Source organism: Semicossyphus pulcher, unplaced genomic scaffold (genome assembly GCF_022749685.1).
Source record: "Semicossyphus pulcher isolate SPU_LCO1_2020_fin unplaced genomic scaffold, fSemPul1.0.p SCAF_2, whole genome shotgun sequence".
Classification (NCBI taxonomy): Eukaryota; Metazoa; Chordata; class Actinopteri; order Labriformes; family Labridae; genus Semicossyphus; species Semicossyphus pulcher.
This window is the reverse complement of record NW_027211693.1, coordinates 32,927,417-33,059,900: the sequence shown is the minus strand read 5'-3', so window position 1 is coordinate 33,059,900 and position 132,484 is coordinate 32,927,417. Positions and strand designations below refer to the sequence as shown.

Genomic DNA, 132,484 nt, shown 5'->3' with positions numbered 1-132,484 from the left:
GGTGACATAGGCACTGGAAACGGGCTTTCAACAGGCCTATGGTCATCTCCACCCGAGCTCTCATCCTGCAGTGGGCCACATTGAAGCGCTGCTGTGGGCCCGGCTCAGGGTCAGGGTAAGGGGTCAACAATGTTGGCCGGCATGGGTACCCCCTGTCACCCAGCAGATAGCCGTCAGTGTCCCGTAATGTATAGTGGATACTTTGAGTGTGTCAAAGGAGGGAGACAAGTGAATTACATTGAACAAAGCTCTAGGCTACTTACCACGTTCCATTCTGTGGCTTACAGTAGACTCACGGTATACCCGTGAGTCATGCACAGACCCGGGCCACTTGGCCTCCACATTTGTTATGAGGTGTGAAGCATCACATATGATCTTGACAGTGCAGAGAATGACAGATGTTAGTTGCAGGATTGTGATGCAGTCTTTCACATTTTGACACAGTGGTCATATCTACCTGCACATTAATGCTGTGGATGGACTTTCTATTTACATAGTCTCCCTCATTTTCAGAGGGAGCCCTGATGGGAATATGGGTTCCATCGACACACCCAATCACATTTGGAAATCCTAGAATAAACTGAAATTAGTAATCCTAGTCTGAGGTCACAGCAACATGTCATTAACAGTACACAATACATTATCATTCTTTAAAACAGATTTCTACATTGTTTACCTGCAATCCTGTGGAGTTCCTCCTTCATGGCTCCTTTGTGGCTAGGGAATTTAACAAAAATGTGCAAAAAACGTTTGAGAGCCAGATACACTTTCCTCACTGCCCTGCAGACAATGGCTTTGCTGAGGTGCTCTGCATCCCCAACATTATGAAGAAAACTTCCATTCGCAAAAAAACAAAAGGCAACACAAAGAATTTGCTCAGATGTGAGTGCTTGTCCACGGTGGGTGATATTTGTGATGTGCAGCTGCAGAAGAGTGTGCATATAACGCAGTGACTGTAAAGAAAAACGGTAACGCTCAAATAAAAAGTGGTTCGGAAATGAAAAGACATCTAATCGGGGTCTTATCATCCTGTCCCGACGAGGGTTGAACTCCCTGCGAAGAAGTGCAGCCCCCTCGTCAACTACGTCGTAGACAAATGGACATGCCATGGTCGCAAATAATTATCTTCTTTGTCACACAGACAAACGTTTTTTTTAATTTTTCAGTCATCACTCTAAGACCCGTGTGACACGGGCTGAATGAATGAGGAAGTCGAATGAGGGTTTTACAGCCTAGAGGGAGGAGACAGAGCGAAACTCTGAGTTTCCTGAAGAAAACCTCAGACTCAGTTACCATAGTAACCAACTCAGAGTTAAAGTTACCCCTCTTTCTGAAACGGCAAACCCGAGGTTTCCCTCATTTCAGGGTTAACAAACTCGGGGTTTTCACTAAACCCGCTTTCTGAAACAGACCCCAGGTCATCCATCCAACCACATCCATACCCATACGTCCACTAACATTTTTACCTTCTAAATTAACACTCAGGAGATTTTCTTAATTAAGCACCCTTCCCGGTGGCTGGTTACACTTCCTCATACCTACACGTTCATACTGGACAAACACGTAGAACAAAGATTAATGTTGTGAAATTATACCAGTTGGGTTAGGTGAAGGCACAAAACTTTTTTTGTCCCAGAGCAAATTCTGTGCATGTTTTGTTTCAGTATTTGACTCCATCAACCAATGAGATGGACATTTGAATCCCATAACCAGAAGCCCTTTCTTCTTGTTGCTTTTTTGTGGACATTTTTTCATACATTTTTGAGTTGTGTACCTCGGCATCATCCCATAGGTGTTGAAATCAATAAATATTTTGCAACAATTAAAATAATTTTCTGTTTGTTTGAAGTTTGTGAGAGATTTTTAAAATACTTGCTGAGAGAAATAAAGAAATGATGCCGAGTTTATTCCTCTGAACTTTTAATTGTCCACACAATGAGTTAATAAAAAGTAAAAAACAAAGAAACCATAAAATAAACCATAATAAATGACTTTGCACACAACATCTGTTCTATTAGTTAGAGAGTCAATACATGACTCCTGTCACAACACGCCCCAACCGGTCCTTGCTTTTCCAATTTCCATGCTGTTCCAGTGACAGTAAAAAGCTTCCCGCCTGCTCTCTGGACTGAGCAGGTTTTATGACAGCAGAGCAAATGAAACCCACAAAATTGTAGCTTTTCTCTGCTCTGTGTCAATCCAAAAATACTTTTCCATTTTTCATTCCTTAAGCACTTCTTGTCAAGACAGGATTTTCATTCAGCCTTGGACAAAAATGAGACCACAGCTTTATTCACAGGGAAGTCTTTTTTTTATCAAAGCACTTCCTCTGAGCCTTATTACTGGCAATGAGACGAGTTCCCTTCTCTTACCATGTCCATGCCTTCTACACCTTTATCTCCGTTTTAAGCCCCCTTTCGTGCCTAACTCCATCCTTTCTCTCTCCGAGTTCTCTTTCTCATCTGTACTTCTCTTTCATCCATCATTGCTCTTGACTACAGCTGTTGCTGGCTCAGCAGATCTACAGATGTCTCTTTAGATTCCTTTCAGAATAAAACTGACATTTTACAGACACCTGCAAATGTGCTCGGTCACTGTGTGTGCATGTGTGGTGCTGTGCAAGTAGTGATGGGCTTAATTCAAAGCTTGAAACTGACCATTGAATTAGCCACGGAATATCTATGGGTGTATGTTTAAATGATGGACAGTAAGTGCAGGGCAATTTTTTATCCTCTGATTTCCATCTCCAAAAAAGTGTTTTACATTATTCCTACCCAGCAGCTGATACTTTTGATGGAGCCAGCGACTGAAATTATGTATTTTTTTAATAAAGCCAGTTTTAAAAGAATGAGTAATTAGACTTTTTTTTCTGCTACATAATATAGAACAACATTCTGTAGTTGCAATTTAATCAAAATTACTTAATTTCTTTCTCTAAAAATGCTGAATTTCATCCTTGATTTAGTACTGGTAACTGCTGGCAAAAGTAATTCAAACATTTTAAGATATCCCTGTGTTTGTTTTTTAATGTGAAGCTTATTTGTATTTCATTTTATAGACCAAATGTTAAACAATTATTTTAAAATATGGTTCTTGAAAAAATAATTAAAAAAAGGGTTTGCAGAAATAGTCTGTTTGGAAACTAAACTGTGTTTCCTATGTCCTTAAGTAGGACGTATGACCTGGACTATTGGTGGAGCGGGGACAGAGCTTTGTCCCCTCCACCTGTTTAATTTCAGTCGAGTTATTTTTTTTCCAGTGTAATAGAATTTCTTCATAATTTTGTGAGTCAAATCCAATTTGGCTGTTGAATACAATGGATATGGTGGATGAAGGACCTTAGCGGAAGTGAGCTAAAGGCTAAAGGTAGCTACCGAAGCGCAAAATAGAGCCTCCGAAAAAGATTTCTAGCCTGAAATGCTTTTTTAACCTGTTTTTATCACAGGTCCTTTTCTTTGGAAAGGAGGAGACCTACAAACCCTGACAACATTGGGCCTCATTCACTAATATATGTGTAGAAATGTTCTTACTCTGCACACAAAATAGGTGCATTCGCAAAATCACTGTCGAATTCATTACACATGCGCACCGGCCAATTTTGTTCTCACCACCATGCGTATGTTAGTGAATCAGAATCATTCTAAATTGACAAGCACATGCCCGCAATCTGCAAACTGTATACTATCACGGCCCCATTACTTTATACAAGGACATCCGCTCCACGTATTAGGATGAGAGCGATGAGGTTAAGACGAGTTAAAAGAAGAAAAAGTTGCAAGAGATGGCCCCAAAGTGTAAAAAAAGAAGTGTGTAAGGAGTCACGATGTTGAAAAAAAATTAAGCTTGGGCTTCAATAACGAGGCTGTGTGTCCTAAGGTTCGGACCACGGCTCAGGTAAAATAAAAAAAGTGGTTCGACATCAAGGTGGGCTCTAAAAAAAGAATCGCAGAGCAGAAAAAAGGAAGGAAACCGGTGGAGGACGAGGACCACCTGATCTGACAGCGCAGGATGAGATACTGGCTTCAGTAATTGCCAAATCATTCATATCTGGAATTTGTCGACGCACTGAGGATGAAAGTGGTGATATTCAACTAGAACCGTCTCTTATTCATTTTGTTTGTTTTGTAATTAACGAGTGCATGTCAATTGGGGAAAAAAAAAAAATTATTCAAATGAAAATAGCAGTGCTCATTGCAACAATTAATTCCTTCGAATTAACTATTTCATTTGGTCAATGCATTAGTAAATTCACGTTTTTAATTGTTGTTGTCTATTAAGGTCTTTTTAGATGAATAGTTCTACTATGCCGTGCATTAATTTATATGGGTGTGCGTTTACATTTTCTGAGAAAATGGTCCTTCATCATTTGTGCGTACGCATGGTCTGAGAAAGTTCTACATTTGTACGCAGAGTACGAACAAACTCAAGTAAGAACATATTGATGAATCCCAGATTTGTGCGTCAAACGTTTGTACGCACAGTTTAAGCACAGATTTGTGCATACACACTGTTTGTGAATGAGGCCCATTAAAACTGAAAGTTTCCTATTTTATCTTATAAACCTGCCTAGCTTAAACACACAAGACTCTAAAGAAAGCTTGTAATGCATCTTTGCTGAGTTTTTCATTTTTTTGACCAGTTTATGAAATTCAGCATTTTTAGAAAAAGAAATAAACTAATTTTAACTAAATTAGTTTTAGAACAATGCTGATATTTTACATTAACATTTGTAAGAGCTAAAACCCACAATTGATAGCACCTCTAATAAAACATTGACTGCACTTGGCTTGAAAGCCATAGTTACAAAGTGTGCTTACACTGTGTTACAGTGAGCCGGCACTCAGCTGTCAGTCAAACACAGCAGGTGAACAGCCTGCTCACTCACAGGCTTCCAAGCTAAATAATCATTTTGGATAGATACGATTTTTATATTCTTCCAGAGCAAACTAAGTGTAATATTTTAGTCACCTTTACAGTTATTTTAAGGTTGGAAAGCATTTGCCCCTGCACAGTCACAAAATGTTTAACTTCAAAAGTGACCTTGATTTTTTCTGAATCATAACTTTGTATGGAGGGTTTAAAAATGTCCTTAGTCCTGCTGTTTCTCTAACAACATGGCCCCCGGTCAGTTAACCATACGGTTTGTCAGGCAGGTTAAAGCGATTGCCCCTGGAGAACCACAAAGTATTTAACTAACAATGTGACCCTGCTCTGTTGGCCATAAGGTTTTCAAAGCAGCAAGGGCTGTCATCTGTCAGGGGACGGTGCACCTGCTACGCCAGCATCTGTCCCACTGACACACACAAACACACACATTGTACGCACTCTCTTCCACATGGCCAAGGATTCTCATCAATGTATATGTTTAATGTATAGTCTTGCTTTCCTGTTTAAGGTGCAATTCATAGAGTGAATGATTTTATTAAATTTTATAACAGTGTGATGGTTTAGCTGTCAGTATCAGTTTGGGCTTCAAGGCAGAGTCATAGAAATCCCTGAAGAGCAGTTAAGAACTTTTTTGAATGGAGACTTCTTCAAGGTTAATCCCTGAAGGTAAACAATCATAATAAAGTTCAGAAATGTGTGACCATTGTGTCAGTTAGGGTGTTTGCGAGTGTTTATTTTTCTAGGGGTCAATCAACCAAGATAATGCATGCCTTAAAGATAGAGCCGGGAAACCATCATGGTCAATGAAGTCTGGAACTAATCATATCCACAGTGTGTCCATGACCTTGATGAGCCTCAGCCTAAGTCATTTTAGGGCCAAAAATGTACTGCAGTCTTGATGATAACTGTTATTATGCACTTTTGTGATCTTTTTAAATATGGTGTTACATTGTGTTGACTGAAATTGTGTTTAGTTTTTTCTGTTGTTTTTTTCTTGTCTATAATGTCGACCAATTTTGACATTATATTCCAACACATTTACTACCAACTCATCTCATATGGCAGCTTGGTCCCTTCAACATATGATGAGTCTAGGTTCCTTTCCTTAGCATCAGCTTTGCTAATGCAGGGTCACCTTAGGCCCTGTGTGCACATAGCAGCTTTTTCTGGCAGAAAAGCGCTGGCAGGGCGCTGGGGAGCGCTGGGATGAAGCGCTTGTGCGGTGAGAGAAAAAACGCTGCACGCTGTGAGAAAACAGTGAATGCAGGTTTTGTCTTTGTGACAACAATAAGTTTATCTTACTGCACAGCTAACAGCAAGCTTACAACGCATAGGGCAATAAAAGCACATCACTTACCAGCAACATTTAGTGTCCGGCCGATGTGCTCCCACAACCGGAATTACCAGGGACACGAGCGGCTCCCCATCTGATTGGTTGCCTGTAAAACAGCGGCTGTAATGACACCAGCGCCTTTTTGAAAAGAGATTTTCAACACAAAGAAACCAAAAAGGCGGAGCACTCTGAAAAAAGACGCTGGTGAGAGGGTCTTTTCTCTAGGCGACCACATACGCTCTGTCCTCATTGGGGACGACTGAAAAAAGACACTGGTGCTCAGAAAAAGGCGTAATGTGGACACAGGGCCTAACTTCCAACAACACATCAGAACAATAAACAAGAAGGCAGAGCCAAAAAAAGTCCTTTCACAAGCAACGACCACGCCATCAACGAAATGCATTTGGACCATTTATTGTAACAATGGAATGTGAAACAATTTGGCTGGTGGGCGCAGCCAGGTGAGGGCGCCAATCCGGTTGAAAGTGCTGATAGAGGTTGCAGGAAGGAGAGAAAGTGGAGAGAACCTGGCAACCCAGTGCCAGTAGAGGGTGGCGGAAGCAGGTGGGAAGAGGAGGCATCAGGGAGAGAACCTGGCAACTCCGTGCCAGTAGAGGGTGGCGGAAGCAGTTGGGAAGAGGAGGCAGCAGGGAGAGAACCTGGCAACCCGGTGCCAGTGGAGAGCAGTTGAGGTGGGTGGGAAGAAGAGGGAGCAAGGAGAGGACCTGGCAACTCAGTGCTGGTAGAGAGCAGTAGATGAAGGTGGGAAGAAGAGGCAGTGGGGAGAGAAGTTGGTAACCCGGTGCCAGTAGGGGGTGACAGATGTAGGTGGGAAGAAGAGGCAGTAGGGAGAGAACCTGGCAACTCGGTGCCAGTAGAGGGTGGCGGAAGCAAGGGGGAACAAAAGGCGGCCGAGAGATGACCTGGCAACCTGGTGCCAGTAGAGGGTGGCAGATGTAGGTGGGATGAAAAGGCAGTAGGGAGCGAACCTGGCAACCCAGTGCCAGTAGAGGGTGGTGGAAGCAGGTGGGAAGAGGAGGCAGCAGGGAGAGAACCTGGCAACTCAGTGCCAGTAGAGGGTGGCGGAAGTAGGGTCTCCGGAGCGATCACCTAGCCGGGGCCCTCCGCGTCATGCCGCAAGCTGGCGGGCGAGGAGTCGGCCGGGCTGAGGAGTTCGTCGGACGGGGTGAGGGACAGAAGGTCCGCGTGGGAACAATCCATGGTAAGTGGAAATTAGAACGTTTGCGTTGAGCGAGTTCGATGTTCTGTGGCGTGCACGAGAAACAAGAACAGACAGGTGAGAAGGGCAGTGACGCTTCTATAGGCACGGAACAGGAAATTAGTGATTTAGGTGTGGTCCTGCTCCTGAACTTCAGCTAAAAAATTGATCTCTATTTAAGCAGACACTAAACAGAGGCTTTTGGCACAAAAATTGTTACCCCCCAAAAAACACACACACACACACAATCTCTTTCTCTTCTCGGCTGTCATTTAACATATGTCTGCCTGACTTAGTTTTATGTGAGCCGAATGTCTTTGCTTCCGCTTCAATTATCACTAAAGTAATTTTCATATTATAATGCTTCTAATACAGAGTATGCGTTTGTGTGTCTGTGCGTGGGCTGCAGCACCTGCTGTGGATGTCAGTTTTTCCGTTCTTTTAACTGTCGTTTTACTGTCAAGGGCTGTTGAAGTGAGAGAAGCTGGGCTCTGATGAGGTGGCTGTGATTAGCAGCTCCTCACATCTGCAGCCCGAAAAGAAACAAAGACGGCACATGGACTCGTTTACAGACTGTGTGATTCTGACATGCAGAGGAACAAATGACTCAGTATCCAGTATTTTGTGTAACCTTGTTCAGTTAAATTATCCTGTTTGATTATTATCAGTTGGAATAAAATTATTTCATTACATGACTGAGGTAACGTTACACAGTTAAATAAATAAATAATGGAGTCATTAGAGTGCTATAAAAAGTTATGTCTGTGAAAGAAAACAATTGTGAAAATATTAAGGTCTTCATAAATTAATAAAAAATACATTTTAAAAATGTGGCATTATGAACCTATAGCATATTTATAAGCATTTTCAGTCGTTTGTTGTAATTTATTTATTTATTTATTTTTTAAATTTGTTTTATGCATGTAATAGTATAATAAGTATTTTCCAGTGTATTTTAGATTTATTTATCTATTTTAATATAATGTCATAATTTATTTTACATTTTATATATCTATATGTATATATATATATATACATAAAGAAATATATAAAACACAAAATAAATGAAATGCTTCTCAGTCATTTTATATTTGTTTCTCACACTGTTTTATTCTTAAAAGTGTTATATGTATGTAGATTTATTCTTACAGCATGCCCATAACAAAAAACTGTGGAGGAAAAAAAACACAATAATGCATAATGCTTCTGCAACAGTCTGCAGTGAAAACACACAAGGGTGTTACTTTGATGACATACCATGATTTTGGATCAATACAGTGGCTGTGACAGGTTAGAGGTTCAAGCCTTATTTGTTATGGGAGTCGATATCAGCTCATACATTAAAGTAACCTATGCTGTAACCTCACTAGCCTATGTGAGCTCTTTAACGCACAACCTGCCCTTCATGGGGTCAAAGATCATTCTAACCAGTGGAGAGGTGGGTTTGCTTAAATGGATTCTGTCAATTATTTAAAGTTAAGTTATGTTGCAGGAAACTACATTGAGAATATTGGGGGGGGGGGGAGTAAGTATGGTCCACAATATCCCAACACAGGTTTGAACATTTTATCTGGAGCACAGAAAAACTAGACAAACTGGATATTTGAGTATAAAGTCAGTAATGAGAGGCTAGCCTAATGAAAGCAGACACAGAGATTGTTTTTTGCATAGTCCTGTTCAGATTGATCTAAAATAAATCTATTATAGCCAGAGCCTTAATTCTTTCTGCTATGGAAAGATCACATCACATCATCAGGTTACTTTTATCACAGTTTAAAACATGAAGACAAAGAGCTGCAGGGGGCTTGCCCCATCTCGCCACCTGAGGTAGTTACAATAATCCTGTTTAAAAGGATCTTAAATACAAATCACCATTCCGAGAGCAACATTTTGAAAATTTAGATAACCTTTTTATAATCCATTGTATATTTTAGGGATATGAAGTGATTAGAGATACTCCAAAAAATCACATCATAACAAATGCAAAAAATACCAGTAAAAATGAACATGTTCATATTTCTACATTGAAAAATGTTTGGATCAAGGTTTTGTGTGTTAATTTAGCAAAACTTGATGACAAGTTTATGACAAACCTTCACGACTTTCATTATTTTTTATTGTTTATCAATTTTGTTAGCATTTTAGCTTAGAATGTAAAGATTATAAGGATATGTAGCATTCAAAAATACTCCAAGAAATAACATAACAATTAACACAAATACAGTACAGGCAGTGACAGACCATTTCTATTTCAGCATTTTAAGGTTTAACAGTCCAACATTTTTTAACAGATTGAGCACATTGGTTTTGAACTGCTATGATGACATCGACAGATTGAGGCATTCTGCAGTTTAAAAATTCACATTTAGGTGCTCTCTGGATAAACAGTTTCAGACTGACCCCTAATGACCTATCATGTATGGAACCATATATCCTCAAATCTTCAATGAATAATAATATAAGGGAGATAAATCAGCCTTGACGATATATGAGATCAAGAAATAATGGACATAAGAAGAAAATAAAGGAGTTGGTAAAGAAGGGATGAAGGAATTAAGTTCACTGTTGACATTGAAAAGAACATAGGCAATAATGAGCCATCTCAACATCACTTGAACGCTTCCCTCTTGCCTTGAAAGACAATAGCCTGTAGCTCAGTGTAAAATGCAGTAAAAGTAGATCATTCAGGGCTGAAATCCACAATGAAAGATCTCTTGCTTCTTGAGGCATGAAGATGTTCACAAAGTTATCTTAAGGTTTCAAAAAACAGTTTCAGTCATAAAGTGTCATCATAAAGATTCATGAAGGGTAACAACATAGTGGCATTGAGCTGAAGAAATTGATATTTTTATGATTCCTTGTTTCTTTGTTTAAACAATTTACAATTAGAGCGGGCAACTCTTTTAATAATCGATTAATTGTGTTTTTCCCAACCAAAAGTAACAGGAAAGCACATTAACAGGTTCCAGCGTCTCAGATTGCAGGATTTGTTGCTTTTCCTTCTTATATGGTGTCTAGATATTTAAGGCAAGTTGTGATTGGCATTTGCTACTGTTTTTATTATTTTTGTATTTGGTTGACCCTGAAAAAATATTAGTTGCGTTGCTAATGAAAACATAAATAACTAGTATTTAACGCAACTAAAACTAAAAACTAGGGTGATACTTTACTTTTCATAGGAAGTGCATAGGAATATTCTGTCATCATGCTGTCATTACGCTTATTGTTTTATTGTAAGATTCAGCAAGGTTTTTTTCATATAATGGAAGACCTGTCAAGGATTTTACTCATACACTCATTCACACACACTCGCTTAAAGGGGCTATATGTAAGATTTCACATATATTCATCAATCAAATATAATTTTTAATTGCCAATGTGTGAAGGGATAGTAGAGGAACTGATAAATTGAGACCTACCCCAACTTCCTCCATTGGCCCTAACAACCTGTGGGCTGATTTTTATATAAAGCACTTGGGACGGTTTTTCCGTGAAACAAGAGGATGTGACGTATCTGCGTGTTTGCGAGTACTTCTGCCTAGAGCTCATTCTATGCCACTACAGTCAACAGTGTGCAACACGAGACAACGCAAGTTGTGAAATGGAGATGGATAATGCCAACAAACGACAGCACCCACAACAACACCAACACAAACTACACACAAGAATAAAAACAAAATAAAGTTTTATCTAGTGAAGCCCGTCTGACCAAACAGGAAGTGACCGACGTCAGGGGGAAAACTAGAGTCAACATCGGCAGGGCATGCGCATCATGGGGATCAAAACAGACCCTTATTGTTGTCATAGAAACAAAACCTGCGTGCAGTGTTTTCTTACCATGTGCAGTGTTTTTTCTCTCATAGCACAAGTGCCTCATCCTAACTCTCTCCAGCCGCCCTGCCCCGCCTGGCTAATGTTCGCTAATGCTTGTGATGATTTGCTGGTTCGCCGGCGTAATTTGCCATTTGGTTACAAAGCACAATGCCGGATTCATGCAGTGTATTAATGTTAGAGCTAGTTGGCTAACCTTAGCATGCTGGCTAAGGATATAACTACCAAAATACTCTGTTTTCTAGCTTGACAAATAACTTTGCCAGCTAACATGACAAACGGTGTTGATTTTGTAAATCATGTAGCAGAACAAAGCAAATGTGTGTAACTACCGATTGTTTCTATTAGCCACTATAATTGCATTACCTGCCTAGGCTGAGGTTAGCCAGCCAGCTGTAAGCTGGCAACAAGCTACTGTTAGATGGTTGCTATCGCAGAACAATTTGCCAGTACCAACATACCAAAAGTAGATAACATCAGCTAACTCACGCAGACTCCCGGGGCTGATTTGGCTGGTAATTGAGTAATTTGCCGTTTGGTTACGAAGCACAATGCCAGATCCATGCAGTGAAGCTAACGTTAGCATGCTCGCTAACGTTATGACAACCAAACTATTATTAACTATTAGTGTGTATGTCAGTGTTGTCAGTCTAGCTTGACAAGTAACTTCACCACCTAACATGATACTAACGTAGGTATTATGACAAACAGTGTTGATTTTGGACAACATGATGAAGGTCAACATGATACCTGATACATGAAACCCTGGATGCTCGTTCATGTGTGTGAGTGTCTGCGTGAGCGCTTACAAGAAGGTTGACTGCAGTTCCCTCAACGGCCGACCATGTCACTAGGAATTTTCTGAAAGTTACATATAGCACCTTAATAGAGACAAAGTGAGAGAAAATGCTCAGACTTGTAGGATTTATGACTGTACCTTTCATATTTTTGACACTTTAGTAGTCTTTGGTGTTCACAGGTGCAACAAGAATAACATGCCTGTCTTATTAATGCTCTATACCCATTTTTATCATAATGTAAGTAAAAACACAACCTTTCTAAAGATGAGGCATTTCTATTCTTCTGAAGTTTGGAATTATTTATTTGTTTATTTTTACAGACACCACCTCTGCTATTCAAATACTTTCAGTTTTCATTTCTAACAGGTTTAGTCATGAAGGATTCGACAGTCTTATATCAAAAATAATCTTCTTAGTGCAGTTTTCCCCTTTTAGAGTGCAGAATAGTAAGACTTGACGTGAAAAAAACACCTGAAAGCAGTCCTCCAAAACTGAGTGAAGTGAATGAGGCATCTTAAGGCTTTTCATAGCAGCGTATTACGTCATATATGGCAATGATTCAGGAGGTGTTTTCTCTTAAACTATAGAAATATTTAACAGTGGTCTGCGAAATGATGTTTGTGAGGCAGAATTGAGAAGAAAATCCAGCAGGCAAGATTCTTTACGTAAGCCACTGTGAGCTGATCTGTCTGTCAGGAGTTTAGCCTTTTTTCCGGCTTATTCATGTTTTCTGTATTTAATCACACTGTAGTAGTACACTGTCTGGCAAAGCAGGAGGTGACCTGGTTTTGTAATTGCAAAACTATTTCAACTTTAAAGAAACTCTAAGGATGTGTAAAAAGTGCCTGATAACCAATTTAATAAATTTATGTTTTGAAATATCATGCTTTATAGCCTACTCATGGCTACACTGTTATTCAAATAGACTGGCAATATTAGCATTAGCAACCCTACCCCTAACTAATAGTAACAGTATAATAGTAATAGATTGTGAATATTGAACAAATATACACATTTGAAGATCAAACCATAACTGCTATCAGCTAAATGACAATAATTTCAGGTGCACAAGATTCTGCCGAACGTGTTGAAGTGGTTTTCATGATTCTTTTGCAAAAAAGTGAAGATCAACTTTAAAAAGTGCTCCAAAGTGGTCCAAGCTGTAGGTTTTGATGGGTGTTTTGTGTTGTGCTGGCCACTGTGCACAACAGATTCGTGGTGAAAATGTGTACCTAAGATGAATAATAACAAAGAAGTTTGGCAAATTTTTATAATGTGTCTGTTTGCTTTGCAAACCAGCCACCCAAAAAACGTTTTTTTTTAACATGACAATACATCATTTAAATCATTTTTACAATACATATATACATTTATAATATATATATATATGTATATATAAGTATATGTATATAACATCACGAGTATACACCATCACGTGCAACTTTTGAAGTAGTTTTATGAATTTATTTATTTTTAAAGTGAATAAGACTTTTCTGTGGAGGATAATTTTTGTCTCTTATCTCAAGAATCTGTGATAGATTGTAAAGTTTCCTGTGTGAAATGTATTTAATGTAAAAAGATCATCAGCGTGGAATTTTATTTAGAGGTCATTTTGTATGCAAACTATTAAAATCAGGGAATTACCCAGTACACTGCACTTTATATTTAATTTTCACGTTTTATGTCAGACTTGGAAGACAGGATAGCAAATAAATAAAATGTGTGTCTGGCTTATGCTTTTCATAATTTAGATGTGACTCAATATTTAAATCCCACATTAGAAGGAATTCTAATCCTTGACATCTGGTTTTGTTGTTCTGTCTGAGCATGTAATGGATTTCTGTAGACAACACTTATACACCACAACAGGCTACAGGTGGGTATTACCCTTCAACTGTCAAAGTGATCCCAAGTACATTCACATGAAGACTTAGGACAATGCAGCTGGAGTCATACTCATAAAGTCTACTTTCATACGTATGATAAACCCCTAGGTTAATGTTACCCCCTTTAGCCATAACATTATGACCTGCCTAATATTGTGTAGGTCCCCCTTATTCCATCAAAACAGAAACAGCCCTGACCCATCGAAGCATGATCTGGGTGTGCTGTGGTATCTGGCACCAAGACGTTAGCACCTTCTTCCATCGCTCTGTGGTCCTGCTCTGATGCTCACGTACCCATTGTATGTGCTTTGGGCAGTGGACAGGGGTCAGTATGGGTACCCTGACTGGTCTGCAGCTAAGCAGCCCCATATGCAACACACTGCAATGCACGGTGTGCTCTGACACCTTTATATCAGAACCAGCATTAATTATTTCAGCAATTTCAGCTACAGAAGCTCTTCTGTCGCTCTTCTGGACCAGACCACACATGGCAGCCTTCACTCCCCACCTTCTTTAGACCACTTTTGGTAGGTCCTGACCACTGCAGACCAGGAACACCCCACAAGAGCTGCAGGTTTGGAGATGCTCTGACCCAGTCATCTAGCCATCAGAATTTGGCCCTTGTCAAAGTCGCTCACATCCTTACTCTTGCCCATGTTTCCTGCTTCCAACACATCAACTTTGAGAGCAAAATGTTCACTTGCTGCCTAACATGCCCCACCCACTGACAGGGGCCATTGTAAGAAGATAATCAATGTGATTCACTCAATCTGTCAGTGGTCATAATGTTATGGCGGATAACTTTATTAAACGTTTTGTCCTTTTTAACACTTGTTTGCTTAACAGATGTGTACCTAAGCCCCTCACACATGCACCGCACTCCTGAAAATATCCTGACATGATCCACAGGGGAACCTACCTGCCCCCTTGCACTAAGTCTGTTAAATGCCCCCCCCCCCCCCCCCCAAAAAAAGAAATAAAAAAACCTTCAACCTTTTCAAGCTTATACTGTATTTCATCCACCTATATAAAATCCGGCCATACCACAACAGTTATAATACCCAGCGATTTTCAATGTATCTCAGAGTACATCAAATTTTTCATTCGACAATGAGCAAAATACTCGCACAATAAACCATCAACAGGTTCAAGAATGCCAGATTTGTTTTACTTTTTATTTTTGTTAACATGGTAAGTAAAACTAGAGTAAGGAGGCAAAAACAGTCCCCTCCCCACAACACTTACATAGATCTGTCTGCTAACATGTAGCCTACCTTTACAAAGCAAACATGCTGAAAGGGTCAAAAAGGCTGGAATGGCAAGATCTGGCAATGAGCAGGTGGAAATGGCAGAATTTGAAGTCCAGTGCTCCTGGTTAAGGATAAACACATCACTGCCTTTGGGAATACTACACAGCTCTGCAGAGAGCTCCTCCATGAACTGGCTGTGAGATATGGGCACAGACTCAGATGACAGAAATCTCTTTGTGTGAAATATAGCTGTTTGTTGCAGCTATGTCAATGAAGTGGTACAGCAGTGTCCTGTACCACCTGTTGGACCTTTTGTGCACAGAGCAATACTGAAGAAGCTGATCAGACAGGTCCATAGTCCACCGCACAGCGAGGTGCTGCGATGCCTTTTTTCTGATCAGATCAAGCCCCTGGGGCTCTGTGATGTCAGTGCAATGTTTGTGTTTTAGGTATATTCCTGTGTGAGTCACGGAACGTACCACATGCCACAAAACCTTTGGCATACAAGTCACTGAAAAGTTTTTGGTTGGTGTAGAAATTGTCAAAATACAAATGATAACCTCTCCCCAAGAATGATGCATCCATGAGGCTGCTGGCAACATCATGTGAGAGACCCTGCCCTGAAATGAAACATCTCTTTTCTGTGTAAATAGAAAAATCACTGGTGTACCTGTTACTTGAGTCTGCACGCACAAAAAGCTTCACACCCCACTTAGTTGGCTTGGCTTTCATGTACTGTCTCAGTCCAATTTTGGCTTTCGTGGCAACCATCCTTTCATCAGTGCATGCCTGTTTCATGGTGGTATACCGTTTGGAGACGGTGGAGAGGATCATAGTCTGGGTGTCATTCTCTATGTCATGTTCTGGTTTGCTCATGTGTATAGTTCTGCTAATTGCCATGAACCTGTCTCTAGTCATGACAGAAGCAGGAAAAGCATACACTCAGGTGTAAGCCCTTCCTCCAGTCGTCTCTAACGCTTGGCAGTTTTAGAAGTGCCATATAAATCATACGGCCCACATACACCAGGAATTTGGCAGGCTTCATCACTTCCCAAATAAACTTCTCCCCCTTAACATGCTCCTTTTCTGCATTGTTATTAGTGTTGTCACAGATCACCAGCACAACTTGGTCTATAAAAACTGTCTGAACAGCTGTGCAGAAGAGTATGACACACTCATAAAACCCTGTAATCCAGGGGCTCTGCAGCGTCTTTCACCTCAGGTCCATTCCACCCAGTTCCTGGCTCTGCTGGAGCCTGAGGTGTACGGACTCCCTGACCCCTTTCTGCTCCACGACTTCTCCCTCTTCCTCTCCCTCTCCTGTTCAGGAGGGCTGGCAGAAGGATATGATGTTGCCCTCTCCTTCCTCTGCTGGCAGCCCGGACCCTCCTGTGTACATGCTGCAGCCGCAGTGTCTGCAGGAGGCATGCTGACAGGGACAGTTGCCTGTCCATCCTCTCTCTCATTCTCTGGACTAAAATAAAAAGAGAAGAAAGTATATAAATGTCTACAAATGTTTATGTTTTAAATCTGTTTATGTTTGTTTTCACTGTTTTTTGTTTGCGGATTCTCCATCTTGTTTTCCTCTCCTTCTATACAAATTTTTTTTTAAAACAGTAGATGATCGTCATGGTCAAACATTATGCTGGACATTGAAATTTTGAACCAATCCCTCACAAATCCATCCATAAACTTCAACTGGTCCAGAATTCAGCTACCTATATCATTACTCGAACCCGTGCATCCACCACATCACTCCTGTCCTCCAACAGCTCCACTGGCTCCCGGTTCAGTTCCGTATTCAATTCAGAGTCCTCCTGTTAACATTCAAGGCCATCCACAACCTCGCCCCCCCATATCTGTCTGACCTCCTCCATGTTCCCACTCCCTCCCGCTCCCTCAGATCCTCTTCCTCCTTACACCTGTCTGTCCCCTCCGCCCGTCTCACCACTATGGGGAGCAGAGCATTCAGCCGCTCTGCTCCCCATCTGTGGAATTCATTACCACCCCAACTCAGAAACATCGATTCATTCCCCGATTTTAAATCATAACTCAAAACACATCTGTTTAAATCTGCCTATTCCATATGACGCTAATTGCTTTGTCACTTTTATTGTTTTTTCTCTCTCTTTTAATGTGTATTTTGTGTATATATATATATCTATGTAGGGTGTCTTTGAGTGCCAAGAAAGACGACTTCAAATAAAATGTATTATTATTAATATTATTATGGGGGGTGGGACTAAGCATCTACAACCCATTGCCAGTTGGTTCAGAGGAAGAAACTTCAGGTTTCTTTGACTGTAGAATTAATTAATGCTGTAGAATTTGATGGCATCACCACATTCACTACGGAGCTGCTGAATATGTAAACAGGACGAATGTCATACCACTGAAAAGCTGAGAGCATGTGGATAGGATTAGCGATTCAAAAGTTATAAACATCACGTCTGTGGAATTCTACAAAACAAAGGTTTTGATATCCAGTTCTGCCTGGCCAGAGTTGATGAGCTACAGTGAATAACTGAAAAGGAGAAAGAAAAGTTGACAGTGTCTACAAACAAAATCTGGCTTTGGTTGGCCCTCTGCGTTGCCGTGCCGCTCATGGAGAGCTGTACTGCAGTGTGACTGACAGCCTCTTTACCCAGATTGACAACAGCTTTTGTGACTATAAAAAGTTCCTGGCCCTTTTGGATCCACAGCAGTTTGAGCATTACAGCAACCATTTCCCCAATGCTGCCTTTTCAAGTCTGATGGAGAACTATGGCGCATATTTTGACCAGCCCTGACCATCATGTATGGCATGTCAGACTTTGCGGGTAGGAGCCCTTGAGGAGAACTCAAAAAAAGCATGGAAAAAGTGCACAAACTGGCATGCCTCATCCTGACAACCACATCTGTGGACCTACTCGAGAAACACGACTGGGCAGGCCCGACTGTCAGACTTGGCCTTAATTTACATTGAGAAGGAACAGCAGATGAATTTAAAGGCAAAAGATCAAATGCATGGCCCCGACATTAACCACTTCATCCAAAAGGATGGGATGATGTATTTCAGTAAGTAGTAATAGTAGTAGAGTAATAGAAGTAATACATCCATCAAAGGGTAATTTATTTAAAATCTTTCAGGCTGCCGTGCTGCCTGCTTTCTCCCTGCATGCTTTCAGGCTGCTGCTGCCACTGTTATGTTAAGGTTTATTCGGGAAGATGGTCATTATGTAGAATTGCCAGTATATCTGTAAATTTACTCACTCGGCGATCATTATGCCTTGATGATGCTGTTTTCACAAATAAATAACATACAATTAACAATAGGCTGCAAATGCCAATCTAATAATATTATAAATTGGGGGGGGGTTCTAAATGAGGTGATTGCTGTTCACTCTCCATGATCCTGAAGTGGCTGTTGCTTGCTTGGCTGTGTGCGCTGCTATGATGTGTACTTTAAATTCGGTGGGTGTTTTGTGGTAGGTAGGTTGTCAGCATACTCTGATGAAGTGTACACGCATTTCGTTTGATGATGCAACTGTTTGTCAGGAGGATTTGCATTGTGGTTAAGAAATCATCTGATATCTTGTTGCATTGTTAAGGACAGACTTAAAGAGCTTACAGAGCTAGAATTGTCAAACCTAACTTCTGCAGAACTGTATGAGAGGGAACAGTAAGTTGGGCTGGTAGTTTGCTTTTCTTCCGATGAGGGGGGGGGGGGGTCAGAGAGTCATGGTTTAAGAGTCACAGACTACATGCATCAGACAGAACTATCTATTCATGTGTGAGTCATGTGATAAGTTCTACAGAAGTTCTCAGTACACTGTTCACTATCTGGCTCTATCCTAAGCCAATGAAAACACTCACTCTACACAAGGACTCAGCAGTTTTGTGAATACTGACTATTGACACTTTTACAGTGAAGCTCAATCCTAAAATCCTCATCTCTTCCACCTGGATGGCTCCGACTCGCACCGTCAAGGTCTTCACATGGGCTGCGTGTTGGCTGCATGTCAGCTGCGGCTTCAGCTGGGCCGATCCTGCAAGCCCAGTCTTTCTACATGACTTTTACCTTAATCAAGGCCATAAATAATTAATATATGTTCGCTTTATAAATGCCATCTCAATTTATTATATACAGGAATGAATGAAGAGGTGTCTGTGCAACTGTAAACAAAGATTAGGCTAATAAAAATATACATTAATCACTCTTCACCTTACCTGGCTGCTAGCCATATCCAGGGGTAGTTTCGGGTCTTTGTTTTAAACGTTTTGGTGGTTGGTCTTAACAGAAAACGATCTTATTTACACTAAAAATTGGACCTTAACATATGGTGAAAACAACTGTATGAGCCAAGACAGAGACAGAGAGCAGCAAGGGGGAGAGAGGGAGACATCGCACGCGAGTTACGTCTGTAACATGATGTTATTTATTAATTTTTTGTACTAACATATATACTTATGGCCTGCGGGAGAGTTATGACTACGTTTTTATTTCAAAGAATATTAAGCAGGAACCGCAATAAGGAGCCTGTGAGTGACTTTATCGATCAAATAACTTCCTGGAATAGTTATAATAAAGTTTAAAAGAAAACACAACAACGGCCCGGTAAACACTTCAAAATAAAAGCATTGTGTGCAAAAGGGGGCAGTCAGAATTCCAGATTGGGCTTTTACTTTGTTAACATTGCTGTGAGAGATCAATAGGACTCATCACAATTCATTTTCACCGTGTATTCTGGCCGAGAACCACGCAGCTCGCGGTAAAAATAGGCAAGCCTCCTATTCTCTAGACTTTCGGTGCGTGAGACGTGCGTGTCACGCGAGCAGTGTGTGAAGACACTTATCTGTTTTCATGCATTTAAAATAAAAATGAAGACGGCATGCAGCCATCACGCACACGCCACGCTTCCAGTGTGAATCAGCCGTTGTGCAGTAATGTACTGCACAGGTACTGTACATTATTCAACAAATTGTTACAATGCCCATTTTGGTGATCACAGTTCTTCCAGTACAATTTCACATGTAAAAAGAGTAAAGCCCTGGATTTAATTTAAGAAGTAGATGGTAGCAAGATCGGTGGAAGGTGACCTTTCTCATCAGATCAAGGTACCTCATCCTGTAGATGCTCATCATATCTTGAGTGCAAAACGATAACACCCGTCTTGCGGTCACACCCATCTTTGTTCAGTCTAATGAAGCAGAGACACCATGAAAAATAATATTTGAGAAAACAATGGCAGTTCAGTTTATTTGTGTAGTGGTTTAGAGGTGGTAATAAAAAAAGCCACTCTAGGGTATGAGACTGCATCCTTGAATCAAAAACTGTCAGAGATGAAAAAGGACTTAAGAGAAATAGCAACACATCAGATGTGCACTCACTCTCATGAATAAGCACATATACACCAATCAGCCATAATATAATGACCACTGACAGGTCAAGTGAATAACATTGATTATCTCATTACAATAACACCTGTCAGTGGGTGGGAAATGTAAGGCAGAATGTGAAAATTTTGTCCTTGAATTGGTATGTTGGGATCAGGAAAAGTGGGTAAGTATGCAAGCGACTTTGATAAGGGCCAAACTGTAATGACCGACGACTGGGTCAGAGCATCTCCAAAACTGCAGCTCTTGTGGGGTGTTCCCGGATCTGCAGTGGTCAGTACCTACCAAAAGTGGTCCAAGAAAACACAGGCAGGGCCATGGGTATTCCCTGATGGCAGTGGCCTCTTTCAGCAGGATTATGTGCTCTGCCACACTGCACAAATAGTTCAGGAATGGTTTGAGGAACACAACAACAAGTTCAAGGTGTTGACTTGGCCTCCACATTCCCCAAATCTCAAACCAGTCGAGCATCTGTGGGATGTGCTGGACAGAGAAGTCAGATCCATGGAGGCCCCACCTTGCAACTTACAGGATCTGCTGGTAACGTCTTGGTACCAGATACCTAAGCACACCTTCAGAGGTCTAGTGGAGTGGAGGGGCTGTTTTAGTGGCAAAAGGGGGACCTACACAATACTAGAGGTGGTCATAATGTTATGGCTGATTGATGTATATACCTACACACTGACATGACACATAAGTCTGTAATACACCCAACTTACAAGAACATGAATTCTGAATCGACTCAAACACATACTGGTGCTGGAAAAGGCCTACATGAATGCACTGACTTAGCAATCTTTCTCTGCTCACACACACACACACAATGCACAAAAACTTTTAAGACATAAACACACCCAGACACACTTACTTTGATGTTCTATCAGGGGTGAAAGAGAATTTAATGGCAACACTTGTGAAGTTGCCCTTGGTAAAAAAAAAAAAAGACTTTTGTTTGAGATCAACTGAGGGACAGGGTCTACTGAGAGTTTGTAGAGGCCAGTTTGTGGCTGGCAGGTCTGTCTTTTTAATATTTTGAATCAACACTGATATTCTCAAATGGGGAGGAGTATGAATCACTAGGTCTCATTGTGTATTTAGTATTCATTGCATGCATGGTTGATTTAGGCTGAGTCAGGCTTTGTTTAGATATTTCAGAATGTCTAGAGACTCAAATCAAAGGACAAAGTGGGTAAATACTGACCCTTTCTCTTTTCTGCAGAACAATTCTGGCCCATCATGAACAACATATCATGTTGAAAAAAGGGTAAAGCCCTGGATTTATTCATCGAGAGGAGATGAAATATTTTAAATATAACCCCTACTAGTCAGTGATTTAAAACCCCTCCTGGGCCGTTATGTAGGCGATTTTCTCACATTGAGAAAATTACACCTGCAATTGCCTACTGTTTTTTCTGTGATATGGACTGAATATATAACAGTGGTTGCTAATAACCGCACCCACCCAACATGTACCAAGAGCCCAATCCACTCCAGCCCATCCCAGTCGAATCACAGTAGTAATTAACTTATGCTAAATAGACATACCATTTGTTCCCTATGTGTTCTTAAACTGTACTTGACAATATGTACTAATCAGTGCTTGTGCATTGAATTAGACTACATGCAAGACCAAATCTGCACTGTTATCAGCTGGAATCACAAATTTACTTGACAAAGTTACTGTCGTGCAGGTGCTAAGTACCCGGTCATATATTTGCTGGATGATTTACATTCTGATGAGCTTGCAACTAATGTTGCGTTGCTAGTTCATTTTGTTATACTTGAAGCGGCAGCATTGTACTATATGCCCCAAGCGGGTCTTTTATACTGGCTCTCTTTTAGGAAAAAAATAACGGCTAACTCATCCATCAGCCCCGAGCTCATCTCCAAGCAGACTTTATCATTCTACATACCACGTTTGACAACTTGTGAATGAGAATGGACTGGGTGGACTGGCCCACCGACAGACCAACATTGCAATTTGTAGACAAATGCTGCTAGGTGCAAGTACTGGCAGAGACAGTACATGATCTATTGTATCCAGCCATAACAAGCCATGTGAAAGAAGTGTGTTTACCAGTCTCTATTGTTTACCACGCTGTTGGTACACCTGGCGTGTAGGTTTTTGGTTATACAAGCTGTCAATTCAGGTTGAGCAGTTTGAGCCTTTTGGTGTGGTGGGTCTTAACTGGGTCCATTCAACACTATCTGGCAATGTGCTTGACACATTCTGAGGCACACACTTATGTAGAAAGTTGATCTGAGATCCCACTTTTTTCCATAGATGCAGGTAGGTAAACATGCCAAATGCTAAATAAAGCAGGCCAAATACAGTGGTGGAAAAAAGTTTTCGGACACCCTTAAAATTTTACACAATCTCAAATATTATCCTCAAATATTTATTTTTTTAAATATAAAAAAAAATCTTTTTTGTGTTTCAAAAGGTGTGGCTGCATTAGACGGACACAAACAAATACAAAAATGTTTTGTTTTGTTTATTGTTTACAAGAAAAACTAACAAAACTAAATTCTTGACAGTTTCAATATGTCAGTTCTCAACATTGTCGGTATCAAAGTCAACAAATAACAGAGAATGTGTTCAAAACTGAACAAAAAATAAATAAACCATCACATCATCAAATTAGTATTTAGTAGTCCTGCCATTAGCACGCAGTAGAGCTCTAATCCTGGCTGGCATGTTCCCCACGAGCCTTTCACACTGTTGAGGGGTAATCTTGTCCCATTCTTCTTGAATAACTGCTTTTAATTCTTCTAAATTCTTTGGTTTACACTTTGCAACAGACCTTTTTCATAATCCACCACAGATTTTCAATGGGGCTCATATCCGGGGATTGAGCTGGCCACTCTAAGACCTGGATACTGTGCTCCTGCAGCCAAGTTCTACTGGCCCTGGATGTGTGGCAAGGGGCATTATCTTGTTGATACATCCGGTTTTGACCTCGACGGAACAGTGCACGTGCAGAAGGGAGCATGTGGGTTTCGAGAATGGCACAATACTTGGCAGAGTTCAATATGCCATCACAGACAGTGAGATGACCAACACCAGCAGCACTCATGCATCCCCAAACCATGATACTGCCTCCACCATGCTTGACAGTAGTTACTGTACATGCTGGAGATAATGCTTTGCCTGGCCTTCTGCGTACCCTCACATTAGCAGGAGGAAGATAAAGCTGGAAATTGGACTCATCTGACCACAGAATCTTCTTCCAATTCCTGGCTGTCCAGTTCATGTGTGCTTGGGCCCAACAACGCCGGGATAACCTCTGTCTCTCATTGATCAGGGGCTTCTTGACAGCCTTGTAGGACCTTAAGCCATGATAAGAAAGTTGGCCACGTACAGTGCAGGTGGAACACTGGACACCAGTTTGGTTTGACCACCGCTGCTGAAGCTCCTGTGATGTCATTTGGCAGTATTTCCTGCACATGCGGATCAGGATGCGGTCATTTGTTGCTGAAGAAACCCTTGGACACCCAGATCTTGGTTTGTCTTCCAAGCTGCTGGTTCGTCTGTATTTCTGCAGAGTGTATCCAACTGCTGAAGGACTGCATCTGCACTTCCTGGCTATCTAGCGGCAGCTGTACCCTTCCTGGCTGAGAATCTGTATCTTCAGGCATGTTTCCTGCGTTAGGTTCCTTGTTTTAGCCATTTTTGTCTCTGAAGAACTTTCAAATGTGCTGGCTTAATATAGACACGAAGCACAGCAACAAAAATTGTGTCTTTTAATAAAAAGCATGACCTTCATTAGTGGATCACTGGTACCAAAATCACCCAATACTCAAAATTTCTTATGTATTTTCATGGAACCAATCAATTTTAAGTTTTTAATGGCTTTTTTAGGATATGTTTAGTATTTTGGCTGTGACTGTACTAAAATAAATTGCACTTGCAGACCTAAGAGTGATTCTTGATGCAATTTTTCACAAATGCCTGGGGTGTCCGAAAAGTTTTTTCCACCACTGTACATCTATTGCAGTCAACCTCAAGGGTTAATAAACAAATCCACGTGTCCAAGTTGTTATAGGGAGATGCTGGTTAACATTGGCAAACAGCAGTAAGGGGAAAAGAAGAACAGACCGATGCTGTATTTATTCTTTTTTTATCCAAATATGACCAGAATTTTGCACTTCAAACTCATTTTCCTATTTTTAAGTGCCCAACTGTCCAGAGCAATAAGTTATCTTGAGACAGGCAGAGTTTAGAATTTTTTGGCAATACAACACAACAGAGTTGCTGATATGCTTCCCTCTATCTTATAAAAAAAAAGCAAGCATATTATTATACGGCTAATGTGCAATGTATGTCTTTTTTATTCCCCATTCAGAAAAAGCTGCTTAACAATGTAAAAAACAGTAAATACTGTTTACTGTGTGTGTGCATGTGCGTGTGTGTGTGTGTGTGTGTGCGTGCGTGTGTGTGTGTGTGCGTGTGTGTGTGTGTGTGTGTGTCATATGTGTGATGAAACATTTTGAAACTGTAATGAACCGAGCGGCTGGGCTCAGAAAAAAAAAAAAAAGAAGCAACACTGAAATAGCAAGAAGCTTGGAAGTTGTCGTTCCGTCGTAACCACCAGCAAAATTGACAGTGTGTGTAACATTTTAATTCTTGGGTGACAAATTAATTTATTTTGTTGCAATTATAGTCACCTGACCACACCTACTGTCTGGTCCTGTCCTCCTTGGTGTTCATGAAGCAGCGTTGTTGCCATCTAGCTTTTGTGGTAGCAACAAATTAACCATATTTGAAAGAGATGGTTTAGCAGGAGAGGAGTGAGGGGTTGGCAAAAGCTAAATTATCAAAGTTACTCAGTCTATGTCTAAGGCTAATCTAGAGGCTAACATAAAATACTTGATGTCAGTGTTTCCCACAGAAAAAGATTCTCTGACATTTTTTTTTGTGTGGGGGGTGCTGAGAGCCACACTGAGAACCACACATTTGACTGAAGCTGCTTTGCTGATGTGCTTTCACTACCTAGCCTGTGGAGCCTTTGTCAAAGGTCAGAACTGTCAAAATGCTTTGCTTTGGTCAACTCTGCAAATCTATGTTGAAAGTTAACCACCAATTTAACACAAAACATTCATCCTTGTGCACAGTTGCACTGAAATTAATTTATTTTGCTATGAAATCTAGCTCTTTTGCAGGCTGGACAAGCTATCAGTGGTATTTTAAAATATATTTATCAATTGCTTTAGGCTGTAAAGAATAAACATTAAGTGTTGTAGCTCTTCTTTTAAAGCTTAAGAGTAATTAAGTGCTGAGTCAAATTCCCTTGTCTGTATAAATTAATCACAATAAAAGCTACCATTGGTATTCTTAGAAGCATTAATTACTTTGCATTTAAAGAGCTCTACTCCTACAAATCAATCTCTCTGAAAAAGGCAGACATCCACACATCAAAACCAACATTTTTAATGCACTGCCATCTGCCAAACTTTTCAATTTGCAGCAAATATCACCAGAAAGTTTGCTAAATGTTTTAACTGTCTGCTTCTATTAATCTACCAACCTGTTCATTTATGAGGGATTCATTTGCTCCAATTCGTCCTTATTCAGCAGCAGTTATATTTATATATTTTTCCTCTTTCATTAATTCCTCCTCATTTCCTCAAATATTTTTCCTCATTCATACGGTGGCAAAGAGAGACAAAAGTATGACTCTGTTAAAGTGTTACATATGCATTTGCTAATCTTTACTTTTTGCATCATCAAGTTCCCTGGAGCAACAAGTACAAAAAAAAATTAAAGACAGCCTTCCTTCCTCAACACTGAGAGAAAAAAGCAGAGCAAAGAGAAGCAGCTCTACTTCCACACCACTGGGGGTGTCTGAGAGATGCTGACATAAATACTGAAGTGAGAGAAAGGCAAGAGAAGTCAAAGAAATATGGAGGTCTTTGTTGGGGTAAAAGACTATAGAAGGAGTTTTAAGGCAAAGCAGACAGTAGACAGAGGAGAAAACATAAAATACATTGCAAAAATACATTGATGTAAACAAAACCAAACTCTATGATCAGCTACAGGGTAAAAAAAAAAATGTTGTATGTGTTACAGTTTTGCTCTTAAATTCAGGCACTGTCATGGGCAAGATATGTTAAATTAATGCCTAACTTTTGGCCATACATAAAATTCAGAATAAAAAAATGACATCAGATCAAATCCACAAAAGCCAGATAACCATGTTTTGTAGGGTCTGATGCCACTGCGATGGCATTTCAATTTCTTAAACATTTCCATTTCCAAGTTCCAATTTGTATGTTGTCATTGGTCTTTGTACTTTGAATATGATACATTTTTTAACAATTACTGATACAGAAACTGATTATATGGTAGAAATGTGTAGTGGGGTTATGGGCCCAGCACGCTTCCGCTGCGCCACTCTGCTTGCAAGATCCCATGCCTCCTGAGAGAATGGAGCCTTAATCCAGCGCCTTAGACCACTCGGCCACACTACCTTACCCTGTAGATAACCAAGTGAAGAAGGCCAATGTGCAGGACAACCTCAGATGGTTTATAAACTAGAATATGAAGGTTGTGTCCACAGCACTTTCATCTTAAAGCAATGGATTACTTACAAATAGGGCCACCCAAGTATAGATGAAGACATTGGACAAAGAACCATTCAAGTGGACTGAAATGGGATTAGCAGAGGATGGTTTTGATCCATCGACCTCTGGGTTATGGGCCCAGCACGCTTCCGCTGCGCCACTCTGCTCGCAGTTGCAAGGCTTTAGACCTTTCAGATCTGTGCTTTTCTATTAGTTTCACCATAGAAGAATGTTACACAAGATCCATGAACCAAGATACAAAAAGAACGGTTTTTGCTCTTTAACTATTTGACGTTTAAGGAAAAGCAATGGAATTGTAATTCAAGTTCCAATGTGCTTTTGGCATTGGTCATTGTTTTTGAAATATGCTAACATTTTTAACATGTAATATTACATACAGTGATTCCGGTGTTAGTATCCAGCATCTCTGAAAACTCAGTTACTGAAGTTGTTTCTGATTGCCACAGTTTTAATTTGAAGCAATGTTTGTCACTCAAGTGTCCACTTACCTTTAGGCAATTGCACTTGCAGCAGGCAATTCTGGGAGACTGGACGCTTACTGAGCAATGTAAACAGGTTGTGACGGGCTCTCTGAGTAAGAGACGCATTTAAATGGCAGTGGTGGGATTTGAACCCACGCCTCCTGAGAGACTGGAGCCTAAATCCAGCGCCTTAGACCACTCGGCCACACTACCTTTCCATCTAGTTTAACAAGTGAAGAAGGCCAATGTGCAGGATGACCCCAGATGTTTTATAACATTAACTTGAACATGAAGATTGCGTCCACAGCACTTTCATAGTAGAAACTTAAAGCAACGGATGACTTACAAACAGGGCCACCTCAGTATAGATGAATTATACATGGACCCATACTAGTGGAATGAAAATAGCATTAGCAGAGGATGGTTTCGATCCATCGACCTCTGGGTTATGGGCCCAGCACGCTTCCGCTGCGCCACTCTGCTTGCAAGATCCCATGCCTCCTGAGAGAATGGAGCCTTAATCCAGCGCCTTAGACCACTCGGCCACACTACCTTACCCTGTAGATAACCAAGTGAAGAAGGCCAATGTGCAGGACAACCTCAGATGGTTTATAAACTAGAATATGAAGGTTGTGTCCACAGCACTTTCATCTTAAAGCAATGGATTACTTACAAATAGGGCCACCCAAGTATAGATGAAGACATTGGACAAAGAACCATTCAAGTGGACTGAAATGGGATTAGCAGAGGATGGTTTCGATCCATCGACCTCTGGGTTATGGGCCCAGCACGCTTCCGCTGCGCCACTCTGCTCGCAGTTGCAAGGCTTTAGACCTTTCAGATCTGTGCTTTTCTATTAGTTTCACCATAGAAGAATGTTACACAAGATCCATGAACCAAGATACAAAAAGAACGGTTTTTGCTCTTTAACTATTTGACGTTGAAGGAAAAGCAATGGAATTGTAATTCAAGTTCCAATGTGCTTTTGGCATTGGTCATTGTTTTTGAAATATGCTAACATTTTTAACATGTAATATTACATACAGTGATTCCGGTGTTAGTATCCAGCATCTCTGAAAACTCAGTTACTGAAGTTGTTTCTGATTGCCACAGTTTTAATTTGAAGCAATGTTTGTCACTCAAGTGTCCACTTACCTTTAGGCAATTGCACTTGCAGCAGGCAATTCTGGGAGACTGGACGCTTACTGAGCAATGTAAACAGGTTGTGATGGGCCCTCTCAGTAAGAGACGCATTTAAATGGCAGTGGTGGGATTTGAACCCACGCCTCCTGAGAGACTGGAGCCTTAATCCAGTGCCTTAGACCACTCGGCCACACTACCTTACCCTGTAGATGACCAAGTGAAGAAGGCCAATGTGCAGGATGACCCCAGATGTTTTATAACATTAACTTGAACATGAAGATTGCGTCCACAGCACTTTCATAGTAGAAACTTAAAGCAACGGATGACTTACAAACAGGGCCACCTCAGTATAGATGAATTATACATGGACCCATACTAGTGGAATGAAAATAGCATTAGCAGAGGATGGTTTCGATCCATCGACCTCTGGGTTATGGGCCCAGCACGCTTCCGCTGCGCCACTCTGCTTGCAAGATCCCATGCCTCCTGAGAGAATGGAGCCTTAATCCAGCGCCTTAGACCACTCAGCCACACTACCTTACCCTCTAGATAACCAAGTGAAGAAGGCCAATGTGCAGGACAACCTCAGATGGTTTATAAACTAGAATATGAAGGTTGTGTCCACAGCACTTTCATCTTAAAGCAATGGATTACTTACAAATAGGGCCACCCAAGTATAGATGAAGACATTGGACAAAGAACCATTCAAGTGGACTGAAATGGGATTAGCAGAGGATGGTTTCGATCCATCGACCTCTGGGTTATGGGCCCAGCACGCTTCCGCTGCGCCACTCTGCTCGCAGTTGCAAGGCTTTAGACCTTTCAGATCTGTGCTTTTCTATTAGTTTCACCATAGAAGAATGCTACACAAGATCCATGAACCAAGATACAAAAAGAACGGTTTTTGCTCTTTAACTATTTGACCTCATCTTCAGCGTTTAAGGAAAACAATGGAATTGTAATTCAAGTTCCAATGTGCTTTTGGCATTGGTCATTGTTTTTGAAATATGCTAACATTTTTAACATGTAATATTACATACAGTGATTCCGGTGTTAGTATCCAGCATCTCTGAAAACTCAGTTACTGAAGTTGTTTCTGATTGCCACAGTTTTAATTTGAAGCAATGTTGGTCACTCAAGTGTCCACTTACCTTTAGGCAATTGCACTTGCAGCAGGCAATTCTGGGAGACTGGACGCTTACTGAGCAATGTAAACAGGTTGTGATGGGCCCTCTCAGTAAGAGATGCATTTAAATGGCAGTGGTGGGATTTGAACCCACGCCTCCTGAGAGACTGGAGCCTTAATCCAGCGCCTTAGACCACTCGGCCACACTACCTTACCCTGTAGATAACCAAGTGAAGAAGGCCAATGTGCAGGATGACCCCAGATGTTTTATAACATTAACTTGAACATGAAGATTGCGTCCACAGCACTTTCATAGAAGAAACTTAAAGCAACGGATGACTTACAAACAGGGCCACCTCAGTATAGATGAATTATACATGGACCCATACTAGTGGAATGAAAATAGCATTAGCAGAGGATGGTTTCGATCCATCGACCTCTGGGTTATGGGCCCAGCACGCTTCCGCTGCGCCACTCTGCTTGCAAGATCCCATGCCTCCTGAGAGAATGGAGCCTTAATCCAGCGCCTTAGACCACTCGGGCACACTACCTTACCCTGTAGATGACCAAGTGAAGAAGGCCAATGTGCAGGACAACCTCAGATGGTTTATAAACTAGAATATGAAGGTTGTGTCCACAGCACTTTCATCTTAAAGCAATGGATTACTTACAAATAGGGCCACCCAAGTATAGATGAAGACATTGGACAAAGAACCACTCAAGTGGACTGAAATGGGATTAGCAGAGGATGGTTTCGATCCATCGACCTCTGGGTTATGGGCCCAGCACGCTTCCGCTGCGCCACTCTGCTTGCAAGATCCCATGCCTCCTGAGAGAATGGAGCCTTAATCCAGCGCCTTAGACCACTCGGCCACACTACCTTACCCTGTAGATAACCAAGTGAAGAAGGCCAATGTGCAGGACAACCTCAGATGGTTTATAAACTAGAATATGAAGGTTGTGTCCACAGCACTTTCATCTTAAAGCAATGGATTACTTACAAATAGGGCCACCCAAGTATAGATGAAGACATTGGACAAAGAACCATTCAAGTGGACTGAAGTGGGATTAGTAGAGGATGGTTTCGATCCATCGACCTCTGGGTTATGGGCCCAGCACGCTTCCGCTGCGCCACTCTGCTCGCAGTTGCAAAGCTTTAGACCTTTCAGATCTGTGCTTTTCTATTAGTTTCACCATAGAAGAATGTTACACAAGATCCATGAACCAAGATACAAAAAGAACGGTTTTTGCTCTTTAACTATTTGACCTCATCTTCAGCGTTTAAGGAAAACAATGGAATTGTAATTCAAGTTCCAATGTGCTTTTGGCATTGGTCATTGTTTTTGAAATATGCTAACATTTTTAACATGTAATATTACATACAGTGATTCCGGTGTTAGTATCCAGCATCTCTGAAAACTCAGTTACTGAAGTTGTTTCTGATTGCCACAGTTTTAATTTGAAGCAATGTTTGTCACTCAAGTGTCCACTTACCTTTAGGCAATTGCATTTGCAGCAGGCAATTCTGGGAGACTGGACGCTTACTGAGCAATGTAAACAGGTTGTGATGGGCCCTCTCAGTAAGAGACGCATTTAAATGGCAGTGGTGGGATTTGAACCCACGCCTCCTGAGAGACTGGAGCCTAAATCCAGCGCCTTAGACCACTCGGCCACACTACCTTTCCATCTAGTTTAACAAGTGAAGAAGGCCAATGTGCAGGATGACCCCAGATGTTTTATAACATTAACTTGAACATGAAGATTGCGTCCACAGCACTTTCATAGTAAAACTTAAAGCAACGGATGACTTACAAACAGGGCCACCTCAGTATAGATGAATTATACATGGACCCATACTAGTGGAATGAAAATAGCATTAGCAGAGGATGGTTTCGATCCATCGACCTCTGGGTTATGGGCCCAGCACGCTTCCGCTGCGCCACTCTGCTTGCAAGATCCCATGCCTCCTGAGAGAATGGAGCCTTAATCCAGCGCCTTAGACCACTCGGCCACACTACCTTACCCTGTAGATAACCAAGTGAAGAAGGCCAATGTGCAGGACAACCTCAGATGGTTTATAAACTAGAATATGAAGGTTGTGTCCACAGCACTTTCATCTTAAAGCAATGGATTACTTACAAATAGGGCCACCCAAGTATAGATGAAGACATTGGACAAAGAACCATTCAAGTGGACTGAAATGGGATTAGCAGAGGATGGTTTCGATCCATCGACCTCTGGGTTATGGGCCCAGCACGCTTCCGCTGCGCCACTCTGCTCGCAGTTGCAAGGCTTTAGACCTTTCAGATCTGTGCTTTTCTATTAGTTTCACCATAGAAGAATGTTACACAAGATCCATGAACCAAGATACAAAAAGAACGGTTTTTGCTCTTTAACTATTTGACCTCATCTTCAGCGTTTAAGGAAAGCAATGGAATTGTAATTCAAGTTCCAATGTGCTTTTGGCATTGGTCATTGTTTTTGAAATATGCTAACATTTTTAACATGTAATATTACATACAGTGATTCCGGTGTTAGTATCCAGCATCTCTGAAAACTCAGTTACTGAAGTTGTTTCTGATTGCCACAGTTTTAATTTGAAGCAATGTTTGTCACTCAAGTGTCCACTTACCTTTAGGCAATTGCACTTGCAGCAGGCAATTCTGGGAGACTGGACGCTTACTGAGCAATGTAAACAGGTTGTGATGGGCCCTCTCAGTAAGAGACGCATTTAAATGGCAGTGGTGGGATTTGAACCCACGCCTCCTGAGAGACTGGAGCCTAAATCCAGCGCCTTAGACCACTCGGCCACACTACCTTTCCATCTAGTTTAACAAGTGAAGAAGGCCAATGTGCAGGATGACCCCAGATGTTTTATAACATTAACTTGAACATGAAGATTGCGTCCACAGCACTTTCATAGTAAAACTTAAAGCAACGGATGACTTACAAACAGGGCCACCTCAGTATAGATGAATTATACATGGACCCATACTAGTGGAATGAAAATAGCATTAGCAGAGGATGGTTTCGATCCATCGACCTCTGGGTTATGGGCCCAGCACGCTTCCGCTGCGCCACTCTGCTTGCAAGATCCCATGCCTCCTGAGAGAATGGAGCCTTAATCCAGCGCCTTAGACCACTCGGCCACACTACCTTACCCTGTAGATAACCAAGTGAAGAAGGCCAATGTGCAGGACAACCTCAGATGGTTTATAAACTAGAATATGAAGGTTGTGTCCACAGCACTTTCATCTTAAAGCAATGGATTACTTACAAATAGGGCCACCCAAGTATAGATGAAGACATTGGACAAAGAACCATTCAAGTGGACTGAAATGGGATTAGCAGAGGATGGTTTCGATCCATCGACCTCTGGGTTATGGGCCCAGCACGCTTCCGCTGCGCCACTCTGCTCGCAGTTGCAAGGCTTTAGACCTTTCAGATCTGTGCTTTTCTATTAGTTTCACCATAGAAGAATGTTACACAAGATCCATGAACCAAGATACAAAAAGAACGGTTTTTGCTCTTTAACTATTTGACCTCATCTTCAGCGTTTAAGGAAAGCAATGGAATTGTAATTCAAGTTCCAATGTGCTTTTGGCATTGGTCATTGTTTTTGAAATATGCTAACATTTTTAACATGTAATATTACATACAGTGATTCCGGTGTTAGTATCCAGCATCTCTGAAAACTCAGTTACTGAAGTTGTTTCTGATTGCCACAGTTTTAATTTGAAGCAATGTTTGTCACTCAAGTGTCCACTTACCTTTAGGCAATTGCACTTGCAGCAGGCAATTCTGGGAGACTGGACGCTTACTGAGCAATGTAAACAGGTTGTGATGGGCCCTCTCAGTAAGAGACGCATTTAAAGTGGTGGGATTTGAACCCACGCCTCCTGAGAGACTGGAGCCTTAATCCAGCGCCTTAGACCACTCGGCCACACTACCTTACCCTGTAGATAACCAAGTGAAGAAGGCCAATGTGCAGGATGACCCCAGATGTTTTATAACATTAACTTGAACATGAAGATTGCGTCCACAGCACTTTCATAGAAGAAACTTAAAGCAACGGATGACTTACAAACAGGGCCACCTCAGTATAGATGAATTATACATGGACCCATACTAGTGGAATGAAAATAGCATTAGCAGAGGATGGTTTCGATCCATCGACCTCTGGGTTATGGGCCCAGCACGCTTCCGCTGCGCCACTCTGCTTGCAAGATCCCATGCCTCCTGAGAGAATGGAGCCTTAATCCAGCGCCTTAGACCACTCGGGCACACTACCTTACCCTGTAGATGACCAAGTGAAGAAGGCCAATGTGCAGGACAACCTCAGATGGTTTATAAACTAGAATATGAAGGTTGTGTCCACAGCACTTTCATCTTAAAGCAATGGATTACTTACAAATAGGGCCACCCAAGTATAGATGAAGACATTGGACAAAGAACCACTCAAGTGGACTGAAATGGGATTAGCAGAGGATGGTTTCGATCCATCGACCTCTGGGTTATGGGCCCAGCACGCTTCCGCTGCGCCACTCTGCTTGCAAGATCCCATGCCTCCTGAGAGAATGGAGCCTTAATCCAGCGCCTTAGACCACTCGGCCACACTACCTTACCCTGTAGATAACCAAGTGAAGAAGGCCAATGTGCAGGACAACCTCAGATGGTTTATAAACTAGAATATGAAGGTTGTGTCCACAGCACTTTCATCTTAAAGCAATGGATTACTTACAAATAGGGCCACCCAAGTATAGATGAAGACATTGGACAAAGAACCATTCAAGTGGACTGAAATGGGATTAGCAGAGGATGGTTTCGATCCATCGACCTCTGGGTTATGGGCCCAGCACGCTTCCGCTGCGCCACTCTGCTCGCAGTTGCAAGGCTTTAGACCTTTCAGATCTGTGCTTTTCTATTAGTTTCACCATAGAAGAATGTTACACAAGATCCATGAACCAAGATACAAAAAGAACGGTTTTTGCTCTTTAACTATTTGACGTTGAAGGAAAAGCAATGGAATTGTAATTCAAGTTCCAATGTGCTTTTGGCATTGGTCATTGTTTTTGAAATATGCTAACATTTTTAACATGTAATATTACATACAGTGATTCCGGTGTTAGTATCCAGCATCTCTGAAAACTCAGTTACTGAAGTTGTTTCTGATTGCCACAGTTTTAATTTGAAGCAATGTTTGTCACTCAAGTGTCCACTTACCTCTAGGCAATTGCACTTGCAGCAGGCAATTCTGGGAGACTGGACGCTTACTGAGCAATGCAAACAGGTTGTGATGGGCCCTCTCAGTAAGAGACGCATTTAAATGGCAGTGGTGGGATTTGAACCCACGCCTCCTGAGAGACTGGAGCCTTAATCCAGCGCCTTAGACCACTCGGCCACACTACCTTACCCTGTAGATAACCAAGTGAAGAAGGCCAATGTGCAGGATGACCCCAGATGTTTTATAACATTAACTTGAACATGAAGATTGCGTCCACAGCACTTTCATAGTAGAAACTTAAAGCAACGGATGACTTACAAACAGGGCCACCTCAGTATAGATGAATTATACATGGACCCATACTAGTGGAATGAAAATAGCATTAGCAGAGGATGGTTTCGATCCATCGACCTCTGGGTTATGTGCTTTTCTATTAGTTTCACCATAGAAGAATGTTACACAAGATCCATGAACCAAGATACAAAAAGAACGGTTTTTGCTCTTTAACTATTTGACCTCATCTTCAGCGTTTAACGAAAACAATGGAATTGTAATTCAAGTTCCAATGTGCTTTTGGCATTGGTCATTGTTTTTGAAATATGCTAACATTTTTAACATGTAATATTACATACAGTGATTCCGGTGTTAGTATCCAGCATCTCTGAAAACTCAGTTACTGAAGTTGTTTCTGATTGCCACAGTTTTAATTTGAAGCAATGTTTGTCACTCAAGTGTCCACTTACCTTTAGGCAATTGCACTTGCAGCAGGCAATTCTGGGAGACTGGACGCTTACTGAGCAATGTAAACAGGTTGTGATGGGCCCTCTCAGTAAGAGACGCATTTAAATGGCAGTGGTGGGATTTGAACCCACGCCTCCTGAGAGACTGGAGCCTTAATCCAGCGCCTTAGACCACTCGGCCACACTACCTTACCCTGTAGATAACCAAGTGAAGAAGGCCAATGTGCAGGATGACCCCAGATGTTTTATAACATTAACTTGAACATGAAGATTGCATCCACAGCACTTTCATAGTAGAAACTTAAAGCAACGGATGACTTACAAACAGGGCCACCTCAGTATAGATGAATTATACATGGACCCATACTAGTGGAATGAAAATAGCATTAGCAGAGGATGGTTTCGATCCATCGACCTCTGGGTTATGGGCCCAGCACGCTTCCGCTGCGCCACTCTGCTTGCAAGATCCCATGCCTCCTGAGAGAATGGAGCCTTAATCCAGCGCCTTAGACCACTCGGCCACACTACCTTACCCTGTAGATAACCAAGTGAAGAAGGCCAATGTGCAGGACAACCTCAGATGGTTTATAAACTAGAATATGAAGGTTGTGTCCACAGCACTTTCATCTTAAAGCAATGGATTACTTACAAATAGGGCCACCCAAGTATAGATGAAGACATTGGACAAAGAACCACTCAAGTGGACTGAAATGGGATTAGCAGAGGATGGTTTCGATCCATCGACCTCTGGGTTATGGGCCCAGCACGCTTCCGCTGCGCCACTCTGCTTGCAAGATCCCATGCCTCCTGAGAGAATGGAGCCTTAATCCAGCGCCTTAGACCACTCGGCCACACTACCTTACCCTGTAGATAACCAAGTGAAGAAGGCCAATGTGCAGGACAACCTCAGATGGTTTATAAACTAGAATATGAAGGTTGTGTCCACAGCACTTTCATCTTAAAGCAATGGATTACTTACAAACAGGGCCACCCAAGTATAGATGAAGACATTGGACAAAGAACCATTCAAGTGGACTGAAATGGGATTAGCAGAGGATGGTTTTGATCCATCGACCTCTGGGTTATGGGCCCAGCACGCTTCCGCTGCGCCACTCTGCTCGCAGTTGCAAAGCTTTAGACCTTTCAGATCTGTGCTTTTCTATTAGTTTCACCATAGAAGAATGTTACACAAGATCCATGAACCAAGATACAAAAAGAACGGTTTTTGCTCTTTAACTATTTGACCTCATCTTCAGCGTTTAAGGAAAACAATGGAATTGTAATTCAAGTTCCAATGTGCTTTTGGCATTGGTCATTGTTTTTGAAATATGCTAACATTTTTAACATGTAATATTACATACAGTGATTCCGGTGTTAGTATCCAGCATCTCTGAAAACTCAGTTACTGAAGTTGTTTCTGATTGCCACAGTTTTAATTTGAAGCAATGTTTGTCATTCAAGTTTCCACTTACCTTTAGGCAATTCTGGGAGACTGGACGCTTACTGAGCAATGTAAACAGGTTGTGATGGGCCCTCTCAGTAAGAGACGCATTTAAATGGCAGTGGTGGGATTTGAACCCACGCCTCCTGAGAGACTGGAGCCTTAATCCAGCGCCTTAGACCACTCGGCCACACTACCTTACCCTGTAGATAACCAAGTGAAGAAGGCCAATGTGCAGGATGACCCCAGATGTTTTATAACATTAACTTGAACATGAAGATTGCGTCCACAGCACTTTCATAGTAGAAACTTAAAGCAACGGATGACTTACAAACAGGGCCACCTCAGTATAGATGAATTATACATGGACCCATACTAGTGGAATGAAAATAGCATTAGCAGAGGATGGTTTCGATCCATCGACCTCTGGGTTATGGGCCCAGCACGCTTCCGCTGCGCCACTCTGCTTGCAAGATCCCATGCCTCCTGAGAGAATGGAGCCTTAATCCAGCGCCTTAGACCACTCGGCAACACTACCTTACCCTGTAGATAACCAAATGAAGAAGGCCAATGTGCAGGACAACCTCAGATGGTTTATAAACTAGAATATGAAGGTTGTGTCCACAGCACTTTCATCTTAAAGCAATGGATTACTTACAAATAGGGCCACCCAAGTATAGATGAAGACATTGGACAAAGAACCATTCAAGTGGACTGAAATGGGATTAGCAGAGGATGGTTTTGATCCATCGACCTCTGGGTTATGGGCTCAGCACGCTTCCGCTGCGCCACTCTGCTTGCAAGATCCCATGCCTCCTGAGAGAATGGAGCCTTAATCCAGCGCCTTAGACCACTCGGCCACACTACCTTACCCTGTAGATAACCAAGTGAAGAAGGCCAATGTGCAGGACAACCTCAGATGCTTTGTAAACTAGAATATGAAGGTTGTGTCCACAGCACTTTCATCTTAAAGCAATGGATTACTTACAAACAGGGCCACCTCAGTATAGATGAATTATACATGGACCCATACTAGTGGAATGAAAATAGCATTAGCAGAGGATGGTTTCGATCCATCGACCTCTGGGTTATGGGCCCAGCATGCTTCCGCTGCGCCACTCTGCTTGCAAGATCCCATGCCTCCTGAGAGAATGGAGCCTTAATCCAGCGCCTTAGACCACTCGGCCACACTACCTTACCCTGTAGATAACCAAGTGAAGAAGGCCAATGTGCAGGACAACCTCAGATGGTTTATAAACTAGAATATGAAGGTTGTGTCCACAGCACTTTCATCTTAAAGCAATGGATTACTTACAAATAGGGCCACCCAAGTATAGATGAAGACATTGGACAAAGAACCATTCAAGTGGACTGAAATGGGATTAGCAGAGGATGGTTTCGATCCATCGACCTCTGGGTTATGGGCCCAGCACGCTTCCGCTGCGCCACTCTGCTCGCAGTTGCAAGGCTTTAGACCTTTCAGATCTGTGCTTTTCTATTAGTTTCACCATAGAAGAATGTTACACAAGATCCATGAACCAAGAGACAAAAAGAACGGTTTTTGCTCTTTAACTATTTGACGTTGAAGGAAAAGCAATGGAATTGTAATTCAAGTTCCAATGTGCTTTTGGCATTGGTCATTGTTTTTGAAATATGCTAACATTTTTAACATGTAATATTACATACAGTGATTCCGGTGTTAGTATCCAGCATCTCTGAAAACTCAGTTACTGAAGTTGTTTCTGATTGCCACAGTTTTAATTTGAAGCAATGTTTGTCACTCAAGTGTCCACTTACCTTTAGGCAATTGCACTTGCAGCAGGCAATTCTGGGAGACTGGACGCTTACTGAGCAATGTAAACAGGTTGTGATGGGCCCTCTCAGTAAGAGACGCATTTAAATGGCAGTGGTGGGATTTGAACCCACGCCTCCTGAGAGACTGGAGCCTTAATCCAGCGCCTTAGACCACTCGGCCACACTACCTTACCCTGTAGATAACCAAGTGAAGAAGGCCAATGTGCAGGATGACCCCAGATGTTTTATAACATTAACTTGAACATGAAGATTGCGTCCACAGCACTTTCATAGTAGAAACTTAAAGCAACGGATGACTTACAAACAGGGCCACCTCAGTATAGATGAATTATACATGGACCCATACTAGTGGAATGAAAATAGCATTAGCAGAGGATGGTTTCGATCCATCGACCTCTGGGTTATGGGCCCAGCACGCTTCCGCTGCGCCACTCTGCTTGCAAGATCCCATGCCTCCTGAGAGAATGGAGCCTTAATCCAGCGCCTTAGACCACTCGGCCACACTACCTTACCCTGTAGATAACCAAGTGAAGAAGGCCAATGTGCAGGACAACCTCAGATGGTTTATAAACTAGAATATGAAGGTTGTGTCCACAGCACTTTCATCTTAAAGCAATGGATTACTTACAAATAGGGCCACCCAAGTATAGATGAAGACATTGGACAAAGAACCATTCAAGTGGACTGAAATGGGATTAGCAGAGGATGGTTTCGATCCATCGACCTCTGGGTTATGGGCCCAGCACGCTTCCGCTGCGCCACTCTGCTCGCAGTTGCAAGGCTTTAGACCTTTCAGATCTGTGCTTTTCTATTAGTTTCACCATAGAAGAATGTTACACAAGATCCATGAACCAAGATACAAAAAGAACGGTTTTTGCTCTTTAACTATTTGACCTCATCTTCAGCGTTTAAGGAAAGCAATGGAATTGTAATTCAAGTTCCAATGTGCTTTTGGCATTGGTCATTGTTTTTGAAATATGCTAACATTTTTAACATGTAATATTACATACAGTGATTCCGGTGTTAGTATCCAGCATCTCTGAAAACTCAGTTACTGAAGTTGTTTCTGATTGCCACAGTTTTAATTTGAAGCAATGTTTGTCACTCAAGTGTCCACTTACCTTTAGGCAATTGCACTTGCAGCAGGCAATTCTGGGAGACTGGACGCTTACTGAGCAATGTAAACAGGTTGTGATGGGCCCTCTCAGTAAGAGACGCATTTAAAGTGGTGGGATTTGAACCCACGCCTCCTGAGAGACTGGAGCCTTAATCCAGCGCCTTAGACCACTCGGCCACACTACCTTACCCTGTAGATAACCAAGTGAAGAAGGCCAATGTGCAGGATGACCCCAGATGTTTTATAACATTAACTTGAACATGAAGATTGCGTCCACAGCACTTTCATAGAAGAAACTTAAAGCAACGGATGACTTACAAACAGGGCCACCTCAGTATAGATGAATTATACATGGACCCATACTAGTGGAATGAAAATAGCATTAGCAGAGGATGGTTTCGATCCATCGACCTCTGGGTTATGGGCCCAGCACGCTTCCGCTGCGCCACTCTGCTTGCAAGATCCCATGCCTCCTGAGAGAATGGAGCCTTAATCCAGCGCCTTAGACCACTCGGGCACACTACCTTACCCTGTAGATGACCAAGTGAAGAAGGCCAATGTGCAGGACAACCTCAGATGGTTTATAAACTAGAATATGAAGGTTGTGTCCACAGCACTTTCATCTTAAAGCAATGGATTACTTACAAATAGGGCCACCCAAGTATAGATGAAGACATTGGACAAAGAACCACTCAAGTGGACTGAAATGGGATTAGCAGAGGATGGTTTCGATCCATCGACCTCTGGGTTATGGGCCCAGCACGCTTCCGCTGCGCCACTCTGCTTGCAAGATCCCATGCCTCCTGAGAGAATGGAGCCTTAATCCAGCGCCTTAGACCACTCGGCCACACTACCTTACCCTGTAGATAACCAAGTGAAGAAGGCCAATGTGCAGGACAACCTCAGATGGTTTATAAACTAGAATATGAAGGTTGTGTCCACAGCACTTTCATCTTAAAGCAATGGATTACTTACAAATAGGGCCACCCAAGTATAGATGAAGACATTGGACAAAGAACCATTCAAGTGGACTGAAATGGGATTAGCAGAGGATGGTTTCGATCCATCGACCTCTGGGTTATGGGCCCAGCACGCTTCCGCTGCGCCACTCTGCTCGCAGTTGCAAGGCTTTAGACCTTTCAGATCTGTGCTTTTCTATTAGTTTCACCATAGAAGAATGTTACACAAGATCCATGAACCAAGATACAAAAAGAACGGTTTTTGCTCTTTAACTATTTGACGTTGAAGGAAAAGCAATGGAATTGTAATTCAAGTTCCAATGTGCTTTTGGCATTGGTCATTGTTTTTGAAATATGCTAACATTTTTAACATGTAATATTACATACAGTGATTCCGGTGTTAGTATCCAGCATCTCTGAAAACTCAGTTACTGAAGTTGTTTCTGATTGCCACAGTTTTAATTTGAAGCAATGTTTGTCACTCAAGTGTCCACTTACCTCTAGGCAATTGCACTTGCAGCAGGCAATTCTGGGAGACTGGACGCTTACTGAGCAATGCAAACAGGTTGTGATGGGCCCTCTCAGTAAGAGACGCATTTAAATGGCAGTGGTGGGATTTGAACCCACGCCTCCTGAGAGACTGGAGCCTTAATCCAGCGCCTTAGACCACTCGGCCACACTACCTTACCCTGTAGATAACCAAGTGAAGAAGGCCAATGTGCAGGATGACCCCAGATGTTTTATAACATTAACTTGAACATGAAGATTGCGTCCACAGCACTTTCATAGTAGAAACTTAAAGCAACGGATGACTTACAAACAGGGCCACCTCAGTATAGATGAATTATACATGGACCCATACTAGTGGAATGAAAATAGCATTAGCAGAGGATGGTTTCGATCCATCGACCTCTGGGTTATGTGCTTTTCTATTAGTTTCACCATAGAAGAATGTTACACAAGATCCATGAACCAAGATACAAAAAGAACGGTTTTTGCTCTTTAACTATTTGACCTCATCTTCAGCGTTTAACGAAAACAATGGAATTGTAATTCAAGTTCCAATGTGCTTTTGGCATTGGTCATTGTTTTTGAAATATGCTAACATTTTTAACATGTAATATTACATACAGTGATTCCGGTGTTAGTATCCAGCATCTCTGAAAACTCAGTTACTGAAGTTGTTTCTGATTGCCACAGTTTTAATTTGAAGCAATGTTTGTCACTCAAGTGTCCACTTACCTTTAGGCAATTGCACTTGCAGCAGGCAATTCTGGGAGACTGGACGCTTACTGAGCAATGTAAACAGGTTGTGATGGGCCCTCTCAGTAAGAGACGCATTTAAATGGCAGTGGTGGGATTTGAACCCACGCCTCCTGAGAGACTGGAGCCTTAATCCAGCGCCTTAGACCACTCGGCCACACTACCTTACCCTGTAGATAACCAAGTGAAGAAGGCCAATGTGCAGGATGACCCCAGATGTTTTATAACATTAACTTGAACATGAAGATTGCATCCACAGCACTTTCATAGTAGAAACTTAAAGCAACGGATGACTTACAAACAGGGCCACCTCAGTATAGATGAATTATACATGGACCCATACTAGTGGAATGAAAATAGCATTAGCAGAGGATGGTTTCGATCCATCGACCTCTGGGTTATGGGCCCAGCACGCTTCCGCTGCGCCACTCTGCTTGCAAGATCCCATGCCTCCTGAGAGAATGGAGCCTTAATCCAGCGCCTTAGACCACTCGGCCACACTACCTTACCCTGTAGATAACCAAGTGAAGAAGGCCAATGTGCAGGACAACCTCAGATGGTTTATAAACTAGAATATGAAGGTTGTGTCCACAGCACTTTCATCTTAAAGCAATGGATTACTTACAAATAGGGCCACCCAAGTATAGATGAAGACATTGGACAAAGAACCACTCAAGTGGACTGAAATGGGATTAGCAGAGGATGGTTTCGATCCATCGACCTCTGGGTTATGGGCCCAGCACGCTTCCGCTGCGCCACTCTGCTTGCAAGATCCCATGCCTCCTGAGAGAATGGAGCCTTAATCCAGCGCCTTAGACCACTCGGCCACACTACCTTACCCTGTAGATAACCAAGTGAAGAAGGCCAATGTGCAGGACAACCTCAGATGGTTTATAAACTAGAATATGAAGGTTGTGTCCACAGCACTTTCATCTTAAAGCAATGGATTACTTACAAACAGGGCCACCCAAGTATAGATGAAGACATTGGACAAAGAACCATTCAAGTGGACTGAAATGGGATTAGCAGAGGATGGTTTTGATCCATCGACCTCTGGGTTATGGGCCCAGCACGCTTCCGCTGCGCCACTCTGCTCGCAGTTGCAAAGCTTTAGACCTTTCAGATCTGTGCTTTTCTATTAGTTTCACCATAGAAGAATGTTACACAAGATCCATGAACCAAGATACAAAAAGAACGGTTTTTGCTCTTTAACTATTTGACCTCATCTTCAGCGTTTAAGGAAAACAATGGAATTGTAATTCAAGTTCCAATGTGCTTTTGGCATTGGTCATTGTTTTTGAAATATGCTAACATTTTTAACATGTAATATTACATACAGTGATTCCGGTGTTAGTATCCAGCATCTCTGAAAACTCAGTTACTGAAGTTGTTTCTGATTGCCACAGTTTTAATTTGAAGCAATGTTTGTCATTCAAGTTTCCACTTACCTTTAGGCAATTCTGGGAGACTGGACGCTTACTGAGCAATGTAAACAGGTTGTGATGGGCCCTCTCAGTAAGAGACGCATTTAAATGGCAGTGGTGGGATTTGAACCCACGCCTCCTGAGAGACTGGAGCCTTAATCCAGCGCCTTAGACCACTCGGCCACACTACCTTACCCTGTAGATAACCAAGTGAAGAAGGCCAATGTGCAGGATGACCCCAGATGTTTTATAACATTAACTTGAACATGAAGATTGCGTCCACAGCACTTTCATAGTAGAAACTTAAAGCAACGGATGACTTACAAACAGGGCCACCTCAGTATAGATGAATTATACATGGACCCATACTAGTGGAATGAAAATAGCATTAGCAGAGGATGGTTTCGATCCATCGACCTCTGGGTTATGGGCCCAGCACGCTTCCGCTGCGCCACTCTGCTTGCAAGATCCCATGCCTCCTGAGAGAATGGAGCCTTAATCCAGCGCCTTAGACCACTCGGCAACACTACCTTACCCTGTAGATAACCAAATGAAGAAGGCCAATGTGCAGGACAACCTCAGATGGTTTATAAACTAGAATATGAAGGTTGTGTCCACAGCACTTTCATCTTAAAGCAATGGATTACTTACAAATAGGGCCACCCAAGTATAGATGAAGACATTGGACAAAGAACCATTCAAGTGGACTGAAATGGGATTAGCAGAGGATGGTTTTGATCCATCGACCTCTGGGTTATGGGCTCAGCACGCTTCCGCTGCGCCACTCTGCTTGCAAGATCCCATGCCTCCTGAGAGAATGGAGCCTTAATCCAGCGCCTTAGACCACTCGGCCACACTACCTTACCCTGTAGATAACCAAGTGAAGAAGGCCAATGTGCAGGACAACCTCAGATGCTTTGTAAACTAGAATATGAAGGTTGTGTCCACAGCACTTTCATCTTAAAGCAATGGATTACTTACAAACAGGGCCACCTCAGTATAGATGAATTATACATGGACCCATACTAGTGGAATGAAAATAGCATTAGCAGAGGATGGTTTCGATCCATCGACCTCTGGGTTATGGGCCCAGCATGCTTCCGCTGCGCCACTCTGCTTGCAAGATCCCATGCCTCCTGAGAGAATGGAGCCTTAATCCAGCGCCTTAGACCACTCGGCCACACTACCTTACCCTGTAGATAACCAAGTGAAGAAGGCCAATGTGCAGGACAACCTCAGATGGTTTATAAACTAGAATATGAAGGTTGTGTCCACAGCACTTTCATCTTAAAGCAATGGATTACTTACAAATAGGGCCACCCAAGTATAGATGAAGACATTGGACAAAGAACCATTCAAGTGGACTGAAATGGGATTAGCAGAGGATGGTTTCGATCCATCGACCTCTGGGTTATGGGCCCAGCACGCTTCCGCTGCGCCACTCTGCTCGCAGTTGCAAGGCTTTAGACCTTTCAGATCTGTGCTTTTCTATTAGTTTCACCATAGAAGAATGTTACACAAGATCCATGAACCAAGAGACAAAAAGAACGGTTTTTGCTCTTTAACTATTTGACGTTGAAGGAAAAGCAATGGAATTGTAATTCAAGTTCCAATGTGCTTTTGGCATTGGTCATTGTTTTTGAAATATGCTAACATTTTTAACATGTAATATTACATACAGTGATTCCGGTGTTAGTATCCAGCATCTCTGAAAACTCAGTTACTGAAGTTGTTTCTGATTGCCACAGTTTTAATTTGAAGCAATGTTTGTCACTCAAGTGTCCACTTACCTTTAGGCAATTGCACTTGCAGCAGGCAATTCTGGGAGACTGGACGCTTACTGAGCAATGTAAACAGGTTGTGATGGGCCCTCTCAGTAAGAGACGCATTTAAATGGCAGTGGTGGGATTTGAACCCACGCCTCCTGAGAGACTGGAGCCTTAATCCAGCGCCTTAGACCACTCGGCCACACTACCTTACCCTGTAGATAACCAAGTGAAGAAGGCCAATGTGCAGGATGACCCCAGATGTTTTATAACATTAACTTGAACATGAAGATTGCGTCCACAGCACTTTCATAGTAGAAACTTAAAGCAACGGATGACTTACAAACAGGGCCACCTCAGTATAGATGAATTATACATGGACCCATACTAGTGGAATGAAAATAGCATTAGCAGAGGATGGTTTCGATCCATCGACCTCTGGGTTATGGGCCCAGCACGCTTCCGCTGCGCCACTCTGCTTGCAAGATCCCATGCCTCCTGAGAGAATGGAGCCTTAATCCAGCGCCTTAGACCACTCGGCCACACTACCTTACCCTGTAGATAACCAAGTGAAGAAGGCCAATGTGCAGGACAACCTCAGATGGTTTATAAACTAGAATATGAAGGTTGTGTCCACAGCACTTTCATCTTAAAGCAATGGATTACTTACAAATAGGGCCACCCAAGTATAGATGAAGACATTGGACAAAGAACCACTCAAGTGGACTGAAATGGGATTAGCAGAGGATGGTTTCGATCCATCGACCTCTGGGTTATGGGCCCAGCACGCTTCCGCTGCGCCACTCTGCTTGCAAGATCCCATGCCTCCTGAGAGAATGGAGCCTTAATCCAGCGCCTTAGACCACTCGGCCACACTACCTTACCCTGTAGATAACCAAGTGAAGAAGGCCAATGTGCAGGACAACCTCAGATGGTTTATAAACTAGAATATGAAGGTTGTGTCCACAGCACTTTCATCTTAAAGCAATGGATTACTTACAAACAGGGCCACCCAAGTATAGATGAAGACATTGGACAAAGAACCATTCAAGTGGACTGAAATGGGATTAGCAGAGGATGGTTTTGATCCATCGACCTCTGGGTTATGGGCCCAGCACGCTTCCGCTGCGCCACTCTGCTTGCAAGATCCCATGCCTCCTGAGAGAATGGAGCCTTAATCCAGCGCCTTAGACCACTCGGCCACACTACCTTACCCTGTAGATAACCAAGTGAAGAAGGCCAATGTGCAGGACAACCTCAGATGGTTTATAAACTAGAATATGAAGGTTGTGTCCACAGCACTTTCATCTTAAAGCAATGGATTACTTACAAATAGGGCCACCCAAGTATAGATGAAGACATTGGACAAAGAACCACTCAAGTGGACTGAAATGGGATTAGCAGAGGATGGTTTCGATCCATCGACCTCTGGGTTATGGGCCCAGCACGCTTCCGCTGCGCCACTCTGCTTGCAAGATCCCATGCCTCCTGAGAGAATGGAGCCTTAATCCAGCGCCTTAGACCACTCGGCCACACTACCTTACCCTGTAGATAACCAAGTGAAGAAGGCCAATGTGCAGGACAACCTCAGATGGTTTATAAACTAGAATATGAAGGTTGTGTCCACAGCACTTTCATCTTAAAGCAATGGATTACTTACAAACAGGGCCACCCAAGTATAGATGAAGACATTGGACAAAGAACCATTCAAGTGGACTGAAATGGGATTAGCAGAGGATGGTTTTGATCCATCGACCTCTGGGTTATGGGCCAAGCACGCTTCCGCTGCGCCACTCTGCTCGCAGTTGCAAAGCTTTAGACCTTTCAGATCTGTGCTTTTCTATTAGTTTCACCATAGAAGAATGTTACACAAGATCCATGAACCAAGATACAAAAAGAACGGTTTTTGCTCTTTAACTATTTGACCTCATCTTCAGCGTTTAAGGAAAACAATGGAATTGTAATTCAAGTTCCAATGTGCTTTTGGCATTGGTCATTGTTTTTGAAATATGCTAACATTTTTAACATGTAATATTACATACAGTGATTCCGGTGTTAGTATCCAGCATCTCTGAAAACTCAGTTACTGAAGTTGTTTCTGATTGCCACAGTTTTAATTTGAAGCAATGTTTGTCATTCAAGTTTCCACTTACCTTTAGGCAATTCTGGGAGACTGGACGCTTACTGAGCAATGTAAACAGGTTGTGATGGGCCCTCTCAGTAAGAGACGCATTTAAATGGCAGTGGTGGGATTTGAACCCACGCCTCCTGAGAGACTGGAGCCTTAATCCAGCGCCTTAGACCACTCGGCCACACTACCTTACCCTGTAGATAACCAAGTGAAGAAGGCCAATGTGCAGGATGACCCCAGATGTTTTATAACATTAACTTGAACATGAAGATTGCGTCCACAGCACTTTCATAGTAGAAACTTAAAGCAACGGATGACTTACAAACAGGGCCACCTCAGTATAGATGAATTATACATGGACCCATACTAGTGGAATGAAAATAGCATTAGCAGAGGATGGTTTCGATCCATCGACCTCTGGGTTATGGGCCCAGCACGCTTCCGCTGCGCCACTCTGCTTGCAAGATCCCATGCCTCCTGAGAGAATGGAGCCTTAATCCAGCGCCTTAGACCACTCGGCAACACTACCTTACCCTGTAGATAACCAAATGAAGAAGGCCAATGTGCAGGACAACCTCAGATGGTTTATAAACTAGAATATGAAGGTTGTGTCCACAGCACTTTCATCTTAAAGCAATGGATTACTTACAAATAGGGCCACCCAAGTATAGATGAAGACATTGGACAAAGAACCATTCAAGTGGACTGAAATGGGATTAGCAGAGGATGGTTTTGATCCATCGACCTCTGGGTTATGGGCCCAGCACGCTTCCGCTGCGCCACTCTGCTTGCAAGATCCCATGCCTCCTGAGAGAATGGAGCCTTAATCCAGCACCTTAGACCACTCGGCCACACTACCTTACCCTGTAGATAACCAAGTGAAGAAGGCCAATGTGCAGGACAACCTCAGATGGTTTGTAAACTAGAATATGAAGGTTGTGTCTACAGCACTTTCATCTTAAAGCAATGGATTACTTACAAACAGGGCCACCTCAGTATAGATGAATTATACATGGACCCATACTAGTGGAATGAAAATAGCATTAGCAGAGGATGGTTTCGATCCATCGACCTCTGGGTTATGGGCCCAGCATGCTTCCGCTGCGCCACTCTGCTTGCAAGATCCCATGCCTCCTGAGAGAATGGAGCCTTAATCCAGCGCCTTAGACCACTCGGCCACACTACCTTACCCTGTAGATAACCAAGTGAAGAAGGCCAATGTGCAGGACAACCTCAGATGGTTTATAAACTAGAATATGAAGGTTGTGTCCACAGCACTTTCATCTTAAAGCAATGGATTACTTACAAATAGGGCCACCCAAGTATAGATGAAGACATTGGACAAAGAACCATTCAAGTGGACTGAAATGGGATTAGCAGAGGATGGTTTCGATCCATCGACCTCTGGGTTATGGGCCCAGCACGCTTCCGCTGCGCCACTCTGCTCGCAGTTGCAAGGCTTTAGACCTTTCAGATCTGTGCTTTTCTATTAGTTTCACCATAGAAGAATGTTACACAAGATCCATGAACCAAGAGACAAAAAGAACGGTTTTTGCTCTTTAACTATTTGACGTTGAAGGAAAAGCAATGGAATTGTAATTCAAGTTCCAATGTGCTTTTGGCATTGGTCATTGTTTTTGAAATATGCTAACATTTTTAACATGTAATATTACATACAGTGATTCCGGTGTTAGTATCCAGCATCTCTGAAAACTCAGTTACTGAAGTTGTTTCTGATTGCCACAGTTTTAATTTGAAGCAATGTTTGTCACTCAAGTGTCCACTTACCTTTAGGCAATTGCACTTGCAGCAGGCAATTCTGGGAGACTGGACGCTTACTGAGCAATGTAAACAGGTTGTGATGGGCCCTCTCAGTAAGAGACGCATTTAAATGGCAGTGGTGGGATTTGAACCCACGCCTCCTGAGAGACTGGAGCCTTAATCCAGCGCCTTAGACCACTCGGCCACACTACCTTACCCTGTAGATAACCAAGTGAAGAAGGCCAATGTGCAGGATGACCCCAGATGTTTTATAACATTAACTTGAACATGAAGATTGCATCCACAGCACTTTCATAGTAGAAACTTAAAGCAACGGATGACTTACAAACAGGGCCACCTCAGTATAGATGAATTATACATGGACCCATACTAGTGGAATGAAAATAGCATTAGCAGAGGATGGTTTCGATCCATCGACCTCTGGGTTATGGGCCCAGCACGCTTCCGCTGCGCCACTCTGCTTGCAAGATCCCATGCCTCCTGAGAGAATGGAGCCTTAATCCAGCGCCTTAGACCACTCGGCCACACTACCTTACCCTGTAGATAACCAAGTGAAGAAGGCCAATGTGCAGGACAACCTCAGATGGTTTATAAACTAGAATATGAAGGTTGTGTCCACAGCACTTTCATCTTAAAGCAATGGATTACTTACAAATAGGGCCACCCAAGTATAGATGAAGACATTGGACAAAGAACCATTCAAGTGGACTGAAATGGGATTAGCAGAGGATGGTTTCGATCCATCGACCTCTGGGTTATGGGCCCAGCACGCTTCCGCTGCGCCACTCTGCTTGCAAGATCCCATGCCTCCTGAGAGAATGGAGCCTTAATCCAGCGCCTTAGACCACTCGGGCACACTACCTTACCCTGTAGATAACCATGTGAAGAAGGCCAATGTGCAGGACAACCTCAGATGGTTTATAAACTAGAATATGAAGGTTGTGTCCACAGCACTTTCATCTTAAAGCAATGGATTACTTACAAATAGGGCCACCCAAGTATAGATGAAGACATTGGACAAAGAACCATTCAAGTGGACTGAAATGGGATTAGCAGAGGATGGTTTTGATCCATCGACCTCTGGGTTATGGGCCCAGCACGCTTCCGCTGCGCCACTCTGCTCGCAGTTGCAAGGCTTTAGACCTTTCAGATCTGTGCTTTTCTATTAGTTTCACCATAGAAGAATGTTACACAAGATCCATGAACCAAGATACAAAAAGAACGGTTTTTGCTCTTTAACTATTTGACGTTGAAGGAAAAGCAATGGAATTGTAATTCAAGTTCCAATGTGCTTTTGGCATTGGTCATTGTTTTTGAAATATGCTAACATTTTTAACATGTAATATTACATACAGTGATTCCGGTGTTAGTATCCAGCATCTCTGAAAACTCAGTTACTGAAGTTGTTTCTGATTGCCACAGTTTTAATTTGAAGCAATGTTTGTCACTCAAGTGTCCACTTACCTTTAGGCAATTGCACTTGCAGCAGGCAATTCTGGGAGTCTGGACGCTTACTGAGCAATGTAAACAGGTTGTGATGGGCCCTCTCAGTAAGAGACGCATTTAAATGGCAGTGGTGGGATTTGAACCCACGCCTCCTGAGAGACTGGAGCCTTAATCCAGCGCCTTAGACCACTCGGCCACACTACCGTACCCTTTAGATAACCAAGTGAAGAAGGCCAATGTGCAGGATGACCCCAGATGTTTTATAACATTAACTTGAACATGAAGATTGCGTCCACAGCACTTTCATAGTAGAAACTTAAAGCAACGGATGACTTACAAACAGGGCCACCTCAGTATAGATGAATTATACATGGACCCATACTAGTGGAATGAAAATAGCATTAGCAGAGGATGGTTTCGATCCATCGACCTCTGGGTTATGGGCCCAGCACACTTCCGCTGCGCCACTCTGCTTGCAAGATCCCATGCCTCCTGAGAGAATGGAGCCTTAATCCAGCGCCTTAGACCACTCGGCCACACTACCTTACCCTGTAGATAACCAAGTGAAGAAGGCCAATGTGCAGGACAACCTCAGATGGTTTATAAACTAGAATATGAAGGTTGTGTCCACAGCACTTTCATCTTAAAGCAATGGATTACTTACAAATAGGGCCACCCAAGTATAGATGAAGACATTGGACAAAGAACCACTCAAGTGGACTGAAATGGGATTAGCAGAGGATGGTTTCGATCCATTGACCTCTGGGTTATGGGCCCAGCACGCTTGCGCTGCGCCACTCTGCTTGCAAGATCCCATGCCTCCTGAGAGAATGGAGCCTTAATCCAGCGCCTTAGACCACTCGGCCACACTACCTTACCCTGTAGATAACCAAGTGAAGAAGGCCAATGTGCAGGACAACCTCAGATGGTTTATAAACTAGAATATGAAGGTTGTGTCCACAGCACTTTCATCTTAAAGCAATGGATTACTTACAAACAGGGCCACCCAAGTATAGATGAAGACATTGGAGAAAGAACCATTCAAGTGGACTGAAATGGGATTAGCAGAGGATGGTTTTGATCCATCGACCTCTGGGTTATGGGCCCAGCACGCTTCCGCTGCGCCACTCTGCTCGCAGTTGCAAAGCTTTAGACCTTTCAGATCTGTGCTTTTCTATTAGTTTCACCATAGAAGAATGTTACACAAGATCCATGAACCAAGATACAAAAAGAACGGTTTTTGCTCTTTAACTATTTGACCTCATCTTCAGCGTTTAAGGAAAACAATGGAATTGTAATTCAAGTTCCAATGTGCTTTTGGCATTGGTCATTGTTTTTGAAATATGCTAACATTTTTAACATGTAATATTACATACAGTGATTCCGGTGTTAGTATCCAGCATCTCTGATAACTCAGTTACTGAAGTTGTTTCTGATTGCCACAGTTTTAATTTGAAGCAATGTTTGTCACTCAAGTGTCCACTTACCTTTAGGCAATTGCACTTGCAGCAGGCAATTCTGGGAGACTGGACGCTTACTGAGCAATGTAAACAGGTTGTGATGGGCCCTCTCAGTAAGAGACGCATTTAAATGGCAGTGGTGGGATTTGAACCCACGCCTCCTGAGAGAATGGAGCCTTAATCCAGCGCCTTAGACCACTCGGCCACACTACCGTACCATTTAGATAACCAAGTGAAGAAGGCCAATGTGCAGGATGACCCCAGATGTTTTATAACATTAACTTGAACATGAAGATTGCGTCCACAGCACTTTCATAGTAGAAACTTAAAGCAACGGATGACTTACAAACAGGGCCACCTCAGTATAGATGAATTATACATGGACCCATACTAGTGGAATGAAAATAGCATTAGCAGAGGATGGTTTCCATCCATCGACCTCTGGGTTATGGGCCCAGCACGCTTCCGCTGCGCCACTCTGCTTGCAAGATCCCATGCCTCCTGAGAGAATGGAGCCTTAATCCAGCGCCTTAGACCACTCGGCCACACTACCTTACCCTGTAGATAACCAAGTGAAGAAGGCCAATGTGCAGGACAACCTCAGATGGTTTGTAAACTAGAATATGAAGGTTGTGTCCACAGCACTTTCATCTTAAAGCAATGGATTACTTACAAACAGGGCCACCTCAGTATAGATGAATTATACATGGACCCATACTAGTGGAATGAAAATAGCATTAGCAGAGGATGGTTTCGATCCATCGACCTCTGGGTTATGGGCCCAGCATGCTTCCGCTGCGCCACTCTGCTTGCAAGATCCCATGCCTCCTGAGAGAATGGAGCCTTAATCCAGCGCCTTAGACCACTCGGCCACACTACCTTACCCTGTAGATAACCAAGTGAAGAAGGCCAATGTGCAGGACAACCTCAGATGGTTTATAAACTAGAATATGAAGGTTGTGTCCACAGCACTTTCATCTTAAAGCAATGGATTACTTACAAATAGGGCCACCCAAGTATAGATGAAGACATTGGACAAAGAACCATTCAAGTGGACTGAAATGGGATTAGCAGAGGATGGTTTCGATCCATCGACCTCTGGGTTATGGGCCCAGCACGCTTCCGCTGCGCCACTCTGCTCGCAGTTGCAACGCTTTAGACCTTTCAGATCTGTGCTTTTCTATTAGTTTCACCATAGAAGAATGTTACACAAGATCCATGAACCAAGAGACAAAAAGAACGGTTTTTGCTCTTTAACTATTTGACGTTGAAGGAAAAGCAATGGAATTGTAATTCAAGTTCCAATGTGCTTTTGGCATTGGTCATTGTTTTTGAAATATGCTAACATTTTTAACATGTAATATTACATACAGTGATTCCGGTGTTAGTATCCAGCATCTCTGAAAACTCAGTTACTGAAGTTGTTTCTGATTGCCACAGTTTTAATTTGAAGCAATGTTTGTCACTCAAGTGTCCACTTACCTTTAGGCAATTGCACTTGCAGCAGGCAATTCTGGGAGACTGGACGCTTACTGAGCAATGTAAACAGGTTGTGATGGGCCCTCTCAGTAAGAGACGCATTTAAATGGCAGTGGTGGGATTTGAACCCATGCCTCCTGAGAGAGTGGAGCCTTAATCCAGCGCCTTAGACCACTCGGTCACACTACCTTACCCTGTAGATAACCAAGTGAAGAAGGCCAATGTGCAGGATGACCCCAGATGTTTTATAACATTAACTTGAACATGAAGATTGCGTCCACAGCACTTTCATAGAAGAAACTTAAAGCAACGGATGACTTACAAACAGGGCCACCTCAGTATAGATGAATTATACATGGACCCATACTAGTGGAATGAAAATAGCATTAGCAGAGGATGGTTTCGATCCATCGACCTCTGGGTTATGGGCCCAGCACGCTTCCGCTGCGCCACTCTGCTTGCAAGATCCCATGCCTCCTGAGAGAATGGAGCCTTAATCCAGCGCCTTAGACCACTCGGGCACACTACCTTACCCTGTAGATAACCAAGTGAAGAAGGCCAATGTGCAGGACAACCTCAGATGGTTTATAAACTAGAATATGAAGGTTGTGTCCACAGCACTTTCATCTTAAAGCAACGGATGACTTACAAACAGGGCCACCTCAGTATAGATGAATTATACATGGACCCATACTAGTGGAATGAAAATAGCATTAGCAGAGGATGGTTTCGATCCATCGACCTCTGGGTTATGGGCCCAGCACGCTTCCGCTGCGCCACTCTGCTTGCAAGATCCCATGCCTCCTGAGAGAATGGAGCCTTAATCCAGCGCCTTAGACCACTCGGCCACACTACCTTACCCTGTAGATAACCAAGTGAAGAAGGCCAATGTGCAGGATGACCCCAGATGTTTTATAACATTAACTTGAACATGAAGATTGCGTCCACAGCACTTTCATAGAAGAAACTTAAAGCAACGGATGACTTACAAACAGGGCCACCTCAGTATAGATGAATTATACATGGACCCATACTAGTGGAATGAAAATAGCATTAGCAGAGGATGGTTTCGATCCATCGACCTCTGGGTTATGGGCCCAGCACGCTTCCGCTGCGCCACTCTGTTTGCAAGATCCCATGCCTCCTGAGAGAATGGAGCCTTAATCCAGCGCCTTAGACCACTCGGGCACACTACCTTACCCTGTAGATGACCAAGTGAAGAAGGCCAATGTGCAGGACAACCTCAGATGGTTTATAAACTAGAATATGAAGGTTGTGTCCACAGCACTTTCATCTTAAAGCAATGGATTACTTACAAATAGGGCCACCCAAGTATAGATGAAGACATTGGACAAAGAAGCATTCAAGTGGACTGAAACAGGATTAGCAGAGGATGGTTTCGATCCATCGACCTCTGGGTTATGGGCCCAGCACGCTTCCGCTGCGCCACTCTGCTCGCAGTTGCAAGGCTTTAGACCTTTCAGATCTGTGCTTTTCTATTAGTTTCACCATAGAAGAATGTTACACAAGATCCATGAACCAAGAGACAAAAAGAACGGTTTTTGCTCTTTAACTATTTGACCTCATCTTCAGCGTTTAAGGAAAACAATGGAATTGTAATTCAAGTTCCAATGTGCTTTTGGCATTGGTCATTGTTTTTGAAATATGCTAACATTTTTAACATGTAATATTACATACAGTGATTCCGGTGTTAGTATCCAGCATCTCTGAAAACTCAGTTACTGAAGTTGTTTCTGATTGCCACAGTTTTAATTTGAAGCAATGTTTGTCACTCAAGTGTCCACTTACCTTTAGGCAATTGCACTTGCAGCAGGCAATTCTGGGAGACTGGACGCTTACTGAGCAATGTAAACAGGTTGTGATGGGCCCTCTCAGTAAGAGACGCATTTAAATGGCAGTGGTGGGATTTGAACCCACGCCTCCTGAGAGACTGGAGCCTAAATCCAGCGCCTTAGACCACTCGGCCACACTACCTTTCCATCTAGTTTAACAAGTGAAGAAGGCCAATGTGCAGGATGACCCCAGATGTTTTATAACATTAACTTGAACATGAAGATTGCGTCCACAGCACTTTCATAGTAAAACTTAAAGCAACGGATGACTTACAAACAGGGCCACCTCAGTATAGATGAATTATACATGGACCCATACTAGTGGAATGAAAATAGCATTAGCAGAGGATGGTTTCGATCCATCGACCTCTGGGTTATGGGCCCAGCACGCTTCCGCTGCGCCACTCTGCTTGCAAGATCCCATGCCTCCTGAGAGAATGGAGCCTTAATCCAGCGCCTTAGACCACTCGGCCACACTACCTTACCCTGTAGATAACCAAGTGAAGAAGGCCAATGTGCAGGACAACCTCAGATGGTTTATAAACTAGAATATGAAGGTTGTGTCCACAGCACTTTCATCTTAAAGCAATGGATTACTTACAAATAGGGCCACCCAAGTATAGATGAAGACATTGGACAAAGAACCATTCAAGTGGACTGAAATGGGATTAGCAGAGGATGGTTTCGATCCATCGACCTCTGGGTTATGGGCCCAGCACGCTTCCGCTGCGCCACTCTGCTCGCAGTTGCAAGGCTTTAGACCTTTCAGATCTGTGCTTTTCTATTAGTTTCACCATAGAAGAATGTTACACAAGATCCATGAACCAAGATACAAAAAGAACGGTTTTTGCTCTTTAACTATTTGACGTTGAAGGAAAAGCAATGGAATTGTAATTCAAGTTCCAATGTGCTTTTGGCATTGGTCATTGTTTTTGAAATATGCTAACATTTTTAACATGTAATATTACATACAGTGATTCCGGTGTTAGTATCCAGCATCTCTGAAAACTCAGTTACTGAAGTTGTTTCTGATTGCCACAGTTTTAATTTGAAGCAATGTTTGTCACTCAAGTGTCCATTTACCTTTAGGCAATTGCACTTGCAGCAGGCAATTCTGGGAGACTGGACGCTTACTGAGCAATGTAAACAGGTTGTGATGGGCCCTCTCAGTAAGAGACGCATTTAAATGGCAGTGGTGGGATTTGAACCCACGCCTCCTGAGAGACTGGAGCCTAAATCCAGCGCCTTAGACCACTCGGCCACACTACCTTACCCTGTAGATAACCAAGTGAAGAAGGCCAATGTGCAGGATGACCCCAGATGTTTTATAACATTAACTTGAACATGAAGATTGCGTCCACAGCACTTTCATAGTAGAAACTTAAAGCAACGGATGACTTACAAACAGGGCCACCTCAGTATAGATGAATTATACATGGACCCATACTAGTGGAATGAAAATAGCATTAGCAGAGGATGGTTTCGATCCATCGACCTCTGGGTTATGGGCCCAGCATGCTTCCGCTGCGCCACTCTGTTTGCAAGATCCCATGCCTCCTGAGAGAATGGAGCCTTAATCCAGCGCCTTAGACCACTCGGGCACACTACCTTACCCTGTAGATGACCAAGTGAAGAAGGCCAATGTGCAGGACAACCTCAGATGGTTTATAAACTAGAATATGAAGGTTGTGTCCACAGCACTTTCATCTTAAAGCAATGGATTACTTACAAATAGGGCCACCCAAGTATAGATGAAGACATTGGACAAAGAACCATTCAAGTGGACTGAAATGGGATTAGCAGAGGATGGTTTCGATCCATTGACCTCTGGGTTATGGGCCCAGCACGCTTCCGCTGCGCCACTCTGCTCGCAGTTGCAAGGCTTTAGACCTTTCAGATCTGTGCTTTTCTATTAGTTTCACCATAGAAGAATGTTACACAAGATCCATGAACCAAGATACAAAAAGAACGGTTTTTGCTCTTTAACTATTTGACGTTTAAGGAAAAGCAATGGAATTGTAATTCAAGTTCCAATGTGCTTTTGGCATTGGTCATTGTTTTTGAAATATGCTAACATTTTTAACATGTAATATTACATACAGTGATTCCGGTGTTAGTATCCAGCATCTCTGAAAACTCAGTTACTGAAGTTGTTTCTGATTGCCACAGTTTTAATTTGAAGCAATGTTTGTCACTCAAGTGTCCACTTACCTTTAGGCAATTGCACTTGCAGCAGGCAATTCTGGGAGACTGGACGCTTACTGAGCAATGTAAACAGGTTGTGATGGGCCCTCTCAGTAAGAGACGCATTTAAATGGCAGTGGTGGGATTTGAACCCACGCCTCCTGAGAGACTGGAGCCTTAATCCAGCGCCTTAGACCACTCGGCCACACTACCTTACCCTGTAGATAACCAAGTGAAGAAGGCCAATGTGCAGGATGACCCCAGATGTTTTATAACATTAACTTGAACATGAAGATTGCGTCCACAGCACTTTCATAGTAGAAACTTAAAGCAACGGATGACTTACAAACAGGGCCACCTCAGTATAGATGAATTATACATGGACCCATACTAGTGGAATGAAAATAGCATTAGCAGAGGATGGTTTCGATCCATCGACCTCTGGGTTATGGGCCCAGCACGCTTCCGCTGCGCCACTCTGCTTGCAAGATCCCATGCCTCCTGAGAGAATGGAGCCTTAATCCAGCGCCTTAGACCACTCGGCAACACTACCTTACCCTGTAGATAACCAAATGAAGAAGGCCAATGTGCAGGACAACCTCAGATGGTTTATAAACTAGAATATGAAGGTTGTGTCCACAGCACTTTCATCTTAAAGCAATGGATTACTTACAAATAGGGCCACCCAAGTATAGATGAAGACATTGGACAAAGAACCATTCAAGTGGACTGAAATGGGATTAGCAGAGGATGGTTTTGATCCATCGACCTCTGGGTTATGGGCCCAGCACGCTTCCGCTGCGCCACTCTGCTTGCAAGATCCCATGCCTCCTGAGAGAATGGAGCCTTAATCCAGCGCCTTAGACCACTCGGCCACACTACCTTACCCTGTAGATAACCAAGTGAAGAAGGCCAATGTGCAGGACAACCTCAGATGGTTTGTAAACTAGAATATGAAGGTTGTGTCCACAGCACTTTCATCTTAAAGCAATGGATTACTTACAAACAGGGCCACCTCAGTATAGATGAATTATACATGGACCCATACTAGTGGAATGAAAATAGCATTAGCAGAGGATGGTTTCGATCCATCGACCTCTGGGTTATGGGCCCAGCATGCTTCCGCTGCGCCACTCTGCTTGCAAGATCCCATGCCTCCTGAGAGAATGGAGCCTTAATCCAGCGCCTTAGACCACTCGGCCACACTACCTTACCCTGTAGATAACCAAGTGAAGAAGGCCAATGTGCAGGACAACCTCAGATGGTTTATAAACTAGAATATGAAGGTTGTGTCCACAGCACTTTCATCTTAAAGCAATGGATTACTTACAAATAGGGCCACCCAAGTATAGATGAAGACATTGGACAAAGAACCATTCAAGTGGACTGAAATGGGATTAGCAGAGGATGGTTTCGATCCATCGACCTCTGGGTTATGGGCCCAGCACGCTTCCGCTGCGCCACTCTGCTCGCAGTTGCAAGGCTTTAGACCTTTCAGATCTGTGCTTTTCTATTAGTTTCACCATAGAAGAATGTTACACAAGATCCATGAACCAAGAGACAAAAAGAACGGTTTTTGCTCTTTAACTATTTGACGTTGAAGGAAAAGCAATGGAATTGTAATTCAAGTTCCAATGTGCTTTTGGCATTGGTCATTGTTTTTGAAATATGCTAACATTTTTAACATGTAATATTACATACAGTGATTCCGGTGTTAGTATCCAGCATCTCTGAAAACTCAGTTACTGAAGTTGTTTCTGATTGCCACAGTTTTAATTTGAAGCAATGTTTGTCACTCAAGTGTCCACTTACCTTTAGGCAATTGCACTTGCAGCAGGCAATTCTGGGAGACTGGACGCTTACTGAGCAATGTAAACAGGTTGTGATGGGCCCTCTCAGTAAGAGACGCATTTAAATGGCAGTGGTGGGATTTGAACCCACGCCTCCTGAGAGACTGGAGCCTTAATCCAGCGCCTTAGACCACTCGGCCACACTACCTTACCCTGTAGATAACCAAGTGAAGAAGGCCAATGTGCAGGATGACCCCAGATGTTTTATAACATTAACTTGAACATGAAGATTGCGTCCACAGCACTTTCATAGAAGAAACTTAAAGCAACGGATGACTTACAAACAGGGCCACCTCAGTATAGATGAATTATACATGGACCCATACTAGTGGAATGAAAATAGCATTAGCAGAGGATGGTTTCGATCCATCGACCTCTGGGTTATGGGCCCAGCACGCTTCCGCTGCGCCACTCTGCTTGCAAGATCCCATGCCTCCTGAGAGAATGGAGCCTTAATCCAGTGCCTTAGACCACTCGGGCACACTACCTTACCCTGTAGATAACCAAGTGAAGAAGGCCAATGTGCAGGACAACCTCAGATGGTTTATAAACTAGAATATGAAGGTTGTGTCCACAGCACTTTCATCTTAAAGCAATGGATTACTTACAAATAGGGCCACCCAAGTATAGATGAAGACATTGGACAAAGAACCATTCAAGTGGACTGAAATGGGATTAGCAGAGGATGGTTTCGATCCATTGACCTCTGGGTTATGGGCCCAGCACGCTTCCGCTGCGCCACTCTGCTCGCAGTTGCAAGGCTTTAGACCTTTCAGATCTGTGCTTTTCTATTAGTTTCACCATAGAAGAATGTTACACAAGATCCATGAACCAAGATACAAAAAGAACGGTTTTTGCTCTTTAACTATTTGACGTTTAAGGAAAAGCAATGGAATTGTAATTCAAGTTCCAATGTGCTTTTGGCATTGGTCATTGTTTTTGAAATATGCTAACATTTTTAACATGTAATATTACATACAGTGATTCCGGTGTTAGTATCCAGCATCTCTGAAAACTCAGTTACTGAAGTTGTTTCTGATTGCCACAGTTTTAATTTGAAGCAATGTTTGTCACTCAAGTGTCCACTTACCTTTAGGCAATTGCACTTGCAGCAGGCAATTCTGGGAGACTGGACGCTTACTGAGCAATGTAAACAGGTTGTGATGGGCCCTCTCAGTAAGAGATGCATTTAAATGGCAGTGGTGGGATTTGAACCCACGCCTCCTGAGAGACTGGAGCCTTAATCCAGCGCCTTAGACCACTCGGCCACACTACCTTACCCTGTAGATAACCAAGTGAAGAAGGCCAATGTGCAGGATGACCCCAGATGTTTTATAACATTAACTTGAACATGAAGATTGCGTCCACAGCACTTTCATAGAAGAAACTTAAAGCAACGGATGACTTACAAACAGGGCCACCTCAGTATAGATGAATTATACATGGACCCATACTAGTGGAATGAAAATAGCATTAGCAGAGGATGGTTTCGATCCATCGACCTCTGGGTTATGGGCCCAGCACGCTTCCGCTGCGCCACTCTGCTTGCAAGATCCCATGCCTCCTGAGAGAATGGAGCCTTAATCCAGCGCCTTAGACCACTCGGGCACACTACCTTACCCTGTAGATAACCAAGTGAAGAAGGCCAATGTGCAGGACAACCTCAGATGGTTTATAAACTAGAATATGAAGGTTGTGTCCACAGCACTTTCATCTTAAAGCAACGGATGACTTACAAACAGGGCCACCTCAGTATAGATGAATTACACATGGACCCATACTAGTGGAATGAAAATAGCATTAGCAGAGGATGGTTTCGATCCATCGACCTCTGGGTTATGGGCCCAGCACGCTTCCGCTGCGCCACTCTGCTTGCAAGATCCCATGCCTCCTGAGAGAATGGAGCCTTAATCCAGCGCCTTAGACCACTCGGCCACACTACCTTACCCTGTAGATAACCAAGTGAAGAAGGCCAATGTGCAGGATGACCCCAGATGTTTTATAACATTAACTTGAACATGAAGATTGCGTCCACAGCACTTTCATAGAAGAAACTTAAAGCAACGGATGACTTACAAACAGGGCCACCTCAGTATAGATGAATTATACATGGACCCATACTAGTGGAATGAAAATAGCATTAGCAGAGGATGGTTTCGATCCATCGACCTCTGGGTTATGGGCCCAGCACGCTTCCGCTGCGCCACTCTGTTTGCAAGATCCCATGCCTCCTGAGAGAATGGAGCCTTAATCCAGCGCCTTAGACCACTCGGGCACACTACCTTACCCTGTAGATGACCAAGTGAAGAAGGCCAATGTGCAGGACAACCTCAGATGGTTTATAAACTAGAATATGAAGGTTGTGTCCACAGCACTTTCATCTTAAAGCAATGGATTACTTACAAATAGGGCCACCCAAGTATAGATGAAGACATTGGACAAAGAACCATTCAAGTGGACTGAAACAGGATTAGCAGAGGATGGTTTCGATCCATCGACCTCTGGGTTATGGGCCCAGCACGCTTCCGCTGCGCCACTCTGCTCGCAGTTGCAAGGCTTTAGACCTTTCAGATCTGTGCTTTTCTATTAGTTTCACCATAGAAGAATGTTACATAAGATCCATGAACCAAGAGACAAAAAGAACGGTTTTTGCTCTTTAACTATTTGACCTCATCTTCAGCGTTTAAGGAAAACAATGGAATTGTAATTCAAGTTCCAATGTGCTTTTGGCATTGGTCATTGTTTTTGAAATATGCTAACATTTTTAACATGTAATATTACATACAGTGATTCCGGTGTTAGTATCCAGCATCTCTGAAAACTCAGTTACTGAAGTTGTTTCTGATTGCCACAGTTTTAATTTGAAGCAATGTTTGTCACTCAAGTGTCCACTTACCTTTAGGCAATTGCACTTGCAGCAGGCAATTCTGGGAGACTGGACGCTTACTGAGCAATGTAAACAGGTTGTGATGGGCCCTCTCAGTAAGAGACGCATTTAAATGGCAGTGGTGGGATTTGAACCCACGCCTCCTGAGAGACTGGAGCCTAAATCCAGCGCCTTAGACCACTCGGCCACACTACCTTTCCATCTAGTTTAACAAGTGAAGAAAGCCAATGTGCAGGATGACCCCAGATGTTTTATAACATTAACTTGAACATGAAGATTGCGTCCACAGCACTTTCATAGTAAAACTTAAAGCAACGGATGACTTACAAACAGGGCCACCTCAGTATAGATGAATTATACATGGACCCATACTAGTGGAATGAAAATAGCATTAGCAGAGGATGGTTTCGATCCATCGACCTCTGGGTTATGGGCCCAGCACGCTTCCGCTGCGCCACTCTGCTTGCAAGATCCCATGCCTCCTGAGAGAATGGAGCCTTAATCCAGCGCCTTAGACCACTCGGCCACACTACCTTACCCTGTAGATAACCAAGTGAAGAAGGCCAATGTGCAGGACAACCTCAGATGGTTTATAAACTAGAATATGAAGGTTGTGTCCACAGCACTTTCATCTTAAAGCAATGGATTACTTACAAATAGGGCCACCCAAGTATAGATGAAGACATTGGACAAAGAACCATTCAAGTGGACTGAAATGGGATTAGCAGAGGATGGTTTCGATCCATTGACCTCTGGGTTATGGGCCCAGCACGCTTCCGCTGCGCCACTCTGCTCGCAGTTGCAAGGCTTTAGACCTTTCAGATCTGTGCTTTTCTATTAGTTTCACCATAGAAGAATGTTACACAAGATCCATGAACCAAGATACAAAAAGAACGGTTTTTGCTCTTTAACTATTTGACGTTTAAGGAAAAGCAATGGAATTGTAATTCAAGTTCCAATGTGCTTTTGGCATTGGTCATTGTTTTTGAAATATGCTAACATTTTTAACATGTAATATTACATACAGTGATTCCGGTGTTAGTATCCAGCATCTCTGAAAACTCAGTTACTGAAGTTGTTTCTGATTGCCACAGTTTTAATTTGAAGCAATGTTTGTCACTCAAGTGTCCACTTACCTTTAGGCAATTGCACTTGCAGCAGGCAATTCTGGGAGACTGGACGCTTACTGAGCAATGTAAACAGGTTGTGATGGGCCCTCTCAGTAAGAGATGCATTTAAATGGCAGTGGTGGGATTTGAACCCACGCCTCCTGAGAGACTGGAGCCTTAATCCAGCGCCTTAGACCACTCGGCCACACTACCTTACCCTGTAGATAACCAAGTGAAGAAGGCCAATGTGCAGGATGACCCCAGATGTTTTATAACATTAACTTGAACATGAAGATTGCGTCCACAGCACTTTCATAGAAGAAACTTAAAGCAACGGATGACTTACAAACAGGGCCACCTCAGTATAGATGAATTATACATGGACCCATACTAGTGGAATGAAAATAGCATTAGCAGAGGATGGTTTTGATCCATCGACCTCTGGGTTATGGGCCCAGCACGCTTCCGCTGCGCCACTCTGCTTGCAAGATCCCATGCCTCCTGAGAGAATAGAGCCTTAATCCAGCGCCTTAGACCACTCGGCAACACTACCTTACCCTGTAGATAACCAAGTGAAGAAGGCCAATGTGCAGGACAACCTCAGATGGTTTATAAACTAGAATATGAAGGTTGTGTCCACAGCACTTTCATCTTAAAGCAATGGATTACTTACAAATAGGGCCACCCAAGTATAGATGAAGACATTGGACAAAGAACCATTCAAGTGGAATGAAAATAGCATTAGCAGAGGATGGTTTCGATCCATTGACCTCTGGGTTATGGGCCCAGCACCCTTCCGCTGCGCCACTCTGCTTGCAAGATCCCATGCCTCCTGAGAGAATGGAGCCTTAATCCAGCGCCTTAGACCACTCGGCCACACTACCTTACCCTGTAGATAACCAAGTGAAGAAGGCCAATGTGCAGGACAACCTCAGATGGTTTATAAACTAGAATATGAAGGTTGTGTCCACAGCACTTTCATCTTAAAGCAATGGATTACTTACAAATAGGGCCACCCAAGTATAGATGAAGACATTGGACAAAGAACCATTCAAGTGGACTGAAATGGGATTAGCAGAGGATGGTTTCGATCCATCGACCTCTGGGTTATGGGCCCAGCACGCTTCCGCTGCGCCACTCTGCTCGCAGTTGCAAGGCTTTAGACCTTTCAGATCTGTGCTTTTCTATTAGTTTCACCATAGAAGAATGTTACACAAGATCCATGAACCAAGATACAAAAAGAACGGTTTTTGCTCTTTAACTATTTGACCTCATCTTCAGCGTTTAAGGAAAGCAATGGAATTGTAATTCAAGTTCCAATGTGCTTTTGGCATTGGTCATTGTTTTTGAAATATGCTAACATTTTTAACATGTAATATTACATACAGTGATTCCGGTGTTAGTATCCAGCATCTCTGAAAACTCAGTTACTGAAGTTGTTTCTGATTGCCACAGTTTTAATTTGAAGCAATGTTTGTCACTCAAGTGTCCACTTACCTTTAGGCAATTGCACTTGCAGCAGGCAATTCTGGGAGACTGGACGCTTACTGAGCAATGTAAACAGGTTGTGATGGGCCCTCTCAGTAAGAGACACATTTAAATGGCAGTGGTGGGATTTGAACCCACGCCTCCTGAGAGACTGGAGCCTAAATCCAGCGCCTTAGACCACTCGGCCACACTACCTTTCCATCTAGTTTAACAAGTGAAGAAGGCCAATGTGCAGGATGACCCCAGATGTTTTATAACATTAACTTGAACATGAAGATTGCGTCCACAGCACTTTCATAGAAGAAACTTAAAGCAACGGATGACTTACAAACAGGGCCACCTCAGTATAGATGAATTATACATGGACCCATACTAGTGGAATGAAAATAGCATTAGCAGAGGATGGTTTCGATCCATCGACCTCTGGGTTATGGGCCCAGCACGCTTCCGCTGCGCCACTCTGTTTGCAAGATCCCATGCCTCCTGAGAGAATGGAGCCTTAATCCAGCGCCTTAGACCACTCGGGCACACTACCTTACCCTGTAGATGACCAAGTGAAGAAGGCCAATGTGCAGGACAACCTCAGATGGTTTATAAACTAGAATATGAAGGTTGTGTCCACAGCACTTTCATCTTAAAGCAATGGATTACTTACAAATAGGGCCACCCAAGTATAGATGAAGACATTGGACAAAGAACCATTCAAGTGGACTGAAACGGGATTAGCAGAGGATGGTTTCGATCCATCGACCTCTGGGTTATGGGCCCAGCACGCTTCCGCTGCGCCACTCTGCTCGCAGTTGCAAGGCTTTAGACCTTTCAGATCTGTGCTTTTCTATTAGTTTCACCATAGAAGAATGTTACACAAGATCCATGAACCAAGAGACAAAAAGAACGGTTTTTGCTCTTTAACTATTTGACCTCATCTTCAGCGTTTAAGGAAAACAATGGAATTGTAATTCAAGTTCCAATGTGCTTTTGGCATTGGTCATTGTTTTTGAAATATGCTAACATTTTTAACATGTAATATTACATACAGTGATTCCGGTGTTAGTATCCAGCATCTCTGAAAACTCAGTTACTGAAGTTGTTTCTGATTGCCACAGTTTTAATTTGAAGCAATGTTTGTCACTCAAGTGTCCACTTACCTTTAGGCAATTGCACTTGCAGCAGGCAATTCTGGGAGACTGGACGCTTACTGAGCAATGTAAACAGGTTGTGATGGGCCCTCTCAGTAAGAGACGCATTTAAATGGCAGTGGTGGGATTTGAACCCACGCCTCCTGAGAGACTGGAGCCTAAATCCAGCGCCTTAGACCACTCGGCCACACTACCTTTCCATCTAGTTTAACAAGTGAAGAAGGCCAATGTGCAGGATGACCCCAGATGTTTTATAACATTAACTTGAACATGAAGATTGCGTCCACAGCACTTTCATAGTAAAACTTAAAGCAACGGATGACTTACAAACAGGGCCACCTCAGTATAGATGAATTATACATGGACCCATACTAGTGGAATGAAAATAGCATTAGCAGAGGATGGTTTCGATCCATCGACCTCTGGGTTATGGGCCCAGCACGCTTCCGCTGCGCCACTCTGCTTGCAAGATCCCATGCCTCCTGAGAGAATGGAGCCTTAATCCAGCGCCTTAGACCACTCGGCCACACTACCTTACCCTGTAGATAACCAAGTGAAGAAGGCCAATGTGCAGGACAACCTCAGATGGTTTATAAACTAGAATATGAAGGTTGTGTCCACAGCACTTTCATCTTAAAGCAATGGATTACTTACAAATAGGGCCACCCAAGTATAGATGAAGACATTGGACAAAGAACCATTCAAGTGGACTGAAATGGGATTAGCAGAGGATGGTTTCGATCCATCGACCTCTGGGTTATGGGCCCAGCACGCTTCCGCTGCGCCACTCTGCTCGCAGTTGCAAGGCTTTAGACCTTTCAGATCTGTGCTTTTCTATTAGTTTCACCATAGAAGAATGTTACACAAGATCCATGAACCAAGAGACAAAAAGAACGGTTTTTGCTCTTTAACTAATTGACCTCATCTTCAGCGTTTAAGGAAAACAATGGAATTGTAATTCATGTTCCAATGTGCTTTTGGCATTGGTCATTGTTTTTGAAATATGCTAACATTTTTAACATGTAATATTACATACAGTGATTCCGGTGTTAGTATCCAGCATCTCTGAAAACTCAGTTACTGAAGTTGTTTCTGATTGCCACAGTTTTAATTTGAAGCAATGTTTGTCACTCAAGTGTCCACTTACCTTTAGGCAATTGCACTTGCAGCAGGCAATTCTGGGAGACTGGACGCTTACTGAGCAATGTAAACAGGTTGTGATGGGCCCTCTCAGTAAGAGACGCATTTAAATGGCAGTGGTGGGATTTGAACCCATGCCTCCTGAGAGAGTGGAGCCTTAATCCAGCGCCTTAGACCACTCGGTCACACTACCTTACCCTGTAGATAACCAAGTGAAGAAGCCCAATGTGCAGGATGACCCCAGATGTTTTATAACATTAACTTGAACATGAAGATTGCGTCCACAGCACTTTCATAGTAGAAACTTAAAGCAACGGATGACTTACAAACAGGGCCACCTCAGTATAGATGAATTATACATGGACCCATACTAGTGGAATGAAAATAGCATTAGCAGAGGATGGTTTCGATCCATCGACCTCTGGGTTATGGGCCCAGCACGCTTCCGCTGCGCCACTCTGCTTGCAAGATCCCATGCCTCCTGAGAGAATGGAGCCTTAATCCAGCGCCTTAGACCACTCGGCAACACTACCTTACCCTGTAGATAACCAAGTGAAGAAGGCCAATGTGCAGGACAACCTCAGATGGTTTATAAACTAGAATATGAAGGTTGTGTCCACAGCACTTTCATCTTAAAGCAATGGATTACTTACAAATAGGGCCACCCAAGTATAGATGAAGACATTGGACAAAGAACCATTCAAGTGGACTGAAATGGGATTAGCAGAGGATGGTTTCGATCCATCGACCTCTGGGTTATGGGCCCAGCACGCTTCCGCTGCGCCACTCTGCTTGCAAGATCCCATGCCTCCTGAGAGAATGGAGCCTTAATCCAGCGCCTTAGACCACTCGGCCACACTACCTTACCCTGTAGATAACCAAGTGAAGAAGGCCAATGTGCAGGACAACCTCAGATGGTTTATAAACTAGAATATGAAGGTTGTGTCCACAGCACTTTCATCTTAAAGCAATGGATTACTTACAAATAGGGCCACCCAAGTATAGATGAAGACATTGGACAAAGAACCATTCAAGTGGACTGAAATGGGATTAGCAGAGGATGGTTTCGATCCATCGACCTCTGGGTTATGGGCCCAGCACGCTTCCGCTGCGCCACTCTGCTCGCAGTTGCAAGGCTTTAGACCTTTCAGATCTGTGCTTTTCTATTAGTTTCACCATAGAAGAATGTTACACAAGATCCATGAACCAAGAGACAAAAAGAACGGTTTTTGCTCTTTAACTATTTGACGTTGAAGGAAAAGCAATGGAATTGTAATTCAAGTTCCAATGTGCTTTTGGCATTGGTCATTGTTTTTGAAATATGCTAACATTTTTAACATGTAATATTACATACAGTGATTCCGGTGTTAGTATCCAGCATCTCTGAAAACTCAGTTACTGAAGTTGTTTCTGATTGCCACAGTTTTAATTTGAAGCAATGTTTGTCACTCAAGTGTCCACTTACCTTTAGGCAATTGCACTTGCAGCAGGCAATTCTGGGAGACTGGACGCTTACTGAGCAATGTAAACAGGTTGTGATGGGCCCTCTCAGTAAGAGACGCATTTAAATGGCAGTGGTGGGATTTGAACCCATGCCTCCTGAGAGAGTGGAGCCTTAATCCAGCGCCTTAGACCACTCGGTCACACTACCTTACCCTGTAGATAACCAAGTGAAGAAGGCCAATGTGCAGGATGACCCCAGATGTTTTATAACATTAACTTGAACATGAAGATTGCGTCCACAGCACTTTCATAGTAGAAACTTAAAGCAACGGATGACTTACAAACAGGGCCACCTCAGTATAGATGAATTATACATGGACCCATACTAGTGGAATGAAAATAGCATTAGCAGAGGATGGTTTCGATCCATCGACCTCTGGGTTATGGGCCCAGCACGCTTCCGCTGCGCCACTCTGCTTGCAAGATCCCATGCCTCCTGAGAGAATGGAGCCTTAATCCAGCGCCTTAGACCACTCGGCAACACTACCTTACCCTGTAGATAACCAAGTGAAGAAGGCCAATGTGCAGGACAACCTCAGATGGTTTATAAACTAGAATATGAAGGTTGTGTCCACAGCACTTTCATCTTAAAGCAATGGATTACTTACAAATAGGGCCACCCAAGTATAGATGAAGACATTGGACAAAGAACCATTCAAGTGGACTGAAATGGGATTAGCAGAGGATGGTTTCGATCCATCGACCTCTGGGTTATGGGCCCAGCACGCTTCCGCTGCGCCACTCTGCTTGCAAGATCCCATGCCTCCTGAGAGAATGGAGCCTTAATCCAGCGCCTTAGACCACTCGGCCACACTACCTTACCCTGTAGATAACCAAGTGAAGAAGGCCAATGTGCAGGACAACCTCAGATGGTTTATAAACTAGAATATGAAGGTTGTGTCCACAGCACTTTCATCTTAAAGCAATGGATTACTTACAAATAGGGCCACCCAAGTATAGATGAAGACATTGGACAAAGAACCATTCAAGTGGACTGAAATGGGATTAGCAGAGGATGGTTTCGATCCATCGACCTCTGGGTTATGGGCCCAGCACGCTTCCGCTGCGCCACTCTGCTCGCAGTTGCAAGGCTTTAGACCTTTCAGATCTGTGCTTTTCTATTAGTTTCACCATAGAAGAATGTTACACAAGATCCATGAACCAAGAGACAAAAAGAACGGTTTTTGCTCTTTAACTATTTGACGTTGAAGGAAAAGCAATGGAATTGTAATTCAAGTTCCAATGTGCTTTTGGCATTGGTCATTGTTTTTGAAATATGCTAACATTTTTAACATGTAATATTACATACAGTGATTCCGGTGTTAGTATCCAGCATCTCTGAAAACTCAGTTACTGAAGTTGTTTCTGATTGCCACAGTTTTAATTTGAAGCAATGTTTGTCACTCAAGTGTCCACTTACCTTTAGGCAATTGCACTTGCAGCAGGCAATTCTGGGAGACTGGACGCTTACTGAGCAATGTAAACAGGTTGTGATGGGCCCTCTCAGTAAGAGACGCATTTAAATGGCAGTGGTGGGATTTGAACCCATGCCTCCTGAGAGAGTGGAGCCTTAATCCAGCGCCTTAGACCACTCGGTCACACTACCTTACCCTGTAGATAACCAAGTGAAGAAGGCCAATGTGCAGGATGACCCCAGATGTTTTATAACATTAACTTGAACATGAAGATTGCGTCCACAGCACTTTCATAGTAGAAACTTAAAGCAACGGATGACTTACAAACAGGGCCACCTCAGTATAGATGAATTATACATGGACCCATACTAGTGGAATGAAAATAGCATTAGCAGAGGATGGTTTCGATCCATCGACCTCTGGGTTATGGGCCCAGCACGCTTCCGCTGCGCCACTCTGCTTGCAAGATCCCATGCCTCCTGAGAGAATGGAGCCTTAATCCAGCGCCTTAGACCACTCGGCAACACTACCTTACCCTGTAGATAACCAAGTGAAGAAGGCCAATGTGCAGGACAACCTCAGATGGTTTATAAACTAGAATATGAAGGTTGTGTCCACAGCACTTTCATCTTAAAGCAATGGATTACTTACAAATAGGGCCACCCAAGTATAGATGAAGACATTGGACAAAGAACCATTCAAGTGGACTGAAATGGGATTAGCAGAGGATGGTTTCGATCCATCGACCTCTGGGTTATGGGCCCAGCACGCTTCCGCTGCGCCACTCTGCTTGCAAGATCCCATGCCTCCTGAGAGAATGGAGCCTTAATCCAGCGCCTTAGACCACTCGGCCACACTACCTTACCCTGTAGATAACCAAGTGAAGAAGGCCAATGTGCAGGACAACCTCAGATGGTTTATAAACTAGAATATGAAGGTTGTGTCCACAGCACTTTCATCTTAAAGCAATGGATTACTTACAAATAGGGCCACCCAAGTATAGATGAAGACATTGGACAAAGAACCATTCAAGTGGACTGAAATGGGATTAGCAGAGGATGGTTTCGATCCATCGACCTCTGGGTTATGGGCCCAGCACGCTTCCGCTGCGCCACTCTGCTCGCAGTTGCAAGGCTTTAGACCTTTCAGATCTGTGCTTTTCTATTAGTTTCACCATAGAAGAATGTTACACAAGATCCATGAACCAAGAGACAAAAAGAACGGTTTTTGCTCTTTAACTATTTGACGTTGAAGGAAAAGCAATGGAATTGTAATTCAAGTTCCAATGTGCTTTTGGCATTGGTCATTGTTTTTGAAATATGCTAACATTTTTAACATGTAATATTACATACAGTGATTCCGGTGTTAGTATCCAGCATCTCTGAAAACTCAGTTACTGAAGTTGTTTCTGATTGCCACAGTTTTAATTTGAAGCAATGTTTGTCACTCAAGTGTCCACTTACCTTTAGGCAATTGCACTTGCAGCAGGCAATTCTGGGAGACTGGACGCTTACTGAGCAATGTAAACAGGTTGTGATGGGCCCTCTCAGTAAGAGACGCATTTAAATGGCAGTGGTGGGATTTGAACCCATGCCTCCTGAGAGAGTGGAGCCTTAATCCAGCGCCTTAGACCACTCGGTCACACTACCTTACCCTGTAGATAACCAAGTGAAGAAGGCCAATGTGCAGGATGACCCCAGATGTTTTATAACATTAACTTGAACATGAAGATTGCGTCCACAGCACTTTCATAGTAGAAACTTAAAGCAACGGATGACTTACAAACAGGGCCACCTCAGTATAGATGAATTATACATGGACCCATACTAGTGGAATGAAAATAGCATTAGCAGAGGATGGTTTCGATCCATCGACCTCTGGGTTATGGGCCCAGCACGCTTCCGCTGCGCCACTCTGCTTGCAAGATCCCATGCCTCCTGAGAGAATGGAGCCTTAATCCAGCGCCTTAGACCACTCGGCAACACTACCTTACCCTGTAGATAACCAAGTGAAGAAGGCCAATGTGCAGGACAACCTCAGATGGTTTATAAACTAGAATATGAAGGTTGTGTCCACAGCACTTTCATCTTAAAGCAATGGATTACTTACAAATAGGGCCACCCAAGTATAGATGAAGACATTGGACAAAGAACCATTCAAGTGGACTGAAATGGGATTAGCAGAGGATGGTTTCGATCCATCGACCTCTGGGTTATGGGCCCAGCACGCTTCCGCTGCGCCACTCTGCTTGCAAGATCCCATGCCTCCTGAGAGAATGGAGCCTTAATCCAGCGCCTTAGACCACTCGGCCACACTACCTTACCCTGTAGATAACCAAGTGAAGAAGGCCAATGTGCAGGACAACCTCAGATGGTTTATAAACTAGAATATGAAGGTTGTGTCCACAGCACTTTCATCTTAAAGCAATGGATTACTTACAAATAGGGCCACCCAAGTATAGATGAAGACATTGGACAAAGAACCATTCAAGTGGACTGAAATGGGATTAGCAGAGGATGGTTTCGATCCATCGACCTCTGGGTTATGGGCCCAGCACGCTTCCGCTGCGCCACTCTGCTTGCAAGATCCCATGCCTCCTGAGAGAATGGAGCCTTAATCCAGCGCCTTAGACCACTCGGCCACACTACCTTACCCTGTAGATAACCAAGTGAAGAAGGCCAATGTGCAGGACAACCTCAGATGGTTTATAAACTAGAATATGAAGGTTGTGTCCACAGCACTTTCATCTTAAAGCAATGGATTACTTACAAATAGGGCCACCCAAGTATAGATGAAGACATTGGACAAAGAACCATTCAAGTGGACTGAAATGGGATTAGCAGAGGATGGTTTCGATCCATCGACCTCTGGGTTATGGGCCCAGCACGCTTCCGCTGCGCCACTCTGCTCGCAGTTGCAAGGCTTTAGACCTTTCAGATCTGTGCTTTTCTATTAGTTTCACCATAGAAGAATGTTACACAAGATCCATGAACCAAGATACAAAAAGAACGGTTTTTGCTCTTTAACTATTTGACGTTGAAGGAAAAGCAATGGAATTGTAATTCAAGTTCCAATGTGCTTTTGGCATTGGTCATTGTTTTTGAAATATGCTAACATTTTTAACATGTAATATTACATACAGTGATTCCGGTGTTAGTATCCAGCATCTCTGAAAACTCAGTTACTGAAGTTGTTTCTGATTGCCACAGTTTTAATTTGAAGCAATGTTTGTCACTCAAGTGTCCACTTACCTTTAGGCAATTGCACTTGCAGCAGGCAATTCTGGGAGACTGGACGCTTACTGAGCAATGTAAACAGGTTGTGATGGGCCCTCTCAGTAAGAGACGCATTTAAATGGCAGTGGTGGGATTTGAACCCACGCCTCCTGAGAGACTGGAGCCTTAATCCAGCGCCTTAGACCACTCGGCCACACTACCTTACCCTGTAGATAACCAAGTGAAGAAGGCCAATGTGCAGGATGACCCCAGATGTTTTATAACATTAACTTGAACATGAAGATTGCGTCCACAGCACTTTCATAGAAGAAACTTAAAGCAACGGATGACTTACAAACAGGGCCACCTCAGTATAGATGAATTATACATGGACCCATACTAGTGGAATGAAAATAGCATTAGCAGAGGATGGTTTCGATCCATCGACCTCTGGGTTATGGGCCCAGCACGCTTCCGCTGCGCCACTCTGCTTGCAAGATCCCATGCCTCCTGAGAGAATGGAGCCTTAATCCAGCGCCTTAGACCACTCGGCCACACTACCTTACCCTGTAGATAACCAAGTGAAGAAGGCCAATGTGCAGGACAACCTCAGATGGTTTATAAACTAGAATATGAAGGTTGTGTCCACAGCACTTTCATCTTAAAGCAATGGATTACTTACAAATAGGGCCACCCAAGTATAGATGAAGACATTGGACAAAGAACCATTCAAGTGGACTGAAATGGGATTAGCAGAGGATGGTTTCGATCCATCGACCTCTTGGTTATGGGCCCAGCACGCTTCCGCTGCGCCACTCTGCTCGCAGTTGCAAGGCTTTAGACCTTTCAGATCTGTGCTTTTCTATTAGTTTCACCATAGAAGAATGTTACACAAGATCCATGAACCAAGATACAAAAAGAACGGTTTTTGCTCTTTAACTATTTGACGTTTAAGGAAAAGCAATGGAATTGTAATTCAAGTTCCAATGTGCTTTTGGCATTGGTCATTGTTTTTGAAATATGCTAACATTTTTAACATGTAATATTACATACAGTGATTCCGGTGTTAGTATCCAGCATCTCTGAAAACTCAGTTACTGAAGTTGTTTCTGATTGCCACAGTTTTAATTTGAAGCAATGTTGGTCACTCAAGTGTCCACTTACCTTTAGGCAATTGCACTTGCAGCAGGCAATTCTGGGAGACTGGACGCTTACTGAGCAATGTAAACAGGTTGTGATGGGCCCTCTCAGTAAGAGACGCATTTAAATGGCAGTGGTGAGATTTGAACCCACGCCTCCTGAGAGACTGGAGCCTTAATCCAGCGCCTTAGACCACTCGGCCACACTACCTTACCCTGTAGATAACCAAGTGAAGAAGGCCAATGTGCAGGATGACCCCAGATGTTTTATAACATTAACTTGAACATGAAGATTGCGTCCACAGCACTTTCATAGTAGAAACTTAAAGCAACGGATGACTTACAAACAGGGCCACCTCAGTATAGATGAATTATACATGGACCCATACTAGTGGAATGAAAATAGCATTAGCAGAGGATGGTTTCGATCCATCGACCTCTGGGTTATGGGCCCAGCACGCTTCCGCTGCGCCACTCTGCTTGCAAGATCCCATGCCTCCTGAGAGAATGGAGCCTTAATCCAGCGCCTTAGACCACTCGGCCACACTACCTTACCCTGTAGATAACCAAGTGAAGAAGGCCAATGTGCAGGACAACCTCAGATGGTTTATAAACTAGAATATGAAGGTTGTGTCCACAGCACTTTCATCTTAAAGCAATGGATTACTTACAAATAGGGCCACCCAAGTATAGATGAAGACATTGGACAAAGAACCATTCAAGTGGACTGAAGTGGGATTAGTAGAGGATGGTTTCGATCCATCGACCTCTGGGTTATGGGCCCAGCACGCTTCCGCTGCGCCACTCTGCTCGCAGTTGCAAGGCTTTAGACCTTTCAGATCTGTGCTTTTCTATTAGTTTCACCATAGAAGAATGTTACACAAGATCCATGAACCAAGATACAAAAAGAACGGTTTTTGCTCTTTAACTATTTGACCTCATTTGCCGCGTTTAAGGAAAACAATGGAATTGTTATTATTACATACATTATAATATTACATACAGTGATTCCGGTGTTAGTATCCAGCATCTCTGAAAACTCAGTTACTGAAGTTGTTTCTGATTGCCACAGTTTTAATTTGAAGCAATGTTTGTCACTCAAGTGTCCACTTACCTTTAGGCAATTGCACTTGCAGCAGGCAATTCTGGGAGACTGGACGCTTACTGAGCAATGTAAACAGGTTGTGATGGGCCCTCTCAGTAAGAGACGCATTTAAATGGCAGTGGTGGGATTTGAACCCACGCCTCCTGAGAGACTGGAGCCTTAATCCAGCGCCTTAGACCACTCGGCCACACTACCTTTCCATCTAGTTTAACAAGTGAAGAAGGCCAATGTGCAGGATGACCCCAGATGTTTTATAACATTAACTTGAACATGAAGATTGCGTCCACAGCACTTTCATAGTAGAAACTTAAAGCAACGGATGACTTACAAACAGGGCCACCTCAGTATAGATGAATTATACATGGACCCATACTAGTGGAATGAAAATAGCATTAGCAGAGGATGGTTTCGATCCATCGACCTCTGGGTTATGGGCCCAGCACGCTTCCGCTGCGCCACTCTGCTTGCAAGATCCCATGCCTCCTGAGAGAATGGAGCCTTAATCCAGCGCCTTAGACCACTCGGCCACACTACCTTACCCTGTAGATAACCAAGTGAAGAAGGCCAATGTGCAGGACAACCTCAGATGGTTTATAAACTAGAATATGAAGGTTGTGTCCACAGCACTTTCATCTTAAAGCAATGGATTACTTACAAATAGGGCCACCCAAGTATAGATGAAGACATTGGACAAAGAACCATTCAAGTGGACTGAAGTGGGATTAGTAGAGGATGGTTTCGATCCATCGACCTCTGGGGTATGGGCCCAGCACGCTTCCGCTGCGCCACTCTGCTCGCAGTTGCAAGGCTTTAGACCTTTCAGATCTGTGCTTTTCTATTAGTTTCACCATAGAAGAATGTTACACAAGATCCATGAACCAAGATACAAAAAGAACGGTTTTTGCTCTTTAACTATTTGACCTCATTTGCCGCGTTTAAGGAAAACAATGGAATTGTTATTATTACATACATTATAATATTACATACAGTGATTCCGGTGTTAGTATCCAGCATCTCTGAAAACTCAGTTACTGAAGTTGTTTCTGATTGCCACAGTTTTAATTTGAAGCAATGTTTGTCACTCAAGTGTCCACTTACCTTTAGGCAATTGCACTTGCAGCAGGCAATTCTGGGAGACTGGACGCTTACTGAGCAATGTAAACAGGTTGTGATGGGCCCTCTCAGTAAGAGACGCATTTAAATGGCAGTGGTGGGATTTGAACCCACGCCTCCTGAGAGACTGGAGCCTTAATCCAGCGCCTTAGACCACTCGGCCACACTACCTTACCCTGTAGATAACCAAGTGAAGAAGGCCAATGTGCAGGATGACCCCAGATGTTTTATAACATTAACTTGAACATGAAGATTGCGTCCACAGCACTTTCATAGAAGAAACTTAAAGCAACGGATGACTTACAAACAGGGCCACCTCAGTATAGATGAATTATACATGGACCCATACTAGTGGAATGAAAATAGCATTAGCAGAGGATGGTTTCGATCCATCGACCTCTGGGTTATGGGCCCAGCACGCTTCCGCTGCGCCACTCTGCTTGCAAGATCCCATGCCTCCTGAGAGAATGGAGCCTTAATCCAGCGCCTTAGACCACTCGGCCACACTACCTTACCCTGTAGATAACCAAGTGAAGAAGGCCAATGTGCAGGACAACCTCAGATGGTTTATAAACTAGAATATGAAGGTTGTGTCCACAGCACTTTCATCTTAAAGCAATGGATTACTTACAAATAGGGCCACCCAAGTATAGATGAAGACATTGGACAAAGAACCATTCAAGTGGACTGAAATGGGATTAGCAGAGGATGGTTTCGATCCATCGACCTCTGGGTTATGGGCCCAGCACGCTTCCGCTGCGCCACTCTGCTCGCAGTTGCAAGGCTTTAGACCTTTCAGATCTGTGCTTTTCTATTAGTTTCACCATAGAAGAATGTTACACAAGATCCATGAACCAAGATACAAAAAGAACGGTTTTTGCTCTTTAACTATTTGACCTCATTTGCCGCGTTTAAGGAAAACAATGGAATTGTTATTATTACATACATTATAATATTACATACAGTGATTCCGGTGTTAGTATCCAGCATCTCTGAAAACTCAGTTACTGAAGTTGTTTCTGATTGCCACAGTTTTAATTTGAAGCAATGTTTGTCACTCAAGTGTCCACTTACCTTTAGGCAATTGCACTTGCAGCAGGCAATTCTGGGAGACTGGACGCTTACTGAGCAATGTAAACAGGTTGTGATGGGCCCTCTCAGTAAGAGACGCATTTAAATGGCAGTGGTGGGATTTGAACCCACGCCTCCTGAGAGACTGGAGCCTTAATCCAGCGCCTTAGACCACTCGGCCACACTACCTTACCCTGTAGATAACCAAGTGAAGAAGGCCAATGTGCAGGATGACCCCAGATGTTTTATAACATTAACTTGAACATGAAGATTGCGTCCACAGCACTTTCATAGAAGAAACTTAAAGCAACGGATGACTTACAAACAGGGCCACCTCAGTATAGATGAATTATACATGGACCCATACTAGTGGAATGAAAATAGCATTAGCAGAGGATGGTTTCGATCCATCGACCTCTGGGTTATGGGCCCAGCACGCTTCCGCTGCGCCACTCTGCTTGCAAGATCCCATGCCTCCTGAGAGAATGGAGCCTTAATCCAGCGCCTTAGACCACTCGGCCACACTACCTTACCCTGTAGATAACCAAGTGAAGAAGGCCAATGTGCAGGACAACCTCAGATGGTTTATAAACTAGAATATGAAGGTTGTGTCCACAGCACTTTCATCTTAAAGCAATGGATTACTTACAAATAGGGCCACCCAAGTATAGATGAAGACATTGGACAAAGAACCATTCAAGTGGACTGAAATGGGATTAGCAGAGGATGGTTTCGATCCATCGACCTCTGGGTTATGGGCCCAGCACGCTTCCGCTGCGCCACTCTGCTTGCAGTTGCAAGGCTTTAGACCTTTCAGATCTGTGCTTTTCTATTAGTTTCACCATAGAAGAATGTTACACAAGATCCAAAGATAGAGATCCAAAGATGTATCCAAGATACAAAAAGAACGGTTTTTGCTCTTTAACTATTTGACGTTGAAGGAAAAGCAATGGAATTGTAATTCAAGTTCCAATGTGCTTTTGGCATTGGTCATTGTTTTTGAAATATGCTAACATTTTTAACATGTAATATTACATACAGTGATTCCGGTGTTAGTATCCAGCATCTCTGAAAACTCAGTTACTGAAGTTGTTTCTGATTGCCACAGTTTTAATTTGAAGCAATGTTTGTCACTCAAGTGTCCACTTACCTTTAGGCAATTGCACTTGCAGCAGGCAATTCTGGGAGACTGGACGCTTACTGAGCAATGTAAACAGGTTGTGATGGGCCCTCTCAGTAAGAGACGCATTTAAATGGCAGTGGTGGGATTTGAACCCACGCCTCCTGAGAGACTGGAGCCTTAATCCAGCGCCTTAGACCACTCGGCCACACTACCTTTCCATCTAGTTTAACAAGTGAAGAAGGCCAATGTGCAGGATGACCCCAGATGTTTTATAACATTAACTTGAACATGAAGATTGCGTCCACAGCACTTTCATAGAAGAAACTTAAAGCAACGGATGACTTACAAACAGGGCCACCTCAGTATAGATGAATTATACATGGACCCATACTAGTGGAATGAAAATAGCATTAGCAGAGGATGGTTTCGACCCATCGACCTCTGGGTTATGGGCCCAGCACGCTTCCGCTGCGCCACTCTGCTTGCAAGATCCCATGCCTCCTGAGAGAATGGAGCCTTAATCCAGCGCCTTAGACCACTCGGCCACACTACCTTACCCTGTAGATAACCAAGTGAAGAAGGCCAATGTGCAGGATGACCCCAGATGTTTTATAACATTAACTTGAACATGAAGATTGCATCCACAGCACTTTCATAGTAGAAACTTAAAGCAACGGATGACTTACAAACAGGGCCACCTCAGTATAGATGAATTATACATGGACCCATACTAGTGGAATGAAAATAGCATTAGCAGAGGATGGTTTCGATCCATCGACCTCTGGGTTATGGGCCCAGCACGCTTCCGCTGCGCCACTCTGCTTGCAAGATCCCATGCCTCCTGAGAGAATGGAGCCTTAATCCAGCGCCTTAGACCACTCGGCCACACTACCTTACCCTGTAGATAACCAAGTGAAGAAGGCCAATGTGCAGGACAACCTCAGATGGTTTATAAACTAGAATATGAAGGTTGTGTCCACAGCACTTTCATCTTAAAGCAATGGATTACTTACAAATAGGGCCACCCAAGTATAGATGAAGACATTGGACAAAGAACCATTCAAGTGGACTGAAATGGGATTAGCAGAGGATGGTTTCGATCCATCGACCTCTGGGTTATGGGCCCAGCACGCTTCTGCTGCGCCACTCTGCTTGCAAGATCCCATGCCTCCTGAGAGAATGGAGCCTTAATCCAGCGCCTTAGACCACTCGGCCACACTACCTTACCCTGTAGATAACCAAGTGAAGAAGGCCAATGTGCAGGACAACCTCAGATGGTTTATAAACTAGAATATGAAGGTTGTGTCAACAGCACTTTCATCTTAAAGCAATGGATTACTTACAAATAGGGCCACCCAAGTATAGATGAAGACATTGGACAAAGAACCATTCAAGTGGACTGAAATGGGATTAGCAGAGGATGGTTTCGATCCATCGACCTCTGGGTTATGGGCCCAGCACGCTTCCGCTGCGCCACTCTGCTTGCAGTTGCAAGGCTTTAGACCTTTCAGATCTGTGCTTTTCTATTAGTTTCACCATAGAAGAATGTTACACAAGATCCAAAGATAGAGATCCAAAGATGTATCCAAGATACAAAAAGAACGGTTTTTGCTCTTTAACTATTTGACGTTGAAGGAAAAGCAATGGAATTGTAATTCAAGTTCCAATGTGCTTTTGGCATTGGTCATTGTTTTTGAAATATGCTAACATTTTTAACATGTAATATTACATACAGTGATTCCGGTGTTAGTATCCAGCATCTCTGAAAACTCAGTTACTGAAGTTGTTTCTGATTGCCACAGTTTTAATTTGAAGCAATGTTTGTCACTCAAGTGTCCACTTACCTTTAGGCAGTTGCACTTGCAGCAGGCAATTCTGGGAGACTGGACGCTTACTGAGCAATGTAAACAGGTTGTGATGGGCCCTCTCAGTAAGAGACGCATTTAAATGGCAGTGGTGGGATTTGAACCCACGCCTCCTGAGAGACTGGAGCCTTAATCCAGCGCCTTAGACCACTCGGCCACACTACCTTACCCTGTAGATAACCAAGTGAAGAAGGCCAATGTGCAGGATGACCCCAGATGTTTTATAACATTAACTTGAACATGAAGATTGCGTCCACAGCACTTTCATAGAAGAAACTTAAAGCAACGGATGACTTACAAACAGGGCCACCTCAGTATAGATGAATTATACATGGACCCATACTAGTGGAATGAAAATAGCATTAGCAGAGGATGGTTTCGACCCATCGACCTCTGGGTTATGGGCCCAGCACGCTTCCGCTGCGCCACTCTGCTTGCAAGATCCCATGCCTCCTGAGAGAATGGAGCCTTAATCCAGCGCCTTAGACCACTCGGCCACACTACCTTACCCTGTAGATAACCAAGTGAAGAAGGCCAATGTGCAGGACAACCTCAGATGGTTTATAAACTAGAATATGAAGGTTGTGTCCACAGCACTTTCATCTTAAAGCAATGGATTACTTACAAATAGGGCCACCCAAGTATAGATGAAGACATTGGACAAAGAACCATTCAATTGGACTGAAATGGGATTAGCAGAGGATGGTTTCGATCCATCGACCTCTGGGTTATGGGCCCAGCACGCTTCCGCTGCGCCACTCTGCTCGCAGTTGCAAGGCTTTAGACCTTTCAGATCTGTGCTTTTCTATTAGTTTCACCATAGAAGAATGTTACACAAGATCCATGAACCAAGATACAAAAAGAACGGTTTTTGCTCTTTAACTATTTGACCTCATTTGCCGCGTTTAAGGAAAACAATGGAATTGTTATTATTACATACATTATAATATTACATACAGTGATTCCGGTGTTAGTATCCAGCATCTCTGAAAACTCAGTTACTGAAGTTGTTTCTGATTGCCACAGTTTTAATTTGAAGCAATGTTTGTCACTCAAGTGTCCACTTACCTTTAGGCAATTGCACTTGCAGCAGGCAATTCTGGGAGACTGGACGCTTACTGAGCAATGTAAACAGGTTGTGATGGGCCCTCTCAGTAAGAGACGCATTTAAATGGCAGTGGTGGGATTTGAACCCACGCCTCCTGAGAGACTGGAGCCTTAATCCAGCGCCTTAGACCACTCGGCCACACTACCTTACCCTGTAGATAACCAAGTGAAGAAGGCCAATGTGCAGGATGACCCCAGATGTTTTATAACATTAACTTGAACATGAAGATTGCGTCCACAGCACTTTCATAGAAGAAACTTAAAGCAACGGATGACTTACAAACAGGGCCACCTCAGTATAGATGAATTATACATGGACCCATACTAGTGGAATGAAAATAGCATTAGCAGAGGATGGTTTCGATCCATCGACCTCTGGGTTATGGGCCCAGCACGCTTCCGCTGCGCCACTCTGCTTGCAAGATCCCATGCCTCCTGAGAGAATGGAGCCTTAATCCAGCGCCTTAGACCACTCGGCCACACTACCTTACCCTGTAGATAACCAAGTGAAGAAGGCCAATGTGCAGGACAACCTCAGATGGTTTATAAACTAGAATATGAAGGTTGTGTCCACAGCACTTTCATCTTAAAGCAATGGATTACTTACAAATAGGGCCACCCAAGTATAGATGAAGACATTGGACAAAGAACCATTCAAGTGGACTGAAATGGGATTAGCAGAGGATGGTTTCGATCCATCGACCTCTGGGTTATGGGCCCAGCACGCTTCCGCTGCGCCACTCTGCTCGCAGTTGCAAGGCTTTAGACCTTTCAGATCTGTGCTTTTCTATTAGTTTCACCATAGAAGAATGTTACACAAGATCCATGAACCAAGATACAAAAAGAACGGTTTTTGCTCTTTAACTATTTGACGTTTAAGGAAAAGCAATGGAATTGTAATTCAAGTTCCAATGTGCTTTTGGCATTGGTCATTGTTTTTGAAATATGCTAACATTTTTAACATGTAATATTACATACAGTGATTCCGGTGTTAGTATCCAGCATCTCTGAAAACTCAGTTACTGAAGTTGTTTCTGATTGCCACAGTTTTAATTTGAAGCAATGTTGGTCACTCAAGTGTCCACTTACCTTTAGGCAATTGCACTTGCAGCAGGCAATTCTGGGAGACTGGACGCTTACTGAGCAATGTAAACAGGTTGTGATGGGCCCTCTCAGTAAGAGACGCATTTAAATGGCAGTGGTGAGATTTGAACCCACGCCTCCTGAGAGACTGGAGCCTTAATCCAGCGCCTTAGACCACTCGGCCACACTACCTTACCCTGTAGATAACCAAGTGAAGAAGGCCAATGTGCAGGATGACCCCAGATGTTTTATAACATTAACTTGAACATGAAGATTGCGTCCACAGCACTTTCATAGTAGAAACTTAAAGCAACGGATGACTTACAAACAGGGCCACCTCAGTATAGATGAATTATACATGGACCCATACTAGTGGAATGAAAATAGCATTAGCAGAGGATGGTTTCGATCCATCGACCTCTGGGTTATGGGCCCAGCACGCTTCCGCTGCGCCACTCTGCTTGCAAGATCCCATGCCTCCTGAGAGAATGGAGCCTTAATCCAGCGCCTTAGACCACTCGGCCACACTACCTTACCCTGTAGATAACCAAGTGAAGAAGGCCAATGTGCAGGACAACCTCAGATGGTTTATAAACTAGAATATGAAGGTTGTGTCCACAGCACTTTCATCTTAAAGCAATGGATTACTTACAAATAGGGCCACCCAAGTATAGATGAAGACATTGGACAAAGAACCATTCAAGTGGACTGAAGTGGGATTAGTAGAGGATGGTTTCGATCCATCGACCTCTGGGTTATGGGCCCAGCACGCTTCCGCTGCGCCACTCTGCTCGCAGTTGCAAGGCTTTAGACCTTTCAGATCTGTGCTTTTCTATTAGTTTCACCATAGAAGAATGTTACACAAGATCCATGAACCAAGATACAAAAAGAACGGTTTTTGCTCTTTAACTATTTGACCTCATTTGCCGCGTTTAAGGAAAACAATGGAATTGTTATTATTACATACATTATAATATTACATACAGTGATTCCGGTGTTAGTATCCAGCATCTCTGAAAACTCAGTTACTGAAGTTGTTTCTGATTGCCACAGTTTTAATTTGAAGCAATGTTTGTCACTCAAGTGTCCACTTACCTTTAGGCAATTGCACTTGCAGCAGGCAATTCTGGGAGACTGGACGCTTACTGAGCAATGTAAACAGGTTGTGATGGGCCCTCTCAGTAAGAGACGCATTTAAATGGCAGTGGTGGGATTTGAACCCACGCCTCCTGAGAGACTGGAGCCTTAATCCAGCGCCTTAGACCACTCGGCCACACTACCTTTCCATCTAGTTTAACAAGTGAAGAAGGCCAATGTGCAGGATGACCCCAGATGTTTTATAACATTAACTTGAACATGAAGATTGCATCCACAGCACTTTCATAGTAGAAACTTAAAGCAACGGATGACTTACAAACAGGGCCACCTCAGTATAGATGAATTATACATGGACCCATACTAGTGGAATGAAAATAGCATTAGCAGAGGATGGTTTCGATCCATCGACCTCTGGGTTATGGGCCCAGCACGCTTCCGCTGCGCCACTCTGCTTGCAAGATCCCATGCCTCCTGAGAGAATGGAGCCTTAATCCAGCGCCTTAGACCACTCGGCCACACTACCTTACCCTGTAGATAACCAAGTGAAGAAGGCCAATGTGCAGGATGACCCCAGATGTTTTATAACATTAACTTGAACATGAAGATTGCATCCACAGCACTTTCATAGTAGAAACTTAAAGCAACGGATGACTTACAAACAGGGCCACCTCAGTATAGATGAATTATACATGGACCCATACTAGTGGAATGAAAATAGCATTAGCAGAGGATGGTTTCGATCCATCGACCTCTGGGTTATGGGCCCAGCACGCTTCCGCTGCGCCACTCTGCTTGCAAGATCCCATGCCTCCTGAGAGAATGGAGCCTTAATCCAGCGCCTTAGACCACTCGGCCACACTACCTTACCCTGTAGATAACCAAGTGAAGAAGGCCAATGTGCAGGACAACCTCAGATGGTTTATAAACTAGAATATGAAGGTTGTGTCCACAGCACTTTCATCTTAAAGCAATGGATTACTTACAAATAGGGCCACCCAAGTATAGATGAAGACATTGGACAAAGAACCATTCAAGTGGACTGAAATGGGATTAGCAGAGGATGGTTTCGATCCATCGACCTCTGGGTTATGGGCCCAGCACGCTTCCGCTGCGCCACTCTGCTTGCAAGATCCCATGCCTCCTGAGAGAATGGAGCCTTAATCCAGCGCCTTAGACCACTCGGCCACACTACCTTACCCTGTAGATAACCAAGTGAAGAAGGCCAATGTGCAGGACAACCTCAGATGGTTTATAAACTAGAATATGAAGGTTGTGTCCACAGCACTTTCATCTTAAAGCAATGGATTACTTACAAATAGGGCCACCCAAGTATAGATGAAGACATTGGACAAAGAACCATTCAAGTGGACTGAAATGGGATTAGCAGAGGATGGTTTCGATCCATCGACCTCTGGGTTATGGGCCCAGCACGCTTCCGCTGCGCCACTCTGCTTGCAGTTGCAAGGCTTTAGACCTTTCAGATCTGTGCTTTTCTATTAGTTTCACCATAGAAGAATGTTACACAAGATCCAAAGATAGAGATCCAAAGATGTATCCAAGATACAAAAAGAACGGTTTTTGCTCTTTAACTATTTGACGTTGAAGGAAAAGCAATGGAATTGTAATTCAAGTTCCAATGTGCTTTTGGCATTGGTCATTGTTTTTGAAATATGCTAACATTTTTAACATGTAATATTACATACAGTGATTCCGGTGTTAGTATCCAGCATCTCTGAAAACTCAGTTACTGAAGTTGTTTCTGATTGCCACAGTTTTAATTTGAAGCAATGTTTGTCACTCAAGTGTCCACTTACCTTTAGGCAATTGCACTTGCAGCAGGCAATTCTGGGAGACTGGACGCTTACTGAGCAATGTAAACAGGTTGTGATGGGCCCTCTCAGTAAGAGACGCATTTAAATGGCAGTGGTGGGATTTGAACCCACGCCTCCTGAGAGACTGGAGCCTTAATCCAGCGCCTTAGACCACTCGGCCACACTACCTTACCCTGTAGATAACCAAGTGAAGAAGGCCAATGTGCAGGATGACCCCAGATGTTTTATAACATTAACTTGAACATGAAGATTGCGTCCACAGCACTTTCATAGAAGAAACTTAAAGCAACGGATGACTTACAAACAGGGCCACCTCAGTATAGATGAATTATACATGGACCCATACTAGTGGAATGAAAATAGCATTAGCAGAGGATGGTTTCGACCCATCGACCTCTGGGTTATGGGCCCAGCACGCTTCCGCTGCGCCACTCTGCTTGCAAGATCCCATGCCTCCTGAGAGAATGGAGCCTTAATCCAGCGCCTTAGACCACTCGGCCACACTACCTTACCCTGTAGATAACCAAGTGAAGAAGGCCAATGTGCAGGACAACCTCAGATGGTTTATAAACTAGAATATGAAGGTTGTGTCCACAGCACTTTCATCTTAAAGCAATGGATTACTTACAAATAGGGCCACCCAAGTATAGATGAAGACATTGGACAAAGAACCATTCAAGTGGACTGAAATGGGATTAGCAGAGGATGGTTTCGATCCATCGACCTCTGGGTTATGGGCCCAGCACGCTTCCGCTGCGCCACTCTGCTCGCAGTTGCAAGGCTTTAGACCTTTCAGATCTGTGCTTTTCTATTAGTTTCACCATAGAAGAATGTTACACAAGATCCATGAACCAAGATACAAAAAGAACGGTTTTTGCTCTTTAACTATTTGACGTTGAAGGAAAAGCAATGGAATTGTAATTCAAGTTCCAATGTGCTTTTGGCATTGGTCATTGTTTTTGAAATATGCTAACATTTTTAACATGTAATATTACATACAGTGATTCCGGTGTTAGTATCCAGCATCTCTGAAAACTCAGTTACTGAAGTTGTTTCTGATTGCCACAGTTTTAATTTGAAGCAATGTTTGTCACTCAAGTGTCCACTTACCTTTAGGCAATTGCACTTGCAGCAGGCAATTCTGGGAGACTGGACGCTTACTGAGCAATGTAAACAGGTTGTGATGGGCCCTCTCAGTAAGAGACGCATTTAAATGGCAGTGGTGGGATTTGAACCCACGCCTCCTGAGAGACTGGAGCCTTAATCCAGCGCCTTAGACCACTCGGCCACACTACCTTACCCTGTAGATAACCAAGTGAAGAAGGCCAATGTGCAGGATGACCCCAGATGTTTTATAACATTAACTTGAACATGAAGATTGCGTCCACAGCACTTTCATAGTAGAAACTTAAAGCAACGGATGACTTACAAACAGGGCCACCTCAGTATAGATGAATTATACATGGACCCATACTAGTGGAATGAAAATAGCATTAGCAGAGGATGGTTTCGATCCATCGACCTCTGGGTTATGGGCCCAGCACGCTTCCGCTGCGCCACTCTGCTTGCAAGATCCCATGCCTCCTGAGAGAATGGAGCCTTAATCCAGCGCCTTAGACCACTCGGCCACACTACCTTACCCTGTAGATAACCAAGTGAAGAAGGCCAATGTGCAGGACAACCTCAGATGGTTTATAAACTAGAATATGAAGGTTGTGTCCACAGCACTTTCATCTTAAAGCAATGGATTACTTACAAATAGGGCCACCCAAGTATAGATGAAGACATTGGACAAAGAACCATTCAAGTGGACTGAAGTGGGATTAGTAGAGGATGGTTTCGATCCATCGACCTCTGGGTTATGGGCCCAGCACGCTTCCGCTGCGCCACTCTGCTCGCAGTTGCAAGGCTTTAGACCTTTCAGATCTGTGCTTTTCTATTAGTTTCACCATAGAAGAATGTTACACAAGATCCATGAACCAAGATACAAAAAGAACGGTTTTTGCTCTTTAACTATTTGACCTCATTTGCCGCGTTTAAGGAAAACAATGGAATTGTAATTCAAGTTCCAATGTGCTTTTGGCATTGGTCATTGTTTTTGAAATATGCTAACATTTTTAACATGTAATATTACATACAGTGATTCCGGTGTTAGTATCCAGCATCTCTGAAAACTCAGTTACTGAAGTTGTTTCTGATTGCCACAGTTTTAATTTGAAGCAATGTTTGTCACTCAAGTGTCCACTTACCTTTAGGCAATTGCACTTGCAGCAGGCAATTCTGGGAGACTGGACGCTTACTGAGCAATGTAAACAGGTTGTGATGGGCCCTCTCAGTAAGAGACGCATTTAAATGGCAGTGGTGGGATTTGAACCCACGCCTCCTGAGAGACTGGAGCCTAAATCCAGCGCCTTAGACCACTCGGCCACACTACCTTTCCATCTAGTTTAACAAGTGAAGAAGGCCAATGTGCAGGATGACCCCAGATGTTTTATAACATTAACTTGAACATGAAGATTGCGTCCACAGCACTTTCATAGTAGAAACTTAAAGCAACGGATGACTTACAAACAGGGCCACCTCAGTATAGATGAATTATACATGGACCCATACTAGTGGAATGAAAATAGCATTAGCAGAGGATGGTTTCGATCCATCGACCTCTGGGTTATGGGCCCAGCACGCTTCCGCTGCGCCACTCTGCTTGCAAGATCCCATGCCTCCTGAGAGAATGGAGCCTTAATCCAGCGCCTTAGACCACTCGGCCACACTACCTTACCCTGTAGATAACCAAGTGAAGAAGGCCAATGTGCAGGACAACCTCAGATGGTTTATAAACTAGAATATGAAGGTTGTGTCCACAGCACTTTCATCTTAAAGCAATGGATTACTTACAAATAGGGCCACCCAAGTATAGATGAAGACATTGGACAAAGAACCATTCAAGTGGACTGAAATGGGATTAGCAGAGGATGGTTTCGATCCATCGACCTCTGGGTTATGGGCCCAGCACGCTTCCGCTGCGCCACTCTGCTTGCAAGATCCCATGCCTCCTGAGAGAATGGAGCCTTAATCCAGCGCCTTAGACCACTCGGCCACACTACCTTACCCTGTAGATAACCAAGTGAAGAAGGCCAATGTGCAGGACAACCTCAGATGGTTTATAAACTAGAATATGAAGGTTGTGTCCACAGCACTTTCATCTTAAAGCAATGGATTACTTACAAATAGGGCCACCCAAGTATAGATGAAGACATTGGACAAAGAACCATTCAAGTGGACTGAAATGGGATTAGCAGAGGATGGTTTCGATCCATCGACCTCTGGGTTATGGGCCCAGCACGCTTCCGCTGCGCCACTCTGCTTGCAAGATCCCATGCCTCCTGAGAGAATGGAGCCTTAATCCAGCGCCTTAGACCACTCGGCCACACTACCTTACCCTGTAGATAACCAAGTGAAGAAGGCCAATGTGCAGGACAACCTCAGATGGTTTATAAACTAGAATATGAAGGTTGTGTCAACAGCACTTTCATCTTAAAGCAATGGATTACTTACAAATAGGGCCACCCAAGTATAGATGAAGACATTGGACAAAGAACCATTCAAGTGGACTGAAATGGGATTAGCAGAGGATGGTTTCGATCCATCGACCTCTGGGTTATGGGCCCAGCACGCTTCCGCTGCGCCACTCTGCTTGCAGTTGCAAGGCTTTAGACCTTTCAGATCTGTGCTTTTCTATTAGTTTCACCATAGAAGAATGTTACACAAGATCCAAAGATAGAGATCCAAAGATGTATCCAAGATACAAAAAGAACGGTTTTTGCTCTTTAACTATTTGACGTTGAAGGAAAAGCAATGGAATTGTAATTCAAGTTCCAATGTGCTTTTGGCATTGGTCATTGTTTTTGAAATATGCTAACATTTTTAACATGTAATATTACATACAGTGATTCCGGTGTTAGTATCCAGCATCTCTGAAAACTCAGTTACTGAAGTTGTTTCTGATTGCCACAGTTTTAATTTGAAGCAATGTTTGTCACTCAAGTGTCCACTTACCTTTAGGCAATTGCACTTGCAGCAGGCAATTCTGGGAGACTGGACGCTTACTGAGCAATGTAAACAGGTTGTGATGGGCCCTCTCAGTAAGAGACGCATTTAAATGGCAGTGGTGGGATTTGAACCCACGCCTCCTGAGAGACTGGAGCCTTAATCCAGCGCCTTAGACCACTCGGCCACACTACCTTTCCATCTAGTTTAACAAGTGAAGAAGGCCAATGTGCAGGATGACCCCAGATGTTTTATAACATTAACTTGAACATGAAGATTGCGTCCACAGCACTTTCATAGTAGAAACTTAAAGCAACGGATGACTTACAAACAGGGCCACCTCAGTATAGATGAATTATACATGGACCCATACTAGTGGAATGAAAATAGCATTAGCAGAGGATGGTTTCGATCCATCGACCTCTGGGTTATGGGCCCAGCACGCTTCCGCTGCGCCACTCTGCTTGCAAGATCCCATGCCTCCTGAGAGAATGGAGCCTTAATCCAGCGCCTTAGACCACTCGGCCACACTACCTTACCCTGTAGATAACCAAGTGAAGAAGGCCAATGTGCAGGACAACCTCAGATGGTTTATAAACTAGAATATGAAGGTTGTGTCCACAGCACTTTCATCTTAAAGCAATGGATTACTTACAAATAGGGCCACCCAAGTATAGATGAAGACATTGGACAAAGAACCATTCAAGTGGACTGAAATGGGATTAGCAGAGGATGGTTTCGATCCATCGACCTCTGGGTTATGGGCCCAGCACGCTTCCGCTGCGCCACTCTGCTTGCAAGATCCCATGCCTCCTGAGAGAATGGAGCCTTAATCCAGCGCCTTAGACCACTCGGCCACACTACCTTACCCTGTAGATAACCAAGTGAAGAAGGCCAATGTGCAGGACAACCTCAGATGGTTTATAAACTAGAATATGAAGGTTGTGTCCACAGCACTTTCATCTTAAAGCAATGGATTACTTACAAATAGGGCCACCCAAGTATAGATGAAGACATTGGACAAAGAACCATTCAAGTGGACTGAAATGGGATTAGCAGAGGATGGTTTCGATCCATCGACCTCTGGGTTATGGGCCCAGCACGCTTCCGCTGCGCCACTCTGCTCGCAGTTGCAAGGCTTTAGACCTTTCAGATCTGTGCTTTTCTATTAGTTTCACCATAGAAGAATGTTACACAAGATCCATGAACCAAGATACAAAAAGAACGGTTTTTGCTCTTTAACTATTTGACCTCATTTGCCGCGTTTAAGGAAAACAATGGAATTGTAATTCAAGTTCCAATGTGCTTTTGGCATTGGTCATTGTTTTTGAAATATGCTAACATTTTTAACATGTAATATTACATACAGTGATTCCGGTGTTAGTATCCAGCATCTCTGAAAACTCAGTTACTGAAGTTGTTTCTGATTGCCACAGTTTTAATTTGAAGCAATGTTTGTCACTCAAGTGTCCACTTACCTTTAGGCAATTGCACTTGCAGCAGGCAATTCTGGGAGACTGGACGCTTACTGAGCAATGTAAACAGGTTGTGATGGGCCCTCTCAGTAAGAGACGCATTTAAATGGCAGTGGTGGGATTTGAACCCACGCCTCCTGAGAGACTGGAGCCTAAATCCAGCGCCTTAGACCACTCGGCCACACTACCTTTCCATCTAGTTTAACAAGTGAAGAAGGCCAATGTGCAGGATGACCCCAGATGTTTTATAACATTAACTTGAACATGAAGATTGCGTCCACAGCACTTTCATAGTAGAAACTTAAAGCAACGGATGACTTACAAACAGGGCCACCTCAGTATAGATGAATTATACATGGACCCATACTAGTGGAATGAAAATAGCATTAGCAGAGGATGGTTTCGATCCATCGACCTCTGGGTTATGGGCCCAGCACGCTTCCGCTGCGCCACTCTGCTTGCAAGATCCCATGCCTCCTGAGAGAATGGAGCCTTAATCCAGCGCCTTAGACCACTCGGCCACACTACCTTACCCTGTAGATAACCAAGTGAAGAAGGCCAATGTGCAGGACAACCTCAGATGGTTTATAAACTAGAATATGAAGGTTGTGTCCACAGCACTTTCATCTTAAAGCAATGGATTACTTACAAATAGGGCCACCCAAGTATAGATGAAGACATTGGACAAAGAACCATTCAAGTGGACTGAAATGGGATTAGCAGAGGATGGTTTCGATCCATCGACCTCTGGGTTATGGGCCCAGCACGCTTCCGCTGCGCCACTCTGCTTGCAAGATCCCATGCCTCCTGAGAGAATGGAGCCTTAATCCAGCGCCTTAGACCACTCGGCCACACTACCTTACCCTGTAGATAACCAAGTGAAGAAGGCCAATGTGCAGGACAACCTCAGATGGTTTATAAACTAGAATATGAAGGTTGTGTCCACAGCACTTTCATCTTAAAGCAATGGATTACTTACAAATAGGGCCACCCAAGTATAGATGAAGACATTGGACAAAGAACCATTCAAGTGGACTGAAATGGGATTAGCAGAGGATGGTTTCGATCCATCGACCTCTGGGTTATGGGCCCAGCACGCTTCCGCTGCGCCACTCTGCTTGCAAGATCCCATGCCTCCTGAGAGAATGGAGCCTTAATCCAGCGCCTTAGACCACTCGGCCACACTACCTTACCCTGTAGATAACCAAGTGAAGAAGGCCAATGTGCAGGACAACCTCAGATGGTTTATAAACTAGAATATGAAGGTTGTGTCAACAGCACTTTCATCTTAAAGCAATGGATTACTTACAAATAGGGCCACCCAAGTATAGATGAAGACATTGGACAAAGAACCATTCAAGTGGACTGAAATGGGATTAGCAGAGGATGGTTTCGATCCATCGACCTCTGGGTTATGGGCCCAGCACGCTTCCGCTGCGCCACTCTGCTTGCAGTTGCAAGGCTTTAGACCTTTCAGATCTGTGCTTTTCTATTAGTTTCACCATAGAAGAATGTTACACAAGATCCAAAGATAGAGATCCAAAGATGTATCCAAGATACAAAAAGAACGGTTTTTGCTCTTTAACTATTTGACGTTGAAGGAAAAGCAATGGAATTGTAATTCAAGTTCCAATGTGCTTTTGGCATTGGTCATTGTTTTTGAAATATGCTAACATTTTTAACATGTAATATTACATACAGTGATTCCGGTGTTAGTATCCAGCATCTCTGAAAACTCAGTTACTGAAGTTGTTTCTGATTGCCACAGTTTTAATTTGAAGCAATGTTTGTCACTCAAGTGTCCACTTACCTTTAGGCAATTGCACTTGCAGCAGGCAATTCTGGGAGACTGGACGCTTACTGAGCAATGTAAACAGGTTGTGATGGGCCCTCTCAGTAAGAGACGCATTTAAATGGCAGTGGTGGGATTTGAACCCACGCCTCCTGAGAGACTGGAGCCTTAATCCAGCGCCTTAGACCACTCGGCCACACTACCTTTCCATCTAGTTTAACAAGTGAAGAAGGCCAATGTGCAGGATGACCCCAGATGTTTTATAACATTAACTTGAACATGAAGATTGCGTCCACAGCACTTTCATAGTAGAAACTTAAAGCAACGGATGACTTACAAACAGGGCCACCTCAGTATAGATGAATTATACATGGACCCATACTAGTGGAATGAAAATAGCATTAGCAGAGGATGGTTTCGATCCATCGACCTCTGGGTTATGGGCCCAGCACGCTTCCGCTGCGCCACTCTGCTTGCAAGATCCCATGCCTCCTGAGAGAATGGAGCCTTAATCCAGCGCCTTAGACCACTCGGCCACACTACCTTACCCTGTAGATAACCAAGTGAAGAAGGCCAATGTGCAGGACAACCTCAGATGGTTTATAAACTAGAATATGAAGGTTGTGTCCACAGCACTTTCATCTTAAAGCAATGGATTACTTACAAATAGGGCCACCCAAGTATAGATGAAGACATTGGACAAAGAACCATTCAAGTGGACTGAAATGGGATTAGCAGAGGATGGTTTCGATCCATCGACCTCTGGGTTATGGGCCCAGCACGCTTCCGCTGCGCCACTCTGCTTGCAAGATCCCATGCCTCCTGAGAGAATGGAGCCTTAATCCAGCGCCTTAGACCACTCGGCCACACTACCTTACCCTGTAGATAACCAAGTGAAGAAGGCCAATGTGCAGGACAACCTCAGATGGTTTATAAACTAGAATATGAAGGTTGTGTCCACAGCACTTTCATCTTAAAGCAATGGATTACTTACAAATAGGGCCACCCAAGTATAGATGAAGACATTGGACAAAGAACCATTCAAGTGGACTGAAATGGGATTAGCAGAGGATGGTTTCGATCCATCGACCTCTGGGTTATGGGCCCAGCACGCTTCCGCTGCGCCACTCTGCTCGCAGTTGCAAGGCTTTAGACCTTTCAGATCTGTGCTTTTCTATTAGTTTCACCATAGAAGAATGTTACACAAGATCCATGAACCAAGATACAAAAAGAACGGTTTTTGCTCTTTAACTATTTGACGTTTAAGGAAAAGCAATGGAATTGTAATTCAAGTTCCAATGTGCTTTTGGCATTGGTCATTGTTTTTGAAATATGCTAACATTTTTAACATGTAATATTACATACAGTGATTCCGGTGTTAGTATCCAGCATCTCTGAAAACTCAGTTACTGAAGTTGTTTCTGATTGCCACAGTTTTTTCCTGGCTGTCCCTCGCTCCGGACTTAAACACATAGGTGACTGCGCTTTCGCAGTCACAGCCCGCCCCTTTCAATCAGATCCGCTCCCTCTGTTGACTTCTTCAAGTCTCAAGCTCAAAACACATTTTTACACATTTCTAGCTTTTGAGCCTTCCTGTTCTAAATAGGCTGCTTCATTTCTATGCTTATGTCTTTCAATGTGTTTTTTCTTTTATATCTTGCTTGTGTTTTCTATGTTTTGTTTTTTCCCTGTGTTGATGTTTTTAACTCTCCTGTGTCTGGCTTTTAGCTTTGTACAGCACTTTTGTCAGCTGTAGCTGTTTTTAAATGTACAGTAAGTGGCAGTGGTGGGATTTGAACCCACGCCTCCTGAGAGACTGGAGCCATAATCCAGCACCTTAGACCACTCGGCCACACTACCTTCCCATGTAACGAAAGACGTGAAGAAGGCAGGATAACATGGCAAGGCAAGTCTATTTATAAAGTAGTATTCATTGATAGAGCAATTCAGAGTGCACAGAGCATTAAAAACATTAAAATATAAGAAAAGCAAAATATAGTGCTGCAAGTATTACCCAGTACTCGTACAACGGTGTTAGAACATGAGATTCTTTATGTAATAATCTGGAATTTGAAGATTTTTGTCAATAGCAGTTTCATTGTAGAAAGTAGAAGCAATTAATGACTTATCACAAGAAGAAAAAAAAAATGCTTTCAATCCACCGTGCCAGGAAAGATTATTTTTTTGGCTTTTGCCTTTATTATTGGGAATAATATAATGGGATAGCTGAAGAGAGACAGGAAATTTGGGGGTAGAGTAGATAATGGGGAATGACCTGCACCAAATGATCGGCAGACCGGGAGTCAAGCCTGCGATCAGTGCATCAAGGACTGTGTTCTCTCTCTGACGCAGTGGTAATCAAAGGCACCTACTTTATTCTAATGTGCCACCACAAAAGCTAGGAGTACTTGTTTTGCACAGGAACTAGATGGTTAGGCCCTGGTCATTTGGTTACAAGTGGTTTGGAAAATGCGTCATGGTCACAGACCCTAAAAGTCAGTAAGAGTTCATGTTTTATAAATTTGTTCTTGCATTGTCATTTCAGAATTCCCTCACCGAAAGAAATTAAGTACACACTTTGTAAATGTTGTTAGTACAATAAACCACCACAACAAGCTCACCAAACTGTCAGTCAAGCATCCACAGCTTTTCTATAATTTAAACAAGTCTTATACAAATGTATGCCCAATTCAGTTGTAATGAATGGGGTAGGTAGTCCTAGAGAGCAAAAGTTTTTTTTTTTTTTTACCAGGCTGTACCATGTTGTACCTGGCTGCAGGGAATACCAATGGGAATGCTCTCTCACACAGAGGAACATAGACATGTAGATGCTGACACATCCAACCACACATATGGTGAACATACAGACATACATTTACCTACATACTGAAACAAACACATTCCCACACACATATACAGATTTTTAAAATCACAAACATCTTTATTGTCCACTTGCAGGGAATTTACATTTGGCTTTCAAGAGAAGCCCATGTTGTAATAAAACAGAAAATAAAATGGAAATAAAAAAACTAAATGCGGGAGAGACTTAGAAGGACTAGTTAGCCACAGCTAATAAGCTCTGTCTCTTTATTAGGCTACTGTGAGCTCAAAGTTAGTTTAACAGCCCCTGTTAGTGTTAGCCACTGCTGACATCGTGTGAAATCCAATCCGCACGGTGTGCTCACAAGCCTCCCCCCAAGAGGGAAGCATCACCCATGGGTTTGGGCTCCCAGCAAGTAAAACTGCGACCACCCGGTCAGACTCCATGCCACTCGGCTTGGAGCAAAGGCCCACCACCAGACCTCCAGAGTGGTTCAGCGTCTAAGAGGAAGAAGCCACACACCTCCTAGCTCTGGGATTGAGTGGCGAGGGGCCCCAGCAGGTGGGAAGACACTGCTGTCCTTTCTGCAGAAGAGGCGTCTTCCATGTTCTGTTCCCTGACACAGTCTCCCAAGAAAGAAAAGTTGCCATGGGTTACTGGTTACAGTTCTGGGTCAGACCACCCCATGTCCTCTCTGTAGTAAATACAGTCGTAACAGACGAGGCAGCGGCAGTACTGAGGGAAGAAATAAACACTGTTGAACAATAAAGTTGTCAGAATGGTTTCCCCTTCAGAGGCAATCAATCTGTTATTTTGTTGTTCAGAAGAAAGGCGGCGGGGGGGGGGAACTATGTTAAACAAATGTCTACGAAGGTACATGTTGAAAATGCTAACACTCAGACAGCGAATGAACATGATCAGCCTGGGGGATTGGATTGCAACACTCACAGATGCTTATTTTCATGTAGTGATACACCTGGAGCACAGCCAATTTCTAAGGTTTGCATTCGAGGGCAAAGCTTATGAATACCTGGTGCTGCCATTCAGCCTGTCACTCATGCCCTGCACCTTTATGAAATGTGTCGAGGCAGCATTGACTCATCTTCGGGAGAGAGGCAGTCACATTTTATCCTATCTGGACAATCGGGCTCTGATAGTGAGCTCCAGAGACCAGGCAGCAGTGCAGCTGTCACTAGCTCTGTCGCTAGCTCTGTCACTAGCTTTTCAGTGAATTTGCAAAAAAACTTGCTCACCCTGAGTCAACAGTTTGGCTGACGATAACTCGTTCTTGCATGTCAGCTCTACTCAGTCTATCTCTTTTGGTGTAGTTCCTAAAGTCTGGAAAATGGTCTATGTTATACCCCTGCATAAAGGTGGTGATAAGGGCAATCTCAACAACTATAACTACAACTACAATTTCTAAACTGCCATGTGTATAAAAAATTCTGGAATGTTTAATAAATGATCTATTAAAGGATTTTCTATCCAGAGCTAACATCCTGAGCCCATATCAGTCTGGTTTTTGAACTGGGCCCCAGTACTGCTATTACCAAGGTTGTGACTGACATATCATAGATAACAAAAAGCATTGCTTGGCACTTGACATGGTGGGTCATTCCCTGCTTCTACAAGTCTACAGAGTATTGGTTTTGATGGAAATGCATATAATTGGTCGACCAGAGAGGCAACAATCAATTAAACTGGGAAGCTACAATTCTTAATTTTTGTCACAAAACGTGTTCCACAAGGTTAAATTTTAGGTATGGTTTTATTTACTTTTTATACAACATTGTCTCCTCTTGGGAAAACTGTCATGCACATCTGTATGCTGATGACACAGTGCTATTTACAGCATTCTTTTAATATTTTATACTCATAGTATGCCTGACTGCTGGAACAACGTGCAACTCCTTGAAGTTAACACATTTTTACCTTTTGGACATTTTAGAAATCTGCTTTTAAACCCTTCCAACCTCTATTTGGTTTGCCTAAGTGTATTTTATTTATTTTATCATTTAACAATTATGAACTTACTTAACTATTTTAGTACGTTTTAGGGTTTTTCACCTGTACTTTAGTCCTCCTTTTGATTGTCTTATCATGTCTCAGATGCATCCCTCAGGGGGTGGGGGGCTCTGTGCGGCGGTGAGAGGGGTCTGGAGGTCACCACAGTCCAAGCTTCACATCAACCACCTGTAGCTACTAGCGGCTTTGTTAGCTCTAAAGCAATTTCTTCCTTTTTTGACAAGCCAGTATGTTCTGTTCAGAACAGACAATACAATGGTAGTGTTTTACATAGACAAGCAGGGGGGGACCCAGGGGGGACCCATTCACTTTCCCTGTTAAATCTGTCTTGCTCTCTGTTGCTTTGGTTCAGTGTGCATTTTCTGTCTCTCAGAGCCACCCATGAACCAGGCTGCCTGAACCTGGAGGCGGACCTCCTCTCCATGGGGGGACCTTTTGTGGGAGAGTGTAGGTTGCACCCACAGGTGGTTGCTTGAATATGGAATCATTTCAGCCAGGGGGAAATTGACCTGTTTGCCTCCGGGGCAAATATCCACTGCCCCCTGTTCTTTTCTATGATGGACCACAACGCTCCCGTGGGAATGGATGCGCTAGCACACCAATGGCCGAACACACTCCTGTATGCATTTCCCCCAGTGGACATGATACTGCCAGTTCTGGAGAGGGCGCGGCGGCATAATATATCCCTGATTCTGGTGGCTTTGCAGTGGCCAGCGAAGGCATGGTATGCCAAGATAATCAGTCTGCTGGCAGCGAGGCCTTGGAAACTTCCTCTCCACAGGGGCCTACTCTCTCAAGCGAAGAGAGAGGTAATTCATCCATGCCCAGAATTGTGGCAGCTGCATGCCTACCTGTTGAGAGATCCAATTTAATAGCTAAGGGTCTGCCCCTGAGTGTGGTGGCAACGATCCAAAGTGCAAGGGCATCATCCACTAGAGGCCTTTATGCTTATAAATGGCAGGTGTTTGAGCAGTGATGTCAGGACCAAAACGTACTTCCATATCAGTGCTCTATTATGGATGTTTTGAGATTCCTTCAGGAGATGTTGGATAAGGATCTCTCCTTTTCCACGATTAAAGTCTATTTGGCGGTTTTATCTGCCTGTCTTGTTGGCTTCAATCACACCAGGCACTTGCATGTGTTTACACCATGCGTCCGCCAGCTGAGGCCCGTGGTTAAATCCAGCGTCCCCTCATAGGATTTGGCAGTGGTACTTGAGGCTCTTTGTGATCCCCCATTTGAGCCCATTGAGTCTGTAGATATGCTGAAATTAAAATTCTTTAATACAAGATTGCACTGCTTCTCACTTTGACAAAGTAGGTGGGCGACCTTCATGCTTTATCTGTGCATCCCTCTTGTACCCAGTTCACTTTAGATGGCTTAAAGGTTACATTACGCCCAAATGCGATTATCCCAAAGCCAACATCAACCAAAATGTGTCATTCAGTCTTTGCAAATAAAATACAGTGGAGGATTAATTTTATTTAATCCTTCAAACAATTTTAACAGTCATTTTTCAAACTTTTCTTAGGATGAAAACTTAATTTAGTCTGTTGTCTGCTTCAAAAATGCACCCTATTATTTCTTATACACTGAAGCTGGAATTAGATGCACAGCGTTTTTCTTTCACCTCAGTGAAGCCAGGATGTGATGCTCAGCCCCTTTCCATCTGTCCATATATTTCAAATTATCCAGCTCAAACAGTATCTCAGATAGTCCAAACTTGATAAAGTAAAATTTGAAAAAAAAAAATTCTTGTTTGCAAGCCTGACAACCTTCTCTACGCTGGAATAAACCCCTCCATTTTATTAGAGGTATTAGACAATGTTATATTTTAAAGATATCACTTTAAGTGAAAGCTGCTTTTATAACATATGTCTGTATAGTCATAGTAGTCCACACTCTTATCACTGTTCTAATTGTCTGCATTAGGCTAAGAACAAGGATAAAGGCTCCAAGGTTATAAGTACAGACAGCTTAAGTGTACCAGTACAGGCATCGCTAAAGTCAACTCCATCCTATCTTTGTCGTATCATACATCTATAAAATAAAATACATTAAAAAAAAAAGAATACAAATATTTTTTTACAATCCATCCATTTTTGCAATATGTTCCCACTTTTCACCCAAACATGGCTGAATTTACAGGTTCTGCTGTGCAGGTGCATGTCATGGTTTTTGCACATGACTTGCCTGCTGCCAATGGTTTGAGCAGATTTTTCTGCACGCACTCATTAAGTAACCTAACAAAAAAAAAACAATTGTGCCACATCATATATGTTATTGGACAATTAGCTTTCTTCACAAAAGATGGTCTAATCTGGCACACATTATCAACTGAAGTCAAATTTATTCCAGGTATTAAATCTTTTACCAGTAAGGTTAAAAGACCAGTGTGTAGGATTTAGGGGTAAACACAAAGAATCATTGTGTTTTTGTGTTACCTTGAAATGAGCTATCTAGAAGGAGCAGATCCTGTCCCACTGCAATGAAAAGAATGGATAGTGTGCCTGAATGCATCATGTGTAAACACAGACAAAGCACAGAAGCTGCTGTTACACAAACCTAAGATAAGCTTGAAAGGGTCCGGTGTTAAGATTGAGAATGATATTGGGCACTTTGTTTTTGTAAAATAAAACAATAATAATAATTGTAATAATAATTATAATAATAATAATAAAGGAACATATTCAGGATATTGTTTATAATAATAATATGTTTATTTGGTATAGCACAGAGCAAACAGAGCAAAGTCAGAAGTGCTTCACAAAACAACATAACAACATCAATTTTTTACAATAATAGTAATAACAATCATGAATAATAATAAAAAAACAGAGAAACACTGCAAATTACAGGAGATGATGAAATGCCAATTTAAAAAGGTGTTTCTTAAGCTGCTTTTTTTTTTTCCAACTCTTTTTATTGACATTTTTCATTAAATAATAAACAAGTGAGTGGCAATGTTACAGCTCTGAAGTAGCATGTCAACAAACCCATTACCCCTCCCTCTTCCCAACCACCCACCCACCTCAGGTCAGAACCAATCAGGGACATATGACACATACATACACTCATTCAGGCAGCACACACATACACACACACACACGCACTCACACACACACACACACACACACACACACACACACACACACACACACACATACAAAAGGAGATAGACAATCCTCGAAATGATAGAACAGAATGGTAGTAAGAGGCAACCGGTATACACACACTAAAAAAAATAGATAAATAAATAAATAATAATAATTTAAAAAAATAAAAAAATAAATAAAAAATAAATAAAAAAACATGGACGCATACATACACAGGACTTAAAAAGACAGTAAGAATGAATAAATAAATAAATAAAGCTAAAAGTAGGGGGGGGATAGCAGCTTGCACAGAGAGGTAAAGGGGCTAGTAGAGCAATTTAGACTTAATCTGAGTCTGGAGATAAGGCAAGAGAGTTAACGTATGACAGGAAAGGACTCCATGAGCTTTGGAATGTCTTGGTACAGCCCTTAAGTGAGAACCTGAGTTTCTCAAGTTTCAGATTATAGAGGACTTCTTTAATCCAACGGCCATGTGACGGGGGGCGAGCCAGCTTCCAATCCAACAGAATCAATCACCTGGCCAACAAGGTTGTAAAGGCAACGGCGCGTTTTATCGCCACAGAGAGAGTGATGTCAGGGGATATACCAAAAATGGCTGATAGTGGATTAGGAGAAACGGTCTGGCCGTACACGCTACTTATCGTGTCGAAAACACTCTCCCAAAAGGATGACAATTTAGAACATGACCAGAACATATGATTACGATTGGCAGGGGATTGTTTGCATCTATTGCAGGTATCACTAATCGATGGGTAAATTCTGGATAATTTTGCATTAGTATAATGGCGGAGAAGATTCCATCTTTGTAAAAGTCTTTGACAGCAGTGATACCACGATTGTGCCAGGTTTTGAATGTAGGGTCCGTGCTCGAAGGTGTAAATACATGGTTTTTAAGTAGAGGGGTCAGAGCGGAGGGGCCCTGAAAGCCCAAGTTTTTCCTGAGCTGGCTCCATATTTTTAGCGAGGATGACACAATTGTATTTCCACTCTCAAGTTTTAAAGGGAGGGGGAGTGAAGAGCATAAGGTGGAGAGCAGTGAGAAGTGTGGGGTTGCTATCTCCAGGATCACCCAGGCCCGGGAGGGAATCGGATCCATCACTCATCCAGTACTTAAGCTGCTTTTTAAAAGCGTCAGTAGAAACTACAGAGCTTGTTTGCACAGGCAGAGTGTTCCAAAGTGTTAGAGTTTCAACTTAGAAAGCACGATCACCTTTAGTTTTCAGTCGGACATGAGGGACGACAAGTAGACGCTGGTCAGAAGACCTGAGAGATCTGCAGGGGATGTAGGGATAGAGCAGGTCTGAGATGTACACAGGTGCCTGATCATGCAGGGCTTTATAATGAAAACAAGGACCTTACAATGAAATCTAAATTTAACTGGAAGCCCATGTAATGAAAATAAGATTGGTGTGATGTGACTTGACCTGCTGGACCTGGTCAACAGCCTTGCAGCAGCGTTCTGGATCATTTGTAGACGGTCAAGGGAGGACCTACTGAGGCAGGTAAAAAGGGAATTGCAATAGTCAAGCCAGGAAGAAACAATAGCATGGATAAGCATCTCTAACTCAGCGTGTGAGACAACAGACTTTAGCTCGGCAGTGTTTCTTAAATGAAAGAAACATGAACAGGTTAATGACCAAATGTGTTGTTCAAACAGCATCGCCTGATCAAAGATGACCCCAAGATTTTTGAGATCTAATAGGGAGGGATCTAGGGATCTAATACACATGGCAACCTTGGAAGCAATGCTAACAGAGGCAATGATAAGGACCTCCGTCTTATTCATATTTATCCGAAGGCAGTCAGACAGTTGTGCAAAACAGAAAGTTTTTCAGTGTCACCAGGCTTAAAAAATAGATACAACTGAATGTCATCAGCATAACAATGATATGAGATTCCTTGGAATTTGCTGATAACATGGGCTAGGGGGAGCATATATAAGGAAAATAAAATGGGACCAAAGACAGAGCCCTGAGGCACACCACAGGACAGAGTAGCAGACTCAGACATGTATGGACCAAGTGACACAGAAAAACACCTATCTGAAAGATAGGAGGAGAACCAGTCCAGGGCGCTCCCAGAGACACCCACCCACCGCTTAAGTCTGTCAATCAAAATGTCTATCTATCTACAGTGTCAAATCCAGGAGTACCCAGACTAAGCATTCACTGGCATGACTGACTGGAATTTATCAAAAAAAATATTGTGTGCAGTTAGGACAGTATTGAGCTGTATAAAAGGCAGCTTAGAGATAGGCCTATAGTTATTAAGGACACAGGGGTCAAGGTTAGTTTTTTTAAGAAGCTCAATTCAGCTCGATCATTGCGACCCTCCTCCACCCCGTTCACCTCCAATCCATCGCATCAGTGTCCAAGTCCAGCTCCTCAGCTCATCCTGTCGTCACCATCATCACCACCACCAGTGTCTAGACTTCATTGGGGGGGTATCATATCCTGCTCTCAGCCTCTCTACACCTTTAAGTACATGAAGACATCACAATGGCGTCTAATCGCCAAAGACTTTGCACATTTCATTCTTTCAAAACTTGTAAGTAAATAATTGTTCAATCTTAATGAAGTCTCTCCTGATTAAAATACAAAATTGACCACTAGACCCATTAAAACCTGAACAGAGGCGCCATTATCACTTTTCAAGTCTAATCAAAATAAATCTACATCTTCCCTATGATTGTTGGTCAATTTTTATGTATTGATGAAAGCACCTTTTTAATAAATCAAACTGCTTTACAACATGATATGGTACTATGGTATGGTACATATATGGAACTTTCCATTCCAGATAATGTTTCATAAGGTCACCTACTAAAACTAGCAAAACAGGCTGTGTAGCTAAGCTACCTAGAAGTCAGTAAGCTTTAGTAATGTTTGCTAGCTAACTAGCTAGTTAGTGTTGTTACCCTGCTAAAGCTTGTTTTAAGTTGTTTATTTATTCAGCTTAGTTTAAATGTAGCTGAGCATAAGTTCAACCAGGAAGACTGTTCCTACTCATTCATTCATTAGCATCATTCATTCATGTCACGTTCTCTCTCTCCTGCTCTGTCCTTCCTGTCTGGTGATCAGCTGATTGTGGGCGTATACTATAAGTACTAAACCAACCAGATTCAGCCTCGACGTCTGTCGATCAATCATCTCGCTGCTGTCAAATTTTAAATCTGTTCTCCTCTCTTCCGCAGACAGTTTGTCGTTTTAGCTCGATCATTGCGCACGCTCACCTTTTCAGTTCTTTCAGAGTCTGCTCTCAACCTCATGTGTATTCCACGACTCTGCGCTGCAGAAAACGCCTGATCGCAAATAATGCTGTGTCTGGTAATTCATCTGTGGCAAGCATCTGTCACGTAAAATATCTGTGTCATCTTCAGGCCGCCCGCAGCATGCCTTTACGTCCGTTTAACAGCCACGCCATACAGCATGTGCAGCACTGGCTTCTGTCGCTTCAGCCTCTCACAGGTGGGCAAAGTTTGTTGGCAGCAGATCCTGCTCTACTCAGGTAACAGGAAACGTCCTGCTAACCTTCTCATCTGATGTGTTATGATCGCTCAAATCCAGAGAGGTAACAATATATGTATTTATGTATGTTTTTGCCATTGACCTTATAATAATACAGGGACTTCTATCAGCTTTCTCGTCATAATTTCATTACGGTAGTAGGTGAAATAAACTTGTGGGGGTTGGCATAGTTTAATTATAAGTCTTAAGTTAACGCCAATGTGAAAGTGAGGCTGGGCAGGCGCCAGTGTGGCGTGCATCGGATCCACACGTCCTCCGCTGCGAGGTTAATCCCGGTCACAAGAGCTCCAGCCGCTCAGCGCAGGTTTCAGGCACTAGATTTCAGCATTAAAATGACGCAGTTGTTCCCTGTGGCTTTCCTCTTTAAAAGTTCCATCAACAGTGTTATCACCTGGCTCAGTGTTAAAAGCGCATTTCATGAATTCGGGCGTGTATTTATCACAGTTTAGTCAGAGGTGCTCATTTAGGGTGTCATCTCGCAGTGTTCCCTTGTCTGACTGGGAAACGTATAACAATCAAATAGCCTCTGTATTTGGTCAGTTCTGTTTAAGTAAGCTATAAGAATTTATTTAAGCAGAAGAGTGAGAAGCACTGTCAAACTGAGTGGTAATACTCAGTATATAAAATCTGTCTCGAGTCCAAGTCTGACACTGATATAAATACGCGTGCATTAATTAATAGTAAATAAAGAGAGAGTAAGAGTAAGTAAGAGTAAATATGCATTCCTTAGTTATATAAAAATAAATAAATGATAATAAAAAATCCAAAAAAAATCAGCATGACTATTCACATCTATATGGTATATTAATTAATCTATGCGTTCATCACCTTCATGTTCATTGGTTTAATCATCATATCATCTTTTTAGATTCTACATTCATAAAATGGCAAGGAGTATTTCTCATGCATGTCTCTATGATATTAATGTGTCTTGTGCATATATTTCTCTGATCGTATATTGTGTGAGCAGTTTAACTCATACCTTGGGTCAGGCATTTCTAGAAGGTTTTTGCTGCAGGAAGATGCTTAACAATATGTCATCAGGCTAGTTTCTTTCCAGCATGATTTTAGTAGGGCATGGTCTTATCTCATCATGGTTTGTTTGTAGTCCGAGTTGCTTGAACAATCACCTACCAGCAGGTTTCGTCTGCAGGAAATGCACTCTGTGCGAATGCAAAAGCAGCAGATCGCAATTCGCGTATTGCATCCAGCTCCCATCTGTGATCATCTGACAATTTGCTTCAGATTGAGCTCTTATTTATCGCTTTAAACATACACCTGCATGTAAGTAAGCAAACACTTCATCTAGAGCTGAGACATCACTGATGACCATGTCGCCCAAGGCGTTCAGTGCTTAGATTTCCAACTTTCTCGAAGGCATCAGAATGATGGATCCGACCTATTTCATAAACAAGCATCTTAAAAGCTGTTCTTCTCTTGATGTTAGAATGGACTAAACGTGTCTTTTTAATTTTACTAATCTGCATCATGATGGTATTATTCAGCTAAGTTAAATTAACATTCTCAAAGGTTCTCATGTAAATAAATGTCCTTTAAGTCTTCGAATGCCGAATTGGGTAACACAATGGTGTTGGAGCCTATGGCCCACTGATGAAAGCCTTCGTTTTCGCAGTATATAGTATTATTATGGACTGGGTGTCTGTGATGAGTCTTCCATCAGCCAGCAGTGGTTGGTCTGCCAGAGAGGGTAGGCGGAGCTAGCGGCTGCTTTTCCATCTCTGCAAGTATCTCAAGTAAACAGTAATCTACTACGGCCGAGTAAATAAAAGTTCAATGACTACAGATACAAGGGGATGTTATGAACCAAGAATGACGCAGTTTATTTCGCTGATATATCTGGTGTGAATTTTGCTTAATTTTACCTGAACACACGGTCACTTCTCAAGTTGCCTGGTCTATAAACAATCCAACACGGGTTGTCATCTAATTCTGCTTGCCTTGTTCTCATTAAATACAGATCCTACTCTGTATGAAGTTCTCATGGTAGCTTCATCAATCTAAGGTAATTATTTATGGAATGTGTAATCCCACACTCTTGTAAAGATCAATAGCATTTTTTTTTTTACATTTAGTCATCACAACCTCTTCAAGCTAGTGAAGGTCATCATACCTCATTCAGCAGCTCGGATCTCATCATATACGGCCAATCGCTGGCTCAAAGGTCTATCGTGTTCTCACTCATGTACGGCCAATCGCTGGCTCAAAGGTCTATCGTGTTCTCACTCATGTACGGCCAATCGCTGGCTCAAAGGTCTATCGTGTTCTCACTCATGTACGGCCAATCGCTGGCTCAAAGGTCTATCGTGTTCTCACTCATGTACAGCCAATCGCTGGCTCAAAGGTCTATCGTGACCTCACTCATGTACGGCCAATCGCTGGCTCAAAGGTCTATCGTGTTCTCACTCATGTACGGCCAATCGCTGGCTCAAAGGTCTATCGTGACCTCACTCATGTACAGCCAATCGCTGGCTCAAAGGTCTATCGTGTTCTCACTCATGTACAGCCAATCACTGGCTCAAAACACAAATTCTCAGAGATGTATCCATCCCTGGTTTTGGGGGGGGGGGAATAAAAATAAATAAATAAATAAATAAAAAAATCATTCCAGCATTTCATGTAAAGTCTCATACTCAAACATGACTCAATCATTCATCTGGCTAACTTATGCAACCTTGGTTCACTGTTGATTACGTGCATTCTTTGTATTCCACAGTGGCGTCATATTCATCAACTTGAAACTTTTAACTTCTGCTTGCTACTCTTGAATCAATTAATTGTTCATGCGACCTCTGCATTGATGTTGCTCTGGTCTTTATTACATCGAAAACTTTCCGATCGTCAAACTTTCGTTGTGGCAGGTTCCTATGCACCAGAAATAGTGCGTAGTCATGCTGTCACGTGGTTATTCTGTCAGATGGTTATGTTTAAAATGCATCCTCAGTCTTGTGGCTGTTTTTATTCGTTGTTGCATTTTTAATGCTCACATTTACTTGATTATTCCATTTGTTGCAAATGTTTAATAATCATTGCGCTGTGTAATTTGAATTTTGCATCATCTGCTCTCATTCTTTACTTTCTGTTAAATGTCATGTTGCTTCGGGTAAATACTTCAACTCCTGGTCAATGCTGACTTTATCGAAAGTCTCTGTTCATGCCTGACCTTGTCAAACGGTTTCTTTTGTAAGTCTCAAGTTACCTGGTAGGTAAGCTTTTCATATAACTGGTGGTGGTGATGCTATGTGTGGTGTTGCTAATGGGTGGCGGTACACGTGTGCATCATTGTCACAAGGTCACATGGCATGGGAGGGCACTTACACACACCATGCACTTGGTAAGAACATATAGATCATATAGGTTCCAACATGCACCTTACGTATAGGCCATGCAGCCTTCGTCAGCTTAGGGTCATTATGACCTTTAACACTCAGCCTTCGTGGCGCGATCACGTCATCTGACCAGCAAACACCTCACATAGGTCTATCGTGACCTCATCATGCATGGCCAATCGCTGGTCAAGGTCTATCGTGACCCCATCATGCACGGCCAATCGCTGGTCAAGGTCTATCGTGACCCGTTAATGCACAACCAATCGCTGGTCAAAGGTCTATCGTGACCTCACTCATGCACGGCCAATCGCTGGATATCAAGGTGAATGTGAATGTCTAATAGTTTTAATAAGGCAATCAATTATTCATGTTACTGTGTTTTATTCTTTCAACTCTTCTTAGAATCCTGTTGCTGCCTGGTAAGGTAAGGCCTGCATCACTGAGAGTGGTCGTATGGCTCTCCTGTCATTTCTTCACATTATTGTTTTGGGGGGGTATCCTATCCTGCTCTCAGCCTCTCGACATCTTCAAATACATGAAGACATCACGATGGAGTCTAATGTAAATAAATAATTGTTCAATCTTAATTAAGTCTCTCCTGATTGAAATGTAGCTGAGTGTAAGTTCAACCAGGAAGACTGGTCCTACTCATTCATTCATTAGCATCATTCATTCACGTCTGTCCTTCCTGTCTGGTGATCAGCTGATTGTGGGCATATACTATAAGTACTAAACCAACCAGATTCAGCCTCGACGTCTGTCGACCAATCATCCCGCTGCTGTCAAATTTTAAATCTGTTCTCCTCTCTTCCGCAGACAGTTTCACCTCCAATCCATCTCATCAGTGTCCAAGTCCAGCTCCTCAGCTCATCCTGTCTTCACCATCATCACCACCAGTGTCTAGACTCAATCGGGGGGGTATCCTATCCTGCTCTCGGCCTCTCAACATCTTCAAGTACATGAAGACATCACGATGGAGTCTAATCGCCAAAGACTTTGCACATTTCATTCTTTCCAAACTTGTAAATAAATAATTGTTCAATCTTAATTAAGTCTCTCCTGATTGAAATATTGTCACACAGAGGCTGGCCCATGATGAGCACACAGGTGTTCAGCCTTTTATTGGAAATTTCTGTAAATGAAATAGGGGAACCTTAAACTCAGCTTAAGCCCACAACAAAAGCCAGTAATGTTATTGTATGACATCACAATACGAAGATTTAGCTCATTTGTGTTACTTGTGCTGCTGACTGTACAACCACAAAAGGGAAGAAACGTTGATAAGCTTCACTCCACCAGCAAGTCCTCATTTAATTTGCCACATATGTATTTTGATGTAGGGCTTAAAAGCATTTATTTTATAATAAGAATGATTTAACATGCTAATAACTAGCCCTTTCACAGTCGCACCTGACATTCAGCAACTACCTTTTCCCGATTAAAAAAATATATATATATATATATTGTGGTATTAAATCAGAATGTTGTCAGATGGCACTGGACAAGGTAGAAAAAAAATGTCTGATCTAATTCTTATTCTTCTTTATTTCATAGGAAAAAGCCCACAGCAAGCTGATGGCCAGCATTGAGGGGTTTGTGGTGTGACCAGCCACCTTGCTACACTGTGTGGTGTTCTGCATTTTCGTGTTTGAACAATATCAAGGTGAAGACTCTAAAAGCCAGGAATTATTTGAAAGTTAGCTGTTTCTGGTGTAAATGAAGTGTTATATTCCAAAATCAGTTAAATTGCAACTGGAGAAAGAGGAGTTTGCGCTCCATATAGGCCAATGTCCAGAGGAAAATCACAATATCTCAAAGTGACAGATAGAAACACTCTTGCAGAAAAAAAAAACATTTACAATCATATGAGACATATGTGACTGCTGCCAGTATTTTACTGTTATTTATCAGGGAAATTGCTGGCAGTACTATTAACTGGTTATGATAAAAAACATTGCAGCCAGGAATTTAAAAAAATAAATTAAGATGAGAGATTATCACTTGAAGAATAAAGTGTAATTTTTTTTAAAATAAAGTAAAAATGTCAAAAGCATTCCTCCTTTGTTTGATTTTTTCTTTATACCCGGAAGTATTACTAAAAGTTCGACTTTATCCTGGACATGTTAAATTTACTCTAAACATTCCAACTTTATTCCTGACATTTTAACTTAATATTCAAAATGCAAAACAAACAAAACATCAAAATCTTCCTCTTCTGGAAAGGAAGAAGTAGTAGAAGGGTAGAAGAAGGGAAGAAGGTTATTCATTTTACGCATGAACACGCTCACATGCACAAAGTCTTCATCTACCAAGGTGTTTGTTATGAAGCCCACAACATTAACGTTCATGTGAGTGAAGTGTTTTTGTATTATTATTTGTGTGTGCTTGTGTGTGTTTGTGTGTGTGTGTGTGTGTGTATGTGGGCATCCATTGTTTCAGTTCTCCACAGCTCCCTATCTCATCCAGATTTAACCTATCCATCTTTCTCCCTCTCTCGCTCAAGGTCGAAAACTAACCAATCCTACAGACTCTAATATGCAATAACACTTTTTGTCTGCGTTGAATTCCAGGCCAGTCCATTGTATTTCGGGACAAAATCACTTGTGACTGTTAACACAGCAAAAGCTTGTCTTCAGTCCCAGAGATCTTTAGCAGCAGCACCAAGGTGTTAAATAGAGGAATTACAGTAGCACCAAAAGCATTAAAAGCCGCGTCATTCTCTCTCCAGTTCTCTCAATCCCTGCTGCAGTCTTTTTCATTCGGCTTCTCAGACAAGTCCTTCCTGTCAAAGTGGACTCATGCCTCTTTTACTTGGTTATTGGAGAAGGTCCAATGCTCTCCTCAAAGATTTTACATTGTTCTTTTCTTCTACATTTTCACCTATTGGAGGAGATCCAGAGAACTCTGTACTGATCTTCCTCACATCCCCCCCCCGTCTATCTTTGTCGGTACACCTAAGACTTTTAAGATCTCAGGACTCAGAGGGTGATTTCATCCTTCACTGGGCCATGAAAGCTCTTTATAAGTACATCGCCACCGCCAGCACATTAATCGCCTCGGCCATATTGATTTGACTGTTCTGTTGTGCAAGCCAGCATATGGAGCAGAGAGGAGAGAGAAGGAAAGGGAGGAGGAGGTGGTGGGGTAGAGGTGCCAGAGAGGAAGTAGGCTGGGGAGGGAAATGGAGAGCGTTAGGATCTGGTAATTACACTTATATAATGTGGCAGTTTGAAACTTGTTGAGAGGATGTACTATATGCCTGCACGTTTGATCCTGCAAGACAGCAGAAACATTTATCATACAATACAATTGTTACTGCATTTCTTTTGAGCTGTAGTGCCACATGTACTGCAGAACTCAAAATGTTGTATCTATACAAAGTCAATAGAAAAACTTTGCTCTAAGCAACACTAACTGACATTTTCAAGATTAAGTGAATCATGATAATATTGGTGATTTAACTAATTCATTTAGTATCATGACATTTAGAAAGATGGTATGAAGCACTGGTCTGGTCTGTCAGAAAACAAGATTAATATAGAAGAAACATGGCAGGACCTGGCATTGGTCAGTCCACCAGCTCAAAATGAAGAATTTGAAGAGGGAGTTCTGTGGCAGGACAGCTAGTACCAGTGCTAATTGCAGATTGGGGGCAGTAAGCTATTGTTAGAGAGGATTAACAGTAATACATTTCATTTGAAAAGTGAATTGCTTTGTCACAAACAGCAATGCCATGTACATGTCTTAAGCTTATAATACCATATAACTGGCTTGCCTACATATAGTATATTATACCCAAAAAGTCCAAGCTTTCCCAGAAGGTGGTTTTCCTTTTGTTACATGCAAAACAAACAGCACTATCATGGAACAATCTAAACAGACCAAATATTAGCAAATGGCTAAGGGATCCTAATTGTCTTAAAAATACAGACTTTTAAAGTATACTTGGTTAGCAGACTGAGTTTGGAGGTGATTGATGATAGAAGATTGATCTGCTCGGAACAAATTGGAAGCCTAACATGCCTCACGTCACGTTCACTGTGTAGTGTGATGAAGTTGGAAATTGGGGATTTATAGTTTTGGGGGAAACATTTTTATATTTTCAATTTCTTACCTCTGTTTATTTTCTATGTTTTATTTATATAAGATATAAATATATCTTAATTGCATAAGATATGCAAGAAAAAAAGAAAGCAGCATACGTATTACGTCATCACATAGACTGACTTTCTCTCTGCTATGACTGACTTCCAGCACGCCTGCCACGATTGTAACCTATCCATGAGGGCAGTATGTATTAACAAAGTGGGATGCTGACAACGAGACACTGAAAGCTTGATTGTGACCCCTGATCAGCACAAATGGATGTGTCAGCCAAAAAAATAAACATATTATTGAGGTCTGATGGAGTTTTGTTTTTGATAAAAAGGTATAAGATATTATCTCCCTCATACTATAAGGAGAGACTGTGAAGGTATATTGTGTTTGTCTTGTAGCTGGTTGAAGTTTACAGGCAGCTGTTATTGTAGAGATGACCCAAATCAGTTCCTCCTCTCTCCTTTCGTTTGGAAAGATTTTTTATTTCATTTTGCTGACAAAGAAAATGGGATGGTCCTGAAGGGGGGTTATGGCTGATGGGAAGGGGATTATGGTGAAGATGTCATTTCATTACTATGCTTGAGAAAGACGAAGAAACAGTTTGATTTCTAAGGGACGCATAATCTTGGGTTTGACCTTATTATTTAGTTTTTTGCTTTGATCTAAAAGGAAAGAAAAAGATTCTAGAGAAAAGACAGCATGATTAGATAATCACGGCTGTGAGAAAGGAGCAGATCTAATTTGAGATTTCTAAAGACTTTCTTTATTCCTCATTACACGCCTTACTCTGTAAAATGTCAGTAATGACATTTTGGAGATTTACTCGCTGCCGGCATGACCTCTTACACTGAAAAGACTCATGAGTCAGACTTTTCCCCTGATATTTCAGGATATTTCCCCAGGATCACAGTTCATGTATTGATTTCAGAAAGGCTCCAACAACACTGGCTCACAGTCAAAAATGTCCCTTCCCTTTGAAACCTTGCTTTCTCACTCAGAACCTTTTTTCTTGTACTTCCTAATAATAATTGTTAGGACCCTTCTCTGTTCTCTGTAATGATAACCAGCCGTAAACAGCTTGCATGATTACATCAGGTAATAGAAGGGCAAATGAGCAAACTCATTGATTTAAATGATGCAATCATTACAGTATATCTGGGGAGAATAAATAATGATTCACAGTGGATACTTGTTCACAAAGACCAAGAATCTTCCTGTCATACATTCACAGCTTTAAAATGCAATATTGTTAATCTGCCACATCAATTCAACAGAAGCTGTCTACAAATCCATATTTCATACAGCAGAAGGCTTGCAGAGCGGGAGTCAGAGATTTAGCTCTATTTTGCTGTGGTGGCATTAAAAAATGCTGAACTGTTCACTTAAAGTGGAATGAGCCTGAATGGAAGTTTAGAAATATGGAATTCCTTTACCCTTTACGTGGACATTACAGCTTAAATTACTCAACAGACTGTGTTTCCCATAGCCAGAAGCAAGAATTTTACCATCAACCTCCAATAGAGGAACCATAAACCTGATGACAAATTCATAAATCACTGTAGCGGCATCAGAAATACAGGACTCACTTGAATGCTTCGCAAGCAAAATCTGAGAATTGAATGTCAATCCTGTGTACCTCTGCAGTATGGTATTTCAGCATATTTTAAAGCAAGTACTCGCCCTTTGTCCATCATTTCTCAATTTATTCAATAGTTATTGCTATAAAAATACAGTGGTTATTACAGTGTTTCATTATTCTAATTTAGAAGTGTCGCTAGTTTGTATTTTACTGAAGCCAGAGTTTGTGTGAAATCACACTCACATTCAGGATCGTGTGAGCCTAATGACCCAACAACACCAGAGGGTGCTAACGACGCTCATTGCCATTAGGTCAACAGCCCAGGTTAACGACTCTTCCTTGATTACACATCTATTAGCATACTAATGACCTACAGAGTCTTACATTTCTAGCTCTGTCCGCCAGTCACTTCAGAACTGAAGAAGCCGTTTGGATGAGAGGTGAAACGTCTTCAAGAACTTCAACAAAGTCCAGTTGCCCTTTTGGCTTAAGCTTCGAATTTGTGTGCTAAAAAAGAAGAAGTGCAAACCGCATTCGACAACACCATCAGATCTGTGTGGAGCTATGAGGATATATGACTGTTGCTCTTGTTCCTCAACGACTCTCACCTGTTGCCCACTTCAACACTTCATACTCATCTAAGGGCCCCAGGATGAGCACATCAACCTCCCTCTCAGACCCAGAGAAAGAGGTGCTATCTACTATGTATCAACTGCTTGACCCCCAAATAATTGTAAGGTAGGAGGCCCAGGAGCAGGCAGGCAGCTTACTAGCTGTTGCTGTCCATGGGATACAAACAACCCAGAGGTTCAGAAAGGGCAAATTTAAAATGTTTGATCACTTCTTTAGGACATTGGAGGAGTTGAGCATCAGCGTTTAATGGACTGCTCTTATGTAGCTCTTTTACACTACATGTCACATTTACCCATTCACACACTGATGGCAAAGGCCTAAGCCCAATCTCCAAGGATCTATGCCCATTCATACCCGATGCTTATGCCTTCGGGAGCAAATTTGGGTGTTCAGTATCTTGCCCAAGGACACTTCAACACATGACTGTAGCAGTCAGGGATCAAACCACCAACCTTTTGATTGAGAGATGACCGACTCTACCACTGTGCCACAGCCGCCCCGTTAACAGAGTTGCAAAGACCCCAACACTGCTGCTATGAAATTCAATAATGCTATCCTGTCACATCAATTCTGTATCAGCATATCTAAACTTTCCCTGGTCTGATTGACTGAAGAACCAGTTCCTCCAAGCCTGATGGAAATTAATAACTGTTGGAGTTTTATTGTGAGGTTGAAAACATAGAAATGCAAAAGCTGAAAAATAGCACTGAGTTACACCATAATATGCTGTTGCTTGTAGTATATTGAGGAAAAGGAATGCGAATGTCAGATTCTGTTTTAGGATGTGGGGAGGCTGCGGAGATACCCTTTTAATTAATGTTGCCTAATGCTGCTGGGGGAGAGTTGATACGGTCACCCAAATCAATAGGTTACTTCCTCTTGTGCACACAAATGCGCAGGGTAATTTCCATCCTTCACCTGACATACAAAAACATGCATGGGTGGAGACAATCACATAACCTCTGCTCCTCTTTAGGTGGAAAGAGAAACATCCCCCCCCCCGTACTTAAGTGATGGATCAGTGTCCGGCAATGCTTGTGTACACAATGAGCACTTTCACAAAGTCATTTTGCACCCTTTATAGCTATCGAATAAACAAAGATCATGTTTTTGATGTAACTGGAAACAAGCACCTGCCATAGTGTCACTATCATCATGTCATGTATTGTTGAAAAACCAATACAAAAAGTCAGTCTGCCAATAATTGTGGCTTAAACATGTGTAGAATCCAGGTTAAGAGCTCTACAGCCTTTGAATAAACTCTACCTTTTGACTAACTGAGAAAAATGAGTTAAAATCTTTTAACAGAAACTTAAATCTATCTGTAGTTGTTACGTGGCTGGCACAGTCTGTGTCAGGGCGAACACTGTCCTCCCCTGCATAACAACATTGATACTAATCAGAGGGCCCAGTCGGAACTGGCTCCTAGTTTCCGTATCAGACTGTGTGCTGTTTGTAAAAGTGCATACATGGCAGGATGTGTGTGCTTTGAGTGTGTATATAGTCATTAGCATGGTTCTGTGTGTGGCTGTGAGTTGATCTTTTCTCTTTCAGACCCCTGGTCAACACAGAGCCTGAATGTGGCAGTAGATGCAGGAACTGCTGTTTCCGCTATGACAGATACCATGTTCTGTCTTTCTGTCTGGAACATTTGTACTTCATTTCAATGTCACTGTTAATGCTGCTGTTTCTATTTTTGGTTTAACACTGGGACATATCACAGACTAAATCAACATGGAGAAGGGCTTCCTGGTTTCTGTATGACTTGGCCTACCTAGTTTCTCTCAATTTTCTTTTTGGCATAAGCTTAGCTTAGTTATGCATAGTATTGAAGAGGCCAGCTGCCAACCCCATTAAATGTATTACATTTGTGATATTTTCTCATAGATTGTATATAAGAAGTAGAAGTAGCCACTGGTGATGTCTCCCATTGGTTTTCCATACTAGATTTTTGAATCCCTGAGAGGGGCCTTTTGGACATTTTTATCTTATTTTCGGGGGTCCAGAAGTGACATTTTATTCAATTTTTTTAGAAGGATTGCGCGGCTTTTGCGCCCGCTAATCCTGTGCTAATTACACAAAAAGACTCATCTCACACTCATTCTCTGCCTGAATGTCATCAGTACAGTTTGCTTTGTGAATCAGACCCTGAGACAGAGCAGGTAGTGGGTGCAAATGATGCGCAATATATGGAGCTATCAGTGGCCGCACTTTATTCTTAATGAATTCCCCCCTTCATGTCAGTGTTTTAGTTCCCTGTTACCAATAGACATAAACCTGCTGGGCTATAGATGACAATTCTGTTACTGTGATTTTCCTTTTGCTCACAAAGTCACACTGACTTGAAAAGAAGATGATATGCAAAGCTCAAGTGTAATAATCATCTATACATCACCCATCTCCAAACATGAGCTTCCTCCTCACTTTATCAGACTCAATTTACATACCCAGCAAGGACTTTGACATTGAATATATATTGACATGACAGCCTGAAGCTTATTTCCCAAGTGCTTGCTGTCAAAATGGAAGCTAAGACTTTTTCATACCTAACCGTGCTATTGAGAAAATTGTTGTGTGTGTTTGGGTTAAATTAGACCACATCACTGCCTGTCGGAGGCTTGCTGAAATCTCTGTCTATGGATTGCAGGGAGCTGCGCCATCATTGCAGCAGTGAAAGGAGTAGGGTGTACTTTAAAGTCTGTTACAATTTTATGAAATTTGAAAGGAAATGATGCTCTGCTGAATACAAATGAAGCAAGGTCTGCTGGTGTGGGTTGGATGTGAGGTTATCTTGCTGGGCATGACCAAGCATGTTTTCTGGTGGAAATTGCTTCTTGCTTTACATAACTGCTGGTGTAAAAGGCCAAACAGGAGCTGCGATAGCGAGGGCACTGAGTAAATGTCAGCATACTCCACTGCATATCAATAACCTCTTACAATTGCAGTTTGTGTGTCTGGTGTGTTAGCAGTACAAACCAGGTTTATAAATAGGAAAGTTATATTTGTTTGATTCCCACTTTTTAGACAATTGTGTTTGTTGAACCATTAACTTTATATCATTAAATCAAATGTTTGAGGCATACCGAAGCAACTTGGACTGAGGCAAGTGTCTCTGACAATCTATAATGCTCTTTGTGAACAAAACCAAATAGTAAGATGCATTAATGTGCAACTTCCTGAACCTTGACAGTGGTGTAAAATATATATATAAAATATGAATATGGCATCTGCCATGCTGCCAGGTTCATAATGCAAGCGTGGAGGTGTTTTTCAGGTAATATGGTGTGTTTGTAGTCAAGTCAGGATTTGACATTGAAAGCTTTGGGTAACAGCCTTGCCACACTAAGGTCACAGAAAGTACCTGAGCAAGTTCTTTTCGCTGAGTTTCGAATGTTTTGCCATAATGGCACTCTGGATCGATCAACTCATTTTCTAACTTTTTACAGTAGAACACACAAAGGCAGGAAGTAAAACAAGACATGACATAATGGGACAAAAAACGTATTACTTTATGGTGCATTTCATTTGGACAAATGATAAAAACACATTCAATCAAGCCTAAAGTTTCCAGTACAACTGTAGCATGATTGAGTTATTTAGGTTAGTTGGAGATAAAGTGATCAGCTGTCTACTAGTCATGTTATGTTTGTAAAAGCCTAATAATCATTCAAGTCATAAGGGCCAGATATTGTCATGTGTTCTTTGATGGAAGCCTTTATAATTGTGGGTTTCTCCTTAAGATGCATAACAAAGCTGCAACACAGGGAACTGCTTGGCACCCTCTCTCTGTCCATGACCCCAACCCAGTTATAAAAAATATGCAGCAACAGATAATCCGCTGAACTAGCAGCCAAACACTGTCTATTAGCAGTTCAAGTGTCACCTGCCTTCCTACACCAAAGACAAGTAGGAAAATGTCTCTTGACACCTTTCACACCTTTCAGTTCCTTAGTATAGTCATTAATTATACTTTAATTACCGCACACAAAGACACCTCCAGCATGGACAAACTCGGTCCTGCCATTACTGACAGGCAGGACCACAAACCTAATTGAGCAATAGAGTTTAATATGATCCAATGGAGGACTACCCACACATGTGGAACATTGACACAAACACACACTTTGAAGACCTTTGCTTGGCTCGTTGCCACATTTCAATATTCTTTTTACCATAGACACATTCAGATGACATTTTGTGGTGGAAATGTTGTCCTTTCCAACAACACAGCAAATTCACAAGGAGTGAGTAATCACACCAGAAATACACAATGTGCACTCTACCCACATGAATGTGTATGAACAGTCATGTGTCCAGACGGTGGCGGTAACGCGGCGCATTTAGCTCCAAAACACAACAGACGAAGAAGACCAGTCAAATCACTAATGTTGCTAGCTTTGGTGTGCTAGTCACCAGCCTCGGAAGCTAATGACCAGCCTAGTGCACTAGCCGATCCTGTTGGTTACTAGCGTCGGCGTACTAGTTACTAGCCTCAGAAGCTAATGACCAGCCTAGCCAGTAGACGATCCAATGGGTTGCTATGTTAGATGCATGACTTGCCGCCCTGGTAGAATCAATAGGCAGCTTCTCATTTACCACCGCTGACCTCTCAGTTACCAGCGCTAGCTTATCATTGGCCAGATCAGTAGCTGGCTTCGGCAAGGATATAGCCTCCCCTGGTCTCTCAATAGTCTTAATTTTGTCCATTTCCCTGCGGCATAAAACCACCAGTTCGAGCCGTGCAAATATAATAGAAATTGGCATTGAAAGCTGTTGGTTGTACACTCTCCCAGGATGTTTTTTTGGAGAGAAAAATGCAATATTTATTGTTTGATATTTAAAATATCTAAGGTACCGGGTGCTGGTTTATGTCAGTTGGTAGAGCAGGTGCCCCATGTACAGAGGCTACAGTCCTCGACGCACTGTTTGCCGGTTCCACTCCTGGCCTGCTGATCATTTGGTGCATGTCACCCCCCACTCTCTCCTCCCCACATTTCCTGTCTCTCTACAGCTATCCTGTCCAACAAAGGCAAAACGCCCAAAAAATAAACATCTAAAGTAGTTTGAGGATTGCATCTTTTTTGCCAAAAAGAGCAACATAGTGACAGGTCTGTATCTCAATAAACAATCATTAGCTGACTTTCCACTTTCTAGCTCAGATTATATTTAAACTCTTCTTTAAATGTTTTTAAAAAATCATATTGCGCTTGGTAAGTTTTTTGCACTGGACCTCAAGATATCTACCATTTGGTGTGAGATCCTATACAAGGAACTATAAATCTTCCTGCCTCAGCAGCTTTAAAACTTAAACCATTAAGCATCACTTTGCTTGATGCTGAGTGTACCAGTTGATAGCCCTATGAAATACTTAATGTAACCTTAGAAAAATCAAATAAAGGTCTGTAAATGAGGCATGTAAAAGCCGGTTCTTCCACAAAAATATGTCCTCTATAAGATTATTGCAGTTCACATTAAGGCATTTGGCAAATGTTTTATCCAGAGCGACCTACATTAAGAGCACGAGTGAAAGAGTGAATATTCCTAAAGCATCAACCGGGTAAATAGCCTTCAGGGTGCAATTAACAATGAGTGCTTCATTCGTCAAGAAGAGTAAATAGGAACATCTATCCTTTCAGCAATCTGAGGATATGTAGCAACAAGGACATGAGCATTTGCAGTGTATGCAGAAGACGAAGTCACGCTGAGGTCAGGGAGAAAGGCAGGATTGGAAGAAATAGATTTTCAGTAGCTGATGTAACACAAACTGTGCAGCCTGATCAATATAGTAACAACATTCCATAACTGTGATGCCAAGAGCCATAACAGGGCAGGGTTTCATAGTAAAAATTGACTAGCAAAGCCTGTATTTCAGACTTTAAAATGTATCTGACATTTGACCTTTAGATGTATTTAAATACTCCAAGGTCAGAAATTAAATATATCTGTCATCATTTCATCCTCCTTTTATCTCTTACAACTATCCCAAGAAAAGTACTTTTTGTCCAATTGACCCTTCCTTAGTTAAACACAACAGTCCAGAAAAGTTATCAGTCACGTTAAACATGTTGTTATTGCAGTCACACAGTGCTTGATACTGAGTGTAACAGCTGTTGGGCCAATGGATTACTTAAACAAAAACAGCAAAAAGGAAAATAATGCTCTGTAAATGAGGCATGCAAAAGCAGGAGCTTCCACAGATTTGTTTCTTCTTGATAATGAGTAGTTACATTCAGTCTGAGCAGATGGGTCTTCTTTCCCTCTGTCCAAAGCTGTATCAAACTTGTTTCATAACAATATTTCCTTGTGGGAGTTTTTGCAGCTGGATTTCTCTTCTGAAAGCTTCTCTGTGATAGACAGTAAACAGTCTATGTAGGCTGTGTAATCCATCTATGTACGCTATATCAAACATAGCCATTAACAGGTTTTTGTAGGGATGCAGTTGATAGATATGTAGATATATAGTTATAAAATCCAAAAGCAGTAGGCTGGTTGCTGGCTTTGCTTCATTTTCTCTTTTAGATTGCTGATTTTAGACAAAATGGGATTTGTTTGGGTAAAAATATTGTATACTGTAAGTGCAGAAGTAAAAGAGCGATGATTATTAAACAACTGAAGAGAGAACGCAGTGCTTCAGAGTGCAATGAGCAGTAAGTGAAAATTACTCAGGAAGGTTAAAAGGGAACATCCATCCTGTCAGCAGTTTAAAAATATGCTAAACACAAGGACACAAGCCTTTGCAGTGTGTGTGAGGGTGAAGCATGAAGTCAGGGTTGGGTAAGAGTCTTGTGGTCAGGATAAAACTGGCTTTGGAGTCGATGGATTTTCAGTAAGTGATGTACAATAGACAAACTATGCAGCTCTGATCAATGCAAGAACATCATTCTACAACTGTGGTGCCAAAGGGAAGTAGAGCCATGACAGGGCATGGTTTTTACAGGGAATAGAGGCTTAGTTAACTAGAGAGGACTGTATTTCAGACATCACTTTTCAGTTGACAAGCCGCAGCTAAGTGCAGAGCCAGGCCAAAGTGTTGGGTTGAATCATAGCCTTTAAGATGCCTTAGAGCAGCAGCAGTGTTGCGAGCAGCCAGTGGAGACAGAATTTAGAGGAGTAACATGACATACATTTGGGAGGTTTAGGTTATGCTTTGCTGCAGAATTCTGGATGAACTGTAAGGGTCTAAAAGTGGGTGTGAGACAGAGGGAGACCAGACTGATTAGGAGCAGGAGCTGGGAAGACTCTTGTTCTATCAGGGTCTCTAATGTGTGCTGTGAGTAGCATAGGGGGATGAAGCTGTGGCTGACATGAAGATCCTGAGTTGATTGTTATGATACTAAGTTTTCTTTTGCAAGTCAGAGCAAGTTAAAACATTAAATGGTGTATTTTTTGTCTTTCATGTTTGGGCACTTTGGCTGAACTTTAAAGGGCCCTCATTTTGTTGTTGTGTTACTACAACATACCTACCTTTACTTTGTATGTAAGGACATATTTTAATCAGGAGGGACTTTATTATGAGTGAACAGATATTTTATTTGAGTGCATAATAATGATGAAAAATATGCAAAATCTTTGGCAATTAGACCCCACCACAGTGTTTTCATGTACTTATGGGTAGTGAGACCACACTTAAGATTCAGGCTAGACTGGCCCCATTTGTAAAGTGTCCTGAGATAACTTTTGTTATGATTTGGTCATAAACAAATATAAATTGATTGATCAACCTCAAAATCAGAGTCAAGAAGACGCACTCAGTCATCCATCCAGTTCCAGTCACAACACAGGAGTGACCCGAGAATCTTGCATACAGTCGTCAAGGGAGACCGAACTGGCCCGTGCAGCGCCGCTCCTAGGGAAGCCACCCGGGGAAAAGCCCAGGGCACCAGAAGCTCCAGACCACGCCGGTCCGACGTCCTCCACACGCCTAACTTGCAGCGCCATCCATCCGAGTAGGCCCGCTTTGCTTTACTTTATCGGGGTTGATGCTCTAGTCTCAGAGTTGTTAGGGAAGGTAGGATTTTAGTGAGATACCTCCCAATATCTCAGCTGCTGTACGTAACAGGTTTCATTTTCAGTCCATCTTGCCACATACCATATTCATCCTGCGTTTTTAATTGTGTATTCATGTTCATCTAAATCATTCATTTATTACATATTTAGTAGTGTGTAGTTAATAAATCTTTATAAAGAACTGGATTAAGTGTTTTGTGTGTTTGAGGTACTAAGCCTTTGTACACCGCGTTACGAACTCTGTAGCACCCTTCAGGTTATGAGACTGAATTAATTAAATTGGTTATTAATTTCACATCTTTGATGGGTGGTGCCTCAATAAATACTTACAATAGGTTAAATCCCCTAATTAATTCTACATAACTTATGTTTATACGTAAATACATTTCAAAGCAGATTTTTTTAAAAGTTTGTATCTCAGACTGCAGTGCTTAAATTTATCAGTCCCATGATTTTTTTGTTGGGAACTTAGAAACCACCAGATAAATACAATAAACAGCAACATATGGGTAACATATGCTCCATTAGCAGTACAATCTAAAAATAAAACTGATGCATTAAAAAACAGAATGAAAAGTTAACATAAATCCGAGTGCCCTTTAATTAACCTAGTGTCTAAATGGAATAAACAAAAAAATAACAATTTAAACTAAAATAGTAATGCGCCTGTAGGGCCGCCATCTACCCGAGAGAAGCGGAAAGTTTGCCAGCCAGCCTGTCTCTTCACGCAGATGAACTTATCTCACCCTCACAGGATTTAACACCAGAATGCTAGATGTGGTGTCTTTATGCAGCTTACAAAATGACAACATGACAATGAAATATATATAACTATAAACTTTATTTGCAAAGCACTTTGTAAACAGGGTGCTTCACAGAAAACAAACCAAAGAGCAGCAGACAGTCCAGAGACCTCCTCACCATCAGACTCACCTTCACTCGAGGCACTGAGTAAATCTAATGCCTGATTTACATTCGTGCATCTCTTCCTCTTATCCATGTTGAATTGGAGTTTATGACTTGATGAGCAACTTGATGGCACACAGTAGTAGAAAAAAAGCGAAAAATGACAGCGTTCTATATCTGGGTAAATTTGACCCACTGGAGGTCATAGGTATAAATGGCCATTTTTAAAATCTGGCTTTATGTTTACATTTTTTTAACAATAGGGGGCGCTACCGAACACACTTTTAGGAAAAGTCAAAGACTGGGGGGCTGGAATATTTGCTGGGAAAAAAGTTACATACAATCAAAAGACAGCTGCGGGTACATTTTACCTATTGGCGGTTCTAGTGTCAATGGAGCCACTGTAGCGTAAATCGGTCGATTAATTATTTAATAATTAATTAAACTCGTCATAGAATGCCTGCACTCTATATTGACGAGAAGTTAACTTTAAAGTTAATTAAAAGACTTAACCTATCATAGGTATTTAACGGGGCACCACCCAATTTTGAGAAAACAGGGAAAACATATAATTAGTTACCTAATTATTTAATTCAGTCTCATAATCTGAAGGTTGCTACAGTTTAGAATTGAGTTCGTTTCGCGGTGTACAGAGGCTTAGTACTTCACACACACAAAGACACTTGAATCAGTACTTTATAAATGAAGAATTTATTGACTAATACTACTAAACATACATGAGATAACTAAATATGGTGATGAACGTGAAATGATTAATAACAGGATGAATATGATGGAAGATGGATTGAAACCTGTTCAAAGGAGTGAAGTGTAGCAGCTGAGATATTAGGAGGTATATCGCCCAAAACCTTATCCTAACCTTCCTAACAAATCTGTGACTAAAGCATCAACCCCAATATACAGTAAAACCAAAGTTAGTCCTACTCGGAGGGTGAGGAGGGTCAACCGCGTTGCTGATGAGGCGTGTGGAGAGCGTCAGGTTGGAGTGGTTCGGAGCTTCTGATGCCGGGGCTTGTACCCGGGTTCCCTCGGAGCGGCGCCGCACGGCCGGTTCGTTCTCTCTGGATGATGACGTGCTGGTCAGTCCCACGTTGCGGCCTGAGCCGGATGGAGGCTGAATGCGTCTTCTGGGTTCGGTACTGAGATTCTGTCCGAGTACCAGGGCTTGAGCACCGGGAGAGCTAGAGTCTGTATTTTGAGCAGTCAGATCTAATGCTGGAGCAATATGGACACGCGAGGTCTTCAGCACGGCAGAGTGCATGCAGGTTCTGGGCCTACTCGCGGGCAAAACTTAAAAAGGGGAAAGGGAAGAAGTTACGGAGGAAGGGGGAGGCGGAGGCGCTCGTCAGCAGCCGGGACGCAGGGTGTAGCACAAGGAGGGAAAAAACAAGAGGACGAGAGAAGTTGTCACCTCTCATTTAAAGGGTCTCCCCTCCCCGGGGGGGCGTCCAGGCAATGGCGCGAGTTTGACCAATCCTCATATCCGAGACTTTCTCTACTTATTAAACTACTTATTTTTACCCCAAAGTAGTTATCTTTATCCATCTAACCTCCCCACATGTAATACCTTTGGATTCTCAGCTGCACATAGACTCCAAACACCACAGGATGAAAATACACAGAATGAGGTTACATGGCAGATTCCTGAGGATAAAAGTACAAGTTAATGATGAATGTCCAGATCAACACATAGCAACCTTCCACAGTCTTTATGCATTTCCGTGTGAATGTGACACCTGGATCTATATAGATATATATATACATATATACTTGTAGGGCATATATGTATTCACAGACACACAACTTTGCTACATTCATTAATAGATGTCCTGACTGAATCAACATCCCTTTGTCTCAGTCTCACCCCCCCTTCCCCTGCCTGTCTGCAGGTCCGGCAGAGAGAGGGGTGTTAGGGGGGGGAAACAAATGGATGCTCCAAAACTCTTTCTTCTCCCCAGAGAGGGGTGTGAATCGTGTCTGTTGATCCACCGTCCCTGGATCAAAGCCGGTGGTTCCTTATTTCCCCACAGCTAATCAACTAAGACAAACATTAACTGACTGTAATCCCATGGTTTATCAGGTGACGTCCTTCATCTGGTGTCTTTGGAATGTTGGTCCTGCAGACGAAGAGTTATAAAGTTTCCCCTGTGGACACAATCTTTACTTTATTGGTCCCCAGAACAGAGCTAATGGCTTAGCTCTCTTCCTGCTGGGGTCACAGGACCAGGTCAGGCCTGGATCAGGCCTATCCTGATACCACGCTACACCACAGAGGGGTTTTTGATGTCGGGCACTGGTTAGAGTAGCCCCATCAGTAATGCTCATTGTGCAGGACAGCACAGGCTGTTATGACAACTGGGACAAAATCGTTATCCACCTCCAGTGCCCTGAAGAGCAGGGACCTCCAGCATGTCTTTGCAACATGCCAAACGCTCCCTCCTTTGCAGTGGCTCACATTAGGGAGTGATGATGGCAACAGGCCAGTTAAAGCAGTGGTAGCCGCCATCACCTACAATGAAAAACCCTCAGGGAGGGTACAGAGCATCCTTGCTGCTGCTGTTCTTTAGACCCTGGTGTCGTGGACAGATCCTGAGAAGCCAACAAATTTGTTAATGAACTTGCCCCTAGCATAGCATACAACTTGTAGCTGGATAGAGGGGAACAGTTTTATATTTGTTGGCCGGGACTTCATGCCCAACCTGATCCGGCTCCTGGGCAGTGGGGAATTGAATTATGTCCCTGCTTAGAGCTGCCATCCTTTTGACTCCTTTATGGACAAGCCTGCAAGAGTAGACGATATGAGTGTTTAAGCACTCAATTTCATCCTGTGTCAGAATTTATTTTCCAAACTTTATTAAAATTACATACCTAAAAACTTAAAGGCCCGTATGAAAGGCAGTGAGCAAGCCAGTAAACCGTCATCAAGATTGTAATGTGTATCCCTAGCCACGCCCCCCCTCAGGAGGCAGGAGGGTCATTAAAGTCACCAAGGAGGCTCGACTCAATTTTAACTCAACTTTGCTGTCAAAGTATATTTTCAGGGCAGGCACAGGCAGGTTTCTCAGGCGAACTGGTGGATTTTTGGCCTACAAAAGAAAGCAGTGTATGATTTCAGCCAAATTGTGTATTAACACAACATCATTTTGATTTGTTCTTTTCTTTTCATGGATAAATGACTATTGCCATGACATTATGTGTGCTCTTAGGTGTTGCAAATTAGATTTTTTTAAGGGTATTTTGCTGCATTGTAGTACTCAGATGTTTCATGTAATGCATTCAACATAATTTTATGAAAATTCTAAACTTATTATGGATGATAACCTGGGGCTATACGGTGGTGTAGTAGTTGCTGTAGCGATGTTGCCTCACCTAGTACGAACCCCGGTTCGGATGAAGTGGGCCTTTCTGTGTGGAGTTTGCATGTTCTCCCTGTACAATCGGGGTTCTCTCCGGGTACTCCGGCTTCCTCCCACAGTCCAAAGAAATGCTCGTCAGGTTCATTGGTGACACTAAATTGCCCGTAGATGTGAGAGTGGGTATAAAAGGTTGTCTTTCTCTATGTGTTAGCCCTGTAAATGACAGCTGGGATAGGCTCCAGCCCTCTGTGACCCTGAACAGGATAAGCATTACGGATGGATGGATGGATGATTACCTGCTGCACAATCATGAGAATGGCATCAGCTGGTCCATGGGCTTGACGTCTGGTTAATAATCAGCTGCTGCAGGCTGATTGATCCATCAGCTGACATTTCGTGGTGTTTCTTTTTTTGGCAAAATGACTACCTAATTTACTTATCTATTAGAAAGTTGTTTATTCATATGGTTTATCCTCGAGGGGCTTTCTCTGCTGCCAGCTCACAGGGATAGAAAGATCATTCTTAATGAGGATTGACATCATTACTAATCATCTATGTTTAACATTGTACACATCTTAATGAATATCTTTGTCTGGCTGAGACTGTAACAGGCCCATAAGAGATTACCCTATCTATCTAAGGCTATGTTCAGACTGCAGGCAAATGTGGTCCATATCCGATTTTTTTGCTCATATGTGACTCAGGTCTGTTCGTTCATGACAGTGTGAACAGCACAAATTTTGGGCCACTTTCATATGTGGTCCTAAATCAGATACAGGGCTGATTTTTTTTTGCAATGCGACCTGAGTCTGAGATACTTTAGGGTTTCAAATTGTTAAACAAACAGTTCTGTGAACATTCCTAAAGATTGTTTGACAGCTGAAACAGCTGTGCAGCACGTGAAAGATGTCACTTCCGAGTGACAGTATTAACCAAAGGATTTCTCGTTTGGCAAATTCGCCTCTGCCGTCCTTGCGTCTCATCCTCGTGTCTCTCTCAATTCCTTGCTGGGACGAGCCAAGACAGGGAAACGACATGAGTGAGGGACACGAGGATACACATTAGTGGAATGAAAAGAAACCTTTGTCTTCCCCCGTCTCCTTGCCTGGGTCCTCTCGCTTTATGTTTAAAATCTATACGTGACATTTTATTTCACACGCCCACACAGAAAGGCCACATAAAAATTGATCAACATGAATCCCACTGTCACTGCCAGGTCAACAATGTGTGCAGAGCCAAGCCAAATTTTGGTGCTACTTCCCAACACATTTAACATCCTCCAATCCCTGCACATCAGTGTCTTTAACTTACTGAAGGCTGTGTTAACAAGCCTGGCCAAGAGCTATAACTGCTGAGAGGAGAGAGAGTCAGAAAGAAATATCCTCAAGATTAAAGGATGCCAACCAAAGGACAATCACCACCAACACAATCGTCTCTGGATTCAGGAAGGCCTGAATCGACCCACAGTTCAGAGAGGCTGCTGACATGACAGGTTTGGTTTAATTGTTAGCATTATTATGATGTATTCTGTAAACTTTTTTCGATATGTAGATTGCAATCAAAAATATTTGCCTCAACACAGGTTGAGAAAGTCATGACCTCTGGCCCCTCAACCTGCTCTGCCTCCTTCCTCCACTGCCCAGGTAGAAGTATCCCCATCTGTCACAGTAGCTAGAATGTCCACTGCAGCTCCATCCCCTTCTTATTTCTGTATGACACTGGACACCTCATAAAGTTTTCCCTGTTAACCAGCAAACTGCCCCCTACCTTTGGAAGGATGACTTTGTGCCAATAATTGAAACAACAAAAACACTGTTAAAGGAGTGCAGACGCTGCAGCATCTGGTGTTACAAACATAAAAAAGAGGCCAGCTACATATGCTATGGGTTAAATGTTTGTGTGTGTCCGTGGTTTAACACAGTCCCCCTTTAGATTATTTTACCATCTGGATGGCTTGTAAAAAATAAAGAAGGGTCTTATCATTCCTGCTGGGTATTCTGTCAGTGTGCGGGGAAAGTTAAAGTATAAGTCATGAAGTCATCAAACACAGGAGTCTAAGATGCTAACACCAGAACCGCCTTGGAATTGTGGTAGGAAAAAAAAAAAAATTGTTGTTGTTTTTCACCCTCAATGATCCCCCATAGGCGCTGAGTGTCGTTGTTGAGCATTGGTACTTTCATCCACGGGAGGTGAACAGACGCGTTTGCATAATGGCCTGATGAGCGCACCGAGACAATGGCTCAGACATGGAAACTAATTCTGCACACAAGCACTTAAAATCACTCACGTGGATTTATCACAATCGAATTAAACAATTGTAGGCGGTCTTATTAAGGCTAGAACTGCTTTATAGATTAAACTCAGGTGAGATTATTCTGTGAAAAAATGGCTAGCCGACACTGCAGACAAAGTGACATGAAGCGTCTGATTCTGAGCCAGAACTGGAGCTAGAACCGGAGCCTGAGTCCGACCCGTTCCCGCCTGCTGAGACACCCTGAGCTCCTCACCGCAAAAGATCCCAAACTGAGCTGACTAAACAAACACCAAGACGCACAGATCGCTTTTCTCTTTTGAAGAGAACAGATAACGGGAGGGTACGAGATGGCATCGCGCCAACAGAGCAAACTGTTGGCGGTGCCCACAGTGCAAGTAGGCTGCCGGCGCAACTTTTATAGTCCAACAAAAAGCGTGATTATTTTCGCTTTCATTTCTGATTATTTTATTTACCCAAATACAGCTGCTGAAATTGATGATGAGGGATGGAGAGACTTGAACTCTGTGCGAAATGAAGACCACAGGGGCAGTGCTTCGAGTGGTTCTTTTGTTAGACAAATGTGATCATTTGTGCCATTTTTTTGGATTATTTCTTAGACAGTAGAAAGTGAAAATACCACATTTTACACTGCTTATACCATCTCAGGTGCAACCTGTTATTAGATCATGTATCTGGCTTTGTTTGTGGGGGTTGGGTCACATGGTGTCCTTGCATGCAGATGTAAAGTGATGATGTCATTGGCCCATTAACGAGAACAAAAGGATACAGACGCTCTTGAGCGTCGAAGTTGGCCAAAGTAGTACCAAAAAAGTGCTTGGCGGTTCTATTGTTAACGTGTCAATAAGTTTTTGTCAGTTTTACCAATAAAACAACTGCAACTGCAAATGTTGCAGTAATTTCTAGCTCATACTGACATGATGCATTTCATGAAGTTGTAAAGAACAGCTCTTGTTTTCAATTATCAAGCAGTGAACTCAATGTTTTTCTTCTTGTGGGTAGGCCTATTTCCATATTCAGTTTAATTTGAGAAGAAATGCTAATGTCCCCGATTTATTCAGTGCTATTGCTGTGCATTTTAGAGTTTTCAGCCATACATTATTAATAAAGCCAAAGAACTTAGAACAAATGTTAACCTTTATAAAAATGTAGCTTTTGGTCCTGAGCAGTCATGGTGATGTAAATGGAGGGTGTGTGGAACACACACATTGTGAATTTATTAAGGCCACCTTGTTAAACGTGATGCATTCGAAAACCCCATTCATACAAGATTAGCATTACAGTGTGGGGTGGGGATCTAAATATTAGCAAAGTTTCTCAGTAATGTTTGTGAATGCTAGTTAACCTGTAAACATCGTGTTTGCTGATGATGAGGATGGGACTAAAGGTTCTACTTACAAACTGTAGGACTTTTTAAATTGGTTTGCGTCACACACACAGTAGTAAAGCTCTACAGTAGGAAAAACTAAACCAGACGGATTAACAAGTCTGGATGAGAATATGTATAGGTTGACACAGTCAACATGGGCTGTGTATTGTTAAGTGAGAACTGGAGGTTAGATTGTACCTGTTTGTCTCTTGTCAACTGGAGCATGATAACTGCAATCAATCTTTGATACTGTTGTTATTGCTGTATTGCTCCTGTTATGGAAGTCCAGGTGAGTCATCAAACGCTGTGGTGTTGAGGTCCATAACATCATCCAAAGTTGCACACAGTTCGATGAATCTCACCGCCTTCTCCCAGAATTGCATCTGGATCACTGCGCTACTTTAACTGATCATTGCCCAGTTTGATGACTAGTTAGTTAGGATTTGTACTATAAAAGTGTTGGCGGAGGGCTGAGTTTCATAATCATTAAATATTATCTTTATATTGCAGGTCACATTTCCACTGACATAATTTGGCTTGTAGAAATGGTATGAAGCAAAATATATGTATATATTGTATAGGCTGCCTGTCGTTGTGTCTGTCCGTCTGTATCAATGAGGGCTTAGACGAGAAGCATGAGCTAATTAAACAACAGAACGTACATCATATGTACGACAAAGGTCGAGTTTGAGTTTTTCCAACTTGGCCTGAAACAACTCTCCTCTCCTCTCTTGTAACTTGTGTCAGAAAGTGTACACTGGGTGCCAGTTTCGCTCAGCGGTTAAATCACCGACCATATACAGAGGCTATAGTCCTCCATGCGGCGGCCCCAGGTTCAACTCCCACCCTCGGCCCCTTGCCGCGTGTCATCCCCACTCTCTCTTCCCCCATTTCTGCCACTATCCGCTGTCCTCTTTCTAAAATAAAGGTATTAAAAGCCAAAAAACTAATTAAAAAAAAAAAAAGAAAGTGCGCACTGAGTGAGTGGTCGAGAAAGTAAGAGAGAGAGAGCAGCAGAGTGGCGGTTAATGCGAGCGGAGCAGAGCAAGTAGTTACTTATTTAGGGTACGTACTAGAAGTACTGTTAAAGGCATGTCCTTCAATTCCTAATCCCTACTTTGTTTTGTTATCTTGATTTCTACAAATTATAATTTCCTCAGTTATACGCAGTTGAGGCAAAAAGAACTCTATTTATGTTTAATATAGGGGAAGTCATTCATACCTTAAACCTGCCACACTGACCGTAAGTGTCAGTAGTATACAGTCCAGCACTCTCCTCTTGGGAGAGGCTCTCTTTGCATTTTCATTCTAATTGAGAGCCTTTTCCCAAAGCATTTTTCATACTTTTTCCTTCGCTTAATGCTTGACTTGACTTGACTTATTTTTGCCAGTGGTTTAAGGGATGCTGCTTCCTGGTTGCACACAGAGCATTGCACTTAGACCACAGTATTGTATTTACGGACACCACGGACATTTGATGTGAAAAGTATATTTTGCCATGGGTAAACAAACATCTTGTGCGAACATGAGATGCCAATGCTCTGCCTCCGCAAATCACATACTTGCACTTGCTGTCTTCATGCACATTAATTATGCAGAAAAACGTCTGACACATCTGTCCTGTTGTACCATGGTGGTGAATCAGAGAAAGCCACAGGTCTCCCCAGGGGATTATTGTGTGAGATGACTTTGACTGGAGACCGGTGCTCTTTCTACTCAGAGTCATGTGAAACACTCATTCAGAGCATGTTACACTTCCTGATGACATCATCAGCTCTGATGTCCATGGGGAATAAATGGCCGTAAATCCGTTAAAAAATGTTTAAAAAG

The 132,484-nt window shown here is 42.6% G+C and overlaps 1 protein-coding gene and 117 non-coding genes across 118 annotated transcripts in view; all 118 read right to left on the bottom strand.

The window, feature by feature from the left end:
* Positions 1-1,109, bottom strand: part of LOC138597854 (putative nuclease HARBI1) — a 1,297-nt gene extending 188 nt beyond the window's left edge. Inside the window, exons 1-5 of the mRNA XM_069669374.1 lie at positions 1,008-1,109; positions 677-923; positions 458-570; positions 257-375; positions 1-176 (exon numbers count right to left, since the gene is read on the bottom strand). The exon at positions 1-176 is cut by the window's left edge and continues 188 nt beyond it. Coding sequence (XP_069525475.1) covers positions 1-176; positions 257-375; positions 458-570; positions 677-923; positions 1,008-1,109 — 757 coding nt within the window. The remainder of the gene's footprint in view (positions 177-256; positions 376-457; positions 571-676; positions 924-1,007) is intronic.
* A 26,650-nt stretch (positions 1,110-27,759) lies between these two features.
* Positions 27,760-27,841, bottom strand: trnal-uag (transfer RNA leucine (anticodon UAG)). Its single transcript has one exon. It is a non-coding gene; the product is annotated as a tRNA-Leu (tRNA).
* A 198-nt stretch (positions 27,842-28,039) lies between these two features.
* trnam-cau (transfer RNA methionine (anticodon CAU)) lies at positions 28,040-28,111 on the bottom strand. Its single transcript has one exon. It is a non-coding gene; the product is annotated as a tRNA-Met (tRNA).
* A 258-nt stretch (positions 28,112-28,369) lies between these two features.
* Positions 28,370-28,441, bottom strand: trnam-cau (transfer RNA methionine (anticodon CAU)). Its single transcript has one exon. It is a non-coding gene; the product is annotated as a tRNA-Met (tRNA).
* A 446-nt stretch (positions 28,442-28,887) lies between these two features.
* Positions 28,888-28,969, bottom strand: trnal-aag (transfer RNA leucine (anticodon AAG)). The gene has a single exon. It is a non-coding gene; the product is annotated as a tRNA-Leu (tRNA).
* A 198-nt stretch (positions 28,970-29,167) lies between these two features.
* On the bottom strand, positions 29,168-29,239 carry trnam-cau (transfer RNA methionine (anticodon CAU)). Its single transcript has one exon. It is a non-coding gene; the product is annotated as a tRNA-Met (tRNA).
* Positions 29,240-29,497: 258 nt separating this feature from the next.
* Positions 29,498-29,569, bottom strand: trnam-cau (transfer RNA methionine (anticodon CAU)). The gene has a single exon. It is a non-coding gene; the product is annotated as a tRNA-Met (tRNA).
* A 457-nt stretch (positions 29,570-30,026) lies between these two features.
* On the bottom strand, positions 30,027-30,108 carry trnal-aag (transfer RNA leucine (anticodon AAG)). The gene has a single exon. It is a non-coding gene; the product is annotated as a tRNA-Leu (tRNA).
* A 198-nt stretch (positions 30,109-30,306) lies between these two features.
* Positions 30,307-30,378, bottom strand: trnam-cau (transfer RNA methionine (anticodon CAU)). Its single transcript has one exon. It is a non-coding gene; the product is annotated as a tRNA-Met (tRNA).
* Positions 30,379-30,636: 258 nt separating this feature from the next.
* Positions 30,637-30,708, bottom strand: trnam-cau (transfer RNA methionine (anticodon CAU)). Its single transcript has one exon. It is a non-coding gene; the product is annotated as a tRNA-Met (tRNA).
* Positions 30,709-31,495: 787 nt separating this feature from the next.
* Positions 31,496-31,577, bottom strand: trnal-uag (transfer RNA leucine (anticodon UAG)). Its single transcript has one exon. It is a non-coding gene; the product is annotated as a tRNA-Leu (tRNA).
* Positions 31,578-31,774: 197 nt separating this feature from the next.
* Positions 31,775-31,846, bottom strand: trnam-cau (transfer RNA methionine (anticodon CAU)). The gene has a single exon. It is a non-coding gene; the product is annotated as a tRNA-Met (tRNA).
* A 258-nt stretch (positions 31,847-32,104) lies between these two features.
* Positions 32,105-32,176, bottom strand: trnam-cau (transfer RNA methionine (anticodon CAU)). Its single transcript has one exon. It is a non-coding gene; the product is annotated as a tRNA-Met (tRNA).
* Positions 32,177-32,633: 457 nt separating this feature from the next.
* Positions 32,634-32,715, bottom strand: trnal-uag (transfer RNA leucine (anticodon UAG)). Its single transcript has one exon. It is a non-coding gene; the product is annotated as a tRNA-Leu (tRNA).
* A 197-nt stretch (positions 32,716-32,912) lies between these two features.
* On the bottom strand, positions 32,913-32,984 carry trnam-cau (transfer RNA methionine (anticodon CAU)). The gene has a single exon. It is a non-coding gene; the product is annotated as a tRNA-Met (tRNA).
* Positions 32,985-33,242: 258 nt separating this feature from the next.
* On the bottom strand, positions 33,243-33,314 carry trnam-cau (transfer RNA methionine (anticodon CAU)). Its single transcript has one exon. It is a non-coding gene; the product is annotated as a tRNA-Met (tRNA).
* A 452-nt stretch (positions 33,315-33,766) lies between these two features.
* trnal-aag (transfer RNA leucine (anticodon AAG)) lies at positions 33,767-33,851 on the bottom strand. The gene has a single exon. It is a non-coding gene; the product is annotated as a tRNA-Leu (tRNA).
* Positions 33,852-34,046: 195 nt separating this feature from the next.
* Positions 34,047-34,118, bottom strand: trnam-cau (transfer RNA methionine (anticodon CAU)). Its single transcript has one exon. It is a non-coding gene; the product is annotated as a tRNA-Met (tRNA).
* Positions 34,119-34,376: 258 nt separating this feature from the next.
* trnam-cau (transfer RNA methionine (anticodon CAU)) lies at positions 34,377-34,448 on the bottom strand. The gene has a single exon. It is a non-coding gene; the product is annotated as a tRNA-Met (tRNA).
* Positions 34,449-34,706: 258 nt separating this feature from the next.
* On the bottom strand, positions 34,707-34,778 carry trnam-cau (transfer RNA methionine (anticodon CAU)). The gene has a single exon. It is a non-coding gene; the product is annotated as a tRNA-Met (tRNA).
* A 446-nt stretch (positions 34,779-35,224) lies between these two features.
* Positions 35,225-35,306, bottom strand: trnal-aag (transfer RNA leucine (anticodon AAG)). Its single transcript has one exon. It is a non-coding gene; the product is annotated as a tRNA-Leu (tRNA).
* A 662-nt stretch (positions 35,307-35,968) lies between these two features.
* trnal-aag (transfer RNA leucine (anticodon AAG)) lies at positions 35,969-36,050 on the bottom strand. Its single transcript has one exon. It is a non-coding gene; the product is annotated as a tRNA-Leu (tRNA).
* Positions 36,051-36,248: 198 nt separating this feature from the next.
* trnam-cau (transfer RNA methionine (anticodon CAU)) lies at positions 36,249-36,320 on the bottom strand. The gene has a single exon. It is a non-coding gene; the product is annotated as a tRNA-Met (tRNA).
* Positions 36,321-36,578: 258 nt separating this feature from the next.
* Positions 36,579-36,650, bottom strand: trnam-cau (transfer RNA methionine (anticodon CAU)). The gene has a single exon. It is a non-coding gene; the product is annotated as a tRNA-Met (tRNA).
* Positions 36,651-37,418: 768 nt separating this feature from the next.
* Positions 37,419-37,500, bottom strand: trnal-aag (transfer RNA leucine (anticodon AAG)). Its single transcript has one exon. It is a non-coding gene; the product is annotated as a tRNA-Leu (tRNA).
* Positions 37,501-37,698: 198 nt separating this feature from the next.
* Positions 37,699-37,770, bottom strand: trnam-cau (transfer RNA methionine (anticodon CAU)). The gene has a single exon. It is a non-coding gene; the product is annotated as a tRNA-Met (tRNA).
* A 915-nt stretch (positions 37,771-38,685) lies between these two features.
* Positions 38,686-38,757, bottom strand: trnam-cau (transfer RNA methionine (anticodon CAU)). The gene has a single exon. It is a non-coding gene; the product is annotated as a tRNA-Met (tRNA).
* A 446-nt stretch (positions 38,758-39,203) lies between these two features.
* trnal-aag (transfer RNA leucine (anticodon AAG)) lies at positions 39,204-39,285 on the bottom strand. The gene has a single exon. It is a non-coding gene; the product is annotated as a tRNA-Leu (tRNA).
* Positions 39,286-39,483: 198 nt separating this feature from the next.
* trnam-cau (transfer RNA methionine (anticodon CAU)) lies at positions 39,484-39,555 on the bottom strand. Its single transcript has one exon. It is a non-coding gene; the product is annotated as a tRNA-Met (tRNA).
* A 258-nt stretch (positions 39,556-39,813) lies between these two features.
* Positions 39,814-39,885, bottom strand: trnam-cau (transfer RNA methionine (anticodon CAU)). Its single transcript has one exon. It is a non-coding gene; the product is annotated as a tRNA-Met (tRNA).
* Positions 39,886-40,337: 452 nt separating this feature from the next.
* On the bottom strand, positions 40,338-40,422 carry trnal-aag (transfer RNA leucine (anticodon AAG)). The gene has a single exon. It is a non-coding gene; the product is annotated as a tRNA-Leu (tRNA).
* Positions 40,423-40,617: 195 nt separating this feature from the next.
* On the bottom strand, positions 40,618-40,689 carry trnam-cau (transfer RNA methionine (anticodon CAU)). Its single transcript has one exon. It is a non-coding gene; the product is annotated as a tRNA-Met (tRNA).
* Positions 40,690-40,947: 258 nt separating this feature from the next.
* Positions 40,948-41,019, bottom strand: trnam-cau (transfer RNA methionine (anticodon CAU)). The gene has a single exon. It is a non-coding gene; the product is annotated as a tRNA-Met (tRNA).
* A 258-nt stretch (positions 41,020-41,277) lies between these two features.
* trnam-cau (transfer RNA methionine (anticodon CAU)) lies at positions 41,278-41,349 on the bottom strand. Its single transcript has one exon. It is a non-coding gene; the product is annotated as a tRNA-Met (tRNA).
* A 446-nt stretch (positions 41,350-41,795) lies between these two features.
* On the bottom strand, positions 41,796-41,877 carry trnal-aag (transfer RNA leucine (anticodon AAG)). Its single transcript has one exon. It is a non-coding gene; the product is annotated as a tRNA-Leu (tRNA).
* Positions 41,878-42,539: 662 nt separating this feature from the next.
* trnal-aag (transfer RNA leucine (anticodon AAG)) lies at positions 42,540-42,621 on the bottom strand. The gene has a single exon. It is a non-coding gene; the product is annotated as a tRNA-Leu (tRNA).
* Positions 42,622-42,819: 198 nt separating this feature from the next.
* On the bottom strand, positions 42,820-42,891 carry trnam-cau (transfer RNA methionine (anticodon CAU)). Its single transcript has one exon. It is a non-coding gene; the product is annotated as a tRNA-Met (tRNA).
* A 258-nt stretch (positions 42,892-43,149) lies between these two features.
* On the bottom strand, positions 43,150-43,221 carry trnam-cau (transfer RNA methionine (anticodon CAU)). Its single transcript has one exon. It is a non-coding gene; the product is annotated as a tRNA-Met (tRNA).
* Positions 43,222-43,989: 768 nt separating this feature from the next.
* Positions 43,990-44,071, bottom strand: trnal-aag (transfer RNA leucine (anticodon AAG)). The gene has a single exon. It is a non-coding gene; the product is annotated as a tRNA-Leu (tRNA).
* A 198-nt stretch (positions 44,072-44,269) lies between these two features.
* On the bottom strand, positions 44,270-44,341 carry trnam-cau (transfer RNA methionine (anticodon CAU)). The gene has a single exon. It is a non-coding gene; the product is annotated as a tRNA-Met (tRNA).
* Positions 44,342-45,256: 915 nt separating this feature from the next.
* trnam-cau (transfer RNA methionine (anticodon CAU)) lies at positions 45,257-45,328 on the bottom strand. Its single transcript has one exon. It is a non-coding gene; the product is annotated as a tRNA-Met (tRNA).
* A 446-nt stretch (positions 45,329-45,774) lies between these two features.
* On the bottom strand, positions 45,775-45,856 carry trnal-aag (transfer RNA leucine (anticodon AAG)). Its single transcript has one exon. It is a non-coding gene; the product is annotated as a tRNA-Leu (tRNA).
* Positions 45,857-46,054: 198 nt separating this feature from the next.
* Positions 46,055-46,126, bottom strand: trnam-cau (transfer RNA methionine (anticodon CAU)). The gene has a single exon. It is a non-coding gene; the product is annotated as a tRNA-Met (tRNA).
* Positions 46,127-46,384: 258 nt separating this feature from the next.
* Positions 46,385-46,456, bottom strand: trnam-cau (transfer RNA methionine (anticodon CAU)). Its single transcript has one exon. It is a non-coding gene; the product is annotated as a tRNA-Met (tRNA).
* A 588-nt stretch (positions 46,457-47,044) lies between these two features.
* On the bottom strand, positions 47,045-47,116 carry trnam-cau (transfer RNA methionine (anticodon CAU)). Its single transcript has one exon. It is a non-coding gene; the product is annotated as a tRNA-Met (tRNA).
* A 768-nt stretch (positions 47,117-47,884) lies between these two features.
* trnal-aag (transfer RNA leucine (anticodon AAG)) lies at positions 47,885-47,966 on the bottom strand. The gene has a single exon. It is a non-coding gene; the product is annotated as a tRNA-Leu (tRNA).
* A 198-nt stretch (positions 47,967-48,164) lies between these two features.
* On the bottom strand, positions 48,165-48,236 carry trnam-cau (transfer RNA methionine (anticodon CAU)). Its single transcript has one exon. It is a non-coding gene; the product is annotated as a tRNA-Met (tRNA).
* A 915-nt stretch (positions 48,237-49,151) lies between these two features.
* Positions 49,152-49,223, bottom strand: trnam-cau (transfer RNA methionine (anticodon CAU)). The gene has a single exon. It is a non-coding gene; the product is annotated as a tRNA-Met (tRNA).
* A 446-nt stretch (positions 49,224-49,669) lies between these two features.
* On the bottom strand, positions 49,670-49,751 carry trnal-aag (transfer RNA leucine (anticodon AAG)). The gene has a single exon. It is a non-coding gene; the product is annotated as a tRNA-Leu (tRNA).
* Positions 49,752-49,949: 198 nt separating this feature from the next.
* trnam-cau (transfer RNA methionine (anticodon CAU)) lies at positions 49,950-50,021 on the bottom strand. The gene has a single exon. It is a non-coding gene; the product is annotated as a tRNA-Met (tRNA).
* Positions 50,022-50,279: 258 nt separating this feature from the next.
* On the bottom strand, positions 50,280-50,351 carry trnam-cau (transfer RNA methionine (anticodon CAU)). Its single transcript has one exon. It is a non-coding gene; the product is annotated as a tRNA-Met (tRNA).
* A 776-nt stretch (positions 50,352-51,127) lies between these two features.
* On the bottom strand, positions 51,128-51,209 carry trnal-aag (transfer RNA leucine (anticodon AAG)). The gene has a single exon. It is a non-coding gene; the product is annotated as a tRNA-Leu (tRNA).
* A 1,387-nt stretch (positions 51,210-52,596) lies between these two features.
* trnal-aag (transfer RNA leucine (anticodon AAG)) lies at positions 52,597-52,678 on the bottom strand. Its single transcript has one exon. It is a non-coding gene; the product is annotated as a tRNA-Leu (tRNA).
* Positions 52,679-53,533: 855 nt separating this feature from the next.
* trnam-cau (transfer RNA methionine (anticodon CAU)) lies at positions 53,534-53,605 on the bottom strand. The gene has a single exon. It is a non-coding gene; the product is annotated as a tRNA-Met (tRNA).
* A 726-nt stretch (positions 53,606-54,331) lies between these two features.
* Positions 54,332-54,403, bottom strand: trnam-cau (transfer RNA methionine (anticodon CAU)). The gene has a single exon. It is a non-coding gene; the product is annotated as a tRNA-Met (tRNA).
* Positions 54,404-54,658: 255 nt separating this feature from the next.
* On the bottom strand, positions 54,659-54,730 carry trnam-cau (transfer RNA methionine (anticodon CAU)). The gene has a single exon. It is a non-coding gene; the product is annotated as a tRNA-Met (tRNA).
* Positions 54,731-55,328: 598 nt separating this feature from the next.
* On the bottom strand, positions 55,329-55,400 carry trnam-cau (transfer RNA methionine (anticodon CAU)). The gene has a single exon. It is a non-coding gene; the product is annotated as a tRNA-Met (tRNA).
* A 457-nt stretch (positions 55,401-55,857) lies between these two features.
* trnal-uag (transfer RNA leucine (anticodon UAG)) lies at positions 55,858-55,939 on the bottom strand. The gene has a single exon. It is a non-coding gene; the product is annotated as a tRNA-Leu (tRNA).
* A 197-nt stretch (positions 55,940-56,136) lies between these two features.
* trnam-cau (transfer RNA methionine (anticodon CAU)) lies at positions 56,137-56,208 on the bottom strand. Its single transcript has one exon. It is a non-coding gene; the product is annotated as a tRNA-Met (tRNA).
* Positions 56,209-56,466: 258 nt separating this feature from the next.
* trnam-cau (transfer RNA methionine (anticodon CAU)) lies at positions 56,467-56,538 on the bottom strand. The gene has a single exon. It is a non-coding gene; the product is annotated as a tRNA-Met (tRNA).
* A 446-nt stretch (positions 56,539-56,984) lies between these two features.
* trnal-uag (transfer RNA leucine (anticodon UAG)) lies at positions 56,985-57,066 on the bottom strand. The gene has a single exon. It is a non-coding gene; the product is annotated as a tRNA-Leu (tRNA).
* Positions 57,067-58,112: 1,046 nt separating this feature from the next.
* trnal-aag (transfer RNA leucine (anticodon AAG)) lies at positions 58,113-58,194 on the bottom strand. The gene has a single exon. It is a non-coding gene; the product is annotated as a tRNA-Leu (tRNA).
* A 198-nt stretch (positions 58,195-58,392) lies between these two features.
* Positions 58,393-58,464, bottom strand: trnam-cau (transfer RNA methionine (anticodon CAU)). Its single transcript has one exon. It is a non-coding gene; the product is annotated as a tRNA-Met (tRNA).
* A 915-nt stretch (positions 58,465-59,379) lies between these two features.
* trnam-cau (transfer RNA methionine (anticodon CAU)) lies at positions 59,380-59,451 on the bottom strand. The gene has a single exon. It is a non-coding gene; the product is annotated as a tRNA-Met (tRNA).
* A 446-nt stretch (positions 59,452-59,897) lies between these two features.
* trnal-aag (transfer RNA leucine (anticodon AAG)) lies at positions 59,898-59,979 on the bottom strand. Its single transcript has one exon. It is a non-coding gene; the product is annotated as a tRNA-Leu (tRNA).
* Positions 59,980-60,177: 198 nt separating this feature from the next.
* Positions 60,178-60,249, bottom strand: trnam-cau (transfer RNA methionine (anticodon CAU)). The gene has a single exon. It is a non-coding gene; the product is annotated as a tRNA-Met (tRNA).
* A 776-nt stretch (positions 60,250-61,025) lies between these two features.
* trnal-aag (transfer RNA leucine (anticodon AAG)) lies at positions 61,026-61,107 on the bottom strand. Its single transcript has one exon. It is a non-coding gene; the product is annotated as a tRNA-Leu (tRNA).
* A 198-nt stretch (positions 61,108-61,305) lies between these two features.
* Positions 61,306-61,377, bottom strand: trnam-cau (transfer RNA methionine (anticodon CAU)). The gene has a single exon. It is a non-coding gene; the product is annotated as a tRNA-Met (tRNA).
* Positions 61,378-61,632: 255 nt separating this feature from the next.
* On the bottom strand, positions 61,633-61,704 carry trnam-cau (transfer RNA methionine (anticodon CAU)). The gene has a single exon. It is a non-coding gene; the product is annotated as a tRNA-Met (tRNA).
* A 598-nt stretch (positions 61,705-62,302) lies between these two features.
* On the bottom strand, positions 62,303-62,374 carry trnam-cau (transfer RNA methionine (anticodon CAU)). The gene has a single exon. It is a non-coding gene; the product is annotated as a tRNA-Met (tRNA).
* Positions 62,375-62,831: 457 nt separating this feature from the next.
* Positions 62,832-62,913, bottom strand: trnal-uag (transfer RNA leucine (anticodon UAG)). The gene has a single exon. It is a non-coding gene; the product is annotated as a tRNA-Leu (tRNA).
* A 197-nt stretch (positions 62,914-63,110) lies between these two features.
* Positions 63,111-63,182, bottom strand: trnam-cau (transfer RNA methionine (anticodon CAU)). The gene has a single exon. It is a non-coding gene; the product is annotated as a tRNA-Met (tRNA).
* Positions 63,183-63,958: 776 nt separating this feature from the next.
* Positions 63,959-64,040, bottom strand: trnal-aag (transfer RNA leucine (anticodon AAG)). Its single transcript has one exon. It is a non-coding gene; the product is annotated as a tRNA-Leu (tRNA).
* An 859-nt stretch (positions 64,041-64,899) lies between these two features.
* On the bottom strand, positions 64,900-64,971 carry trnam-cau (transfer RNA methionine (anticodon CAU)). The gene has a single exon. It is a non-coding gene; the product is annotated as a tRNA-Met (tRNA).
* A 457-nt stretch (positions 64,972-65,428) lies between these two features.
* trnal-uag (transfer RNA leucine (anticodon UAG)) lies at positions 65,429-65,510 on the bottom strand. Its single transcript has one exon. It is a non-coding gene; the product is annotated as a tRNA-Leu (tRNA).
* A 528-nt stretch (positions 65,511-66,038) lies between these two features.
* On the bottom strand, positions 66,039-66,110 carry trnam-cau (transfer RNA methionine (anticodon CAU)). The gene has a single exon. It is a non-coding gene; the product is annotated as a tRNA-Met (tRNA).
* A 457-nt stretch (positions 66,111-66,567) lies between these two features.
* Positions 66,568-66,649, bottom strand: trnal-uag (transfer RNA leucine (anticodon UAG)). Its single transcript has one exon. It is a non-coding gene; the product is annotated as a tRNA-Leu (tRNA).
* A 197-nt stretch (positions 66,650-66,846) lies between these two features.
* trnam-cau (transfer RNA methionine (anticodon CAU)) lies at positions 66,847-66,918 on the bottom strand. The gene has a single exon. It is a non-coding gene; the product is annotated as a tRNA-Met (tRNA).
* A 258-nt stretch (positions 66,919-67,176) lies between these two features.
* Positions 67,177-67,248, bottom strand: trnam-cau (transfer RNA methionine (anticodon CAU)). The gene has a single exon. It is a non-coding gene; the product is annotated as a tRNA-Met (tRNA).
* Positions 67,249-67,985: 737 nt separating this feature from the next.
* On the bottom strand, positions 67,986-68,057 carry trnam-cau (transfer RNA methionine (anticodon CAU)). Its single transcript has one exon. It is a non-coding gene; the product is annotated as a tRNA-Met (tRNA).
* Positions 68,058-68,315: 258 nt separating this feature from the next.
* On the bottom strand, positions 68,316-68,387 carry trnam-cau (transfer RNA methionine (anticodon CAU)). The gene has a single exon. It is a non-coding gene; the product is annotated as a tRNA-Met (tRNA).
* Positions 68,388-68,645: 258 nt separating this feature from the next.
* On the bottom strand, positions 68,646-68,717 carry trnam-cau (transfer RNA methionine (anticodon CAU)). Its single transcript has one exon. It is a non-coding gene; the product is annotated as a tRNA-Met (tRNA).
* A 726-nt stretch (positions 68,718-69,443) lies between these two features.
* trnam-cau (transfer RNA methionine (anticodon CAU)) lies at positions 69,444-69,515 on the bottom strand. The gene has a single exon. It is a non-coding gene; the product is annotated as a tRNA-Met (tRNA).
* A 258-nt stretch (positions 69,516-69,773) lies between these two features.
* trnam-cau (transfer RNA methionine (anticodon CAU)) lies at positions 69,774-69,845 on the bottom strand. The gene has a single exon. It is a non-coding gene; the product is annotated as a tRNA-Met (tRNA).
* Positions 69,846-70,103: 258 nt separating this feature from the next.
* Positions 70,104-70,175, bottom strand: trnam-cau (transfer RNA methionine (anticodon CAU)). Its single transcript has one exon. It is a non-coding gene; the product is annotated as a tRNA-Met (tRNA).
* A 726-nt stretch (positions 70,176-70,901) lies between these two features.
* On the bottom strand, positions 70,902-70,973 carry trnam-cau (transfer RNA methionine (anticodon CAU)). Its single transcript has one exon. It is a non-coding gene; the product is annotated as a tRNA-Met (tRNA).
* A 258-nt stretch (positions 70,974-71,231) lies between these two features.
* Positions 71,232-71,303, bottom strand: trnam-cau (transfer RNA methionine (anticodon CAU)). The gene has a single exon. It is a non-coding gene; the product is annotated as a tRNA-Met (tRNA).
* Positions 71,304-71,561: 258 nt separating this feature from the next.
* On the bottom strand, positions 71,562-71,633 carry trnam-cau (transfer RNA methionine (anticodon CAU)). The gene has a single exon. It is a non-coding gene; the product is annotated as a tRNA-Met (tRNA).
* A 726-nt stretch (positions 71,634-72,359) lies between these two features.
* trnam-cau (transfer RNA methionine (anticodon CAU)) lies at positions 72,360-72,431 on the bottom strand. The gene has a single exon. It is a non-coding gene; the product is annotated as a tRNA-Met (tRNA).
* Positions 72,432-72,689: 258 nt separating this feature from the next.
* On the bottom strand, positions 72,690-72,761 carry trnam-cau (transfer RNA methionine (anticodon CAU)). Its single transcript has one exon. It is a non-coding gene; the product is annotated as a tRNA-Met (tRNA).
* A 258-nt stretch (positions 72,762-73,019) lies between these two features.
* Positions 73,020-73,091, bottom strand: trnam-cau (transfer RNA methionine (anticodon CAU)). Its single transcript has one exon. It is a non-coding gene; the product is annotated as a tRNA-Met (tRNA).
* A 258-nt stretch (positions 73,092-73,349) lies between these two features.
* On the bottom strand, positions 73,350-73,421 carry trnam-cau (transfer RNA methionine (anticodon CAU)). Its single transcript has one exon. It is a non-coding gene; the product is annotated as a tRNA-Met (tRNA).
* Positions 73,422-73,867: 446 nt separating this feature from the next.
* Positions 73,868-73,949, bottom strand: trnal-aag (transfer RNA leucine (anticodon AAG)). Its single transcript has one exon. It is a non-coding gene; the product is annotated as a tRNA-Leu (tRNA).
* Positions 73,950-74,147: 198 nt separating this feature from the next.
* trnam-cau (transfer RNA methionine (anticodon CAU)) lies at positions 74,148-74,219 on the bottom strand. The gene has a single exon. It is a non-coding gene; the product is annotated as a tRNA-Met (tRNA).
* A 776-nt stretch (positions 74,220-74,995) lies between these two features.
* On the bottom strand, positions 74,996-75,077 carry trnal-aag (transfer RNA leucine (anticodon AAG)). Its single transcript has one exon. It is a non-coding gene; the product is annotated as a tRNA-Leu (tRNA).
* Positions 75,078-75,275: 198 nt separating this feature from the next.
* On the bottom strand, positions 75,276-75,347 carry trnam-cau (transfer RNA methionine (anticodon CAU)). Its single transcript has one exon. It is a non-coding gene; the product is annotated as a tRNA-Met (tRNA).
* Positions 75,348-76,084: 737 nt separating this feature from the next.
* On the bottom strand, positions 76,085-76,166 carry trnal-aag (transfer RNA leucine (anticodon AAG)). Its single transcript has one exon. It is a non-coding gene; the product is annotated as a tRNA-Leu (tRNA).
* A 198-nt stretch (positions 76,167-76,364) lies between these two features.
* On the bottom strand, positions 76,365-76,436 carry trnam-cau (transfer RNA methionine (anticodon CAU)). The gene has a single exon. It is a non-coding gene; the product is annotated as a tRNA-Met (tRNA).
* A 737-nt stretch (positions 76,437-77,173) lies between these two features.
* On the bottom strand, positions 77,174-77,255 carry trnal-aag (transfer RNA leucine (anticodon AAG)). Its single transcript has one exon. It is a non-coding gene; the product is annotated as a tRNA-Leu (tRNA).
* A 198-nt stretch (positions 77,256-77,453) lies between these two features.
* trnam-cau (transfer RNA methionine (anticodon CAU)) lies at positions 77,454-77,525 on the bottom strand. Its single transcript has one exon. It is a non-coding gene; the product is annotated as a tRNA-Met (tRNA).
* Positions 77,526-77,783: 258 nt separating this feature from the next.
* On the bottom strand, positions 77,784-77,855 carry trnam-cau (transfer RNA methionine (anticodon CAU)). The gene has a single exon. It is a non-coding gene; the product is annotated as a tRNA-Met (tRNA).
* Positions 77,856-78,262: 407 nt separating this feature from the next.
* Positions 78,263-78,344, bottom strand: trnal-aag (transfer RNA leucine (anticodon AAG)). Its single transcript has one exon. It is a non-coding gene; the product is annotated as a tRNA-Leu (tRNA).
* A 198-nt stretch (positions 78,345-78,542) lies between these two features.
* trnam-cau (transfer RNA methionine (anticodon CAU)) lies at positions 78,543-78,614 on the bottom strand. The gene has a single exon. It is a non-coding gene; the product is annotated as a tRNA-Met (tRNA).
* Positions 78,615-78,872: 258 nt separating this feature from the next.
* trnam-cau (transfer RNA methionine (anticodon CAU)) lies at positions 78,873-78,944 on the bottom strand. Its single transcript has one exon. It is a non-coding gene; the product is annotated as a tRNA-Met (tRNA).
* Positions 78,945-79,409: 465 nt separating this feature from the next.
* trnal-aag (transfer RNA leucine (anticodon AAG)) lies at positions 79,410-79,491 on the bottom strand. Its single transcript has one exon. It is a non-coding gene; the product is annotated as a tRNA-Leu (tRNA).
* A 538-nt stretch (positions 79,492-80,029) lies between these two features.
* On the bottom strand, positions 80,030-80,101 carry trnam-cau (transfer RNA methionine (anticodon CAU)). The gene has a single exon. It is a non-coding gene; the product is annotated as a tRNA-Met (tRNA).
* A 588-nt stretch (positions 80,102-80,689) lies between these two features.
* Positions 80,690-80,761, bottom strand: trnam-cau (transfer RNA methionine (anticodon CAU)). Its single transcript has one exon. It is a non-coding gene; the product is annotated as a tRNA-Met (tRNA).
* Positions 80,762-81,226: 465 nt separating this feature from the next.
* trnal-aag (transfer RNA leucine (anticodon AAG)) lies at positions 81,227-81,308 on the bottom strand. The gene has a single exon. It is a non-coding gene; the product is annotated as a tRNA-Leu (tRNA).
* Positions 81,309-82,315: 1,007 nt separating this feature from the next.
* Positions 82,316-82,397, bottom strand: trnal-aag (transfer RNA leucine (anticodon AAG)). The gene has a single exon. It is a non-coding gene; the product is annotated as a tRNA-Leu (tRNA).
* Positions 82,398-83,443: 1,046 nt separating this feature from the next.
* On the bottom strand, positions 83,444-83,525 carry trnal-aag (transfer RNA leucine (anticodon AAG)). Its single transcript has one exon. It is a non-coding gene; the product is annotated as a tRNA-Leu (tRNA).
* A 1,007-nt stretch (positions 83,526-84,532) lies between these two features.
* Positions 84,533-84,614, bottom strand: trnal-aag (transfer RNA leucine (anticodon AAG)). The gene has a single exon. It is a non-coding gene; the product is annotated as a tRNA-Leu (tRNA).
* A 1,735-nt stretch (positions 84,615-86,349) lies between these two features.
* trnal-aag (transfer RNA leucine (anticodon AAG)) lies at positions 86,350-86,431 on the bottom strand. Its single transcript has one exon. It is a non-coding gene; the product is annotated as a tRNA-Leu (tRNA).
* Positions 86,432-87,477: 1,046 nt separating this feature from the next.
* Positions 87,478-87,559, bottom strand: trnal-aag (transfer RNA leucine (anticodon AAG)). Its single transcript has one exon. It is a non-coding gene; the product is annotated as a tRNA-Leu (tRNA).
* Positions 87,560-88,616: 1,057 nt separating this feature from the next.
* trnal-uag (transfer RNA leucine (anticodon UAG)) lies at positions 88,617-88,698 on the bottom strand. Its single transcript has one exon. It is a non-coding gene; the product is annotated as a tRNA-Leu (tRNA).
* A 1,725-nt stretch (positions 88,699-90,423) lies between these two features.
* Positions 90,424-90,505, bottom strand: trnal-aag (transfer RNA leucine (anticodon AAG)). Its single transcript has one exon. It is a non-coding gene; the product is annotated as a tRNA-Leu (tRNA).
* Positions 90,506-91,892: 1,387 nt separating this feature from the next.
* Positions 91,893-91,974, bottom strand: trnal-uag (transfer RNA leucine (anticodon UAG)). Its single transcript has one exon. It is a non-coding gene; the product is annotated as a tRNA-Leu (tRNA).
* Positions 91,975-93,699: 1,725 nt separating this feature from the next.
* Positions 93,700-93,781, bottom strand: trnal-aag (transfer RNA leucine (anticodon AAG)). Its single transcript has one exon. It is a non-coding gene; the product is annotated as a tRNA-Leu (tRNA).
* A 1,574-nt stretch (positions 93,782-95,355) lies between these two features.
* Positions 95,356-95,437, bottom strand: trnah-aug (transfer RNA histidin (anticodon AUG)). The gene has a single exon. It is a non-coding gene; the product is annotated as a tRNA-His (tRNA).
* Between the last annotated feature and the right edge of the window lie 37,047 nt (positions 95,438-132,484).